Source organism: Tinamus guttatus, unplaced genomic scaffold (assembly GCF_059628265.1).
Source record: "Tinamus guttatus ecotype Peru unplaced genomic scaffold, ASM5962826v1 Tinamus_guttatus_pri_ptg000213l, whole genome shotgun sequence".
Classification (NCBI taxonomy): domain Eukaryota; kingdom Metazoa; phylum Chordata; class Aves; order Tinamiformes; family Tinamidae; genus Tinamus; species Tinamus guttatus.
Window position 1 is genome coordinate 3841603 of NW_028288747.1, and position 121896 is coordinate 3963498.

At 43.6% G+C, this 121896-nt stretch overlaps 1 protein-coding gene across 3 annotated transcripts; it reads left to right on the plus strand.

Moving 5' to 3' along the window:
* Window positions 1-40287: 40287 nt before the first annotated feature.
* On the plus strand, window positions 40288-107891 carry STOX2 (storkhead box 2). 3 transcript variants are annotated; one of them, XM_088524637.1, is made up of 4 exons: window positions 40288-40540; window positions 89900-90052; window positions 98533-100798; window positions 105533-107891. In XM_088524637.1, exons 1-4 carry the CDS (start codon window positions 40375-40377, stop codon window positions 105726-105728), a joined length of 2781 nt encoding a protein of 926 aa, XP_088380763.1. In that variant the 5' UTR covers window positions 40288-40374; the 3' UTR covers window positions 105729-107891. The 3 variants fall into 3 exon arrangements, with proteins under 3 accessions (XP_088380763.1, XP_010221701.2, XP_088380764.1); XM_010223399.2 differs by lacking the exon at window positions 40288-40540 and adding an exon at window positions 83572-83662; XM_088524638.1 differs by lacking the exon at window positions 40288-40540 and adding an exon at window positions 83628-83646.
* Window positions 107892-121896: the final 14005 nt, after the last annotated feature.

A 121896-nucleotide genomic window follows, 5' to 3' on the forward strand; every position in this document is an offset into this window, starting at 1 on the left:
CAAGTCACCTCATTTTCATGTCTTCAAAGAGAAATATGATCCCCAGGTTGCATGTTGCCCCATGAAAAGTTTCGGGAACTGACAGTGGTCTAAAGGGCTTCTGTGGACATAAATGCATTAGATAGTTCCACAATATGTGCTTTGATTTTTTAAATCAAAATTCTATGTATATATTCCTGTATTTGCTACTAAAAAGGTTGTGTTTTGCCAGGTACTCCACTGAAATGCTGTGAGTTAAAAGGAATATTAAAGACAAAATTAGTTCAAAGTGCTCCTAGGTGCAAATAGCCTTAAGGTACTGTGCCACCTGGCATAGCAGTGGTCTTCAATCTCTTTTTCATGGTTTTGTCCTGTTTGCTGTGCATCTTTTATTTGGCTTTGTGCTTATGCAGCTTCTCCAAAGACTGGTATCTTTTGGTAGCACAGTTACAGCCTTTGGATAAAAAGAAGAATCCTGAACAAATCTCAATTTCAGAGTATCCCGCAAGTCTGTGAGCTCATTCTAATCTAGCCATTCTCTTGTGTAGCACAAACTACCTGACAGTCTTTGATTTTTTTTTTAATTATTAATTTTTTCCCATCTCTTTCCTTTCACAGTGTCATTGCTGTTTTGCTTTCCTGTTGTGTGGGGATGTTATTTTATTTTCTGCATTTTTAAGCTGCCTTTATCTCTTCTGCCTCTGCTATCACTGCTGCTCTCTTGATGACTTTTCTCTGTAAATATTGGCATCCCTCTGTCTCTCTGTCTCTGCAAGTTCGCTTTCAGATCTGCTCCTTGTCCCTTTTTACACCCTCGCTTGCTAGATGTCCACATTTGCTGAATTGTATCCACCTATAATGACTACAGAAGCATTTTCTTCATCTTGGTGAATGGATGAACTTCCATGTAGCTGGAAGCCAGTGGCAGGGAGTCTAAGTCCTTCTTCAGGAAGAAAAAAACAAACACAAAACCAAATCCGAAGTACTTAAGTTTCTGCTTTGTTAATTTTTGCTAGTTCACTGAGGGTAACTTATGGTTAAAAAGGCCTGTGAATTCTGGCAGATATACCCCAGTAGCTCAGAAATGTGAAATAGGAGATGATTGAATGTGAACGGTACCAGAAACAACTCTTAGAAGATAAGAATTTAAGAACAAATAAATGCAATGAAATTGTGGTAGATGTAGGAGAACAAGGGGAAGGTGATTGTACTTGATTTTAACCTGGTAAGTAGTTGCTTTTTAACCTAAGTGGTCAGAATTATTTTTATCTAAGTTCTGCTAATGTGCATGGTCTGCAGATATGCAGGGCTGGAGACATATTTGTGCATGAAATAACTCACAATTATGATAATATGTTTGTAGCAGTGGCACTAGAATATCTTGCAGTACCTTTTCAAACATGTAGCTTACACACAGTGCACGTAGTGTTGTGTATTTTTTTTCGAAGTTGTGCTTAAAACCCAATCCTCAGACTTGTTTTTAATTAGCGTTTGTTCCCTGTGTTCTTGGTGTGCAAGCTTTTTTCTAATAGCTGTCCTACTCATTCCTACTCATTCAGACTGAAGTTGCGGTGCAGAAAGCCAGAAATATGCAGAATTAAGACCATTAGTTGTACGTGGTGAGGAAGGAAAACCCTGCATCATCGTACCCTTAAAACCTTCCACTGAGCAAGCCCTCAATTTAATACTTTGCGTCCTCATTTGCGCTGTGTCAGGCGCAGTTTATATGCCAGGGAAGTTGACAAACTTGCTCCTTTCTGAGGCCTGCTGCCTTTGCATGGATTACACAAGCCCTGGCCTGGCTTCCCTGCGCGAGGTGACGCGGCTGCTGTGGTGAGAGGTTGCCCTCGGAGCCCTGGCCGCGCCGCGGCAGCGCCGTGCGCCGCTCTGCTCGGCGCCGGGTTTGTCTTGGCGGATGCTTCGCGCCGCTGCTGGCAGCGATGAGGGTGAGCGGGTGAGCGGGCGAGCGTGCTGGCTGCTCCCCTTCGCCGTGCTCGTGTCCCGTTCATCGCTAGCAAAAGCCACAGGAATGCGTGGCTTGGTATTTATTTTTTTTTTCCCCCTGGCTTGACACCTTCTCCAACATTTTCCGAAGGTCAGGAGCTGCTGAGTGCTTGCTGTCAAGCTTGCACTTGTTCTGCTGCTTTTGAAATTGGAGCTGGTTTTGTCTCCTTCCAGGCTTCCCAAATGGCTGCAGGACTTCAAGGTTTGCTAGCTTGGTTCATTAAATAACACGTCACAAGCAGCACTGCGTTATCCTGGCTTTTGGACCGAGGCCGGGGTCAGTGGCATGCTCTGGTTTTGAGGGATGCTTTGTTGGAAAGCAGTTTTGGTCCTCATCTTGTAGGAGAGGGCATGTATAGCCTGTGGTTATCCTGTCAGGGGCCTTGAAGAGCAGCACCGACAGGTTAATCTCCGGAGTTGTTCTCTGGGAGGTGTTAAGAATTTTCTTTTTAGCGTCTGTTACTATTTTGAAGCTGTTGGGACGTGTTCTAAGCTCACCACGCTTTGAGATCCTGAGAACGCCGCGGTGGTTACCTGCTGGGAAGACTCCAGGACTGTAGCAAGCTGTCTCGAAAAATGCAGAAATGCTTGCAGCTCCTCCTTGGTCAGATGGATGCAGTGTCTTTAGCTCTCCAGCCAAGCCCTGTGATAAATAGTTCCTGGCTGTAGGGTGTTCTCCAGCACGCAGAAAGAGGTTCAGATGACACCTGGTGACTTCAGGGGTAGCTCTAGGGTTAGGGTTAAGAGAGACAGAAAACCTTGAGGGCCATGAGGAGTGTGGCTAGAAAGGGCATGTCAAAGGGTCCAAATTCAAACACAGGAAGCTTCATGTGCATATGAGAAAGAAGTTCTTTACTTTTAGGATGATAGAGCACTGGGATAGGCTTCTTGGTGGGGTTGTGGCGTCTCCTTTTGAGATCTTCAAAACCCACCTGAATACAACCCTGTGCCACGTGCTCTACGTGTCCCTAGAGTAGGGGGTTGCACTAGAGCAGGTGTTTGGACCAGGTGCCCCTAGAGCAGGGAGTTGGACTAGATTTTCTCTAGAGGACCCTTCCAATCTCAGCCATGATTCTGTGACACTGTGAGAAGTTTGCACTGATCTTCTCGAATTTCTTAAGCCTGAAGCTCTCAAAAGGCAACTTGGAAGAAGTGTTGTGTTGTAAAGGATTTTAGAAATAGGACTTTGCCCTAGGTTTGCAAGGTTTAGAAATTAGGTTTAGAAGGTTTAGAAATAGGGGTTTTAGAAATAGGGGTCCACCTGGGAACAGGATCTGTTGATGTGATCAGGATCCCTGAGGATAGTGAATGTTATTCTCTACCAGGAAACAGGTGGGAGAAGCGTCCATAAAAATGGACCACATTTTTGCAATATGTCGTTTGAGCCTTGGCAGCTGGGGCGAACAGGCATGTTTCCATTCGCTGCATGTTTCTCAGTGCAAAATGGCAGGAAATGTGATCTTTTGCACCCTTTGACGCTTGTCTGGATGTAAACTGAAATATTGTGCCTGAGCTGTGAAACGTTTTGGATAATATGAATAACAAACTAATGCTCAATTTCAGTATTGCAAAGATCTGAGGCTACACTTCTGAATATTGCTCCCATCAGAGCTGACCAGTGCTTGGAGTGTGAAGCTACGCTAGACAGAACGTTAGTCTCTGTCCTTCACCCATTTGTCTTGGTCTTCTGTTCCCAGGCAATGGCTTGGACGCCTCTTGCATTTGTTAAATATTTCCTCTTCCTTTAATCATGGGAGCAATGCCAGAGAGCTGAAGGGTAGTGGCAGTCCCATCCAACTCCCTTCCCTTCCCTTTTCCACCATATTTGGGCTTATTTAATGTGCTTTGAGGTGCTTACCCTTACAATATTTAGAAAATGAGCAGTCGATGAGGCTGTGAGGTCTTTCCCTGCTGTGGCTGATGCGTGGATGGGCCCATGGAGCCTCTTGATGTCGGAAATACCTCCCGCAGGAGGCCTTGGGTGTGGGCCGCCCCGTGCCTTGGCCAGCACGGAGAGGACGTGAGCGCACAGCCCTCCGCAGCCTCAGGCGCCCCGAGGACATTTCCGGGAGCCCTGGCCTTGTGCATTTAGTTGTTTTGGTGTAACTACCCCCCCCCCCAAAAAAAAGAAAAAAAAATCTTGTTGTCAGTATTTTCTTTAAATAGCTAGTTCTGGAAATGGGAGATTCCTCTCACTCTGGAAACAGGAAACAGATACAACTATTAAATATTAGTTTTAAATCCTTCAATTATCTACTACTGGCCCTCACCTCTGACTTTCTTTTCTGCTGCTCAGCAGAACTCTCCATTAATTGCGGATAAGCTGGTGTCTGGAGATAATGTGTAAGGCCCAAGGGTTATACTGCCCTGTAGTAACTTAATGTATTTTGTCATAAAGCTGGCAGAGTAGATATTTATGCATCTACCAAGTTGATTGTATTTATGAACACAAGAAGTCACGTTCACTGAGATTTGACACAAAGATACAGTCTCAGTTAGTAAGATCTAAAAAGGGAGAAAATGGAAATACCTAAAGGACGGGATTTTATTGTTTTTTTTTTTTTTAAAGGTAATAATCTGCAGAGGGGAAAAGGCCTAACAGTGGAACTGGAGCACCTTCAGAAATGTTAGCCTAGAAAGAACTTGAAGGTATCTTCTGGTCCATCTGCCTGCCCCAGAGAAGAGTTGATGCTTATCTCCATCACCTCTGGGAGAGGGTGGTTTCACGACCTGTCAGTAAATCCCATGCCAGGATGTCCTTCTCTGTGGAGTCGGAAAGAGTTTTCTTAGCATCCACAACTTAAAATTTATTAACTGTAGAATCAGGATTTTTTTCTGCTCACAGTAGAAGAATTGATGACTGTCTATTTTGTACAGCAATGTTTTGTGTATTTTTGAAACTCTCTGTTCTCAGGATGTGGTTGTCACCCCTGCAGCCTTTCCTTGCAGCCCACGTTTCCGAACCTTCCTGGTCTCTTGCTGCTGCTTTGACTCTGCCCTCGATACGTCTGCGTTTCGTGGGGAGGGCTGCTCGCAGAGCTGGGCACAGCCCTGCAGCTGAAGTCTCACCACTGCTGAGCACAGAAGTAGCTGCTTCCCATGCTGCAGGTATGGCATTTTCCTGGCTTCTTAACTTTTAAGCTCCTGAAAGTGTTACAGTTGTAATTTGCTTCTGGTTAGCCCAGAAACTTGCGTGCTGTGTCCATGCCTTGGACAGGCTGTGAGTGTTTCCTGCGACACGGGATATTCCTCGGCCCTTCGCTCTCCTCCTCATCCCAGCAACAAGTCTGGGGCCGGACAAAGCAAGTTCCTTCTGATGTCAACTGCACCAGCTTTCGACAAAAGCTACTAGCTGTCTTGGTAGAGGACCCTAAAGCAGTCACCACATTAGCAAGAAGATAAAACAGAAATCGCTTTTCGTTTTTAATTCCAGCATAACGTGTTGGAGCAGTTTGCCTGTGCTTTCACAATGCTGAATGGTAACAGTGTTCTTATGACATTGGATATTTGGCACAACAGTGATCGATTTGCTGTTGAAAGAGAAAAGAGGGACATTTTGAGATCGCTAACTCAATCGTGGGCAGTTCATGCTGCCAGCTGGCAATTATGATACTTTACTGTTCTGAGTTAGTGTGGTGTTTTTCCCTATGACATACAGCCAATAAGGAGAAAATAAAAGTTTGCAGGTTGACACCCTGTTTAGCCCCTCAGTGAAGATAGGCCTCTAAATTATGTCCTCAGAAATGGAAGGAAAAAGCTTTTTTTTTTTTTTTTTTTTTTTTTCTTGCTTTGTGCTCGGGACAGCAGCAGTATTAATTTTTGCCCATGTCAAGTCCTTTGGAGCCTGTGATGTGGTATGTGATTGAATTTACTTGAAGTCGACGGGAGTCTTGCGATGGCAGCAACGTGTCCTGGTGCAGTTCCTTAATGGCAACAGCTTGCTTCTCAGAGCTGGGGGTGACAGAGCAAGCTGGAAATGCAGAGTGCAGGGCCCAGAAGCAGAGGAACCAGCTCACCAGTCTGATGGGTGCTTCAGATCCCTGGGTTGCAGAGAGGCAACTGAGTCTGTGAGTTTTATTTGGTGTTTCTGAGCTGGGAGGCTGCGTTTGTGCCCCCTCGGGAGCCTCCCGGGCTGCTCAGATTTGCCTCCTGTGCTGACTGCGTTTGCTTGTCGTGAGCTTTATTTAGGCCTTGCATCCCTGCTCATGGCGAGCTTTGTCACCTAGTGTGGAAAGGTACAGATGTCTCGTGCAATCTGCTAGAGATTCATCCCAAAGAATCTTCCCAAAAAATCTTCCCAAAGTGTTTTGCTGTTAGGTGCTGAGTGCAGGTGATCATGTAGGCGTAAAGTTTGAGCCAAAATTCCTGGAAGAGTTTTGTGTTTTTTTTTTTTCTTCTTCACCAATATTGTTTTAGCTATTGCAATCCATCAACAGGTGTGAAGGTGCCAATCATTCCTTTAATTTTTCCCCATGGGCAAGGCACTGAGCACGGTCTCCTGGACTGCAGCAGCTATTTGTCTAGTATGACGTCTGTCTTACTTCAAGTAATCTCCCTACATCAAATTATCACCACATTCCTGTTTGTAATGTGAATCAGAGGAGTGTTTGGGTAGGAGGCACACCAGCATTTTGGAGTATGACTCACGGGGAAGGCACTAAGTCTTCAGGGAGCTAAATGTGCTTGAGTACATTTCGTAGCGAGTCATGACTTGTGAAAAGTGGTAACCAGGTTCCCTCTGCTGCCGCGAAGGAGCCTTGCCCTTGCACAAGCCAGAGAGCTTCTCTGCTGCTGCCTTTCCTTTAAGCAAACGCAGAGTCAGTAAGTTTGCTGTTGCTTTACAAGACAACTGCAATCCCAGAACAGTGGTTTCACATACGTGCATTTTGAGCACTTATGTTAGCTTGCCTAAAGTACTAGGAGGGATTTATGTAACTCAGTCAAGCCCAGGCTGGAGCTCCAGGGATCCCTTCCTACCTAAGATCTGTGTGATGCACCTTTGAAGATGGACGTAACCTCAGCTTGAGCTCTTGGGGGTTCACCTTTGAAGCAGAGATGCCACAGAATTTGCATTAAAACTTGGTATTGGCAGAGAATCTTCTCCTAGCAACTTCTTCCCTCATTTTCTGCAAGGGATTGACTTCTGCTAACCTGATTTGAACTCTGGCAGGGTTAGTGCGGTGCCTGCTGGATTCAGCCCAGCCTGCAGCCTTGCTGTTACTTCCCACTTTGCAAATCGATGAGCCAGCACCATCAGACTGTACAAGTGTATTGGAACCTCAGGTTTTATAGAGGAGAAAATAGGAAAAATGAGGGTTTTTTTGTCCTGGCCGGAGCCTGCCGAGGGTGAACCAGGCGCCCTTCCCGTGGGGAGAGGCTGGGCCCTGCTTACGGGTGCAGGCGAGGGGCAAGCTCGTGCCGCGCGTCGGGGCGAGCGTGTGGCCACTGGCCCCGGTGCCGGCAGTTTGGGTGGCAGCCCTGAATCGGTCTGCAGTCCTTGCCAGCAGCTCCTGCTTTTGTGGTTGTGTTTTTACCGACTCCGGGGGCCTGTTCTGGAAGGGAAAGTACATGGAGTAAGAGGAAACCTTGTGCGTATCTTGTGCGTGTAGGTGAATATATGTTATATGGACAGTGTAAAAAGTCAGCAGTAACAGGTCTTAAATCCTTGGCACTTCTTAAAAACTTCAGGGCTGTTTATGGAAGGAAGGTGGTTGGCAACGATACCTCTTGGGAAGAAGAAATCCAAGAGAGTTAAGAAGAAATCCGAGAGAGTTACCACAGGTTTCCCGTCCCCCCAAGTAATAGGTGGCCGCGTTAGGAGAGATCCCCTTTGCAATGTGATTTCCGACAGCTCTGTGCTGCCAGCCGGCGGGGATGACCGGCCCCGGGCGCCTCCGAAAGGGACATGCCTCTGCTGGGGGCGCCCCAGGCGCACGGCGGCGCCAGGCGTGCGCCGAGTGCGTGGGCCGGACCAGGGGGCTCGCGCCTCTTCCTGGGGGCTCTGAGACTTCATTTTTAAATGAACTCATGAAAGGGGTGTGTTTATGTGTATGCGCACACATACATTATGTATATTTATTTTTTATGTTTTGAAGGGGAAGCAGACTGCTGCGCTGCGCCCGCAGCAGCGGCGTGTGGAGACGGTGGGTCGCAGCACGCGCGGGGAGGCTGACGTGCGGCGGCGTGGGCGACCTCAGGCGTTGGGTTTTGTTTGCAGGTCCCAACGCAGGCGGCCGCTCTCCACCTCCCGGGCTCGGCTCCTTGTGCTGGAGGTGAAGGGGTCTGTTTTTTTTTTTTTTTTTTTTTTTTTATTCTTTCCTAACAAGCTCTGCTTCTTGTAGGACAAAATCCTGCGGCAAGAAGGAAGATGGAGCAGAAGTTTTATATTCATGTGTGACTGTAACATCCCTGGCACAGCTTGCCATGGTAGTGCCCCAGAGAAACGCAGCAGGCCGGGCTCACTAGAGGTCACCGTTGCCTTATTCCTTTATTCCCTATTCCTTTCCTGTTTCCTCTCCCTTAATCTGTGACATTCCTACTTTTTCCCCACAGTTCTCACATCCTGTAGTATTAATGGGCTGGGCTGTCTGTGGATTCACATATGTTGGTACTTTGTATCTAGCTTTGCTTCTCTTGAATGATTTTCTTTGCAATCATGAAGGCTTTAAACGTAATGGTGTCCTGAAAATTTCAGCTGTGTAAATTTGTCATATGGATTGTGTTTGGCCATTGCAAAGTATATTTGACAACCCAAAGCTAAGTGGCTAAATGGCTTGGTGATTTATAGTCCACTTAGGGAGGAAACATAGTTTTTCATTCCTTTCATCAAAACAAAGAAGTTCACTGTTAATGATGATAGTTCATCATAGCTCGGTGGCCTTGACAGGGGCTGAAATGCAGGAATGGTGAACAAGCTTGCCAGGGATCCCAGATACCTGAGCCGGAGCTGTGCGGGCTCAGGCTTCCCCAGCAGAGACTGGGATGTCCCGCTCCATCTCGGGCTCCCTCTTGCCTGTGTCTCAAGTTGGCAATGCTTTCAAATGAAAGAGGAGGGAAGCACTTATGTGAATATCACTGAACATATTTTTGCAGTCACTGGACACAATCCTGTAAGCATAATGTGTGCTGTACATCGTATATACAAGAATAAGTATTATGCACTTAAAAACTTTGTCGAAAGTTCTTTTTCACATGTAGGTTAGCCCAGCACTGTTGTGATGCACTAGCACCCATTCAGAACCTTTATTGATTTTTTTTTTCTTTTTTTCTTTTTTTTTTTTTTGGGGCAAACATTTCTGTGAAAACAATATATTTATAATCACTTTAAAACAAATGTTTGTAATCAGCTGATGCAAAACATGTTCCTTACTAGTCTTCTAACATCTCCAAAATTAAGTTTGAAAGTAAACCTTTTAGTTTAGGGACACACCAAATCACAGATTTTTCAATATTTACGTATTGTTCTTATACTTTAATCACAACAACACTAGGAATGTACTTTTTAGCTGAAACATGAGCCCTCATGTTTCAGTCCCGCAGCGAGACTTCATATATGTGTTTTATAGTCTGTAAAAACAACGATTTAAAAGTTTTGGCAAGCTATATTTTAGCATGTTGCAATAACACTGATTTTAATTCTTCTCTGTGCAGCTTACCATCTGCCTGTCTCTTTTCTCTTACTCTTTTTTTCTTCTTTATATTGTTTAGGTTTGGATGACTGTGCCTAAACAGCATGCTGGCTTTGTATATACAATGTCTTCTAGTATTTAAAAATAAAAGTATACAAGGGAAAAAACAGCAGCACAATCCTAAGCTAAAATGTTTTAGAGATGAGAATAATGGTAAAAGGGAAGCAAAGCCTTCATGATCCATAACTTTAAAAGATGGAAGAAAGATCATTTTTACTAGCACGCTTTCCTGTAAAGTGTGTCTCCATGTGGCCGTGGCTGAAACAGCATATCCTGAATAGCAGTGTCAGTGGGTACTGGCTGCTCTGTACAGTATTTTTTAATCTTCTGGTCTTGTAGGAGGGAATTTGAAAGTTCTCATCCAACAGCAGTAGCTTGGTTGCTTCTTTCCCCATCTGTACTGGCAGGTCTACAGCAACTGGGTTGCTCTTACACAGCCCTTTTCCTTCTTTTTCTTGCTTTTTTGAGGCCAGCCGCTGTTTCTACCATGCCCCTTGCTCCAGAGATGTCACCGTTGCTCTTGGCAGAACTTTCCATTGCTGCTTGCTGGCTTGGCCTCTCCAGCTCTCCTGGATGGACCGTGCTCCACCACTGTCTAGTTCACGGGCTCCTCCATAGCCAGTGTCCCACAGTTGTGCCCCATTCCTGGGAATAGGAGTGATCCCAGGATCAGGTCATGGCTTGAAACAAGCAGACTGGCCTGCACCAGGTCACTAAACAGGAGATGGGAATAAAATGTCAAGTAGGTTCACTGTTGATGGACCTAAGGAGGTGATAAAGGTGGTGGTGCCATGCGAGAGCCAACAAGCCTTGCTGAGCTCACGCTATGTGGCACGCAGTCAGGCTCATCTCCTAGCGATGTTTACTTCCTAAAGCACTGAGATAATAACAGCAAAATGCACATGAGCAAGGGGGAAAACCCTGCATGCCTGTGTCTGGCTGTTCTTTATTTGGGCTCTGAGAATTCCTCCTCTCCGAAGAGGCTAAGTGATCAGATTTCACTTCTCAGCAGCCCATGGAATAGCCCAGGGCAACTTATTCCTAGAAGATTTTCTTCCCCTCATTAAGCGAGTCATTAAATTTTGGAGCTAAATACCAATGCAGGAAGAGGAGAGAGGCAAATGGGGGAATACTTTTCCGAAAGTAGGAAGGAGGAGCTGGTATCTGTATGCGCTCATCTGTTCAGAATATTATTAGATCTGCGTGGGAACATCCTGACAAAAGGAGAGCTCACGAGAGGCGAGCAAGGTGACAGCAGTGTTCACGGGGACAGTCCTGAAGGAGCTGGAGCCGTGTTGCCTCCAGGAACATGGAGATGTGGCAATGCCTTCTGAGGGAGACCTCCGCATTTCCCATCGTGGGCTGCTAACGCCAGTGCAGCGGGTTGGAGGGAGGGGAAGCCTTTTAAGAAGAAATGTGACTGCTTTAGCTGCTGCTGTGCCCAAGCGAGTGGCAGCTGTGAGGCTGCTGTTTGCTGCTGTGGTGCGTGAGGATGCAGGAGCAATCTGGGGTCGCGCTACTGGGGACACTGTGTTGTTTGCCAGCTCCCACAGTCTCTCTGGAGCATCCAGCCAAAGGAATTGGGTGCAACTCTCGTCAAAACGACAGGAGGAAAAAATGCTGCTTGTGAGGAGCTGGACAAACCCTCCAAGCAAAGAAGTCTGCTTTGTCTGCAGGGAGGAGAACAAGCTCCTCCAGTTTAGTTTCTAGTTTCTAGACTTCAGGCAACTTTGAAGCGTGGCAAAAGATGAGAGCTTTGCAGCTCCTTCTGTCCCTCCCTGGTAGATCACTTCTAACAGCAGTCAGGACTAATTACCCCAGATAGGTGATTAGCAGGCACTCTTACTCAGGAGTGAGAGTGGGGAGGTGGTTTTTAATTTGTTCATCTTAAAGACTGCTGCCATAGAGTTTAGAGGGAGGTGTGTGAGAAGGGCTGTGGAAAGCCTGGCCTTGCTGCTCCTGGCTAGGGGAGGCAGGAAGGGTTGTGCTGGACTCCGGTGGCAGAAGGCGGTGGGTGGTTTGGTGGCCATCTCTCCAAGCTTTCATAAAACATTGCACCGTATTTTGTTGTTCCATACCTCCTCCATGAAATTATCCCTGCTTGCACTATTTCAGCTTCTGTAGATGCTTCTATTAGGTGCTGATGGATATACTGTGGCAGAAGAAAATAACGTTTGCGTTGTCTGCTAAATTAATTTCTCTGATAAAATCACGCTACCAGGATGACCCATCTGACTCCTGCGATATTTTTATAAAGAGCAAAATTGAGTACCGTTGTTATGATTAGTGTATTAAATGTATTAGGTTTGTTGTCTTAGCTGTGCTGTGTTTTCTCATGCTCTCCCGTATGCTGATTGCTAATGACAGGCTTTGGCAGAAGCTGGAATAGGCAGTCTTTCCGGTGATGGGAACCAGATGGATGGAATTGCTCTGGCCTCCCCTCCCGTTCAGTGCAAGGAGGGGGAGCCCGTTGGGGGAATCGGTAGAAAAGTAAATGAGTGGCAGAGCACTAGTTCTCCTTTATTTCCCCTGCCTCTCTTGCCTGGAGGCTCTTGGTTTTGCAATTTGCAGTCTCACCCTTGACTTAGACTTCTTGGCTTTCAAGGGGTTGTGCTGTATGCTGCATTTTCATTACTAGTACAATTGATGGAAAAAAAAATCACATTTTATTATGTGAAAAATGCAGTGTTCTTGACTGTCAAAGCTCCATTCGGCTGGAAAAATCTGTGTGAGGCACTCTTTTATATTTCATGTATTTTGTGCACTGGTTGGAATGAAAAAATAATGAAAGGCTGTACTTTGTCAACTTTTGCATCTGCCTGACTGGCAGCGCTGACTGATTTGTTTTTTAAATGTATTTATTTCTTGTACTAAGCACTGTTATTCTCCCCCGTTCCACCATAAATGCAAATAATATGTGGAATGTTGGGAAAAGATAGATGCAAATTATTCAGCTCCTCCAGGTAGGTCTGCAAAGGAACGGGAAATGTAACTGCAGCGTGGAAAAGCATGGAATACCGGCTTAGAACCAGCAGAGATAACCAGGCTGCTGTCTGTGTGGGTTTGGGGTTCCTGGGCCTAGCCATCCGAGTGGCCAGAGGGCCAGCGAGACCCTTGGTGTGGTTTGCCCAGCCCGTGGAGAGCCCCGGCCTCGTGCTGAGGTGCAGAAACCAACACAGGTCGTCCCAGCCCCACCGGCTGCCCAGGGTCCACCTGCCCTGGCCCCAGCGCCTCAAGGGGACACACACTCACCTGTGCTCAAGAGGAGAAGAAGTCTGGGTGCTCCATGACACTGAGCAGTGGGATGGGACCCGGCGCTTCGGCCAGGCCCTCAGCATGGCCGGAGTTCAGGGGGGTCTCTACCAGCCTTTGCTGTCTTCAGGATCTCCCCTGAGGTTGAAAAGAGGTGTTTTTTATTGTTATTATTTTTATTCTTTTCCTATTACCTCAGTGTTTTCTTAATGTCAGGATTGCTTTCGTACCCAGGTCATTATAACTGCAATTCCAAGCGAAGAGCCTGTGAAGAGAAGTGGCAGAGGGCTACTCCCCGGCACTGTGGGAAGTCGCTCCTGATCCCAGCTAAGATTTTAATATGCCACAGATTTTCAGTTGCTCTAAATGCTAAGAAAGTGATGTCTTCTTTTTTCTATACAGGTTTTATTTTACTGCAGAAAAGGAAGCCTTGAAGCAACCTAGAAAAATGCTAGAAAATCATTATTTGTAGCTAAGACATTATCTCCTGTGCTTTTTGGCTTCTAAGCCTCTCTGTGTGTGCATTAGTTGGTTGTATGTGTAAAAATAGTTCCAAATGCATGAAATTACCTAAACTACCTTGGCTTCCTTTTCTGCTGAATTGCATTTTTGAAGACTTGTCTACAGTAAGAAAGTGAGCCAAGAAGACTGAAAATTGCATCATCTGCATTGCTCAGGCCAAATGTCACTAGGGCGAACCCTTGGTCTTGGCTGAATTTGCCTTGTGACGGTGTGACACCATTTCAGTTGTGCTGTTGTGTAGGTACCTTTCCCAAGAATTTCAGTGCAGCTGCAAGGAGGAATGGCTTCACAGAGAGTTCCATGAGGCCTTTGAGTATTTAAGGAAAATTATGAGGACTTGACCTCTGGAATTCACAGAAGAACTCTAATAACTTGTCACATTTTTTTTTCTTTTAGAAAAGCTGTTGTGGAGTTACCAAAAAGCTGTGGCAGACAGGTAGAGGATGGCTTATCAAGGTATTTTGGTTTTTTTTGAGGGCAGATGGTGATGGAATCCATGATGTCTTAACAGGAGGCAGACAGCGTTTGGTGCTTGTGGGTGAACAGAGTGGGAGCAATTCAGTGTAGAAAAAGCTTAGTCCTGAGATCTCAAATGAGCAATGTTGACTGGAGGAAGGTCCCTTTTATGCCTTTGTACTGAATTAGTCTTGAAATTCCTGCAAGGATGCTGTGCTTGTGAGCATGTGCTGTCGCAAACAGTAAATGCGGCCCAGGCAATGCATTGATTGGAAATGGGAAAACCCAGACACCTTGTGTAAAATAGGAGAATGAGGCTAAAAATGAGTGGGATACCTCAGATGGAAGGGACTTCGGGAGGTCTCTAACCCCACCTCCTGCTCATGCAGGGCTAGCTGTGAGATCAGACCAGGTGGCTCACCAGTCTGATCTTAAAATCCTCAGGGAGGGAGACTGCACAGCCTCCCTGGGAAACCTGCTCCAGGAATTTTTTTATGGTTTGCTGTTCATTAGTACTTGGCTGTCAGTGTAGTCAGAGATGGTCAAGGGTAAAATATGTGCTTGGCGGCATTCTTTCACTTTATAGACCAAGTCTCTGAGAATGTTTTTGTTGATGGTTTTGTAATGCTTTTTAATTAGCCATGCAAGCTTTTTGCAAGCTTATAAGCTACCATTCTGTTTGCGCCAAAACATAGTGCTAGTTTTCTGAGTTTTTTGTTTATTTATTTGCTTTATGCGGACTGCTCAACGGAAGGGTCTGGGAGATGACAGGTTTCTTGAAACAGTACAGAAGAGTCAGTTAAATGAGGAAAAAATGTGGAGTGACTTAGAGATGAACAAGTCTTTCACAGTGTAGATGAAGAGAGCAAACACATTGAGGCCAGGTTGGAAGCAGCATAAGGGATGATCCTGTGGGCCCAGGACAAATCTCCTGTGTGGTGCTGCCCACCCTGAGGAACAGGGTAGGAGAGACAAGGACCTGCTTTGCTTCTTGGTCAGAAAGAAGTTGCCCTCTTGGGTTGTGAGTGTCCCATGCTGCTGTCACGGTCTGTCCTTTAATAGCAGGGCTGAGCCCAGCTGCCTCCCGTTGGCAGAAGTCGTGCTTATTCTTGCCTCCTGACAAGGGGATGGGAAATGGGGACGTTGTGGTGTCTCACTCAATGTCCAAGTTGCCCAGCATAAGCTTTTCTAAGAGTTACAAGCTCCGTGATGGCTCCTTAGCTGTTGATGGAAAGCCAAGCCCTGCCGGTCAGGTCCCAACCCAGTCGGCGCTTTCTGGGCTCTGGGTGCATTTGCATCCTCTAATCTGCTGCCTACAGCATTACCTTGCCTGCTCAGACAAGTCATTCAGCACATCAGGAGCGTGTGGGAAAATAACCCTGTGAGTAAAACCAGAGGAAAATAAACGATTGTGTGGTTGGCCATTTGGAGCTGAATTAGCTTGTAATTTTTTTTCTTGTCTTTTTAAGCAACACCCTGAAAAAACGCAGTGTGTATGGGTGTGAAATATAAAGAGAGTTTGCTTCCTTCTCACATAGGCATATATCCAAAAAGAAAAGGCAAAAGTAAATATGCAGGCAGCTACTCCTAAACATTTAGAAATAGTTTTAGAGAAGCTGAAGCTCAGTGTATGTGCCTGGCAGGACATTGGATCTTCTCTGCTTAGGTTAACTTTGAAATTAAGGTCTGTGACACTGAAGAGAGGAGAAAGCATGGTGGTCACCTGGGGTGTTTTGGTTGTGCCAAGCAGTCACAGAGAGTCTTCTTCTCTTCTTGATTCTGCTTTTTATCTGGAGAAGGGACTCCAGACATAATGTAAGTATGGAATGGCAAACTGTGTCCTGTCTTAAAAAGAGAAATATGGGGCTGTGGTTGGTAGGTAGGAAAGGGAGGTTGGTGAAGGGAAAGAGGGAAAATGTTCCCAGTGTAAGGCAATTCTGAAACCCTGTCCATTAAGTTATTTCTGCTTTTGCAAGATGTAATCTGTATTTCACAGCTATTGTTTGCTATTGCTGTTTAAGAGATGTCAATGAAACGGAATCGGATAATGGTCTTCTGCTGCGGGAGAAATGCTGGTGTAACTAATTTATTTGCTAGTTAGTAGACATTGCTTTGATCTCAAAGATCTCCAGCAGACTAGTAGTATTATCTCAAACCTGTATTCTGGAGGTGGCTATACTTGGTGGCTATATACTTGGAGGTGGCTATACTTACCCTCTGTTGGATGTTAGTGCAGCTGGGTGGATTAATGGGACTGTAATGAATGTAACGGAGCAGCTCTGCTCAGACTGATTGGGGGAAAGCTTTGGCTTGATACAGGCATGATTCACATCCTCTGGCTTGATACAGGCTTGAGAAAAATCACATCCAAGCTTAACAAAGTGTATTTTGAAAATAAGGGCTGAAGTTTAATTAAAAAAACAAACAAAACAAAACACTTTTTTTTTTTTCCTGTAAATGAGGTCATGCAGCCTGATTGCCTATCCCATCTGTTGCTGCTGTTGCTGTTCATGAGTGTGTTATTTTTTTAAAGGGCAATACTAAATGGTATGATGTAGTTATCTACTTTCATATGCCTCTTGGCTTGTCAAGCACTGTCATTATATCGACCAGTGTTCTTAAAACAGGATTTTGGTTAAAATAGTATATACCTGCCATCTGGTTGAAAAATGTAAGCTTCCTACACAACTAAGTGGAGTTGTGCTGTGGTATTAGGAATAGCTCATGTTCTTTTGAAAATAGCAGCTGATGGCAGATTGCAGAAATCAGCCAGTTATCAGTTGTCATTAAGTTATTTGATATCTGACACACATGGAAAACATGCTATTTATAAGTGTGTAATTAGGTTGTAGAATTATTCCTCTCTTTTTTTTCCCCCTCCACTTGCTTAAATGTGTCAGTTTGGATGGGCTAGAAAGCAAAGTCCTTCTTAAGGAAGAGAATGGGTGCTGTGTGGATGGAAAGTATGCCAGATTGTTTGCAACTTATTTCTGTTGTCAGAAAGTGCTCTGAGTTGTTTGTAAAGACTACTTCAGCACTGGAGAACTGTAGGGCCTCCCAGGATGAATGCCATTGCCAAACAGAGCGAGAAACAGAAACGTGGAGTAGCAAGTCACAGCAGATTGCACTGTCAGAAATCAGAAAGTGTCTTTTTTTAGGAAAGAAAAGATCCTGAGTCTTAGGATCAACCAGATCTATATTAATATAGCCAGAAATACTAAAGGTGTAAATATTTACTAAACCTGTGCAATGCCCCCAAACCTGTCATTACTGTGGGCTAGCCATTGGCATGACAGTTTAGTATTAACCACCAGGCTATGGCTTTGTACAGTGGAGATGGCTGTGAGCTGCAGCAGTGCTATGGCCTTCTCAGCAAACTTTTTTTTTTTTTTAGTACATTTGGAAATAAATTCCGCCTATGGAAAACAAGACAGGAAAAAAAAAACTGCTGAAAAAAGAGTATAAAAGTGTCACTTCTTAAAGCAGAAATGTGTGGAAAAATGCAATCAAAATGTGATGGGGTGCTATAATGGTAATAATTTTACTAAGAGATGGTATGAAGAAGTATTATTTTTATGTAGGCTGAGGGGCTAGTCAATGCTGAATATGCTTTAGTGAAACTGAAATCTTGTGAGCAAATTCTGAAGGATTTTAGTCAAAAGGCTATAAATACCTGAACTCCAGATTTTTCTCAGAAGATTTCAATTATGTTAAAGCAGAAATGTTTTGAGAACTATGAGGAGTTTGTCATTACTGGTGGCAACCCCCACTGTCTCCTCTCTGTGAGGTTTTACTGCAGCCTGACTGGAAAATTAAAGGCCTTTGCTATTTTGGCTTCAATTTGATCTTGCTTAAATTTGAATCTGTGGGCGCAGAATTGAATCCTCTTGGATTTTCAAATGGCATCTGAGATTTTAGTCATGAAGGATCCCTCGTAGTTTTGTTCTTAAGGTTGCTTTACTTGCAGCAAGCCGTCCCTGATGAAAACACATACACTTTTAGAAGCTGTAAGGTGTTGCAGTCATCGAAGGAGTGTGTTGCAACAACAACAAAAAAAGTCGCAAAGTTCTAGGTCAGGGCTTGTGGTTTGTTTTTTGTTTGCTTGCTTTTCCTCATCAGAGAAATATTGGAAAATTTCATTCTGGAGACTAGTCATGCCTGCCTTGCCCTAGGCTTTGAGGGACCTGCTTTGACACCATCAAGAAACCCCCCAAAAGCAGCTTTAGCAATCTCAGCATTTCAACAATATTGCAGCTGCCTGGTCCAGAAAAAGGCCTTTTCCTGGTTCCCTTTGCCTTCCTGCTCCTTGATCTTGTTCCACACAGGGACAAACCTCAGTGCTGGTGTCACGAAGAGGTGGCCTGTAAGGAGAGTGGCAGAGGCGGGTACAAGGAGACACTTCTCTCATCCTTGCACCTCTCGCCTCTGCAGGGTAGAAAATGGGGACACTTGACAGTTCAGGGCAGTTTGGCAGAGAATATCCATGCCTCCGTCTCCGCGCCTGCTTGAGCTATTTGCAATTCCTGTCTGCTTTTCCTCTGATTTGGTTCCTGAGCCCTCGCCTGCCCCGGTTCGCTCCTCCTACCCTCCCAGCCGGCGCTCTCCCTGCTTGCTCACTCGCTTGGCGCCCGGCGGAGCAAATTTGCTCCCCAGTTTGGTCCCCTTTGGCTCAGACCTTCACGGGCCGTTTCAACTCCCCCAGCCCTGGCGAAAGGTTAGTGGAAGCCCCTTCCTATGCCTCTCTGTTCTGTCCGTAACTTTTTCCTGTGTTTGTTTGTCTCGACTAATACTGCTCCAGCTAATCCAAAAAATTAAGCCATCTATGTTTGTCTTATGTGTGTGGATTTGCAGAGGGGAAAAAAGGAAGGAAGAAAAAGCACTCCTAGGTCAAAAGTGGCTGTGTAGGCAATTTTATTGAAGGGCAGAGCTCAGTATGGTGTTTCAGTTTGCACAGTTAGGAAAAACAAGTGCTAAAAAGCCTCACTGTAGTTGAAGAAATTGTTTTGTAATGTATGAAAATTTACGTAGAAGATAGGAGTGGAACATGGTGGTTGGGTACTGGTGTGAGAAGAAGCATCCTGGAGGACAGGGATATTTCTCAAAGGAAGTGGGTGTTTTTGCAAGCGCATAGTTAAGCTTTTCCATTCCCTGCACCAGACGTAGATGCCAGTAATAGTGGGTACGTGTGACTCCCAGTGTCTGAACAAGGAGACGGGGAAATGATGTAAGAATGGTAGAGCAAAAAAAGCAGTTGTCTTTTTTCTGATGTGAGCTGGGAGTGTTTTGTGTCCAAAGGAATTAATTTTGCCAGGTGTAAGTGTCACTTACCCTTAGTATTCCTGAACTGCTTAACTTTTCATGGCAGAAACTCGCCTTGGTAATTAGCATTTTGGGACATTGTCCTAATGCCATGTGCAGGTTAATTGTTCCAGGCTGGTTTTTCTGTGGAAACTTAAGTCATTTTCTCACATTCTCCAGGGATGACCTCTTTGTGTCAGTGGGCAATCTGGTAACACCTATATTTAGGCCACCAAATGTGTTGCATTATAAAAGAGCTTTTTATGTTTTTTAGGGGAAGTGGAGGGGGAAGAGGAACTTCTAAAACTGGTTTTGTTTGCAGCAGGCGTTCAAGTTCCAAGGAGGTGCCTTTGGGTTAGGGAGGCGTCTCTGCTTTGACTCCCCAAATTTTATTCTGCAAGAGAGCTTGCTAGAAAGTGAATGTTTTCTTGTTGTTGCTGCTATTCCTTAAGAAAACTTCCAGGCGTGCCAGGTGTCCTCCATCTGACCATGCAGCTTTTGAAGCCTCAGCCGGTAACCTCTGGGATTGCTGAGGAAGTTGGGAGACCCAGAGCATCTTCCCTGGACCCATCACGCAGCTGCAGCGCCTGCTGAAGGGCCCCAGGTAAGAAGAGAGTCTCTCATCTGGCGGATGGGAGTGCCCAGGAGCGCCCCTGGGCCCTGCGTTTGGTGCTAGCGCTGCTTCCTTCAGCTTCTCCTTGTCGTTCCTGCTTCCTCCCAAAGCGACCGCAGCCTTTTCCTACCGTCTGATGTGTGCTCAAGTTCGGGATCAGGTTCAACAGGCAGCGGCCAAGACAACCTGTCTTAGCTGGGGAGCTTTGGGAGCAGTTTTCAGTTTTTTTTGATGAGTAATGAAGTAGTTGCTGGTGCCAATAAGTATTCTCCATATATTTTACTGATTATATGGTACAGAAAATTTGTGTTTTGGCTTAATAGTTTTTTTTTTTTTTTTTAAAAAAGCTTTTAAAGCCCATGTACTTGGCACAGACCTGCATACTTGGCGCTTGTGGCAGGAGCAGTGGAGCAGCAATCAGTAACAAAGCCCATCAGCATGGCCAGCCTGGGAATAATGGGGGTCCACACCATAAGAAAGCAGATAGTTAGGGCTCTATACGCATCTGCATGAATATACGTGTAATTAACAGCCTTTCTATTTTCCTTTCCTCTAAGACACCTTAGGAATTTATGTGCAAAGCTCTAAAATAAAAAATTGCTTAAGGCAAACATGCACAGCCTAAGAAATGACAGATTTATAATTTCTGGTGCAACTTTATTTTTTGACACTCTTTTGCCTGCAGATTATGATGTACAAAGGCTCTTTTAGAGTATATGAATGGCCCTTATTATCTCTCTGCCAGAACATATGACAGTTTTCTGGTTTTGTGATTGCAGAAGCCCTTAGAGGGAAGGGTGTTTTGCTGTCCTCATTTTACAGCTGTGAGCAGGAGAGGTTCTGTGACCATATACTGCTCTTTCTGCAGGACTTCTGCCATGTTGTAGATTTATAAGGGAAAATACAGTGAAGATCTTGAATCTAGGCTGTTATACTGGGAAAGTTGTCCTGTGCCAATACATTTTTCTGGCCTTTGACATAATTGCTTTGCCTCAGGTTGTCTGTACATCTTCTAACCAACTGGATGCCTTTGTAAGGAGATAACATGGAGAGCAGGAAACTAGAAAGGCCGTATCTGAAATGATGCAAGAGTCCTTGCTAAACAGTTTCTTGTTATCATAGGTGAGTGGAGAAAAAAGGAATAATAATTTTGAAGTATTTATTGTGCAGTGCTGAAGGGAATGGTCCCTTTTGGGGAATTCCAGTGGGCTCAAAGTAAAACGAGCCTTTGTGATCACCTGTGGTTTTGTTTGAAATGAAAGTATTTCTGTTTTGGATAATACTTAGAATTATTCTGAAGCTTAAAAGAGGGTAATATCCTTTGGACTTTTTTATCGTGAAAATATAATTACAATTTTTTTCATTGGCTACAGGGCACAAATGCAAATCTTCACAGTTAAATGTCATACACCACATTACCTTCCACGCAGCAAGCAGCGCCCTAAGCAGCGCTCTATTTGCAAACTGCTTGGGGCTGCCCTTGATTCAAGGCCTTACCTAGATTAAAGGCTCAGAGCGAGTTAGGTGAGATGCTGTAACTGGGTACATTTGCTCATGACAAATGCAGGGTTATTGGACTTATTTTACAGTATGGATAAAAGTCCAGGAGCCAATAGCACAGGGAATGTTTGGCTGATGCTTGGGAATACCTAGCGTACTTTTTTTTTTTAAGTAGGCCCTGCTGGACTTGTGGGATTTTTACCAAAAACAGAGTGGAAACCTGTGCTGGGGATATCTGGCATGAGGTTGCCACCCCCTCGAGGCCATGGGTGGCTGTGGGGAATGGGAAGAAGGCTCTTGCTTTGCTCCAGGATCACAGTGAGACTTCCATGGCATGGCTGTGTTTCACCATGAAACAGTTTGGGGTCACTGTCCTTTTAGCTACAGGAAAAAGAAGGATAAACCTAAAACTTTAACAGTTAGATGGGTTCACAGAGCAGAACCAAGCACTTGAGATGCTAACAGCCTGCCTTGTATTCAGTCTGTGTAAGAGAAAAGAAAAAACATTTTTGAATTGGAGGGAGGTTTGAGTTCCACCCTCCGAATATAGCTTCTTTCCTTGAATATTTCCTTCCATTCCCTTTTCTGCTCAAAGCCAGCATACTGACAATGAACAACTTAAGTTTTCATGTGTATGCATGTATTTTTATGACATAAGTTCTGTGAAGAGGTGTTCATCTTAATCAACTTGGAATTTGATTTCGGGTGATGCGCAGATAGAATGGTTAAAATGCGCAAGTTCTGCTTCTTGCAAATATTCCTAGTTCAGGAGATGGGTGGAATTCACTGTGTGCTGTAAGAGAATATGTGTTAATCTTCTTAAAGGCAGCAGATAAGATTTCAGATCAGATTAAATATTTGTGTTGCACATTAGGAGACCTCCCTGGTTCTGTCCGACGATTAATAAATCTTCTCTTCAGGCTCACTGCTCCCTCAGTCGGCTTTTACCTCTTTCATGTTGCAAGTGAGGGACTTTTTATAGACTGTTAATGCACATATATTTGCAAGTCGAAAATTACATTAAACGTTTGACCTCTCGTTATTTATTTTTTTTAAAGAGTACACAGAGATGGGCACTTCTTGTTCAGCTGAATGAATCGGTTCCAGAATATATTTGTGAATATCTGGGTATTTAGGACAAGTGCTGAGGGCAGCGTGTAGACCGTGTCACGCTGTTCTCTCTAGCCGTGACGAGTGTCTCGTGATTAAATCTCATGGTAACTGGGCTTATTCCCCCGCTCCTGCCGCCCAGGCTCTCAAACTCACTTTCTGCAGGAATTTCTTGCTACGTCGATATGGGTGGAAAGCTGCCTGTTTGCTTTGCAGACAGGACAGGGGAGAGTAAAAAAATATCTGTTCTAAGCTGGTACTGAGGACATTTGCAAAAATTATTAGTATTTTTAGAGAACAAGAGTAATTAAGGAAATAAATACCTGCGCATACAGCGTAGCGGGTGGTTTAAAAAAAATATCAAATGACGTCATTTCTTAGCGGCCTTCGCCTATTACCCGTTTAAGCAGCAGAGGGCACTGTGCGGCGCTTAGGCGCTGAAGTACTGCAAAACTCTGGGTTTTCCTTTATTAGCTTTTGGATTCCTTTTGGTCCATCGCAGTTTGGTGGTTTTTTTTTGTTGTTGTTTTTGTTTTTGTTTTTGTTTTTTTTTGTTTTTTGTTTTTTTTTTTGGTGCTTTTATGTCAGATTCTTTCCTTTACGTCCATGTGAAATCTGGAGAGATGGCTCAGCTAAGCGCAGCCTCACGGTGTTGGCAGGTTTCCGATGCTGTGCTGATTTTCTCAGTTCATCTGCAGTTGCCCTGAGGACTCCCAAAGGCTCCCCCAAAGCGGAAAAACAGGGTTAAGGTCTGAAGAATTTGCCATCCTAGAGCTCGCTGCAAGATGGGAGGCTGTGGTATTTTCTTGAGTTCTACAGGCAGAATATTTTGTGCAATGCCATAACCACTTTTCAGCAGAAAAATGGTCCAAAATAACTTTACCGTAGTCTGCATGATATAAAAAGTGTGTGGGATGGCTCATTACTGGTTTCATAACCCTACACTAAGAAGCACTTTGCATCACCACCATCTTTTCAGTACATTCAACTTGCCTGGTTCAAAAATAAAATAAAGCAAGAGTTCATTATATGTTAATGCAACACATCAGGAATTAACATATTCTTCAGTGCAAGCCATAAGAAACCAAACTGTTTCTTCTCTAAAGAGTGAGTATATTGTGGCCAGACTTTGTCATGCATATTGCTGTGTGCAGCCTTCGTCATAAATTCCAGTATGGTATTTTGGATCACAGCTGACCATTTTTGTCTGTTAATATTCTTATAATTCAAAAAAAAAACCAGCTTTGAAAACAGTTCTCGTGCGAATGAATCATAAATGTAAAGCAGTCTGAGGTGCCGACAAACTGCAGTCACCGCTTGGCCATCGGAAGATAAATCATAGCTACAAACCCACGCCCATGGAAGCTTTCTGTTGAATTATTCAGATAGTTTTCCATCTTCATTTCAGAAGTCATTTAAGAAGTGTTTCACTAGATGTTTTCAAATGTTATCTTCTTGTTTCATTTGTTGAATAGTTTACTAGAATGGTAATAACTGAATAATTGCAATTTTTGCTGAATAATATATCAATGTTTGCTTCTTCCCACCCTCCATATTTTGTCAATTCTACAAATAGTTGTCCAATTTAAACGATGTTAGAATAGTAGCTTGAATAGTTGCTTTATTTAATGTTTTAGTATTACCTTGAGGTTCAATCTGTTTGAATAGGTTACAAGCAGTATAGGCTATTTGAATGGAGGTCTGGGCTAAATGTGTGCGCATTTAGGAGTTGTGGGGCCGCAGTAATAAACCCAGTCTCCTCTTCTAATAGAAGGGCAACCAATCCTGGCAGGTGGTTACATATGTGCTTATTGCATTTACCCGCTTTTCCTGACAGACATGCTGTTTCATCAGAGGAGGTGCTCAACATCTTTGAAGAGTCTTTCGTTTAGTTGCCGTTTTGGAACAACCTGTAAACTTCCTCATCTACGGGGCCATGAGGCTTGCTCACCCTCAGCAAGTCAGTCCTGTCCACATGCAAATATTTGATGTGTTGAGCTGTGTCATGCTGTTGCATGAGGTTCAATGGTTTGAAGTTGTTCTTAGCTCGGTAACTACTGTATTTCGGGAGAATCAGAAATGGTTGGAGGTGGCTGTTGGGCTCATTTGTGTGCATGGCGTTCTGGGTGAGCATTGGGATTTTGCGTCCTTTTGCCTTCCCCTTCTTTGTGGCACCGAGCAGCAAGTGGCAGCTGTGGAGATGGGGGGTGTCTGGACATGGGCACATGTGTGTTTCCCGGGAATGGCACTACGAGGGAGCAGAACAGTTTGAGAGGTCACAATTTTTGTGCACTAATGTATGAAATTTAGTGTTCTTTCTTCATAGTAGACTGAAATAAGATGCCATTAAAAAAAAAAAAAAGTTCTTTGTGGACTTTGTTGCTGCCCAGAGGTCGGTATTGTACATACATATGCCTGTTAATTTTTATTGGAATGGGAATTTCTTTTTTTCCTGTCCCTCCAACCATTTTTTTTAAAGAAACAGGGCAAGCAATTTCATTTAGAGCAATATTGCGAGGGATGGAAAAAAAAAGTACGTTTTGACTTAGCATTTTCTTCGCTACGTGCAGAAATGGGTCGAATCAGCGCTCTTTGTGCTGCACTTTGTGCTGCCACAGACTGTGACACGTCGGGGAGGGGGCGAGCCGGGCTCGGGCGAGCAGATGGTGTTCCTGACGCGCTTCCCACGCGCCGAGGGAGAGGAGAGCTGGAGGAAGGCTGCTCTGCACCCGAGGAAGAGCCCCCGGCGCAGGGATGCGCTCTCCAGCGCCAGGTGTTGGTGGGCCGCGGTCGTTCCTGCTTTCCACGTTGCTGCCGCGTCCTTTTTCCAGGCTCCGCCGTGGTGGCTCCGCGACGCGCCGGCGCTGCCGTCCCGTGCGCCGCCTCCCAGGGCATCCCGGGCGCCAGCGAGCACCTCCGTCGGTGCGCTTCCATTCTGCTGTGTCAGAAAAATGCTTGATCTGCTTTCAGTTCTCTTGCCAATAAGTAAAACTATACTAATTACTATTAATCCTTTAGTCACTTCTGTTTCCGTACAAGAACGTGGCGATGCTTACGTTAGTGGGGAAGTAATGTAAAACTATTTGTGCTGAAAGCCAAGGCCCTTTGGTAACTGTCAGTAGCCATTGGAATAGTAAGGGTGGTCCTTAGCAATAACTGACAACAGCAGTATTGTACCTGCAGGTAGAAGACTCTTTTTGGTGAGTTTTTTGGAGAGTTAGCAGGTCACATAGTGACCTTTCTTTCCTTATTTCCAGCAGCTACATTTGTCAGCTAAAATGTTTGAAATCTTTTCCCAGCGCCGCACTTGTATGGAACTGGTGGTTCCTGTGCTCAGAAAGACCGCGTTAGTTTTATGTGCCTGGCAATGCAAAGACAGCGAGTACAGTTCTACAGAGGGGATGACATGGTCTGAGAGCAACCCCTGTGTTTTCAAGGATGGTTCCTTTAACAGGACTTGCTGGCACACAAACTGCTCTCTTGCCTCACTGCCATGTGATGGCACTTTCCCGATGCGGTGTGTGGGGTTGGCATGGGCCTCGTGTCAACAGCTCAGTCAAGAGTGGGCTAAGAAATGGCTTTTCTGGCAAAGCGTTGTGACCTAGGAACAGTGTCACAGCATATGCTTGCACACAGTGTCTCTAATGTGACAAGAAGTTGTTCTTCTTGGAAGCAGGCTAAAAGAAAGGAAGAGGAAGAAAGTGGAGAGGTATTAGAGCAGCAGAGTTTGTTTTTCACGTGTACTGGAAGATGGGCAAAGATCTGCAGAGGCTTTCACATACATGTTTCTTTGAAAGAAATGTTCTTTAAGAATTTTTGAATCCTTTGAGAATCTGAATGTTTTGAAAATAAGATCCAGTTCTCGAGTGCTTGTCTTTGGGCCCTCCATCACCTAAACCAAAGGCTGTTTCTTTTCACAAGTGTTTAAACCTATTTAAAATACCTAGTTTTATCAAGCAGCTTGTTTTCTCCTGCTCCCTATGGGTTGAAAGCCTGGGCAGGATGAAGCAGAGGCTGCTGCTGCCAGGAGGCTCCCAACATCCCAGCAATTCCAGTGCATGTCCCCAAACTCAGGCCAGCTCAGTTGTTTGGTTGTGACTGGAAATGCTCTTGTCCCTTATTTTATTTTATTTTATTTTATTTTATTTTATTTTATTTTATTTTATTTTATTTTATTTTATTGAGCCAGAATTTTAGAAATACAGGTCACTTAACTCCCTGACAACTTGACTCCCTGGGCGACCTGTGATTTTTGTTGGTGTAGGAAAACATGTTGTAGCTTTTCCTTAGCATTGCATATAGGTAGTGGTACATGCTGTATAGCTGCAGTAGTCTGAGGACCGTACAGTGTAGCTGCTGCTAGCATAAGGAATATTTCTTTTTTGCAAATATGTGAGTAAACAAACAAGTTTAGCCCACATAAGTCATCAGACTGAGAGTGATAACTCACTGGCCATCTGCTTCCCTCCGCAACATTGTTTTCCTTGCCTTCTTTTCGAGTACAAAAATGTATCCCGGAGAGATTCAGCTTGCCATCCTGAGTTACTTCAGTGGCTGCAGCCGTCCTTGGGAATGATACCTGAGTGGTGATGTTTCTAGGCATGAAAATCATTCTGTTCAAGAAAAAGTTGACTTCAAAACAAACAAAACAAAAACACTGAAAAACAAGCAAACAGTGAGCTCACGTGTAAATTATAAACATGATTTATTTATTTTTATTATTTTTTTTCCAGAATGACTGTTTTTTTTTTTTTTACTGGACTTTTACTGGATTTTTTTAACCGGCTATTACCCTTTTCTCGAAATGCAGAACCCTGCTTGTGCTGGAATAGGTTCAAATGCAGGTGGACATAAACCGGTTTCTCTAGGATCTTTTGGTACCTGATGAATTGACGCCAGCATCTGGGAGATGTTCCTACTTACAGCAGATGTAACAATTTATATTCCCGTTACTGGATGTTTCTCCATGGCTGACTCCAAAGCTACACATCTTGTTTTGTAAAGGACTTGTGCGCTCTGTCACCTTTCTTCCTTGAGACGGCAAAAATATTTTAAAGTTTTCTGAATTTGTTCTACTTTTTGGCTACTGGGATTTTTCACAGGTGGTAACCTCTTTTCTTAATGATTATTTTATTAATTAGGTTTGCATTACTTACCTGATTGCTTCTGAGGTGGTAGAATATTATAAGGCAGATATGGTGACATTTTTGTTCCTAGTCATGACTTCTCTGTTTGGTTGTTCTGAAAATGCCCAATTTTGGACTAGCTTTTAAGACTGTTAGTGATCAGAAATAATGTTGCTTTCTGAAGTGGCACTGATGAACAGGAATCTATTCAGACATCTTCTGAATCAAGGTCTTGTGACTTTTGAAGTGGCCTGCTCACCATCTTAATCTGCTAAAATAGGAATCTGCATCATTATAGTTCCTGTGCTCCTGTTTGGGTTTCTTCTTTTAAACAGCAAAAAGTAAAATGTGTTGAAAACTTCTTTAACTGGTTGCACTGAAACAAGTAGTAGTACTAAAAATTAAAATGAGCTGTGGAAGAAATATGACAATTCTGAAGAAGAAATTATAGAGCTTACAGTGGTACTGGTATGTACGGCGTAGTAAAATCGGCAGTGTATCAAAAGGGCTATTCATCAGAAATTTGATTTTTAAAAAATAATATTTATCAAAATCATCAAAATGATTTTACAGTTAATGAGGGGTTGGTAACTTCAGTTGAGGGCAGAGAGTAATACTAGTAGTAATTTTCTTTTGTAGAGATGTGTGTATATATGTATTTTTTTCCTCTTGGACAAACCAAGCTGGCCAACTATGGTTCATATCTCAAGCAGCGAGTCAAGGCGAGCATAAACCGTGCCTGTGAATCACTGCTCTCTCCCTGCTAGGAAAGTCTATGGATCCGGCTGCTCCAACAGTAATTTACCATTCCCGTGGGACCAGGTTTTGGCTGGACACGCGCTGCAGGCTCCCTTGCAGGTTAGAGCTACCTGGAGTCTGTTCTCGCTGGTTTGCTCTGGGCAAGGAACCCACCAGTGCGCGTGGGCAGCAGTGAACGCGGGTGCCTTGCGTTGCATCCTGCCAGGAAGAGTCAGGATTAAATACCAGGAGCTTTTCCAGGCCTAAGTGCAATACTATGACAGACTTCAAAGTGGTTTCCCCCGTCTTTGTGTTGTGTCACTGGTCAAACATGTGAGATTGTGCCAGGGCCTCTTGAAGATCCATCTCTTTAAGCACTGGAGTGCCAGGACTGCCTGTGCTGCGAGCTAGCCAGGGCTTGAGTCAGGGTGACTAAATTAATGAGACACTTACTAGTTGGGCATGTGTTAAAAGATGGCAGTGATCTGTAATCATGGTTTCTATGGTTGTTTAATCATGAAGTTTAAAAAAAAAAAAAACATATCAGTGGTAATATTTCTGCTTACCCTCCTTTACCTTTTCTCCTCTTCCATCTCACCCTGCCAAAGGCAAAGTGATATTCCTAAGCTTGAAAAAGCCTTTCAGTCTTTCTCTGCAGCTGAAACCTGTCTATGGACACACTTTCTCTCCTGAGCATGTGAAGGCACCCAAATATTATCTCCGTGCCCCTGGAAGCAGGAGGGAGCAGCTTGTCCGATACGCCTGGCGGCACCGTGGTGGCAGTTCCTGCAGGCTGGGCTACGCTTAGTCACCAAAACCCACATTAAACAGCGTGAATAACTCCAAAGATTCAGCAGTCTGATTCTTCCGGATCACCCCTGATTAACCACCCATCCTGTGCTAGTGCTCCAGCAACCGCCTTGTCTAAGGACAGGGATTTCTTTGCCTGCAGACATCACTGGGGCGGCCACCTCCTCGCTCGCTCACGCTCCTCCCCAGTTGCAGGGTCTGTTCACCCAGACAGGGAGGTTTCTGGGGATATCTGGTAGAGCATCTAGCCAGAAGTTAAAATGAACAGCGTTTGCAAGACTGCAAGACCCGACAAGAAAAGCAAAGCAAACACAAATTTTCAAAACGAATGTAAAGCTATTCTTTTGCAGGGTTTCTCCCCCACCTCCTGCTTTGAGTTTAAGATACCCAAATGAGAAGGGAGAGGCACTGAGTGTTCAGGGTGTGATAGGGACCAGAAATAAATCTCTTACCATCCTCTTTACTTCTGGAAACATGGAAGTCTGGAGGCAAACCCAATTAGCTACCAGCAGTGATTTTAAATATTCACCCCGTGGGCAGTGTTTGGGGAGCTGCCTAGGGACCTGCCTTGGGAGGACGACATTTGTTTTGTTTTGAAGGTTCCTTCTTGGTGATTATTTCCTTGATACGTTGAACCACAAACCTTCACTTATCACTTTAGGCTTGAGCCCACGCCGGTGGTTAGACATGGTTTTGTATTCCCTGCTCCCTGCCTTGCAAGCAACATGCTCATGGTTTTAGCTGACAGTACCTCTGGGCAAGGCTCATCTGCTACACCGATGGGTTTTCTTACCTTAAGCTTGAAAATCCCATCCTCCTCCGAAATTACCTGTATTAGTCTAGGAAAGAAGGTGCTAGTTATGGGATAAGAGAGATAAAACAGATCCCACAGTCCTACTTCTTTTTGTATCCACCGGGAAGCTCTTGGCAGAAAGATAGCTGTGTTTCCAGTGCAGTAGGGAGCCACACTAGCTTCTATTGAAATAAATGGGTAGATGCTACAGAGATTATAGAATAAAATATATATATTACTTTTAAGTGGCCAGGGTTTTGATAATTGTAAATAACTAGTCTTTCCAGATAAGAAGTAGGATGCAATAGGCATTTGAGAGATTTATGAGTGCTAAAGGTAAAACCTGTATATTTGCAGCTGTTTTCAGCATTAATTTGTGTTTTTAATTTCATTCCTGAATTTTATTTCAGGAGCTTTAGACAATACAGAATTGAGAACATGGTGGCTGAAAGCAAAGCAAGTGAGAAATGACTATGGAAAGCCTGCATATTATGTCTATTTCTTTTATAAGGAATACTTATTTTATGACCACCTCCTGCTTTGTATTTAACATTTCAAAGAACTTTGGGGGACTGTCTGTAGGCTGTCTTCATGAGGCAAGTAGCCAAGGATTTAAAGTATTGTCATTGCTGGCCCGAAGCTGAAAACTGCAGGCAGTTTTAATCTCAGGGTTTTTTTAAACTCAACCTTTTGTGTTCAGATTAGGAGCGCAGGGGGATAGACTTACGGGGTGTTAGCAGGAGTTTTTTCATTGGCAGCTCAGTAATAGCATCAGGCTTTGGAAATACTTTTTTTTTTTTTTCCCTACTCTGTTATTTTAGTAATTACTATATGGTGAGTAGAAATCCATAGTTTTTTTTATTATTTTTTATGTACCACAGCAATAACATGGTGATGTGGGCGAAGTAGTTGTTTTTATAACTTTTTGGATAACAGAGGACAGTTAAGTGCCTTCTCAGAGACTCTATCATTGTTTCAATCTGTGATGTCTTTATTTTTTTTGGTTCCATCAATTAGAGTAATACCAAGATCCTTCTCTGGAGAGGAAGGAAAAATAAATAATTTGGCATTAGCGTCGTGCTTTGAGAAATCTCCTGAAAAATACCAGTTTTGAAGAAGGGATTACCTGATCTACCTTGCTCTGATCTACCTTGTTGGGATGTGTAGGGTAAAGAGCACTTAGAGTTTTTGTGTTCAGAATCGTAGTTGGTGACTTCTGAGATGAGCACCATAACTAAGATGATTTACAACAGCTAGCTTGCAAAGGTATTGAGTTCAGCTCAATAGTGATCAGTTTTAATGAAGACTAAAGACCTTCCAGCTCTTAATTTTATACATAATTCTTTTAAATAGAATTCTAATGCTAAGAAATAGATTACTTTCATGTAAATTATCTCATGTAAGATGTTTGGTCTTTTTGAAAAGATCTTTTTTAGATTTGCAGAAATATTAAGTGGTTCTCCTTCCCCCCCCCCCCAAATCTTTATAATATGAGAAGCATTTTGAAAGAAAACCTTATCCTATGTTAATGCCATTCACACACTTCAGAGGAAGTAAGTACTCTTTTGTGGTGGGAGTGAGAAGTAACGCTTTTTGGAACGAGAGTGGAAGGTTTTTTAGATTTCTAATCTGGGACTGTCTTAAATTTGAGACTCTTAATTTCTCTGTTTCAAGACTGTTATTGCAGTGATATGCCTTTGTAATAAGGAATATCGGTATCTCTCTAACATCGGCATGTTTTGCTTCTTCTAGGCCTTGACTCTGGAAGCAAGGCTGTAGGTTGAAGCATTCACACCAGAGACTGCTCTTATCTGATGTGACACACACATGCTGTGTTAGAAGCTTTTCTCTAAGCTGAGACCTTCGGTGCTGCTCCCTGTTGCTTAGCTCCATGCAGGAGTTAAAGATTTTGTGCTGATCTTCAGAAAATGTGGGAGGTAACAGTGCTCTGCCTGATATAAGTCCCTATTCTTATTTAAAAACGAATTAAAAACTTAAGCAAGCTACAACCACCAGTAACAGAGAAGGATTTGGAGCAAGAGTAGCAATGTTCCCTGTGGCTGGCACGTTTGCTTCTATGGATTGCACTGCTATGTAGGGTGTTACTTGCTGAAATGAAAATTGGTTTGTCTTCTATTGCCAGAATATTCCTCAGATGAAGAATTTAAGTTCCCTGTAAGGTAGCAGGAGAAGTTTGGCACCTCATGTCATGCAATGGTCTTCCTTGTTCCTCTTAGTATAAAAATCTGTGCACGGGGGAGGAGTACTCAGAAAAACTTCCGCAGAGAGGCACGTGCAAGTGGCGCCTGAAGAAATCTTCATCAGGGCAGTGGGGAATTCGGGTGAGTAATGTCAGGGCTTGGAAAGCTGAGTGGAGGGGGACAGCGAGGCACAGTAACAGGGACTGGCACCCAGCAGCAAACCTTCCCTGTGGCGAGCACTCCTGGGCATCAGGAGAGAGCAGGGATGCTGCAGGGTCCCACTGGAAACCAGACTAGTGAGGACTGCTGCTGTGGGGGCAGAGTCTGAAACTCTGTGGTCTGGGCTGGGGGGCATTCCAGTTGACTGTTTTCCCATTATTTTGCAGAAAACTTTAGATCAGGTCTGTGTTGAGTCACCTAATGTCTGTCTTCATCTCTTTTTTTCTTCCCCAAATACTGCTATATGCCAGAGAGATAGGCTATTAAGCTAAGACTACAATAAATATCCAAGAAGTAATTAACTAACTGAGCTGATGAATCAGTGCTTCTTCGCTCTTGGGTATGTATCTTGCTTGCCATATCTTCAGACTGATGGGTGTGACTATATATTTTCAGGGTTACACCACTATTTTGAAAGCCTGTTTGAAAAAGGCAGAACTTCGGTGCACATATGGAAGTAAATTCATGACAAGAGGTTGTTTACAAAGGGTGGAGTAGTCCTATTTTCAAGGCTGCCCAACTTTTCTAAGGTTTTAAAGATCTCTGCGTCTTACACATGCTGTGTATATATATGTATATGCATTTATAAAACATACTATACTGCACAGCTGTATAAGCAAGAATTTTTAGAGAGAGCTTAGTAGTGGGTTGTTGAGCAAATGCTCTTAGGAGCTATAGCAGCTGCTGGGATTTAGCTCCCTTGGAATGAATGCTGCTTCATTTTTTTAGGACGGGCCATCAGATATCTTCATTGTCTCCTTTGCCAACACGGCTGCAGCGTTTTGGTCAGTGTTGTGTGTGGCGAGTAATTCCTGTCTACAGCAAGAATTTAGAATCTAAAAGTAACATATTGATAAAGAGTAGCCGGGGAACGTGGCTATTACAAAACAATGCCTGCTTGTCATAGCTTTATTTCCCAGAATGTTTTTCTTTCAAGGTATGTACCCGATGTGCAGGATCTACTTGTTGCTGGTGTTTCTGGAGCACTGAGGAGCCCAAATCCGAGCCTGAGGGCTGGCCATGCCAGGTGCTATTCCAGCAGTCATGCGAGGTGTTAAACAAGTGTAAGCCAAAACAGAGGCTTTTATGGAGGAGTGGGGAGAGATGGAGAGATGAATGTAGTAATTTTTGGAAACAATCTCAATGGCTTTTACTGCTGGTAGGTTCTATATTACACACTTAGCCCTCTCTCTGTTTTCTAACCAGAGGAATAGGCTGTATTTCTGACTTATGGTACAGCTGGCCCCATGCTGCTTAAATACCAAGGTACTAATGATATGTGACACTAGTGGAAAACAAGAAAGAGGAGGTCAACATTTTTGGCACATCTTTTACTATTGTGTGCTTTGCAGGAGCAGCCAGTGAATGAACTGAGCTGCTGTAACTCCACTTTTTCAAGTTTTAAAAGTCTGTTATATATGAGGGGCTTAATGAGCACTTGACTGTTTGAAAATCTGTAGAGTATTTGTGGCTTCTCTCCTCCCATTTGGTTTGTACATTGAAGAGTTGCAATCCCATCTTCCATCCTTTTAAAATAACACATTTTGGGTCAGTGATAATAGGAGAGAAAAAAACACATCTCAAAAGAAGACTGCATCCTACAGCCTGTTTGTTTTGGTACATGGGTTATGTATTTATGCAGGCTTGAGTGCCCAAATTAAAAACCTGCTGCATCTATTGTTTTTTGTACAGAGGAAGCACAAACACAATCAGAAAGTCTGGACTGAAAAAATACAGGGGAGTCTTTCTTCTCGTAACAGGAGGCAGGTTTTTCTTCAAAATCATACAAGTTAAAATAAATACCACAGTGTATAAGCCAGCACACAGAAAAATGAATCAGGGAGCTACAGCATGTGTGCAGCAGCAGTACTGCATTCCTGTCATCACACATTCCCAAAACATAACACTGAGAGAAATATGATCTGAAACTGGCTTAAGAGGTGCTGTAATTAAGCCAGGATTACTACCATCGTATAACATAACCTGATAGCGTTTTGGAGTTAGACTGAAAACTTGCTTGTGATAAGCTTTGAAATATTTTCCTTTCTTAAATTTGGAATGTTTTTCACTTGCATCTTTGACCTTGGGATTTTTCCTTTCTCTTTCTGGTTGAGTTTCCCAAATGCTCTCTTCAAGAAAGGTTTGTCTGGGCAAACTCAACTCCTTGCTATCCAATAAATCCCTCAAAAGAAGCTGCCTTATTCTGCAGCAAGGGCCACAAGTGTGGATAACAAATACTTGGCTTCTATTACATATTTGAGTAATAATGAGTACTAGCAAGAGGTGACAAATGAATAGTGTTAATGGCTGACGTCCAAGAGCTGTGAAAGAAGATATGCTGCATCATGAGTTTTCTGGTTCGTTTTTGCCTGGATATCCAATTACAACACTCTGGAAAGGAAAACTAGAACTTCCTAAAGCCAAGGACACTTGCAGCCTGTTGCCAAATCTCCTTGATCAGTAAGGGATTTCACAAAAACATTTTTTTTAATTAAATGAAAATTTTTTTTGAATTTGGTTTTTACTGTACTTTTACTTTACCTGATAGTACTGGCATATCTAATATAGAGGCACAAGAATCCACATATGAAAATGATGTGGTTTAAGTAGTGGAAAGTTTTTCCCTATAAAGGATTTCTTAATGTTAGAAATGCTGGTAATGTCTTTTCTCAGGCAGATTGTTATGCACTGCTTAAGATCTAATAAGACCATGTATCATCAAGACCTGTAGTGGTATACCCTAGTGTAATATTTTTCCCTAATTCTTAATTACATGTTTTCCACATCTCTTCTCACTTAACTTCCTCTCTCCATCCACCTTTTCATTGCTTTTTAAATCCTTGTGTGACAGACTTTTCCTCTCCTGGCTTCTTTTCTGCTCATTCCTGTCCTCGCTGTCCTTCCATCCTCCTTCTCCTGCCTTTCCATCCTAGTATGTTGCAGCATCCCGTCTCTACCTTTACTCCGCCTTAATGTCAACATTTTTCATACTGGTGTGCTGAGACACTTCTCTCTTCTGCAGCTTTTTTATTTTATTTTATTATTATTATTTTGTGGCAGGGGAGAGGTAACTAAGTATGAGCAACCTAAGGAGGGGACGAATGATCACGGCGGTCCAGAGAGCATCCTCGTGTTGACCCTGGCTCTGAGGTGCCCCTCTTCCAACAAGCTGTAGAAGAAAGGGAGCGCAACTAGCTCCCCTCTTGGACACGCTTTGGAAAACAGCCCTAGTTCACTGTCTGTATTTAAAACACTTGGGGAATACCTAGTTTTAGAGAAATAACATAGGGCGATTTCAGATTTGACTGTGTTTGTTTTCATATGGCAAAAAATAACCCTGTTCCCTGTTTTACCTGACTGCTGGTAATCACAGCCTTCATTAGGGCAAAGTCTCTGACACCCCAGTGATACAAATGCCATTTGTCCTCTTTGTTTTTGAAGCTGGGAACTGTGAAAGGGCTCTTATCGCAGGCCTGCAGTCCAGGGGCTGCTGTGACAGGGCTTTGTGCTAAGTATTCACCGTCCTGACAAAGTTGATCCTTTTGATTGTGTGCACTTGTCAAACGCCACCTTGGCTGATGGCAATAAAGCAAAGTCATTTTAATTTCCTCCCTGCAAGTGAACCAGTTGACTATGTGCAACAGGCAAGGTAGTGACAGGGTAAGGGAGAAACTGGGCTTCAAATGCTTGGTACTAGAAATGGTGATTTTTTTTTGGCTTAGGTTTGCAGCATTTCTTAGCAAAGAAGGGGACTGCTTTCCTCCAGGTGCGTCCTATTATTTTGTCATTTTTATTTTACTGTATGGCTTGCCTGCTTATTCCATTTGAAAACCTCATGCAGTTGGTTCCCAAGCCAGTCAAGCTGACACGGTGATGCCAATCCACCCTACTGTTGAAGTCTGCTACTCTCCTCTTTGGAAATGTGTTATGGTAAGGTAGAAAAAGAGTCGCCCCTGCCTGAAATACCCCGTATGGGGAAATACCCCCTAACATGGAAACAGGCGTCATATATGCACACAGGAATGAGCACAGGTACTCAGGCGTGTGTGTGTATGGGTACATATATGCACACATATACCTATATATATATTTATTTATATCTATAAATATATATTTATAGATACCTCACCATATTGTTCCCTGACATATAAGTATTATTTTTTCCATTGAAGCAAAGTATAGCCTGTAAAATGGAAGCTGAGGCCCTAGAGATTTAACAGCATATTTGACACTGATTAATTATACTGGTCAGTTATGTCATTTTTGCTGTTTTTGCGTCAGTAAGATGGGGTTAGACTTGTTTAGCAACTATTAATCGAGTGTTTAGGAAGATCAAATGCAATAGATATTCTTAGTAACGTTTGTTTCTCTCCTTTTTAAAAGGGAACACAAGATTTTCAGTGGTAATGTTTTGAACTGCTTCTCCAAAAGCTTTCAGAGCTGAAGAGTGGCTGATTAAAAGCCTAAATTCCTAAGAATGCTTTACAATATCTTAAGTGTACCTAGGTCTGTTTTTTCAAGTTTCTAATGTTGAGCTGGTGCCTGTTACGTAGTCGGTTCCAGATAATTACAGAAATTGTTGGGCTAAAAGAGAGGCAGGAGGCTTATATTTGGGTTAGTTCGGACATTTTTCCAAAGTTTCCATGGTTTATTCACCCTAGCCTCACCTCTCCCTTTACTCATTCAAGAAAGAGATGGTACCTGTAGAGCTTTCAGTACTAAATGATAAAAACATACACTTTTTCTAACTCTAAATGTTCAAACAACAACAACAAAACCCTCTGAAGCAATGTTTTCTCTTAATTTGAAAAAAAGAGGGAGGGAGGAGAAGGTAAATAAAAAGCAGATTTAAGAAACCAGCTCCTTTTTTTCTTTATATTGTTGACAAGAAGTCATCAGAAAAACCCCTCAGGTTTGTTCCTGCTTGGGAGCAGTATTTCCCTGTGTTCCTGGCAAGCTCTACCAGACTGCTCTCTCATTCTTACTCAGAACCAGGCAAAACTTCACCAAGATGTTATTTGGTTGTCTGAAGGTGCATTTTCCAGACAGCCAAGATACTTGTAAATTAAAGCAGAGATTTCCAACCATTTCAGTCAAAGAAAATTATGACCCTTACAGCAACTGTTAGACCGTTTTTTAATTTATTTCGAACTATATTTATAAGGACCTAGCATACCATTCACAAATCAAGAGCCATTAATAGCTGGTAATTCTTCTTTCCTTACTTTGCTCCAACATAGCCCTATGTATCCAGACATGCATTTTATATATATAAAAGAAGAAAATGTCTAAGAACATTTTTTTTTTTCAAAGCCCTCAAATTTTACCTTTCATTTCATTTGAAGAAAACTATTTTACTTTGGCCACCGAAGCAAAAATCAATTATACTCACAGTTTTATCTTTCTCTTTTTCTTTTTCCCTGAAGAAAACAGCCAAAACTTAAGCTTGGTCTTTAATTATATATTTGATTCATCCCAGTAACAACCTTTGACTTGAAACAATGCACGAGCAGGAGGAAACTTGCTCTGAATTCCTCTCTTCAAAGAGCAGAACTCTTTCAGATACCATGTCAAAAACTCTTTCAGCTTGAACCAAAAAGGATAACTGTGAGAAGAGTGAATACAGGGAGCTTTAGCAGACCATAGTAATATGTGCCAGTATTGAGAGGAGATCTCCTATACTGTTTTTAAATGGATCTCCTCACATTTGGAAAGTCCACGGTTGCCTGATGGGTTTATTACTTCTTCCCCTTCCCTCCTTTTAATATGAAAATAACTTTTAACAGTATTAGTAGCAAATTACTCTTTGAGGAAAATTGAGACAAGGTGAAAATGCATCCTATGTTACGTGTCCTCAAGGCTATAAATAAGTGGTAGCTACTCTTGGTACACAGAAGACGCTGTGCGTTAAGCTTAGGTGTTGTACTGCTATCCTGGCAATCCCTGCAGGTGCGCAAATTAAGTCAATTAAAACTTCTTGCACCATTTCTGTGCACCGTTCCCGCTTTGTTACTGGTGTGGTGAAGTGCTAGACAAGGATGGGGTTTCGTTGGCTTTGCCGGTCGCCTCTGGGTGCACAGTCCTGTCCCTGCGGGAGTTGTCCCCTGCCTCTTCATCTGTTGTGTTTTAGAAATCTTGGTTGAAATCTGTAGTAGTTTGTAGATGAGTATCTCTAGCAGGGTGTAACTATGCAGGAAGCCTGGGTGAGGAGCACCGTGGTCTTGTCTGCCCTCTTCTCCCGCCCCGCTCTGCGTTTCTACTTCTTGACCTCATTTTTCCCCCTCATTGCTTATTCTCATTTGTCTCTTGTCTCAGATTATGCCTCTTTCTCTCTCTCTCTCTCTTTTTTTTTTTTTTTTAGTGGAACAGATTGATATCTAAGACCGTGTCTAGACTGGGAGAAAGGTTGAGCTTAGTTCAGACGTAGGTTAATGCGATGTAGCCATCTCAGGCCTGTACTTGACCACCTTTTTTACAGCTGGAAATGCACCGACATTTCTGGTGGGGCTCTTAGATGGTGGGGTTACAGTTTGCACTGCTGGCCAGACCTTCACCCACCTTTGCACCTGATCAACGCACGCAGGGTTTGGGGTTACTCTTAACTAAGCAATGCCAACCACTCTCTCTAACCTATTTCCTCAGATGGGGGAAACCAGATGAGCCTAGTTCTCCTTATGGGTTTCTGCTCCGAGGACAAAAACGTGCTCCCTTGTCAGCCTTGAGGCTGTTCACAAGTAAATCGCTCGATGGGCAAGATTGCATCATGAAAAATATCCTAAATTTTTTATCAGCAGAGTGCTCTAGGCCAGTTTTTTGCGCTCATTTCCCCTGTTGTTTTATCTGTACACCCAAGATAAGGTAGCAGTGGAAATGTGCAACTCCTGACGTTTTCTCAGCGTGGTGGGAAGGAAATGGGCTGCAGGGGAGTGCGGCTCCCCATCTTTCCTTCCCCACATTCTTAGCAGGTCTCGTCCACACCACTTCTCCTGGCACGAGAAGGAACATGGAGGTTGCACATGGAGACCAGGGTGCCTCTTGGGCATGGAGAGAGCCACGGTGGCCACCACAGGGAGGGATCAACCTTCCCGGCTCCTGCCCAAATTACAGCCCCCCCCTCCCCCGCCATCTTTCCCATCGTTTTCAAAACAGGACACCACTCACGACGAGAAAGGTTTATCCGTTATTAAAAATAAATAAATAAGTGGGTTGGGGGGTAATTCGGCCGCCTTGCAGTCACGCTGTGCCCCTTCCCCTCTCACCCTTGTCCCAAGGGGCAGCACGGGGGGACAGGGCCGCTCCCACATGGAAACGGGGGCGCGCGGGGGCGGCCTCCCCTGGGCCCGGGGGCCGCTGCGGGCCGGGCCGGCGCTGAGGGGGCTGCGGCGGGGGCCGGGCCGGGGCCGGGGCCGGGCCGCGAGGAGCCGCCTGCGCCCCCCCTCCTTCCTCCTCCCCCTCCTCTGCCTCCTCCTCCTGCTGCTGCTGCCGCAGCCGCGGGGCCGGCGCTGCCGCCGCCGCCTCTCGCAGCGCGCCGGGGTCGCCACCGGGGGCCGTGGTTTTTCTTCCTCCCTGTTTTTTTTTATCGCCCTCCCCCCCTTTATTTTTTCCCCTAATTTGGGTCTTTTGTGCGACTACTCGTGGCTGGCCAGGCGCTGCCCGCTTCCATCGGGCTTTTGTTGGGCACCGCGGAGCTTTTCCCGCGGCAAGTCCTCCCCCCGCGCCGCGCCGCGGCCGTCGCCCGCCCGCCCGCCGCGCTCGCCGTGCCCGAGAAGCCGCATAATGTGCCTTTCCTCCGCACGGATCTGGGAGCTATAAGCCGGACTGATTGCAAATGAAGTGTAATGCATTGTGGGACGCGTGTAAAATTGGATCATTCGAGGGGAAGGAAAAAAAAAAGGAAAAAAGGGAGAAGGGAAGGCAGGGACGTGCGGCTCGCGCCGCAGAGGCGGCGGCGGCGGCAGCAGGATGCGGGCAGGCTGCGGCCCGGCGCTACCTGCGCTAGGCTGATGCCAGGCCGCGCCGGCCATCCCGTGTCGCCGCGGGACCACCGGGCTCAGGTGTCCTCAGCATGAAGAAGACGCGGAGCACGACCTTGCGGCGGGCCTGGCCGAGCTCCGACTTCTCCGACCGGGCCTCGGACCGCATGCGGTCCCGCAGCGAGAAGGACTACCGGCTGCACAAACACTTCCCACCCGCTTTTATTTCCCAGGCATCACGGGGCTACATGACATCAGGTTGGTAACGTTATTTGCGCGTGGGCCCGGGAGCGCTTTGTGGCGAGGAGGCCGGAGCGGGATGCGTGTGGCTGCGGGAAGGCTCTGGCGCTGGGCACGGAGGGGAGAGCGGGAGCCTTAAGTTGTTATGAATAATGCACCAAAAAAAAAAAAAAAAGAGGCACACATCCACCATTTTGTACCTCAGTAAGATTCACAGCAGGGCCCTTGCAATATGGTGTTTAAAATCTGTTAGTCGAGTGAAATAAGCGCGTGGAAGGAACGGCTGCATCTCTCCTGGTGTGGAAGGGCGGATAAAAATGACTAGGAGCACGGAGCGTGGAGCCCTGTGCTCCTTTTGTGCGGGAAAGCATGTGCTGAATATTTACTACTGCCCCACGCATTCTCCCTTTGGTCTGGTTTGCTCTGGCTGACTCGCTGGGCTCTCATGAATTTCCATTTTGGAAGGGAAAGGGGTCACCTGTGATTGCAAATGCTCTCGCTGTGTTGCTGCCTCTTTGGATTTCAGCTGCATTTCTGCAGTGGCAAAGCGTTTGTGGTGGAAAACGGCTGTAAACACATTTGCATTCGTTATTCGAGGTGCAGAGCAGACCTGTGTGTGTGAGGGAACACACACGTGCATGTTTATTAATGCGTTCCTTGCTTTAAAGGGAGGCTGCAGGGGAATAATGGACACTGCAGCAACGTGTTTGTGCATAGGAAAGAGAGGCAGCACAAACAAAACAAAAAACAGCACAGGGAAAGGCAGGCACAAGGGAGAGGCTCGGCCTCAAACGGGTATTGGTGCATTTTTGGAAAGCCTCAGTAGCGTTAATGGCAGCTTCTTCATCCTGAAATTCATCTTAACGGCTTTGGAATTTGGACATTCATAAACACCGGAAAGAATACTTGGGCACATCCTGATGGCGTGGGGGCCAGGGCACAAAATCCTGGAAACCTTTGTTGTTCTGCAGCCTGGCGTTGTGAGGATTGGACATACTGTAATGCAATGCTGCAATGTCAAATTGCCATTTATCATAAAGGCATGTTTTCCCTCGAAGGATTATTTTAGGTTGAGTAGGCAGATTCCTTTAAAGGAGAGAAAGAGGGAGAAAATGAAGGTATTTGTTATGCGTAACTGAAAATGTTACCAGTCCCCCCCATCTCTGCTGCAAAGGTTGAGCTTGTGGTTATGTCAGTTACGCACACACTTTACTATCTCTATACCTCATAAGCATGTCTCTTTAGGCAGGATTGGTTTCTTATGTTTTAAAAATGCCTCGTGGCCATTCTTCCCTTAACCTCCAAGCACAAGGGAAATAATAGGCATCTTAGTGAAAAATCTGCCCGTGTAAGAACATTGTGCTATGTTGGCAATACGTGGGGAAGCCACATATTGAGGGGAAATGACAAGTATAATTTATGCTAGAGCAGCTGAAGAGAACTGGAAAGGTTGCTGGGTTTTTGTTTTGTTGTGCTGTGTTGGTGCTGCAGAGCCTCAAAGCAACGGGAAGGCCAAATCCGATCGTCATGCAAAGATTCCTGTTGTTCTCCACGAATGTCCCGGTACTCCTCCTGTCGGAAATGCTGTGTCAATTTTGTGGAAGTCGCTGCTTTCAGGCCTTTCTTTCAGTGTGGAAACCTGCATTGGAAAGAGAGGTAGCACGCAGGAGCGTTTGGTGCCAAGCGTGGTGTGGTTTTTGCTTGTTTTTAATTCTTCGGGGAAACAATCTGGCTCTGTAAAAGCTTTATCTTGGCAAGGTTGGTACAATCCAACGAGGTGCTGAAACACGAGCCATCTTCAAATATGGCACTCTGCCTTTTACAGTAGATACCTGTGTTTGTTGGGGCCCATAGATCTGAAATCAGGTATGTATGTTTCAAAGCAATCACCTCTACCCCTAAAACATTGTGCTGATGAATATATGGGGCATTGATTTAAATGGCATCAATGGAAGAAGGAAAAAATCTGATATTTAGGTTGATAAACCTGCTGAAGTTGATAGAAGGATAATACATCAAAAATTAAAATCTGGAAGGTTTTTTAAAGTACTCTGTAGACTTTTAGCTGGAAATGCAGTTTTTCCTGTTGTGATGGATAGTTTCCACGTTCATTTATTTTTAAAGGATCCTTGTCCACTGCCTTTCTAAATATTAGTTTTGGGAGGAATGGCTACTGTGTCTGAACAGTTCTCGCTATTTGAAGAAATCCCTCTTCCTCGCAATAAGTCTATGTGAAATCTTCTGGCATAAAAGTTGTGCAGATCGGGAATACAAATACAGTCTTTGTCACCCAGAATGTTATATGGGAGAAAGTGTCTTGAAAGGCAGGGCCTTTTCAGAGCGCTGCATTCTGTTTATCCAACCATTTAACCTCATCTCCATTAGTATTGTTGTGGTTTGCTTTTAATTAAATGCTGCATTGTGTGGGGTGGGGGTGGAGGGTGGGAAAGCAACCTTGTCTTTTTGCCTCCCTTACTGTGGTTTGGGGAAATGCGATAAAACAAACAGCCCTGTGGTCTTTACTAAGGTACTAACAAGCTTGAAACGTTAACGTTGGAGCATGTCTGAGTTGGGCATGGAAAAAAATGATGTGCACTTCATTCAGCAGCACAGGAATCCTTAGTGATGGTGCTGCAGTCAATGCTGCGATGTCTTATTTGGGGAAAAAACACTCTTTAAACAGAACCTTATAGATGATCAAAGTGCAAGTCTCAGGCTCGAGTGGTGAAGCACACCCGATTTTTAATCAGATCTTTTTAGTAGAACTGAGTAGGGACCAGCTTTATATCATGTTGATTAGAAGCAGTATTGATGTCTGCCAGTCACATTTTCAATACTTTGGCAACAAACTGCCCATAATTACAGAAAATTACTGCCGATGCAATTTGTGTGAAACTTAGAGATTGCTTGACAGATCGGGGGGATGGGAGTAAGAAAAAAAAAAGGAGGGGGGGAGGAAACTTAGAAAATCACACATTTTCCTGTTGAATAATCTCTTGATACGTGCTATTAAATCTGCCGTAATCCAGGGTTTCTTCAGGCCTCCTAGCAACCGCGAGGTTCAAAGGCCATGCGAGGAGTTCATTGTTCGTGCTGAATATTAATTTCCCACTGGAGGACCGACTAGGAGAAAAAAACACCAAAAAAGAAAAGTACGACCATGTAGAGCTTTGACCTTGCCTGAAAAGAGAGGCCGAAGACTTTGAATCCAATAAATTTTATACCTGTTACTGAAAATGAGACAAAGTGCACTTAAATTTTTGATAGATTGTTACTTAATTGAAGGGAAAATAAAGAGAGCGTATAAAACCGCCTGAAATTTACTGAATAAACCTAGCTGAAACTCAGGAATGGAAGCTCTGGAAAGTCACATGAGGTAGTATGTATAGGTTTTCTTTTTGTGAGAAGCTTTTTGCTTTGTTTTAATAAAGTGAATCATGGATTTTTTTTTTTTAGTGGAGAGGGGATCTGCACGTTGCTGTTGATGCAGCTGTTAAATGCTATCAGAACTGAGTAATGCTCTGAAAAAAAATTCTTTCTGCAGCCTTTCTTGAGCTATTTTAATTGAAGTACTTGGTGTTCGAGGTAATGTGTCAGTTTGAGATGGGGGTGGTGTAGAGTAACAGTCTAGCGTACACAGCATGAAGGAATGTCTGAGTTGCTCTCTGCAGCGGCAAAAACCGTAGTTCCTGAGCATGCTTGCTTGAAGCATTTGCCCTTTGGAAAGTTTGCAGTTATCTCACTGCTGCTTGCAGTGAAATTCATGGCAAATGTTTTGGCGCTCGAAAGTTTTGACAGTGAAATCCAGCCTCTGTGTCACCCTCCTGTTGCTGGAGATCGATTACCAAGTTGAGGAGACAGCGAGACGTGTACGGTGCTGGACAGCCATCCAGCTGGTCTTTGTCCGCGTGGGGACTGAATTGTAAGAGGGGGGAAAAAACGTGCTTTCTGTGTTTGAGGGATCCGTGGTGGAAGGTCTAGGCCTCCTTGAACAGAGAGTATTCAGAGTCATTTGAACACATTTCAGTATCAGGAATCCTTTTTCTAAACGTGAACCTCCAATACTAATTCAAAAAAAATGTGTATTTGGAGATAACCATAGATGATGAAAAGAAGACTCGCTTTTAACATAACTGAGAAATGACAAATACACACAAAGCCTTGAAGCTGATTCATTTCTCCTGTCCCTTAGTTTGGTTATCCGAAGCACTAGCTCGAAAGCAGCCGCACGGTCATTAATATTTACTGGGAAGAATCAGCGTTGCATCACCTCCTCCTCCGCTCAGCGTGGCGGTAGGAGACACCGTCCAGCTCCCCAGTGTGACCAAGCCGCGACCTCGTCGCCTCCCGGCGTTCTGCGCCGTGTTCGGCTCTCTTGGATGCAGCCGGAAAAACTCTCCAGCGTTGGGTGCCGTGGTCGGCCGAGCCGGCTTTGCTCTTGCTCTGCCTTTGGCCTCTGCCGGGTTGGTGTATCCACGCAGGGTGGTTGCTCCTCCCTCTTGTTTCAGGAGTTACTCTTTGCTGATGGTGTGTGTTTGTCCTCAGGGCTGTTTCCTCTTGGAAAATGGCTTCTGGACTTCCTTCCTTCCAGCCTGTTTTCACCTCTAGGGCATCCACCTTGAAAGAGAAATAGGAGCTTCCACTGGATCCTGATTTGGGGAGGGTGCCTGATAGTGCCTCTGCCTTCAGACCATGAACTTCTTTCTGACTCTTTCAGTCAGAAGTTAGATGAAACAGTTAGGGTCTCCTCTTTGCCTGGATTTATGGACTGATACTTTTTGTACTGTTTCTACCTCGTTTCTGTTTCCTTTTCCTCTGGTTTCTTCCTTAAAAGAATATGCACCACAATCTTCTCTGCGGTCCCCTTGTTTTTGCAAACACGATTGTGAAAAGCTTTAAGGCTGCACCACAACGCTCTGCCAGTAGCTGTTATGCTACTGCCTGGTCCTTTCCCACCAGATGCCAAGAAGCCTCGTGTGTATTTTTGACTTGTCCACGTTTAGACCAGGCTCTGGAGAGAGTGCTATGTCTGAGCTGTGCATCCTCTCAGCTTTCCAGACTACTTTTGAGCAGTTATTTGTCATTCTTCTTGGCTGCTACAGCCTATGACCAAGGGGATCCAGAGCAGCTTTTGTTCATGGTGATAGAAAGAAAAACTGAGGAACAAAAAAAAGTATTGAACGGAAGCCTGCGTGTGTATGTTACCTAAACCCGCTCAGGATTTTGGTTCATTCCAAAGCACTCCGTCCTTGGACAGGATTTTGGTTCATTCCAAAGCACTCCGTCCTTGGAGGGCCAAGCTTCAAGCTGTTTTTCGTGGCCGATCGCTGTCGCTGCAGCTGGGAGTCTGTCTGTGTTCGAAATCCTTGTGTTCTCATAGCTCAGTCGCTTGGACCTGCAGCTGGGCCGCTCTGAGCACCAGCATTGTGGCACCAAGGGGTTTTGTTTCACTGGTGTTTGCTCTGAGGACTCTGGTGTCAGGCCTGTTCCTGAATCTGGTTCTGAGTCTGCTTACGTTGCTATGTGCTTCTTTCGGCCACAGTCCTATGACTGAATTAATTTATGCATACAGTAGACATCGTGATAAGCTACTGACGGCACAGGAAGCTCCTCCTGCACGAGCAGACAACGGTTCAGAACAAACGGGTATCGATTCATTCCAGATAGCTCCGAAGCTTTCACAGGCAGAAGCTGTGCTCTGCCTTTTTGGCAAGGTTTGAGAAACCTGAAGGATATTGAATATCTTGCCATTTTGGAATTGGATAGCAGCTGCATCTATGGAAAATGTGTCACTTGCTGGAGGAGGCTGAAATGTGAGGATTTTGCAGCCTCACATCGGTTTATTTCGGTGACCTATTCAGTTGTGAGCAACAATAAGCATTCAGTTAGGCAGGAGCATTAATTAGAGATGCTAAACTACTGCCTTTGTAAAGCTCTTTACAGTTTTAAGTAGGATCTGGTATGAGGAATAAATGGAGCTTTTGCTTGGTGCGTTGTAGAAGTCCTCCAGAACTGTGGGTTTCTGTCACTGTTCAGGGGAGGCTCTGCAGAGTGACTCAGTTCCGCAAGCTGTAGCAGGCTGCAGAACATCCCTGGGAAGAGTAGAAAAATCAAGCCAGCATCCTATCACCTGAACTCTTGGCTGCAGTCTCTATCCCATGGTGAAAGAAAGCGCCACTGGGTTTTTTTTTATTTTATTTATTTATTAGTTTATTCCTGTCCCCTTCCTAAAATATTTTCACTTGGTTGGTAGAGTGACCCAAAGTTGTCAGCTAATTTAGACCTTGTGTAAGTCTAAAATTACTTGGTAAATAATACAATGCTAATTGTTAAGGGGGATGTGTTTTCCTGAAAACTAGGATATATAATAGTAGTTAGATTATTTAAAACAATGCAGAACTATCAAAACTGGAGAATGTAGGTTTTTGGTGGAGAAGATGCAAATCTGAGCCTGGCAGTAAGGGTTAGCCTTTGTTAGAAGCATCTAAGGAATACTTAATGCAAAGCTGTTTAACCATTGGTTTCAATTTTCCGAAACTGAGACCTGAATGCCTGAGCTTAACCAGAACCCTTGCAGTATTAATTCTGTTCTTTAGATATATTTAGGTAGATGAAATACAAAGACCGGAGGCAGAGGCATTCAGAGTTTCCCTAGAAGTTTCTGAACTTGTCCTTGCAGTAGTTCTTGGTATTAAGGCCCAAGGCAACTAGGATACTCCCAGGGGAGATGCTTGAGTCTTGAGACGACACCGCTCCCCAACCAGCATTTGCTGCTCCCGAGTGTCTGCCTGCGACCGCCTGCGAGTGGGGTGTGAAAGTTTGTTACGGGCAGTTGCTCGCTGCTTTCAACACGTTTGTTCATATGGCTACCCCACTGGCCGTCCAGGAATGCAGTGCAAAACAGCACGTGCAGGGGCTGGAATTATCCCCCGTACAGGCTGGGGAGAAGAAGGGGGGAAAAAAGAGAGAACCAGGCCTTATAAGCAGCATATTTAGGCAAACCACGTTTTGCAATGGGTACAGCAAGCCAATGCTCTGCAGAGCTCCTAAGCAGTCTGCCAAGGGTAATTGAAAGAAGAAAACTTATTTTCAGCAGGTTACATGAGCAGAGAGAGGACAGCAAACTCACCTTGCTGCTTCCCCCAAAGATAAAACCACTGGGTTTGAAAATTGGAAGATGAAATGTTTCCAGTTATGTTGCTGGTTAGCTTTGTTTCCATGGGCAGTTTGGCTGTGCCCATAAGCTTAAGTAAACATGCAAAATAGGTGCGTTTGGTGTGAAAAGTCCTCATTCTGCAAATAAAATTCTGCATCCAGATAAACTTATAGACACCCTGACTTTCATAGGAATTTTCCATCTCCGCTTCATGCAGGCTCAGTAAGGATCCTTGCTCGTAATGCCAACAGTAAATGATGTGGAATGATTGCTATTAAGTACCGTTATCACTTTTACCATGTCAACCAACCCCTCACAAACCAAAAATAGCTCTTGTTTTTCATCAAATTGTAGAAGATGTGATTCCTGTAATTTTAGAAGTATAGGAGTGGTTCCTGTTACTTCAGCAGGAAACATTATCTATAGGAAATAGCTACAAATGCACAATTTATTAGAAATTTCAAGTTGCAGTGTTGAACAAATAGATCTTGATGGTTTTATTGGATGTGAGGGTAGAAAACAAAAGAGCAAGATGTGGAGGTAGCAGATGAACAATTTATTTGAGGGATTACTTTTTATCTGTAGACTTCTGTGTGGACCTGTGGTTCTTAAGGGTAATGATGGCCTATGTGGGGCTGTACTGCACAGCAAATGCACGGAAAATGAAGGGGAGAAGGTTCCCCGCCTCAGAGGGAGCAGATTCCCTACACTAATCTTCCTCCTCCCAGACTCGATGGAGGCTGCAGTTTGCCCAGGACGCTGATGTTTTAGCTGTGTAAGAGCCTCATCTTGGGCTCTGAAGGTGACGGGGGTTTTTGAAACACGTTGCACACCCAGTCCTGGAGTGCTGAGAGCCAAGGACAGACCTGCTACAAGCACCGCTCTGGGAAAGCATCCAGTGATCTCCAAACACCTCCTTTTGCTACCAGTTTCTCTCCCAGCTGTATCATTTAAAGGCAGACATTGAATAGTCCTTTGTAGAGAATCTGACCTCTGCATTTTTTGAGGCATGAAGAGTATAATAGACGATTCAGAAATACTTATTTAATGTGGCGTAGAAAAGGCAAAGTTCACTAAGAAACAGCTGAGTTTATCATAACACAGGAAGCTGTGTTGGGAGAACCTACATTATATAAACTAGTTTTCACACCCGTTTGTGTTTTTTGAATTTCCTCCATAATTTCCGATGAATTTCCTGCCGACGACCTGCGACCTGGTTTCAGAAGATGAACTTCTGACCATGCCTGATAATGTTTTAAACACTGTCAGCTGGTTGTTGATCTTACAACCGAACAAAGACTGGGTGCTGAATTTCACTGTGGTACTTAACTTTGCCTCTTAAATTTCCATAGTATTTTTGAGCAAAGTATCAATCTTCATTTTCATAGCACATTCTAAAGTCTGCTCCCCTGGGAGTTTACATTCTTGGGTAATACAGTGACCCGGTTTTACTACTCGTAAGCCTTTATCTAAATATTTGTTTTAAACAGGATGAAACGGAAATATTTTTACAAGGTTTTCTTAAGATCCATGTATAAATGAGGCATGGCTGTCTGGGTGGGTAGAGGGAACAAAAACTTGAGAGGAAAAGGTTTGCAGGCTCTAACGTTGGGTTTGAAATGGCTGCGACCCCCAGGTGCAAACCAAGCGCGCCGGCAGTGTCTACCTTGGAAACTGGATGTGGGTATCGCAGGTTTGGGCAGGTTCCTCCGGGCCCGAAGGCTCCTTTGGCCTCTTGGGGGTGCCTTCGAGGTACCCTTTGAGGTTTGCTCACGCACGTGGACAGTCTGGGGCGGCAGCAACATGACTAGCTCTAGGCCCCCAACCTGGCTTTGCTTGCCCGTGGGCATCTAGCCTGATGAAGCAAAGATCGCACAATACTAGTTTTTGTTAATGTAGTTGTTAGCTTTCGTGGCTGAAATTTCCACAAACAAATCAGTACTGGTAGCAACAAAAGCTCAAAAGGTATCTATCTAAATGTCCAAAGTTTGGCACGGGTATGAGGGCCAACTCTGGGGAGTAGTTACAGGTGTGTAGTATGTTCATAGGTCTTGCCTGCCGCGTCTACTGTCACAATGAGTGGATATACTCAGTCTCTCTCTAAATAAAAACTAACATGTGGAAATGCTGCATTGATTTGTGGCAGAAATGATGAAAAGATGGAACTGACATCACAGTCACAGAGAACTGCATGGAGAAAGAACAGGGCCGAGGTGCAGGGGCCTGGAATATGGCCTGTTCCTGAGGCAGCACTGCCAGACCAGGCCGATGCTCAGTGAAATCACTGGTGTTTCCTTGTGGCACTTAGGGACATTCCATAGACATTGGATTTCAGGAGTGAAATCTTATAATTGTGTTTGTATGGGATGTCCATATAAGAACTTATCTTGTTGGAGTATTTTTCACAACAAAGACAGGCCAAAAAAAAAATCTTCATTTTTCTAACAAACTTTAATGCTGTCTCAAATGCTAGATAACTTTTAATGCTTTTTCTGGAAAGAGATGAAGCGATGTAACCAGGGCTAAATCAAACGTGTTCTTGATGCTTTTTTGTTACTAAAGTAATAGAGTGTTTTTCTTTAAGTCAGTCTTAAGTTCAGTTTATGGAATTACTTTAAGAGCAAAAATATGCTTTGGTAACCACAAGTGTAAAATTAAGGCATCTTTTTGAAACCTTACTTTATAAGAAAACATTCTTAAATAACTCTTTTCAACAAAAGAGTGAAATAGCTACATAGGGTATGTTTATTTTAAAACCATGTGCAATAATTTTTTATCAGATAACATTATCTGCCATATTGCCCTATCCAGGACTGTTAAGCAAAGTTTCTGTAAGTTTGTTTACTAACTACCATGGGTCGCAAAACTTGATTCTGCACTTTGATATTGGTCATTACACATCAGAATGAGCACTGAGTTTCTTGGGGTCCAGTTCTGTCCTCTAATAGCTGAAGTGCACAAGTGTTTCTCTGACTTTTCAGGTAGGAAACCTTAACACATCAGTTCTGTAGCTCTTCCCTCAGCTCTGTGCCTGCCTGTCTTGCACACATCCTTTGCCTGCTTTAGGGAATGGTGAAGGCTAAGGAGGGAATATCTCTGACCACTGACCAATGTTCCCACTTGATTGAAGTCTGCCTTTGAAGAAGGGTCTTAGATGGCACCACTAGAGGGTTATCAGAGTCAGGGCAGGTGTGATGGAGGTGGACAAAAAAGCATGGTCAGAATTACTGGCCCAGCTGGCATAGATTTGTGTATCTGTGTTCTTGTATTCTGGCTATCAGAAATATGTTTCCCTGGCTCGCCTTTAGATTTCAGCTTAAGTCATTGAGCTGGATCTAAATCAGGACCACAGCTCCTTCAGTGGAGCATCTCTAAGCACTTTTTAAAGGCTAATAAACTTTTCTGCCTAGAGATAATAATCTTCTCAGTTGTCATCCTGTTACCAGTTGTTCCAAATGGAGTAATGTGAGTGTGACAATGTAGTACTCTCAGCTTTTAATAATCGCTTTTTTATTTTAATAGATTTCATTTTGATACATCTTCAAGAAATATACTGAAGTGTTTTGCTGTTGCTTGCATTTAGAGTTAAAAATTAGAAGTTTAAAAGTTGAGGGGAAAAAAAAAAGCCTTACCATGTTGAATCGTCGTGATTCACTCGCTGGTGAATGGGTAGGACGGTGCCTTCGAAGCAGTGCTAAAGCACACAGTTTTACTTGTGGGTTGGTGTCGGTCCAAGGTCTGTAAATACTGAGTGTAAGGCTGGTACTAAGTGTTTGGCAATGCACCTGCCCTTGGGAGCTGTCGTTTATCACTGGTAACAGTTCAAGCCCAGGTCTTTCAGGCCACAGTGTTTGACCTGAGTATTGTGTTTTGAAGGGAATACGTGTGTATGATGGCTATGGATAACATTAGAAAGGTTATTTTGTCATGGAGATCAGCAAAAGAAAGAAGAAAAGGAATAATCTGCTGTACATTGCCATGGAATGACAGGTTTTGAAGCAAGGTGCAAGATTTGGAAAGAGCCTTGATAGGACAAGGAGCCTGCCTAGCTGGAGGGATGAGACAGGAATAGCAATGCAGAAAAACAGGATGTTGCTTTTTTGAACACGATTCAAGGGTAGGAATTGTGTGATGATACTTACCAAAGAAATGTGCCTTCGTTATCGTAAATAAGACCCTAACAACGCTTGTGCTGGGTAAGACCAAGGTCCAGCTTACCTCGTGACTTGGGTCTGACTGGGGCCATGAGCCAGTCAGTGCCTGGGGAAGAGGAAGAAGGTGGCAAGCGCATGCGGTAACTCACGGAGCGCATCCCAGCCTCCAGCTGCTGTCAGGCAGGACGTTTGGATGGTGAGTAATCGGCAAGAGCTTTCTCTTCCAAGTGTGTTCCGTGATACGGTGCAGGTATTACGAGCTAACTAGTGCTCTCTATATTTTTTGGTGACTGAAAAGCCTTCGAATGACTGCTGGGTCAAGAAGCAATGTCAGTCTTCTCTGCCTGGATATTACACATACAAAATCCAAATTCTTGGATACCATTTCAATACCATTCCAAATGGTATTGAAATCATCATGCATTCTCTATTTACATAAGGTAAGCTGTGAGGTCCTGAAAGAAACATTTATTTTGTGTGATCCTTTTCTAGCTATTCATTCTTTCAGGTTAGTTCTGTTCCCTTAGTTCCTCCCCTTCCTTCCGCTCTGAATCCAGGGCATCACAAGCCATGTCATCTTGGAGGTGACTCCTGCCTGATGAGAGACTTAAGCAGAAGCTTCCTGTATTGCCAACTCCTGACTCTCCCAGAATGTCCACTCCTGCTTCACATTGCTTGCAGAACTTGATGCCAAGACATTGCTACTCCACTTATTAATAAGGCAAAACTAAACTTTGAAGACAGAATTGTCCAGAGAAAATACAGCAGAAAGGACCCTAACATTTCATAACTTCAAAGTACTTCCCTTCCTTATTTTGAAGATGTTGGCTGCCTCACAAGACTAATCTTGGGAGAGAAATAACAGTTCAGTTAATAGCCAGAGGCCGTCACTTTCCGGTGTGGTTTCCCGAGGCTGTGATGTGGTAGGTGTCTCGGCGAGGGCTGATTTTCATGGAGGGTGAATGTTGGGCATCTGTGGAGGGTGGGCCTTTGAGCTGCATAGGCTTTGAGACTCGCGTGTTGGGTAGTAATGGTGGTTTTGCGTGTGGGCCTCGAGTGAGTCGTGTGATGTGCACACAGGCAGCCTCCTGTATCCAGGGGCCTCCCGTGGAAAGCAGGTGCTCCTGGTCGTTGCTCATACACCTCGGCAACGTTTGGGAAATGTAAACCAGGAACCTGGAGGCTGGTTTTGCTCTGTGGTAAAAGATTTGTATCTGGAGAAAATGCAAAGGACAAATGCTGGAAAAAGCAAACGTTGCCCCTTGAGAAACAGACAGAGATTGTATACTTGGGTGTGCACATATGCATATCTATATAACCTCTAAAGTATAGTAATATGTGTGGGTATATATACCATTTTAGCGTATATTTGCATTCTTTTAACTTGTTCTTTGGCCTTCACCTTTCCGAAGTTCTTATACTCTGCTTGTTCCTGTAGCATCTGAGCATGTCTCCCTCCTATGCTGCAAGTGAGAAGGCTAAATTGTGTACCAATGTGAATTTATCTTGTTTACGCTTGTGTATGTTAGCAGGTGTTTAATTTAGATGTACTTGCTGTTAGTAATTATAACTGATGTTGTAGACATATTTTCCTAGCAAGACTATGAAACATAAACATTGTTCGGAAAAATAAAGCAAGCAGTATGGAGTGTAAAACAAGTGGGATGTGGCTCAGTAAAAAAGAGTAGAAAGGTAGTAAAATTTTAGGAAAAGAATGGAATTAAAAATATTCAGATTCAACTCTTAGCAGTCATAGGATTTGCCACTGCTTTTTGTGTGTGGTAGTTCTGCTGACCACCACTATAGTGGTTAGGTCCCCTTGAGAGACTGGATTCTGTCCACTCCAGTCTGCAGTCTAACCACCAACTTGGAGGGTTGGAAACTACTGTTATGTAAAAGTTTTAGCATTTTGGATTTTAGTGTGCAGTAAGAACAATCAAATTTTCTCTAAAAGTAACTTCCCTATATTATGAACTCTGGGAAAAAAATCATGTATTTTTAATCTGTGGATAGGGAAAATGAATTGCAAATTCAGCAGCTCACCTAGAAGTGACAGCGCAAGGTCAGATGCTAAATGTTTAATTTGGCTTCCTGCATTGTAGGACCGTTGAAAATAACTTGAGAGACCATGGGGTCTGATTCCTCCATGTAGACCAGTGCAATTCTGTTGATTTTCTTAACAGAGTTATTCTTTCTTTGTTCTAAAATAAGAGCGGGAGCAAGATTTCACCGCAGCCCAGGGTAGGCTACTCTCTCTAGAGAGGCAGTTGACAGTCTGGGGCGTCACTTGATCACAGTCAAAGTGTCAGGGAATATCAAAGATCATTTGCAGTATGAAAATCAGCACTCTTCAGTCCCCTTGCGTTACAGGTGTTGGTTTATTCCTCTTTGTCCTTAATTTAAAAGAGGATATTCATGCTCACCTAGGATGTGAGTACTCACATACAGTACCACATCTTTGCAGTGGTGTCACTGAAATGAGTGACATTACAGATGTGAAAGCAGTGGGTTCGTCAGCTCTTCCATGCGAGTGTAAGCACAAAGAGATCCCACCCTCTCCTAGATACTCTCCAGTAGCAGTTCAAAGTGAAGAAAAACAGGTTGTTTTTCTGAGTTTTGGAACTTTTGATGCCTGGTTTCTTGTATCTTTCTTCTACAAGCCTTCTCTCCCTTGTGGAAACGGCTGTCTTCTCAATATCACAGACTTTGGCTTCAGTCTTTCCCTTGGTAGCTCTTCTGATGGGTCAGCAAAACTTGAGGGAAAATAAGACCCAAGACTTGTGCCCAAGAGACTGCAGAATAGCAAGATGGGAGAAGAGCTGAAGGGGTTAAGAGGGAAGGAGCTAAGAGAACAATACTGTCACCGAAAGAAGTCTCCAAAAAGTATTCCTCCTAATTTTCAAATTTCAGATAATTTTATTTGCTTAATAATTAATTATAGAAAAATATTACTGTATTATGCTAAATGCAAGCCATTTTATTACAAGCAAAAAAGTTTCTCTTGTAATTCCTAGTTTCAGAGCTCTTTAGGAACAAATTATTTAAGATTTTTCCGCCAGATTTTTCGGAGGGATAAGCTGGTAACTGATAGCCTATACTGTGCTAAGTGCAACTGTCCCATTGGTACTTTGGGGGTCGTATAATTTATTTAATTCTATATCAAGGGGATGTGTAAATACTACAGGAATGTATCACAAATAAAACTGGAACATTGAGCAGAATTTCACAACACTGAAATGAAATACATGAAGTGCAGTGTTAGCAAATATTTGTATAAAATGCACTAAGGTATTACACTGAGCAATTATACTTTGCTTATCTCAGACACTTATCTCTTAGCTAAAGCCAAGTATCTTATACGTTTAAATTTCTCAGTATTTTTGAAGCCTCTGTGGTAATGAAATATGCTAAGCAGCCAGGTTTTCTGTGTGAGGGTTTGGGGTTTTTTTTTGGCTGAAGTACTTTGGTCTTCGAAGATTCGATGCACAAAAATAATATGGTCGGAAGGAAAAGGTCGAAGCTTGATGAGTTGAATTGCAAAGAGCTGATGCCCATAGTTGCATTTATATCTCTCTGTAGCATTTGTGTCTCAATTTAGCCAATCTTGGAGCTCTTTTCTGTAGGAATATCATGAAAGTATGAGGGCAAATCCTGTGCTCCTCTCTCACCACCCCGTTCATAGCCACCAAGTGTCGGCAGCAGGACTGGTGTTCCTGGGCCTGGGGCAGGACAGCAGGACTCCGAGACCCTTCGCACAGGGAGCCTGTGTCAGCCAGCGGCCTCGGAGCGGCTCGGAGTGCATGGGAATGGTGTAAGCCAACCTTTTTGGCTATAGACTCAAAAAGCTGCCTGGAACCATCTCGGAGCAGCAATGAAAATAAAATGAGGCAAGGCTGGTTTGCAGAGATCTAGAAAACTTCTCCTGGGCCGTGTGGGTTCATTGTATTGTTTTTGTTCCATGAAGAGCAAGAAAGACAATTTTTTCTTGTGGCTTGTGCGCAAATAAAGAAGTTTTTGTGCGAGTAATTGCTGTGCAATTGAAAAATGCCGAGTTGTCTGATGTATGTGTTTTTTAGTATGTGGAACACAAAAGTTAGGGCCTTACGTTGCTAGTTCTCACTTTCATCATTACAGAGGACAAGGTTGTCTCTTATGTTTTCTCCCATGTGGTTGCAACTATAGTTTGCATGGAGGAATGACATTACAGAATAAATCAGGAATGGTTATATAGGGCATTATTAGGGCGGTTTATCAGACAAGTCCAGCTCTTCATGTGACTGGGGTGTGGGTACCTTGGAAGTGCTGCAGTCCAGCTTTGGAGGCCAATGGCAGGAGGCTGTTCCGGATGGTTCTCAAAGCAGCAGCTCTAAGGAGCAAGTCAGGATGATTTTTGTGGTATTAACACATGCATTTAAAGGCTTTCATTTTTATTGCAAATCCAGCACTCCTCAAATTCCTGAGCTTCCCATCTTGCCTTACCAAAGACTATCCTCCTTTGTTCTTCTATTCCTCTCACCTTTTCCATTTTTTTCTCTTCTTCCCTTTTATTCCTCATTGCATTTGAGAATAAACAGACAAGCGTCAGAACTATGAAATTTTATTTCATATTGGAATCAGGGAAACAAAGTAGCGAATACTTCTTTGTGACCAAAGAGACAAAGAATCTGGCAATTTGGTGACATCTAAGTGCTTGTTCTGGTCCTTAGCATTAAACGCCATCCGACCTCCTGTGTCTGGCAGTACTTCCCTGTCGTGGCTTTTATTACTCCTCTAGCCTCACCTCTCCAGACATTGGTCAAGTGGATCTCAGGGCCAGTATGATATTTTAGAAATTTCCATCATGCCCCTGGTTCTTGAGGGAAAAGTGCCACCACTCTGTCGCTTCCAGGCGCAGGGTTGGAGAGTGACAAGCCTGTGCCTGGAAGCGGCAGAGTGGTGGCACTAGGAGCAGCTAGACAAGTGAGAGTGGAGGAGAAGGTCAGGAGCCCCTGTGGGTGCAGGGGATCTATGAACTGTGGTTTTGTAGGTTCATACCACCTTTTCCTAGAAGGGTCCTGAAACTTTCTATTCCTGGAGAAACAAGTTACACTTTGAAGGGTCTGTCACCAAGAGAGACTGTTTTGGGGTTGGATTTTTTTCCATTTTGCTATTAATTTATCATCTCTTCTAAAACCTTTTCAAACATCCCCAGACCTTCCGTGTCCACACAGAGAGTTGTTCTGAGTTATTTTCAAGATGAAAAAAAAGTTCTTTCCTGTGAGGGTGACAGAGCACTGGAACAGGCTGCCCAGAGAGGTTGAGGAGTCTCCTTCTCTGGAGATCTTCCAAACCCGCCTGGATGGCCCTGCTGGAGCAGGGGGTTGGACTAGATGATCTCTAGAGGTTCCTTACAACCTTAACCATTCTGTGTGATTCTGTGACTTCAGGTGCACTTTGGCTGGAACTTTCAAATAGCTTCCTGGGCAGCTCTAGGAAGTCTGGACTGTGAAATACCAAGACGTATGTGCAGTATTTTGAAAACATGATTAAGACGTTTTCTCTCAATCTAAGCTCTCAAACTAGCACATCTGTGTTACCCCTGGTTCTTTCAAATGAGAGTCCATCTGTGCTGCAGTAAGACATTTTTGCTCTTGGCAAAAAGAGCAAAATACTCTCCCCTGGGAATACAACTTCCTGCCTTGGCTCCACTCTTGCATCTTCTGGGCACTCTGCCTCTCGCCATTGATCCTGCTTTCTAGTAAGGTCATCCTGCCCTGCCACAGCTTTATTTTCTACTATTTTATCATGTAGGCAGAGCATGAAGCTTTCAGAAAGTGAGACTGAGCTTGTTTTACAAGCTCCGACTAATCAGTGTTAAGTCAGGTCCTGATGGACCTGCTGAATGCAGGGACGTACGTGATTGCGCTTCGTGTGCTTTGCTGTTACAAATATCTTCCTTCTAGTTATAGCTTGCTTTATTATTATTATTATTATTATTATTATTATTATTATTATTAACAACTGTTGCAGAGGCATGTGATGCGAGTATTGTCTCTACAGAGATACCTTTACATATTTCAACATATAGTAGTAGTCCCCTCTCTTCTGGTCAGGACGTTTTACTGAATCTGTTTTCAGGCTGAGCATCCTGCAAATGAGAGCTTCTTACCAGTAATAATGGAACAGGAAGTCCTTTGGCTTTATTTTGCTACTTAATCTAACTTAAAAATATTTAATTTAAATTTAACATGAAAATTGAAACAATTTTAAAATAGCTTTATTTAAATAAATGCTGTGCACTAATCATTGGCACAGGCTTCTGCTATTTGTGGTAAGTTATCTTGTTTTAACTGATCTGTAGCATTTACATTGGGGGAAATATATTCATATTTTACTTTTTGCAACCAATGGGATTGATTTCTGATATGACAGTGATTTTTAAAAAAACTGTTCCTTCAAAATAAATTACAGATGAATAATGTATTAGCTGTATAAATGGCACTTGGTGACAACCATAGAAGAATGTTTTTGAATGTGTTTATCTAATTTTGTATAGTAGATAGCTAAGTAACTTTTTCACAGAAATCCCAATTCATGCTTAAATGATCTGGGATACTATCTTTCCCTATTCCTAAATTTGCTTATCTAAAAAGAAGGAAATTAAAAAAAAAAGCAAAGACGGAATACTCTGTCCTTCAATATATTTATTCTTTTGTGATTTAAAAAAAAAAGTTTTTTTTAAAGATCATGTGGTTGACTCTACGTTGCAGTATGTGCTTTCAACTGCAAAAATACTTGTTCTAATTCAGAGCACTTAGGATTTTTGAAGTAGTTTAGTCAGACTTATATTTGAACTAAAATAAATAGGCATATGGCAAGTAGAAGAACATATAATCATTCTACTGCCTCGATATTCTAATGAGGCCAAGAATTTCAAAATAGGAGCCTATAGTGAGGCTTGTGAACACAATAGGAACAGCTGGTGCTCAGCACTTTTGAAAATCAGGTCACTTTATTCTTGGTTGAAATGTGCAAAATGGGTCATCTGGGCACAGGCTTAAGACAGAAGCTGAGCACAAGGCCATTTGCAACCAAGTTGTCCACATTTGCAGAACTAGTTGGTTAAAAAGGATTCTGTCAAACAAGGAAACAAGTCCCTAGACCTGGATTTCCCCAACTTCTGGAAGCGTAGCTCCTACCAGGAAAATAAGTCACCATACATTATCAAAAAGCTCGTTCTAGGGATGTATCACCATATTTTCCACAGTCACCCCGCTGTCTCGTGCCTGTCTGCGCATCCTTCCCATAACCTACTTTAGGGAACACTGCTCTATTGTGCAGTCCTTGGGAATGCTGCTGCGCCGCCAGTCCCAACCCCGACACCTCCCTGCTCCTGCCCCGCTGCCAGTGAAGCCAATAAACAGAGCCCAAGGACGCACAAAACTCGCAATGTCATCGGCGAGATCTAAGGATGCACCAGGAAAGATAGCAGTGAATAACTAAGTAGGACTTTTGTTTTCATTAGAAGTACACCGCTCAAAAATACGCGTCCGTGATAGCATTAGTCCCTCATTTGGTGTCTTTGCTGCTGGTAGCGCAGCCAAGGTAACGGTGTGAGTCACGGGAGTTTGCGGAGCTGGGCCGTGACCCTGACTGCCTCAGAGTGTTGCATGACGTGCAGCACTTGAGCATGGAAAGGGCCGCACGTTCTCTGCGCCTGCAGGTCCCGCGCTGCAGCCTCTCTGCCTCCAGCGGCCCCCGCTGGTTTGTGCAAACTCCTGTCTGATGCAGCAGCTGCGTGCTGGAATGTCCAGCTCGTGGAACCTGAGAGAGTAAACAGTGACTTGATCAGGAGTGAGCAAACGCGAGCAAAAAGCAGAAGGGTTTCGAAAAGAAGCTGCTCGTAAATCTGGTTTCCCTCTCAACGTGGAACTGAACTTGAGTTAGCCGGGCCTGCACAACGTAACTAGTACCAGACTTCAGCTGCGCCCAAAAGAATGGTTCTCATTATTTTATTACTGTTGCAAATTTAATTTACTGAAGCATGCTTGACAATTGCCTTCATATATGTTGTTAGTGATATAATTCAGCCTTCTGAGTCAAGGTTATGTTTTGGTAGTTTCTAACAAGAGCTGTCACATAGAGCGTGGAGGAAGAAGAGAAAGTGGTAATAGCAGCAGGGCCATGAATTCCTCACTGGAAGGGCAGGACGTAGGAAGGCAGCTCACATTGATTGGCAAAGCAAAGCCGAAGCTGTGCTGGGATATCTGCACACATTGTCACCAAGTGCCATATATGTTGTACAACAAACATTGCATGGGGTGTTTGTTATATGCTTGGTGTTGAGAGATATTTTGCTTCCATCAAAAAAACTTCTTATGGAACTATTTATGTGATGTGAAAAGTGTATTCAATAGCAGCGAAGCAGTTAATATGAAGAAATGTAACTAGTTTGCTTCTTGTCTCTGCTGCAAGACCTTGGGTACTTTTCAGCGCTCGGAAATACTATCTTGTGATTCCACGTGGCTTTATTGCTTTCAGTTTCGCTGGTAGAGCACTTCATAAGGCAGGCATGAGATTCCCACAGTGTCTTTCCATTTCCAAGGCTTGCCTTGGATGAATTGCCCTGCTGAAGAGTGATTAATGGCCAGCCGCGAGGTGCAGCAGGGTGGCCGGAATTCCAGACAGAGGCAAAGTTGTCTGCGGGGCGCCCGGGTGCATGGGCTGAGGCGGGAGGAGCGGCGGTGGCCGCTGTCTTGTTGCGGGGCTTGAATTGTCTCTCCCATTGGACTTCATCCCAAGCTTTCATAAATGGTGTACAGGTCACATGAGAGGCTACCGGGGCTTTTTCAGTCTCTGTAATTGACTTTGCTTAGCAAAAGAGGTATTTAAAGGAAACAGTAGTATCTACTAGTCCCTGCACAGGTTACTTCGCATTTCATTTCATCCTCAGTTCAAACTGATGTAATGTGTTTTAGTTATCTCTGGGGTTTTACATGGTTATTTCCATACTTGTAGGACTTCAGTGCTGAGTAAAGCAGGTACAGTGGGGGGCTGGCTTAGAAAAGAACTGTTTATAGCATCCCTGCAGTATCTTTTACATGACGACATTTTTCTTTCTTACTCAAGGCTGCAGGCTTTTGATTTTTTTTGATCAAACTGTGTCCTGTAGCAGTGCAGCAGTGGTCTTGGAACTGTGTGTTAAGCTACAAATCTCCCTTGAAGTGGCTAGTTTTCTTTTCACTTGTGTGCACAGCCAACACTTGGAAGCAACCCTAAGTCAAGGTATAAATACCGATACAGTAAGAATGCAAAACAAGTTGTGCTTGCACTTTACACAGGGTCTTTAGGAACACCCAGACTAATTGTGACTCCCTGGTTTGAAGCAAGAGGAACAGTGTGGCAGGGAGAAGTCCTTTAGCCTGGGAGGAAGATCTCCTCAGTGCAGATAGTGCAGAAAGTCAATCCGGGAGGGGCTTTTTGAGGCCTGTGGACAAGCCCCAGGTAGGGGGAGAAGAGGAGGATGTGTTCCTGGTAAGACTTCTGCACGCTGTGCAGCTCTGGGGAGATTGCCGTAACCAAATCCTCTGAGAGACCCCGGAACAGGTCATGAGGGAGAGAGCCAAAGGGGGGACAAAGTCACCTTTGCCAGGGGAGAGAGGAAAAAAAAGCCTATCCTGACGTGCTGGATGTCTCTGCTGCAGCAGGAAACCTTGCAAACACTGAAGCAAAGTCTACTTTTTTTTTGTTTGTTTTAATTTAGACATTTTAAACAGAAACAACTCCTTTTCACCAACCCGAACTTCAGGCAGTTTGCTTTCTTGGCTGTGTAATGAATCTAAGGTTGTCCCTTGAGAAAATGCAGTTATTGCAGCTTTCTGTGCTTAGCCTTGGATGCTTTGTCAAACCTTTTTTTTTAAATAATATTCAGGGCCTAATTAGCTTTTCTCTGTGGATATTCTAGTATTAGCTGTCATAAGAAATGACACAGAACAGTTTACCTGTGCTGAACGTCTTTATCATGTGCTCAAGCCTATTCAGCAAGCATGCAGGTGTTGCCATGTGTGTGTATGTATATATCAGCAATAGACACATACGTCTTCCTATTTCTGGTTGAGCACTTGCTGTTCTGTCTCTCTCTCTCTCTCTCTCTTTTTTTTTTCCTTCTTTGTTCTCTATTATTTGCTTTAGTTTAATATTACTTTAGTTCTTTTTTTCCTTTTTTTTTTCTTTTGAGCCCCGTGGTATTGGACACTGTCTGTATTTGCTTTGTTAGATTTCATAGTGGGTTTTGATTTTTAAGTGAAAGCTGCAGGAGCACATACAGATTCTTTGTCATCCATATGAGCACATTATGCAAGCTTACTTTATCTTTCTGAGTCTTACTTTAAATATTTACTGTCTTGTTCTTTGTGCTATGAGATAGATCCCATGTGGCCTTACTGTTTTGGATGTGTGGACGGATCTCTCCCAAATCTTCAGAAACCTTCATGATTTCCCCATGAACACAGTCAATGTGAATCCATATCCTTACAAGGATTTCTAATGCTGCCTCTTTCTTTGAGCAAGATTCAACTGATATATTGTTGGACATCAAGTACAGTAGTCTGTTGGTACCTTTGCAAAAATTTTCATTCTTATTTCACTCAAGTAATACATTAACACTCTTTTCCCAGAGGATAATACTGTAATCTTCAAATATTGACTCATTTTGTCTCGTTTTTTTTTTTTTTTTTTTATAGAGGATATTCTGGCCAATGAACTTAAGCCTTTATTCTATTAAAGAACTTATTGCAATAACCTATAGATATCCATCCAAATGTAAAATTGTATTTGCGTTTTACTAAGAGAAGATAGTCTCCATCTCCTTGGGCCAGCTGCTTAAGGTGGTTTGGTTCTTGGAGGAAAAGATGTGGAGAGAAGAACTTGGAGACAGTTTCTAATAACCAATAAAGATAGTGAAATTTAGGCTTAGTATGACCTCTGCTGGGTAGATCTTTGCCTTGACCCTTCTTTTGCATCGCAAACCCAACCCAACCCTCTGTCTTTCTGTAGACTATGGCCTGTTTGTGACCAGGAATTCAGACCTCGGCTCTGTATTCACCACTTCATGCGTGGTGTGCAGCAGAAGCCGAGATGCTGGTTTCTTATTTGTACTGCAGTTGTGCCTAAGGGGTGGGTGCCCATTGTGCTGAGCACAGAAAACAGCAGATAGCAACTGCCTTGAAGACTTAGGATCTACACAATACACTTAAAGGGTAGGAGAACGAGATGCAAAATAGATGCAGAATGAAGCATTCTGCTGCATTTTATGGCGCCAGTAAAATCTGTTAGTGAAATAATAGTGCAGCAAGGAAGATGAGTCCAGAATGTTCAATGTAGTTTAAAAGGGAGATTGTACTTTTGAATTTGGGATATACAGTTCCTCTGGGAGTTTTTATTCTCTTTTTGCAGTAGAGCAACAAAAAAACAAAAACAACCTCCACAAGTTCATACACATACTGTATTGATTTTGGTTTAAGAAATCATCAAGAAAAAAAGAGAGGTGATTGTTAATGTTCTGTCATTCAATCCTGGCCCTCTGATAAGAAAATGCATGTGTGTATGTTTTTATCTATGTATATAAATGGAGAAAAATGTTAGTAAGAAAGAGATAGCGCCTCCATTCTAAAGTGAGCAGTCCTGTTAGCAGCAAGGCTGTATTTTTTTTTTTTTTTTAACATTTAGGTCACCTTTTCTCACTCCAGCAGTTTAATGCTAATCCGTCTGTGTTTTCCCAAGACATTGGGAAGGCTAAAGGCAAAATTGAGAACTTCCTGTCTGCCTCCAAATCACTTTGGCTACCAGAAGAGCCAGAAACGTCTCATCACCGTGGCCTGTGAAGCTCTCCGCGCCATCTGCAAGGCTGGGTTCAGAGATGTTTGCCTGGGGGGCTCTCAGGACGGTGGTGGTTTACAGGCTTGGTGCCTGTCATCGCGGAGGCTGGGTAAGGGTAAAAGCATGGAAGTGCAGGGGACCATATTCTTGCTTGTCAGCATGACTTGGCTGGGCAGTGCAGGTAGGGAACGGTGTGCGCGTGCTGTCGTGGCGCACGTTTGGTGTGGAGCATGGAGCCAGGTCATCCTGGTTTGTGGGGTTTTAAGGAACTTTGAGATCTCATTAAAACTGTGACTGCAACTTCTATTTTTTTCCTTCTTTTCTAAGTACCCGCACGCATAGGCTGTGAAGCTCTAACTCAATTTGTTAACAAGTAGAACAGCTGAAAGAAAACTTAAAGCTTAGAGATTGTTCCAGCTGCTTGTATTCATCTGTGTCATGTTTTATATATAAACTGGAGGATCTCCTAATGCATGGGGAAAAAAAAGGTTTCTCATTTCTGACTGGGCTCATACCCCATCTGTTGGGGATACAGGCCCTGAAACTAGGAGGATAGGCCTCAGGGAGCTGAAGTATAAGGCATGGTTATCTATTCACAGGAGATTTTACTGGTCTCCTAGTAAGTAAATGTCCATGAAGAAATGGAGGGAATTGGTAATGTATTGAGGCAACCACTGGAAAATTAAGCTACTCAAGTCTCATAAACTGCCTTGAGTTTCTTCTTCATGAGGAATTCTCAGGTCATACCTGTGCCTAGAGTGGGAGAGATTATGGGTGGATGTTAACAGGGTGTTGAGCTAATTGCTGACACAGAGCTCATTCCCCTTTTTTCTTCACTTTGAGACATAATTATGTCCTGAAAGTGGAGAAGCAGAACCAAGAAACAAACAAAGTTCTTAGGAATCCCTCTTGGGTAGCAAGTCATGGGAATAAAATGAGGGAGATGTTGCCTGGGAGGTATTTGGGCTTTTGTCCTACACTGAACTCATCCCATTGCTTGCTGTGGCCTAGATAAAAATCTGTCTTCTTTGATCATCCATCCTCCCCTGGTCAGACATGCTGAGTGGCATTCAAAGGCCATGGACTCCTCATGCCTCATGACTTGAATAGTTTGAGAGCATTCCTAGAAATCGCGGTGTTTGTGCTCCTCATATTGGACAGAGGCCCATCAGGTGGGTCCTTCGGGGCATTTGCAGCCTGCTGAGGGTGCCCTGCCCTGCTCTTTCGTAGGTCTGGGTTACAGCGTGTGGAAACACGAGCCGGCCGTGTGGGAAGGAAAGGCGAGGGCAGCGCATGCCAAGGCTGTGTGCGGCTCCTGCGCTCGTCAGGTCGCTGCTTGTGGTAGTTCCGCTTGCTACTTATCTCTGTTTGGCCTGAGTGGCCAGCAGGGCCTCTGTGCTGATACTGGCTGCCTACGTGGAGGTCTCCTGCTAATTGTCGGCTTGTCCAGGAGGTCTTCCGGGGAAAAGCATTTTCCAGACATTTGCCCCTTCAAATTGCAGGGCTTTATAAAGGATAACACAAATGTCTGTTGGGAACCTCCCCTCAATATAGATATATATCCCTCATTTTCTCCATTAAATCCTTTTTTGTGTGTGTGTGTATGGTCTTCTAGCTTTTCTTTTAATTACGTCCTTTTCCCTAGTGCTTTAGATGGTTGTTGTCTCACGAATTCAGAAACTGCCAGTTTGCCTCTCTTGTCTTCATAACTCTTTAGATCTTTCTTCCCTCCCTCTCTTCATCTTCTGTCTCATTCCGGAGCAGTGTTTCCCCTTTCACATTGTATCATCTGTGCTCTTTTGCTTCCTCTCGCCAGCCCTTCCCGTGGCCTCGTACTCTTTATCTTCCTCCTGAATCTGGGCGGACCCTGTCTGATCTCGGTGTGTGTTCTCCAGCAGAACATGCCGGGATCAGGCCACGGTGAGGCTGAACGCAAAATCACTGAAGCAACAACCGAGCGTCCTCTCGAAAGCGCAAAGTCAACTTTGTGATTCATCATCATCTTAGGAGAGCTAGAAAGTTCCTTCTGTGTTTAATGTGCTTGCGTTTTGAATGAGTCTGGGAAGTTTATTTGAAGAGGTAAGGAACTGGGATGAGAGTTTCGAGTGCATTGTCAAGTACATTTTAGATCAGTGCTTTGGGGCTGGCTTTTGTCACATCAGAACATTTAAATAGTTTTTTGATTTTTGAAGGGGTGCAGGCATAGTAGTTGGAGAATCAGGGTAATGGCTTTAACAAATGGGAATTGCTTGTGTGAAGAATTCCACAAGCAGCTTCTCCCATTCAAGCATAATTAGAAACACATTTTAAATGACTTTCACCATGCAGTTTTGTGGACATCCCTTCTGTTTGTAAATAGAAGGCAGCACAAAATTAACTCACAAGATGAGGGATCCTTTTCTGAAGAGAATGCATGGCTTCAACCAAGGAGTTCGTGAGAGCTCATCATTTAAATTGCTTAAGTACTCAAAATCTGACTGCGTTTTTGTGACACCGTAAGAGGTAAATAAAGTAATAAATAAATAAAGTTCAGGTAAATAAAGTGGAAACTCAGGGTGAAATTTCTGGCTAAAATCCTTTAATTTTCCACCTCTTTAAGTTTGGCTGCATCTTAGTGTAACTGCACTTTAAAGAAGTTGATGCTACTTCAAAATGGGTGTTTTATTCCCTTCCTATAATAGTTGGTTAATGAATAGCCCTGGCCACTACCAGAGCACACGCAGTACAACAGAGGCGTGGGGCACTTCCCACACGTGTCTTCCTCCCCTTGTGGCGGCTTCCACTGAAAGCAGCTGGAGTTCGGTGATCATTGGCTTTGTGAAGGGCAGTAAGAGAGTCATAGGAACTTCTTACTTACATGTGAGTAATAAATAGTAAATAACAAATAGTAAACAATGCTGGTAAGGATCTGCACTCCAAGAGGAGTGACAATAGAAAGACAGATAATCAGTATTCTTGCCAGCTGAGGTCAAACATAAGATCACAAAGACAAGCAGCTAGTGAGAAGCAAATACCTAAACAGTATGTCCGTATTTCAAGAACATGTTAGATTTTCTCTTCACAGTGCTTATTTATTTTTACTGTTTTATGCATTCACTAGTAGCAGAAAAATGATAGCCATTACGTGCTCTAGGTATCCCTGCTGGAACAGGGGGTTGGACTAGATGATCTCTAGAGGTCCCTTCCAACCTTAACCATTCTGTGATTCATAGGCTCTAAGAATGCTGTTGGACTTGAAGGCAAGTGTATAGAAGATTTTTCATTGGTCTTCGAGTTTTTGCCATGCAGCAAGCAAAACTGAGTTTTTCAGGTTATTTTTGTACACGTCAGGAATTGGCACAATGGAATATTTTCTTAGTATGACTTATTTCCGTCTAGAAGTACTACCCTCTGATACCTCAGACATCCAAGTAGGAACAAACTGAGGGCTGGCAGGTTGCTGCCTACAAAAATGCTTCTTTAGGCGCTCCAGGTCTTCTTCCCAAGGAGCAAGGTTTCTGCTCGGACAGTCCAACCTCACTTGCACAGATTCCTTAATCCACAGCCTCGAACCAGATGCCACTGTGAGCCGAAAAACTCTGCTAGCTCCACGTCTTCCAGGGGGATTGAGTTCTCCCGGCAGCGAGCTTGGGCTGTTAAACCTCAGGATGCCCCTCGGAGCTGCCAGGCGGTTCGCGAGGTGGGGAGGATGAAACCGTGTTCCAGACAGCATTGCCGTTCCAGTTCCTTTGCGCAGGACTTCTCTTTATCAATTTAGGATCAAGATCTGAAATGAAAATAAACGTTTCTAAACAGTCCTCCTACCCTTCAGGCATTTGTCTTAATGCTGTTCCTTCGTAGCCTGTCTTGCAGGTATTGAGATGCCTCTTCAGCTAATGTCTTTCCCACAGCTGCCTTCTGGTAGGGAACTCGGTCTGAAGAAATATGCTCTGGGAGTCTTAGAGGCCAATCTTTTGCTGCTGCAGGTGAATGAGTATTATAACTGTTTTTAAAAATTGGCTCTGGATCATTTTTAAAAATCAGTCGAGGTTTGGCAAGTTATTCCCTTACCCTACTGCTGTCATGGTTAGGAGTCTTCATCTAATTTCCTGTCTGAATTTTCTCTTTGCTGAATCAGTGCAGTTTTAGGAGGGACATATGATAACAGTCTCCTTCAGCTCTGTCTTCCTTGGATCTCTACTTTGTTCTGCCTTAATGCATAGCTTGGCATAAGAGTGGTAAACTTAGGCAGTACAAAATGAGTTATTCTGTTTAAAGTTTACATTTTAAATTAGAATAAAAATTACTGTGACAGTCATATACATTAGATACCGACTAAGCAAAGCCTTGGAAATAATCCGTTCTGTAGCTTATCAGCTGTTTCCTTTTGGTTTCTTCTCAGTTTGTTTTCTCTGTGAGTGTGATGTATGAGATCTGTCTTAGACTTAAAATACTCCTGCTTTCTTTTTGGAACAGTTCTTCAACCTTTTTTTAATTTTTTTTTCTCCTCTATGCATGAAGTGCTTAATGCTCTCAATCTGCATGAAACTGTTTTGTATATAGCTCTAAAAGCTCCCTTAGGAGTTTTTTTTTTTTTTAATGGAACAGTTTAAACATTTTCCACACAAGTGGGCACTCAGGGCAAGTGGCTTTATTAAGTTTATGAGAATATTTTTGGTTATTTCCACTGTTGTTCTTAAGAGTCTTTCTCTCTGGTCACAGTGAAAATATACAAGTCAAACAAACTCCTCGTGGTTTCTGTTTTGGCAGAGAAGAAAAGAGTTTACAAGGCTGGGAAGATGGACATTAATAAGAGAAACGAGACACCCCTCTGTGCTGCACTGAGCATGCTGCAGGTGGTTAGGCTGATGCAATGCTGTGCTGCTTTTCTGCTCTGAATTCTACATACATATGTCAATGTGTATAAGCCAGTGTGAATGAGGGTATCACAGTCACCAGGTAAATTAATAAAATCATAGGACTGTTAAGGTTGGAAGGGACCTCTAGAGATCATCTAGTCCAACCCCCCTGCACACGCAGGGTCACCTAGAGCACGTGGCACAGGGTGGCATCCAAGTAGGTTTTGAAGATCTCCGGAGAAGGAGACTCCACAACCTCTCTGGGCAGCCTGTTCCAGGGCTCTGTCACCCTCACTGTTAAGAATTTTTTCCTTAAATTCTTGTGGAACATTTGATGCTTCTGTTTCTGGCTGTTTCCTCTAGTTCTGTCGGTGGCCACCACTGAAAAGAGGCCAGCACCATCCTCCTCACTGCCTCCCTTGAGGTACTTATAGACACTGATCAGGTCCCCTCTCAGCCCTCTCTTCTCCAGGCTGAACAGGCCCAGCTCCCTCAGCCTCTCCTCATAGGGCAGATGCTCCAGGCCCCTGGTCATCCTTGTAGCCCTGCGCTGGACTCTCTCCAGCAGCTCCACATCCCTCTTGTACTGTGGGGCCCAGAACTGGGCACAATACTCCAGATGTGGCCTCACCAGGGCTGAGTAGAGGGGCAGGATCACCTCCCTCGACCTGCTGGAGACGCTCTTCTTAATGCACCCCAGGATCCCATTGGCCTTCTTGGCCACAAGGGCACACTGCTGCCTCATGGTCAACTTGTTGTCCACCATGACACCCAGGTCCTTCTCTGCAGAGCTGCTCTCCACAAGGTCAGTCCCCAGCCTGTACTGGTGTCGGGTTATTTCTTCCCATTTCTTCCTGGTGCAAGACCTTGCACAGAAGAGGGATCTACATATAAAAAAGCCACTTCAGGTACAAAACATGCCAAGACTGAATGAAAATTTTCATTTGGACCTAATATGTTTGACTCCTCAATTTCACATAAGGAAGTATATGATAGTGGATATTCTTGATAGGACATATGTTGAAATTCATGTTGTAAAACTTAAGGCTTACATATGGTTGTCTAGCATGCAGAAGCTCTGTTTTGTGGAGCTCTTTGAGATTCTGAGGAAGTTGATTCCTGATTTGAAACAGTTTCACCTGGAAAAAAAAATCCAAAGCCAATAGTTTTAGGTCAGATGAAATATTCCAGCAGAGTCAACTTGTTTTTTTCAAATTTGACTGTCTAAACGTTTTAAATATCGGTTTACCCAATGCAGCCTTTTAAAGCAAATTATTTTCAAGGGAGAAAGAGAAATATTTTATTGAGGAATACTGTAAAAGGAAGTTTTGACATTTGTCAAAATTATTCTCCATCTTTCCAAAATAATTATTTTACAGTATCAATGTGATTTTATGCTGCAAATTAATTTCAGTGGAGCTATGTTCTGTAGCAGGACATTGTTCCCATGAAACCATTCTTTCTGGCTGTATGTAGCCATCTGCATTTTGGGGCGATATTCCAGAAGCGGGTGAAAAAATGCAGAATTCTGACATTTCTCCTTCATGTAATTTATTATTTTCCACTAGAGTGGTTGGTGTCTGATGTCTAATAGACCCTATTCCTTGGGAAATTCAGTTAATGCTGGTGATAGTTTTTAAAGGGTCCTTGGTACTACGGCTGGAAATGGATACATGCCATTACTGACAGCAAGCACTATTTTTAAACTAATTCTTGGAAAACATGCTTGCTGTTTACATCCTTGTTTAGTCCAACTATGCGCCCTTATTTTATTCTAGTTTCAATTGCCTGTCAGATAAGATATACTGTGCTTGTCCACCCCAGGGAGCTTTTGCAGAAGTTGCCCTCTATTGATAAAATTAGTGCTGATAGACCTAAACCCAGGCCTTTCTAGACCTAAAAAGTGTTGGAATTTAGTATGCCCTTTCAATGCCCCTTTGAAAATTCTAGCTGTTTTATGTAGACTTGTTGTGAGAGTGGTCAAACTGCCTCAGTTTTTTGGGGATACATGACCATGCTGTAGTGCACTTTCATGATGCAAGTGCAGATAAGAATACACCATTTCTAATGTATGCCTCTGACATGATTTCTGTATTCTTTTATAGGGCATGTTTCAAGGGCAGTACAGGCATGTACATTTATCTATTACCTGTTTAACCCCAGTTCCCTATAGAAATTTTCTATCATAGGAGAGAGCATTTTGCACAGACGAGGAAATAGGGTTTTCCGGCTGCTTAAATTTCAAAATAGCACAAACGTCTAAATGGGCCAAGCATGTGACAAGGAGATGCTGAGGTCTGTACTGAACAGTAAACTCTGTAGGCCTGCCTTCGGGATGCACAGAGAGAGCAGAGCCAGCTCCACAGCACTCTATGCAGGTACGGCAAAGTCTGCCCCAGAAACTATTTGGGTAACTGGTGAGTTGCCCCGTGTGAGTAGCATAAAGCCAGCCCAGGCACATTTCTACTAGCCACAGTCACAACGTTGAATGCACAAGAAATGGCTTCCATGGCTGTCCGTTCTCTTTACCATTCTTTCTTTTGGGCCAAGGCTGCCCTCCTGGTGCAGAGCAGGCAATCCTGATGGTGAGTCTGCAGGGTGTGTGGTGCTCTGGACCCATCATGAAGCCTTTCCCCAGTGGCTGGAGGAATTGAGCGTGTGCTGTTTGAGGATCTCACCCTGCACTTACCACTGTTCTGTGCAGGGCCTCAAATTTGGTTCTTGCCATAACTAATTTGCTTGATGATAATCTGTTAATTCAGCTTGGGTTGACATTTTTGCACCTGCAGCTGAGAGGTAGGAAGTTGGAACAAATTAAGTGCTTAGCCCAGCTTAAGTAGTGCCATAATCTTCCCTTTTTAGCAGTGAAGGAGAAAAGAACAAAAACATCCTGTGTGCCTCCAGCAAATACCCAGAATTTTAGTGTCTGGGCAATTCTTTATGCAGGGACAGCAATTAGATCATTCCAGGCTTCCAGCAGCAGACAGTACATTGGGAAAGCTAAGGAGTCCTTCCCATTCAGGTACTGCTGAAATATGTGAGCACTAGCTCTTTCTTTATTTCCCTTAAATACAATGCAAGAGATGCTGGTAGAAATTCCATTTTCAGGCTTTAGGCTCATTTATTATCTTCAGGCTAACAGTTTTGGCACTTCTTGTGTGGATTGTGCGATTTGGTTGAGCAGTTGCTTGTTTAGCTGTAAGCTGTTGTCAGTCATGGTGTCCTCCCTTGTTTGCTAGGTTCCTCCTCCTCTATTTGAGGTAAGAAGAGAGTCATGGATATTTAATAACTGGAGATTCTTGGCTGGTCCCAAAGGCAAATACTAAAACTGATAAAATCATTATGGTCTTTTTTTTTTTTTTTTTTTCAAAGGAGTCTTCTAAATAGAAGCAATTGATAAGTATGCAAAGCTGCGGATTGCAAGGAGGAAGTGATCTCATGGCTCTGTGGCTTCACAGATTGTATCTGAAGCGCGTTGGCCGTGTCTGAACCAGGCTGTGAACTCCTTGGGGCAGGGCCTGTCTCCTTTCAGATCTTGGAAAATGCGAGACGCTGCTGGTGTCACCCGCTAACGAACCGGTTCCTCATGCGCGACCAGGGGAAGTCACGGGCTTTGGTGAGGAAAAGGTTGCTGGCCTTTTAAAGGTCTCATAAGTGCCAAACGTACAAGACAGAAAAACACCAAAGGAAATCAGTGTGAGCAAGAAAACTGCTGTGGACGTGGTTTGGTGGTGGGCGTTTTTGAAGAACCTTTTCCCAGGCACAATTTGCAGCTTTTACCCAAAGTGAGCAGCGAGCTCTTGGGCCCTGTGCCCAAGAGGGCATAGGGAAGCAGGAGCTTTAGAGTTTTGTGGGGGGGAAGGGGTTTCCACTCTTCCTGTTGTTTATTTAATATAAAGGGCTGTGCCAAGAATCTCATGTGTCATGCGTGTGTTTTCGTGCGTGGTTGGAAGTGGGGGGCTCCTAGCACCCTTGCTGCCATGCAGCAGTTCGGTCTTGCTTGGCACCGGCCGCCACAGGCGCCTCTCTCAGTGGCAGCGACTCTGCTGCCTTCCCTTCTCAGCTCTTTTTTTCCATTGCTCAAGCAGGAAGTTTCTACTTCTTTCGGATGGGCCAGGTCCCGTAAGAATTCATAGGCAAATTCTCATACTGCTTTTGATGTTTTTTTAAAGCTGTATCCTCGGACATCCTTTCATAAGCAGCAGCAACGGAGGCTCAGCAGCATGTTGGCTGTGCTGAGCCATGGGCTTGCTCCGTGCTGCCGCTTCCAGCATGTGCCCTGGTCACTGATTCAGGAGCTCCCATGCTCATAGGAGAGAGAGACAGAGGTAGCCACTCTTTTAACTCTTCTTCTGCAAAAAATGTATTGTTTTCTTTCTTCACTGTCCCTCTATGCAATAATTTCCCTTTAAAAAGATGGAAAATTGGCCTAGGTTAAAAAGTCATATGAAATCATAGAATCATAGAATCATAGAATGCTTAGGGTTGGAAGGGACCTCTAGAGATCATCTAGTCCAACCCCCCTGCATACGCAGGGACACCTAGAGCACGTGGCACAGGACTGCATCCAAGCGGGTTTTGAAGATCTCCAGAGAAGGAGACTCCACAACCTCTCTGGGCAGCCTGTTCCAGTGCTCTGTCACCCTCACTGTTAAGAAATTTTTCCTTAAGTTCCTATGGAATTTTTGATGTTTCAGTTTCCGGCCATTTCCTCTAGTCCTATCAGTGGCCACCACTGAAAAGAGACCAGCACCGTCCTCTGCACTCACTCCCTTGAGGTATTTATATACACTGATTAGATCCCCTCTCAGCCTTCTCTTCTCCAGGCTGAACAGGCCCAGCTCCCTCAGCCTCTCCTCATAGGGCAGATGTTCCAGGCCCCTGATCATCCTTGTGGCCCTGCGCTGGACTCACTCCAGCAGCTCCACATCCCTCTTGTACTGTGGAGCCCAGAACTGGACACAATACTCCAGATGTGGCCTCAACAGGGCTGAGTAGAGGGGCAGGATCACCTCCCTCGACCTGCTAGAGATGCTGCTCTTAATGCAGCCCAGGATCCCATTGGCCTTCTTGGCCACGAGGGCACACTGCTGCCTCATGGTCAACTTATCATCCACCATGACACCCAGGTCTTTCTCTGCAAAAAACTCTGAAATACTTGAAGAGTCAGTGCTTTTGGGGGAGGGAATGGGCTGAGCTACTGCAACTGTTCCGATTTAATTCTGGAGATATTCTGATATCTCCAGATATCTGATCTCCGATCTGTCATTTTGGCCTGCATTTTGGTCAGCCGCAGTGGCCCCGCGGACAGGCCGGTTCCGCGCGCGCCCCGAGCCCGCCGGTGCCGGCCTGGATGCGTTGCCATGGCGGCAGGGCCGCGCGCGGGGCCTGCCGGGATGGCGGCGGGCCGGAGCGGAGGGGAGGAGGGCGACGGCGGCTCCTTCCCCTTCCGAGCCCCGCGGTGTGACACGGTGAAGCTGACTGATGCTTGCTGCAGTCTGCATGCTGCAAACCAGGCCGCTCTAGCACTGCTGGGTTGTTGTCTTAAGATCTGGGGCAGTCCCAGGCAGATGAATTTACGCACAGACAGTACCTGAGTGGGGAGCGACTGCAAAAATACGGAAGAGGGATTAGATATACAAGCGTGCGTGGGGTATAGGACTTCTGTCAATAGCATAAGTGTTTTCTTGCCTGGTATCATCACCCTTTTCACTCTCCCATTGGAATAAGGCCCCCTTTAAAAGCTGAAATCAAACTCCCCCTTCATTTGTGCCTCTAGGTGGTTCCTGGAAACCCCAGAAGCCCGCGAAGGGACCCATGGTGGTTGTCAAGCGGTTCTGCTCCTGCTGCTCTTGCGTTGCCGCAGGCTGGGGGGTCAGGAGCCACAGGATTCAGGAGAGCTTCAGACAAGCTCTGTCTTTTAAATGGGGTATTTACTGGGGAGCAAACCAGCTATCATTGAAAAAAATAAACTACTAGAGGTGCAGTGAAATTACTCCTGCAGGTATTTTGTTCTTCTCTCAGTAATAAGGATTCCTGTGTCTGCAAGCACATTCTCCAGGGAAGATGTATTCAAGTGATCAGGTACTTAAAGCCTTTTCAGCTTTTCAGCCTTTTCAGCCTTTCTTAGGAACACAGAGGCCTAATTTAGAATCACCTTCACAACAAGATATGTTGGGGCGAGATGTTTTCAGGCTTCCTGTTGCTTTTTTTTTTTTTTTTTTCCAGTCACCTCCTGATATTTACTGTCAGCTCTGGATGCCTGGGAATAAAGTAGCCAGGAGACAGCTTGAGGAGAGCAGTCTGGCTGTCAGCACGTGCAGAATTGAATGACCAAAGAGTCACACGACAGAGAGGTTGTTTCAGAGCTGAGACCCTGTGTGGCAGTTCGGGAGACAGCCACCAGCTCCCTGAGCTAATAGGGAGCTGTCGGAGAAAGCAGCATCTTATTTTTACAGTATTCAAAAAGGGAGATGCTTCAGACAAAGACAATTTACCAACCCATCTATTTCCCATTGTTTCCTTAAATCCTGTTATTTGAAACAAAACCCATCTTCCGGACAGACCAGCTTCTTATTTCCCCTAATCCCGCGTGCTAATCCCTCGGTGGCGGTGACCTCACGCTCTGTTGCTGTGGAAAACGCCGTGATCTCACGCGGCAGCGCGGTGACTTCACCGGGAGCGGGCGCCTTTCGTGTCCGTTCGGCTTTCCGAGACGCGGTGCCCGGGGAAGAGGCTCGCGCGACGGCTGTGGCTGCGTCCAAGGCTGCTGCCGGCCTTGGAACGGGCTGTGTCATGGGGAGGAAAACGGCCCTGCGGGGTTGTGCAAGGCTTTCTCATCCTCACTCCCCAAAAGTTTAATGGGGGGAACACACTGCATAGCAGAAGTATTTTATTTAAGGCTGAGAGCCCCAGAATTTCTTACTCTGTACCTCGCTTCTTTCTTTTTTTTTTTTTTTGATCATCTTCCGAATACCATTTTGTCAAAACAAAAGCTTTTCTTGCAAACAGTAACCTTCCCTGAAAGAAGTTTCTCTAAGGCAGAGGGATATAAATCACATGTTCAAAGTTTTATCTTATAAAGTAGACTCTTGGGTTATTGTTTATAAATTCAAGTATGAGGGGAGATGCATAAATCATATTCCTGAATAGCTTAAGTACATGGATTCTGATGACATTCAAGTTGGAACTTTTATGCAAGAATCCAGAAATCAGTGCCTAAAATTAGGCTCCTAAGTAACTGATTTGCAGAAGCACTGAGAATACAGCAGCACTCAATGGAGATAAAGGGTAGTGCAAATGTACGTTAGTTTTGAAAATGAAGCTGTGGGTATTAGAAGAAACATATGGCAATAGGAAGTAAACTTGGCTCTTTTAATATCTCCGTCTTTGATCTTAACGGAAGTTTTCAGAGAAGCAGAACTTACTTGCAACTTTAAATGTCAGTGGTTGCGTATTATTAGAAGATTAAGTTGTCAGAATCCAAGATAGAATATTGGTAAATGAAAACAGTAATTCCTTTGTTTTGCATTTCCAGTTGGAGCACATTGGGGAGGGTATGATTTCTTGCCTCTAATAAAATTTGTATTCTATTTTTACTCTTCATTATTCTTTTTGTATCCTTCTGCCTTTTTTGTGTGCGATATGAAGTCTTGTTCACACAAAGAAACTTATCAGGATTATACGTGTACAACAGGCCTGATGGATAGCTTTTGTGAAATGTGTAACCTAACTCAGGAAAAAAACACTCTTAATTGTGAATAGTGGAGAATAAAGTTTCACAAGGGTAATTCTGGAGAACCATTTTCTCTGTAAGCCTTAAGGGCAGTTTGCGTCATATTGCTTTGCTATAGCCTAGAGATTCCCCAAGCTGTGTTCAGCGGGGATGCCAAATTACGTGCTGCATTAAAAAATGGATCTGCAGTGCACTACCTCAGTTAAATGTAGCCCTGCAATTAAAATAAATCACCACAATTTAAAGGCTGGGGGGGAAGCACTGCTAGTGCAGAAGCCTTGAGGAGCGCACATGGCTCGCAGGATGCGCTCTGGGAAGCTGTGCCTTTTCGGGTTCTTGTGAATTAGCCCTTCTTTCGATGAAACTACATGTGCATATCTGTTTTGAAGAGCTCCTGCTAAAGCAGCAGTACTCTTCTAAAGGCAGTGTTGCTGGTGATATATTTAACCACTTGCATGTGTTCGGTTCAAACTGTCCAAACCATTTGCTGGCTCTCTTGGTGGAGTGATACCACATGCTTCTTAGCATGCACGCTGCTAATTTATTCCCTTTTGTCCCTGAGCTCCCGTCCACGTTACAAAAGCTTAGGAGCGACCCTTTGCCGAACATGCTGAATGTGCCTTTCTGGACACCCTGCCTGCCCCAGGCTCCTGGCAGAGCTCCTCCAAAGCCGCTGGAGGATGCGGGTTCGGGCTGCGGGTCTTCGGGCTGCCGCGCAGGACGCGTTTGCTCTCCCAGAGCGGGGTTGAAGGCGGCCTCGCGCAGAACAAAGGCGCCCGCGCGCGCAGGGCGCATGCGGCCGGCCCCGCCGAACCAACGGCCGCCCTTTTGTTCGCTCCTCGCCGCGCTCGCTGCTCGGCCCCTGCGCCCGCCTCGCTGCAGCGAGACCCCGGACCCCGGCGTTTGCACAGCCTTCTTGCGGCTGGAGAGACGGCGCTTGTCTTCCACCCAGCAGGTTGTTATCCCTGCTTCCTTTTTGCCCTGCTAAACATCTGGGTTATTTTAACAAGCTCTCTTTTGTTATTCACATCACGTATGCTGGATTGCCTGCTTTAGAAAACAAACAGGAAATCATCTCTTTTCTAGCAGTTTTGGCCCAGTTAACTTTTCTTACCTTTTTTTTTTTTTTTTCCCTCTGTAATATTGATTTTGTTTTTCTGCTGCTGCTTTTATTTCAATCCTCACAGCCTGGGTTCTTAAAACTAAACTATTTAATTACCACACAGACAGCAAAAAAAGTGGAAGAGGTTTTTAAAGATGCCCCCAAGGCTACTACCTTCATGCCAAGTAGGAGCTTCCCAAGGCTGAGGCTGTGCAGCCGTTGCAGCCTGCCGCAGGTGAGGAGAGGGACGGGGACATCGCCATCCCCGTCACCGTCACCGCTGTGAGGATGCAGTGTTTGCTGCTGCTCAGAAGTGCTTTTGAAGCACAGAGCTTTGTCAGGCTTGGCCTGTGACACAGGAACTTTTTACCCTCCTAAATAGGAGCCACGTGCCCTTGGGCACATAAGGCCCGAGTGAGTTAAAATGCTGCCTGTGGGTACAGCTCATTGAAAGAATATGGCAGTAGCTGTAAGCCCTTTTTTTCTTACGGTCCAAAATAAGGAATGACAGGAATACTTTTTTCATTGGTTTAATGTGTGTTAAGAAAATGCTGTGGCATAAAATGTACTTATTCAGAGCTTGGGTTTATATATTTCTTACGCTTTGATCTCAAAATCTTGTTATGCGTGCTTTTTCTCCTGGTACCCAAATGGGTATTTGCCAAACTTGTGGTTTAAGAAATCACCCCAAACGTTTCCTTTTCCTAGCCTTTTGGTTTCTTCAAGTTAGTAAGTTGAGATCATCGTCAGTATCGCAGAAATCTAGTCCATACCCTAAGTTAGGTGTTTCCAAACTGAACTATTTTTATGCACTCTCATCTTTCAGAGAACTGGGTCATAGCAATGTTTGGGGAGCACAAGGACTGTTCCAAGCTACTGCCCTATAAATGCAGTAGTGCTTGACGAAAGTCCAAGGGAGAGGTCTTGCCAAGCCCAATTTAGGGTGCAGAGGAGAAGGAAGAAAGGCCCCTTCTGGTCCCTGGAAAGGGTTACCTGTAGTCTGTGCAGCAAGGGTCAGTGGCATTTGTTTGGTTTTTAATAATGACGTTAGAAGATGGAATGGATTACAAAGGACTAACCCTGTATTTAGTTTCGTTAAGTCTGCCAGAAATGACTTCAGGAAGCTCCAGCAACAGCTAGAAACAGCTGAGTAATTTTGCAAAATAGTGATGTCGGAAACATAGTGTAAGTCAATGCAATTTCACTAAAAAAATCACCCTTGAATGCATTAGGTTCATTGCTTTTTTAGGAGTATGATCTGCACATCGCTGGGACGGAATGGTGAGCAGGCTGCAAGGAGTGGGTGGTGGTGAGCAAGGCTGTAAACATATTACTGTGCAAGTTGGGAGATACGTAAGAAGTCATGTGTGTCTACAAAACGGATTATGTCAGTATTGTTTGGAATGCCATATTTAGTCATATAGCTGATGTGCAGGGAGATCTTCAGATTCCTGAAATTAAGCTTTAAAAAAAGAAGAGCAGGAGGGAAGGGTATGTTACTCTTACAGTAATAAAATGCCTGTTGAAGGTTCTGGTTTACTGTTTCCCATAATAAAATGAGTGCTTAATAAAGTTAAGAAGCAAAAAACATATGAAATGAGCAGGAAGAAATACATTTAATCTAGACAGCAGTTAAGCTGTGGAAGCTCCTGCTGCCAGGTACTGCCATTTACTCTGGGGAGCAGGTTTGGACTGCTGCATCCTGCTGCTTGGATGAAATGTAGACATGTGCCAGCCCTTGAGGATCTCAGAATGGAACTGTTCTCTGTCCAGAACAAGGACATTTCCTTTTAAGAAACAGTATTAACCCCCGGTCTGTGTGCTTGACCAGCGTCACGGAGCCCAAGGATGAGGTGAGCTGCTGACCTGTGCGGCTGTGGCCTTTGCCGCGGATCCTCCGTGCTGGGGAGACCCAAGGAAGGAGCGTGAATGTGTTGCGAGACACTGTGGGACGCAGAGGCCTCTGCATCCTTTAGGAAGAACATAGGGGCAGAACATCCTGATGTAGCTGTTTGGTGTGTTGGGATGCCAGATATGTTGATTTCCTAAGCATTGAAGTATCCCTTGGTTTTCTTCTTGAATCTGTTTCAGCCGTAATGAAAACTGTGCTTCTACCACAAGGAAAAAGAATGACCCAATAAACTCTCAACTGCTAAGTCTTTGGAGTGTCTAACCTTTTCTTTTTTAAAACCACTTTGGCACTATTTTAATTGACTCCATGCCTGGCCTTTTCATCAGTCCTCTCCTAGCCAGGAAAAACTGGGCTGTTAAAGGCTGCCGCAGTACCCTGGGACTTGTGTTCAGTGTTGCAGACTCTTATTTTAAACTGAAGTTATCCACCAGTCATCACTATTTGTTTGAAAAGCAGTAACCACTGCAACGTGGTCTTTGAGGTGAAAATGCTTGCGTGGTTGCAGCACTCAGTGTAATTGGGAGCGGGTGTGCTGTGCCGTTGGGCCGTATCGCTAATCACTCCAGGTCACTCTTCGCCTTTCAGGAATTTTAGCTGCCGACTCTCCCGCTCGCCCCTTCCCGCAGCATCCCCGGCCCTGCTGGAAGCCTGTTCTGGCTCCAGTGCGGGGGAAGCGGCGCGGGGAGCGAAGGGCGCGCGGCTGACACAGACTGCTGGGTTTCAACAGCCCCGTTGTGTGCGGAAAGCAGGGTGTCTGCGAGGGTGTTCTATAAAATTCCCACCCCAAAGGAAAGCATTTCTTGTAATTGTTTTTTTTCCTTTGTTTATCACCTGCTCACTGTATCTCTTGCCTGATCTTCTCTAGTGTCTGATTTTTTTTAGTGCTTCCATCTTTCTGTTTTTTCTTTTTGAGGTTCCTGACACTGTTGTTTCAACTTTAATTTAATTGCCTTAACTGTTGTTAATGATTTCCATGAAAAATCTCCCCTCACTCCCCAGTCATAGCTACTGAATGTAACAGAGAATTCTTCTCTGAAATCTCTGATATTTAAAATATCTCAATCCTCAGTTTAAAGGAGCCTTTGTTATCCCATTTGAAAAGATAATTGTTTCGGCTGTTTGGGATTTCTTTTGTTTGTTTATTTTGTGGATTGTTTTATTTTTGCTGTTAAAACTAGTGGGTTCATTCAAATACTGTTCTGAGTGTAGTGCTGGGTTTTCTTTTTTGTCCTGTGTTAGGTAAGATTTTAAATATTGCTTTTTTTTTTCCATTTTAGTTTCTATGACTTTTCAGGATTTGGTGAACTGGAGATGCTTAAAAAATGGATATCAAATTAGAAGAGCAGAAAATAAAAAAAAATAAACTGTTAAATTGTAACAAGCAAGTTTATGTTTTTAGGAGGCAAACTCAAGTATTTTTATTCAAATTCATCAGTTGCAAAGAACAGATAAAAGATATTTGGAAAGTATATTTGGAATGTATTATTCAATTGTAGGATAACTGTGAGTTACCAATGTAGGAAGCACAACTCTGAAAAAGGTCATTTTAATTCTTACTGTATATAAGGCAGGATATTCCAAAAAAAAAAAAAAAGAAAGTTTCCTTGGTTTCCTTTTATCTGACACAGGTGAGGCACTACCTAGATTACTAGAATGTGGAGCAAAATTCTGGTTGATCCTCTTTTTAAAGAAAAAAAATTTCTAAGTTAGCATAAATGTAGATAAATCCTTTAGAAAGATAACAGGAATAGGAGAGACAAACCTGTAAGACTGAAAGAATGTGCTTCCTTCAAGCTGGTGAGAGGAGATCTGAAGCATGTCCCCTGCAAAAGCATTGGGGTGTAAGCAGCAGGAGGGAGAAAAAGAGGATTTAAATTCCTGGACAACATTACCACAAAGCCAGGTGGACATTACTTTTTTGGATATCGCTGCATTAATAACTTAATCAAATTCTCTTGTGTTTTCTTAAATGAGTTCTTAAAAGACTAAGAGATTTGTTCAGGTAAGCTAAGTGAAGTTTAGTAGTGTACTGCCGGTTAATCATTATTAGCCAATATTTCAGATTTTTTAGTAGGAGCAGAGTTCCTAAAGAAATACGAGCATCAGTTTGTGTCTTTCTGATGTTTCTTATTCTGTTTTCTTCAGGTTTATCCATCAGCTTCAGTGCTTTCAGTTCTCCTTTACAGTTTGTGATCCTGTTCTTTCCTTGCCCTTTCCTTTCTCCTCATGCTTGAGGTATCTGGCACTTCTTTCTTAACACTGATTAAAGGTCTATGTAATATTTCTGCTCTGAAGCGATGAACTTGAATGAAAGCGTGCTACAACACATCTGCACGCTCAGTACATTCCAGATATATTTAATGCTTCTTACCTACAAGAGTCGTGCTTGTAGCTTGGTCGTTCTTGTGTCTGTATTTTCACTTTGGCAATAGTGCTCTTGCAAGAATTGCCGTGTGTGTGTGTGAATGTTTCTGCGTGCTGTCTGGAGCAAGCAGAGCAGCTTGGAGTGCTGCTTGCTTTCTGTTGCAGCAGGTGCCCGCTGTACTTCTCTTTTGAGCCCACGGAAGATTTTCTTCTCAGAATCGTTTTTGTTGTTCTAAAGCAGGTGTGGGCTTAGCGGACAAAGTTTCTGCAGGAGGATCCTGGCGACCTAAACATCTCAAATGCCAAGCTGGATTCATTCGAAGTTTGTGGCAGATCCCACAGCCCTTGGGTGGGCAAAACTCTCCTAGCGTTGAATGAAGATTTCCTGGAATAAGGGTTTCGGGGGAAGGCGGAAATTGGTGACTGTGCACAGAGCAAAGCCCCAGCTTTAATGCGAAGGCCTTGGCTGCCGTGTGACTAGAGGTGTAGTGAAGCAAATGGTTTACCTCACCGCTGAAAATTAGCCTGCTTACAGCATGGCTTGGCTGTATTGGCGTAGACCAGGAAACACAAATGCTGTGTTTGTTCCGTGTGTAGTTCAGACATTTCTCCTCCCAGAGCACTTGCTTGGGCCTAGGCTTGGCGGCTTTGGCTCCTTGGAGCTGCGGCAGCGGGGAGGCTGCGTGTGGCAGCGCGGTGCCGTGGGCATTGACGCCTCCGGGCTCAGCGCGGCGTTACACGTCCTCGCCCTGGTGCGTTCCCTTAACCTAGCGTAAAGGTGTGTTCTGGGGCGTAGGTGAGTCCTAAATACGCTGTTACTGGGCGTTACGGGTCTGTGTGCCCGCTCTACTTCAAAATATTTCAGCGTGCTTAGAATAGCCGTGGAAATGCAGCTCTGCCTCAGCACTGCTTTTCTGTTTATTCCTCCCTTTCTGACCATCAATCTTCTCTTTGTGACAGATCATGACTAGAAATATATATTTTTTTGTGTGGTAAAGGCGATTCTAAATGTTTTTCTAGTAAAATTACCAATCAACTAAAAATTTTTATCCAAAACGCAACCTTCCGCTTATGTCTCGTCATACACTATCCCTATCATTTATTCCATGTTTTTCGGGTGCTTTAACTTGCAAACAAAATATAGCGTTGAGGGTGAGATCTTGACACAGTGACCTCATTCTGAACATTACCTTCTTTGTCAGAAGCAGCAGAAGCTGGAGTGGCTCCGCTGGCTCTCAGCACTTGGAGCAGTTTGACATTTTCTGCCTGGCATGGTTTCAGGGCTCGCTTTGTTGTGAGCCCAAATAGTGAATGAGATGATGAAAAAAAAATGAGCTTGCAAGAACTTGTCCACTGCTTTTAATTTTTTTTTTTGATAAACAGTTTGCAGCAGCACAACTTTGATGCAGCGTACAGTAGAGCTGTCTGTTATGTGCTGGTCTGCAGCGTTCCCCGGGACTGACAAAGGAGAGCTAATCCTTTTTTCTTTATCAGTAGAGTAAAAACTGGTAAGTGTTGCGCTAAATATTGAATAATTTAAGAAATTGTTGCTCTGTGACTGTGTGTGTGTTTGTGCACATGTGTGCATCTGCTTTTGTGCAAATGGTGTTGGGGGTGGCATGTTAAATCTAAAAGATTTGTTAGGGGTAATTTTTTTCTTGTGACTGGAGGTTGAAGCTTTAACTTCTCTGTGCTAATGCATGTAAATAGCTTTCTTGTCCACTTAATGAGGCGACTGGCTTGTTATCCTGCACAGTGCAGCTGGGCACCGTTCCAGGAGCAGAGGCACTCCGTTTCAAAGACAAAGAAGCCAGTGCAGGCGCACGGAGAAACCTGGAACATCACACTGTAGATTTTCGCGGAGCGATGACTCATTTCAGTTCACAAAGGATTCTGGGCAGGGTAGTGAGAGTCAGGTTGGCTGAGCCATTCCTATGACTTCACTTTGCAGAGAACCAGGCAGAAGAGGAGTGACACTGCAGAATCCTGAGGCATTGCAGTGGAGAGGTGCTTTGCTACGACTGTGAGTGCCTTCGGAATACGGGGTGGTATTAGCATGAGATTCCAGCTGTTCTGTGAAAATAGGGCAAAAGGAGAGAGATGTTTTCAAAACACTGCGTGGGAGTTATATTTGTAGTGCCCTTTAGATTCTCTGCCTCCACCTTCCCTGTCATTCCTTAACCATTTGTTTCTCTTATTGTGTGAGATTTAGGTGTCTTACAGAGGATCTGCATAGGTATTGATTTATCTCTCTTTATTTATTTTTTTTTGAAAGCCTCTATTTCCTGCTTTAGGAGGTAGGCATTCAGCATATTACTGCCTAAAAGCATGCTTTGTTTTCCTTCTTTCAGGTCCTGTGGCATTGATCTCTGCTGCAGCCAGCCAGCTTCCACAGTGATATAAAGCCCTAATATGCACGCTGTTGTTACCTCCCAGCTACTCTGGATGTTGTACTGGAGCATGGAACCACACCATAGGGGTTCAGGTAAGTCCCCCTTTTTTAACATATTGTGTGCCAGGAATGTAAACATTGTCATTTATTAAAATGCACATTTGAAAAATATTTTTTGAGGATAAACATCCTAAGGTACACAATATATTAAAAAATAATCCTACCCTCCCACCTCCCAGGGATATCATCAAAATCTCCCCAGCTGAATCCTCTCTGGGATAGTTCCATGCTCCAGCAGAAACTTTTTATGATCGTAGTCTTAATTCGTGCTGGGATATCACTTTGGATCAGGAGGCAGCTGGCCACGGGACGTGAACAAAGAGAAGGAAATAAAAGTCACAGCAAGTACACAGGATGAATCCATGTAAGACAAATCTGGTGACTGTGAGTAGGTCAGCACTTTCCAAAAGTAACAGGCATTTGGCATGTGGTACCTGGGGTTCATGTTTTTTGCTGGGTCCAAATGATTGAAAAGATCAATTTCCATGGCTGGAGTAAAGTTTAGTATTGAAGCTCCAGACAATTGTCTCAAGCATTTTCAAAGGCAACTGTCATATGGCTGGTCGTTTTTAAGACTGTTTTCTTCAGGCTGGAGGGGTCACAATTTTCCAGGGTTCGTGGTCTGTATCTGCAGGCGAAGGTATGTTCTTATTGTGCATGTCTTTCAGAGGTGCAGGGGAGCTTGTTGGTGAGATAGTGCATGTTACTGCACTTCTTAAACCTTTCAGGGCTGCGCTGTCGTTCTGCAAGACTGATTACAGGTGCAGGGATTGTTGTTTTATTTTATAATGAAAGGAATCCTTGTCATAAGCTGCTCTAAAACATGGATATATGGTCAAATCTTTAATGCATTTTGTTCTTTATGCTACCAGTTTTCTGATATATGTAATAGTCCAGTAAACAGAACTCGCAGCTTTGTTTGTAAAATATGCCAGGAAATGTGATTTAAAGGGAGTGTTTAGCCATGGCTGAAAATTGTGCTTGGCTGGAACTATACAAGCAGCACACTTTCTCATTATGTGTATTTCAGATTTGGCCAGTAAAACGTGTCCCTTTCTCTATTAGTATGCTAATGTGAAGCCAAGGTATTTCAGAGTGATCTGGGCAATACCACAGAAATCTGCATGTTCTTCCTGTTCTCTCCTGTTTTTTAATCAGATGAAAACATTGTCCGACTTAAAATGGCAATTACGTATCATTGTTATGAGTTATGAAAGATTTTATTTTTCTGCATCAGTATAAGTGTTCTGTGATTAGGGTGATTCAGTTGTGTTGGGGGAAAGGGGAAAAAGGGGGCAATATGCAATCCAGGCCAGATGTGTAGCTTCTTCAACATCTGCCTATCCTTTAAGTCATTCTGAAAATATGTCTTTCATGAAAAAGGTTTTTCATTTGATTTTTTTTTTTTTGAAAAAGAGAAAATATTCTATGTCGAGGAGCCCCTTTTTGTCCCTTACTGGTAATTTTGGCTTTGTTAGCTACCTTTTGTTTGAAGAGGAGCCTTCTCCATTACACAAAACAAGCTGCTCTTCCCAGAGTGAAATCATAATTTTATGTTGAACATAACAGGCTGTTGGCATGAAAATGTATGTAGGGGATTTCTGTTGCAACCATCGCTGTAATCATGTGGTGCCATGAACTTACTGAAGTACAGTTTGATGTTTCCTGAATAACATGGTAGCCTTGTAAGCAGTAAAACTAGTGAAGCCTGATATTCCTTTAGCTAGTATTTTGGACTGGGTTGTCTTACTGCTACTAGAACGTGGCAGTGCCCTAAGCTCGCTGTGTATGCATAGCAAACACTCGTTGTAGACTCTCTGTTGTCTAGTGAGACACAACCTCTCTAGCTTCTTCCCTCAGTGCAGGGACTAATAGCTCTGCTTTCTTATGTCCAGATGCCTGTTTTCACAAAGCTTGTAGCAAATCTTGGATCTCTGAGGTATCTGCCCTCTCTCAATTTAAGGGAGGAGGCTCAAAAGTTAGTCAAGGATATGGAAAAGAAAGACAAAGGCATACACAAAGACTGTGTTTGCACACCCCCATTTCCTCGAAAACCAGGCTAAAAATAATGATTTAAGTTTGTCTTCATTTATAGGAGACAAAAGGTTAAAAAGGTATTGAGTGACAGAATGGAGAAGAGAACCAGGATTTTGGCTTCTTATGTTTAACAGGATGAGGAGCATAATCAGAGGGGCTCTTCCCTGTGTTCAAGGAAATAACATAAAAATTCCAATGTGCACTGAAACACTGATAGTCTGTGGACATAGTGTAATTTCCTTAATTTTCCTTCACAGTAACTGTATTGAATTGGTCCTACTTATAAGGCATTTTTTTTTAAACCATCTTAATGAAAACTTCATGACATGGGACACTTGACTTCCAGGTTGCTTCTTTTCAAGAACAGAGCCACTAAGAAGAAGTCAGTCATTGGTATGTAGTTGGTAGTTTAATCACTGCCACGTGATGCAGAACCTAATTTTTTTCCAGGATGGTACTGATGTGGTACCCATACTTTCAGAAAATAGAAATACTGAACATACTGGCATAGTACGTGGCCTTGCTAGTGCAGGTTTCCAACGTGTGATTTTTCACTCCTAACTCTGTTACTGGTTCTCTTACTTTCTCATCTATATGTTAAGGATAGCGATGGTTGCCCAGTTTTCCCAAGTACTTTGAAATCCACTGAAAAAAAATGTGCTATTTAAGACATAAGCATTTATTTTGTTTGTTACTTAATGTTTTAAGTAATTATTTTTCCTCTTATAGTAGAACTAGAAATCACCATGGTAAAAATGAGGAAAGATCCCATTCAATCCAAAAGTTAAATACCTTTAAAAAAAAAGTACAGAAAACGTTAAGAAAAAATCTGTGAAGAATAGTCTGGAAAGACTGCAGAAACAGAATTGAAATAGGTAGATAGACAGAAGGAACATGGTATTTAAACAAAACATACAGTCAATTGGTGAAAATGCTTTCTGGACTCCAGTTTTATTTTAATTGGGAACACAAATATACAAAAGTCAAGGATAGTAATTTGATTTCAAAAGAAAGCTGCTTGAAACAAGCATCAGTCAGAGCTAACAGGAGCCATATGTTGGATCCTTTATGTCAGTGATGTGGTCTTCCAGGAAAGAAAAAAAAAGGAAAATTAAGAAAAGCTTATGTGATTTTTTTAATAGATCTTTCCTAAAGAAGTTGTATTAAACCTTCTCTTCAAAACCCTTGACAGTATTTATGCACATAATTGATGTTAACATATTAAATGGTAAACACAAGGTATTTTCTGGTGTTGGGCATCAAAGAAGTTTGTTCGCTAAGCTGTAACCACAGAGTACTTGTAGCTTCCCAGAGCCCAGGGATATTTGAGATAAAATTTGGCAAATTAGAGCCTCCCCAGGTAAGGGGCTTTGGGTCTGCTGAGGGTTTTACAGACGTGCCAGCTTCTCTGAGTTAGGCTCACCAGTGATCTCCAGCAGACATTTTACTGGCAACTGCAGGTCTACTTTGCTCCAGAATTAATTCTGGCAGCAGCAAAGGTGAAGCAAGAATTGCCTTGGTGCAATGAAGGAGGCAGGAAAATTTTCAGTGGGAAAGTAGCTGGTGATAGTCCCAAATAAAACAGAAAGGAAAGCTCTCGCATCAACCGTGTGTGCTGTCCGTGGGTCTTTGCATTCCCAATCTTTTTAATTACAAATGTATATACAGTTGTGGTCTTATTTATAATTAATTAAGCCGTTGTTAAGTTCCCAAATATTTGCAAGCAAGCACGTATTTTATCCTGGCATAGTGCAACTCCAGCACGCTTTGCTAGAGCTTGTGTTAACATGAAGTCACGGATACTCCGTGTGTGTTTCACACTGATGAGTTGGGTCAAGGATAAGCGCTGGTTGTTGGAAATCTTAGAACAACCCACTTGGCAGGGGCCAAATGTGGAGACCGGGTGTTTTCTGGCCCGTTAGCCTGCAAAAGCATTTCAGGAAATTGCAGCCCTTTACGTGGGTGCCCTCACAGCTACTGGGGAGCCGTGACAGCCCGTTGCAGTGCCCAGGGAACCTGGGCGGGTTACACCTCTGCTGGAGGTGATTTATGCCAATCTGTTTCACGTGGCTCTGAATCAAATTTACGGTGCTCACAGGGACACCCATGGCAGAAATAACCTCTGGGACAGGAATTTCTTAAACTGCTTAGCTAAACTGCATAATTCTCTCTGGTCATTCGGGTGCTTTTTAGACATGAAAGCAATCACTAAGGAAACCCCCTCTACAATAAAGTGCCTCCCCTCCTTTTTTTTTTGCTGTTCCTGCTATTCAGACATGATAAACTTACCCGTCTTGCTGGTTATAGATTATATATCATATCTCAGGTACAACTCTGTGTAAGCAGTGATAACTCTTGTTCATTTTTCATTTGCAAAACACGTGGGATGTTGGACAAACGGTGCTAGCGCTGGTGTCATGCAAAAGTTACCATGTCTCCTTGTGAGCTGTCTGCAGACTTCAAGATTGCCATTGCTTGTCTATAAAGCACACGGGGCAGTGGCTTTTCAGGCACGTGTAAATGAAGGATGTCCAGAAGAGATGGTATTTTAAGACCATCATTCTGGGTCTATGGTCAGGCAGGAGGAGGGTCTGCATGGTTCAGATCCTTGCTGTATCTTGGGTGATGGGTGTCACTGCTGCACAACAAGGTGTACAGCAGGTCTGGAAAAATATTGCTTGTAAGTCTTAAGTGAAACAGTAGCACAGTTTAAAAAAATACTGGTGGCGGAGCTAAAGCACTGAGTATAATGCAAAATTAAATGATTTTGATGCTCACTGTTGGAGACTGCAGTTCCTGTTTAGTAGACATAGTGAGAACATAGAATTTATAGGGCCAATAATAATCCTCTAAATTGTGGAGAAAAGTTTGAGTTTGAATTGACTCCCAGTGATTTGATTTCTGATCATAAAGTATGCTCAGCTGCAGCAGAAATACGGTGAAGTTCTTGAGATTTCAAAACCACTTGGTTAAAACTTAATCCTGGGCTGCTGTTTGACCAGAAAAAGGCTTCATAGCCTGACACTTTTAAAGTATGAGTTGATGAAGGGTTTTTAAAAGCAACATGAGAAAAGAATATTTGAGTAAAGTTACCTCATAATTTTGAGGGCATGCCCAAGCCATTAAGTCTCCTCTTTATTTAAGAGGAGGGGGGAAAAAAAAAGTCAATGCAAAGACATTGAATGTGTAGATTCAGGAGGGATCAGTTCATGGTATCAGTCTTTGCATGTTTGATGCATTTATGCCTCTAAACAGTGTATGTTCCTCTCTGTTACATGAATGAAAATGTGATTCTTTAACACTTTTAACATATTTTGTCTGATTTTTTTTTACACTACTAAGAAATAATGTCTCAATTGGAAGTGGTTTCGTGAGCCATAAGTGCTCGCCTTTGAAAGGACAATAAAATGTCTGTCCAGAAAAATGTATGTAACCCTTTTGTTTATACAGTTACCTCATAGGACATTCAAGCATGAGGTTTTGCAGCCAATAAATGCCAACTTGGAGGCATTTTTGCTATTCTGTTACAGCATCCTTTGAGAAATTATGTCTGTGTTATAATGTATTTTTAGCTTTCTAGTGTTCACCACATCTTTCTGAGTTTTGAAATAAGATGCTGGGTGGCTCTTATTATAAGGCTTTTATTCCAAGAACACGGTAAAGAGTACCGAGCTGTGCGCATCATCTCCTGGTTACGTCTCTACAAAGCTGTTCTGTGAGCGGTGTTTTTTAAGCCAAAGGCTTCACTGCGTGTCTGGTGTCTCTCTACAGGTGATGTATCACCAATCAGCATGTCTCCCATCAGTCAGTCACAGTTCATTCCACTTGGGGAAATCCTTTGCCTGGCCATCTCAGCCATGAACTCTGCCCGAAAACAAGTCACGCAAGAAGCACTAATGGAGCACCTAACAACTTGCTTCCCAGGTAACTGTGCATTAACAAAGCATTGATGAGATGGGCTTATCTACTCCCAAAACAAGGGGTTGCTCGTCACTCTTTGTTTCTTTTAAAATAGGAAATTTTGATATTTGTTAGTCCATTTTTCTTCACTGTTCTGGATGGGAATATTGATTAATCCTGAGATGCAATACAGAAGTAAAGGAGGCGTTAAGGTTCTAGTTTTATAACCTTTCTCTGTATTCTATTCTATTATGTAGAATGAATCAAGTTCACTTTGTTAGGGCTATTTGTGTGAGATCCGTTTTGCAGGGTCAATTCCTGGCATCATGTAAATACTAAAAAAAAAAGTCTCGAGGTACTAAACCACAAACTATATTCTTTTGTTTTCTTCAAATGGATATCAGAACAAGTTTGCCTCTGATATTTCTCACAAAAATACCTTCTTTAACGCTACAGTCAAAAGTACTGACTTTCTTTAATATTTATGGAGAACAAAGCATGTGTCATAGCCAGAGCAGACTTGTTCCAAGCTGATTTGAAGCTACCCAGTAAGAGCTCTGTGGACTTCAGCCACTGCAGATGCTCTTGTTCACTCTCCATAGGGATAATCGCATGGAGGTCTCTGTGTAGAGCATGTTTCCCATGTACTTTATCTTCCTCCAAATCATGTAGACAGACTATCCAGTGATGATAATGTGTCTGTCTCTTTTTTTTTTTTTTTTTTTTCCTTACCTCGGGGGGTGTTGGAAGGTGGTATTTAAACTGAGTGGTGGTTGTTAACCTGGTTTTAAAAGGCTATCGAAGACTTCTTGGGCACAGCTCTGGCTTTACTGCTACTTCTGCCCATTGCATGAAATCCTTTATTTTTTTTTTCTCCATGAATAAAAGGTTTGGAGAGCCAGAGATGCACTTGCTGTGTTTATAAACATTGTGTTTTGTTCAGAAATTTTCTTGCTGGCATTTGCTAATATCAAATAGTAAAATGGAAATGTTTTGAATTAAAGATGGAAGCCTGCATGAAGAATGTATTCATGAATATGCTGCTGGAGTTGGTGAATCACGCCAAACAGCTCCTGCAGAGGCAGCTGAGTGCGAGTCGTGTAAAAGTGTGGTGTAAAAGCTGTGGGCAGAGGCTCACTGCCTGGAGGAGCCACCTGGGCTTCATGGGACCCTGGGCAATGTGTGTGACCAGTCAGTGCCTTAGTTTGCACCTCTGTAAGCTGGCTAAGAAACGTCTCTCATGTGCCACCTGCTACGGCTGTAAAAGTTCATTACAAAATCTTCAGAAAGAAAACTAATGGTGCAAATGCCTCATCTAGACAGCCTCTTCTAGCTGTGTTTTGATGTCTTGAATTTTCTGGCTGTAAATTTTAGAGCATGAGGGTCTTAGGGTATTGAAGGATACCTGTTTTTTTCCGTAGCTGCTGCAAAGTTCTGAGATCCTAAAATATAATTTTAAATCCTGAGCTGGTTTTTGCATTAAACTGTTCTGACTGATATCTGAAAAGGGCATATCAGAAAGAAGTACTGCAAGCGTATTTTGCAAATACTGTCATTCTGTTCCCATTTGTGGCTTTGTTTATTTGTTGATTTTGGGGGGAGGGAGGGATTCAGTATCCTTTGCATATTTTAGAAATACTTATGCATGTTGGATAGTATGTAAAGAAAGCAAAGTTGAAAATTGTAATTTTAGTTCAATTCATTTTTGTGATTTTTTCCCAATTATGTTTTTGGCATTGCTATACACAAGAAGGGTTCCACAGATTGCAAATATTTTTCCAATGATGCTATCAACTTGTTTAATAAAAGCATTGTTGTGTGCTGGAAATTATAATTTATTGATAGCATCCCTTGGGCTTCCTGGGAATGTGGTTATCTGCTGGCTTTGTGTTTTGTGCTGTTCCTGCTGGACAGAAACATACATCAAAAAAAAAAAAATTCAACAGGCTGGATTATTTTGTAGACTGTGCTCACAAGGAGCCTGAGGCAACTTAGCACACAGTCTCTTGCTGCTTTTTTTTTCTTTCCTCTAGATGTGAACATGTGTATTTCTCAAATCTGAAATGAAGAAAGGGCGAGCCTTGTGTTTCCTACTTCACCTCCCCAAATGTCCAAAAAAATGAGGGATAAAAAAAAAAAGAAAAAATCCATCCTTTGTGGTCGGATTCTTTTTCCCCTCCCTAGAAGATGCCTTCCTCCCCTGGCCATGCCATAGTGGGCACAGTGAGCCTGCACGTGCCTGCGATCGTTGCTCGCACGTCTTGCCTCTTTCCAATAAACAGAACCTCTCCTTGTGCTGAGTGATGTTACCACTTGTCTGTCCAAGCTCTCGCATAAATCAGCTTGTGGCTTTTGGAGCCCTCTTGTTGTGTGTGGCCACTTGCAGATATCTCCTACCCTCCCATATGTTGATAGTTTATTTTCCCTATTTGCATTCCGATGCTCAGAGAGGAGAGTGTTACCGATGGAGTCATATTTATCATTGTCAAATAACCTCCCTGCACATCTCGCCCCGTAGCAACATGTCCCTGTCTGTGGTGTTCATGCTTTAACCGACAGATGCTGCACTGAGTTTCGTGCCATGTGTAAATTTCCTAAGACCCCCGGATGCCATTTTCTAACTGCCTAAGAATAATAAACCTCTTTGCTCAGTGCAGGATCTTGCACTTGCAGCCTAGCCCTTCAGTTTGCTGAGCCATTGTGCAGGCACAAATCTGGGCCACGGCTCCATCTGAAATAAGGTATGCTAATTATTTATAACATCACATAGCAACCACTCCACATCCTTAACTAGTATTTCATGAGCCAATCGGAATACTTCCTTTATCCCTTGTTAAGCCTCAGCATCAGCTCAGGAGAAAATCATTTTAACAGATTTAACACCATTTAAATACTACTTCAGATTTATTTTTCATAGATTTATTTTATTGAAAAAGTTTGTAGTGATAAAGCACATCTTGTTTGTGCCTTGGTGATTTATCTTTTTTTTTTTTTAATCAAGAGAGTTCTTCTGCACATGCTTCCATTATTCTAACTTAAAATTAAACCATGAGATGTTTTTTACAGCCCTAAATGACATTTATTGACCATGGTCTAAGTCCCATACACTAAATATAAATCTTTGGAATCCAGTATAACAGCGATGGATGTAACCTCTTTTCCTGTGCTTGGCAGCTAGACCCTCTTATCAGTACAAATGTGGCTGAAGAAAACATTGAACATTCGTTTATGCAGATTTGACTGAAACTTTTTTTTTCTCCCTGAAAATTATTAAGATAGTTAATATTTTTGGCTTTTTTTTAAAACATTTTGAAAATGTCGGTGTAGAACACATTCTTTCTGCTGAAAAAAGGCACTTTGGAAGTGAGCAAGCAGTTCTCTAGAAGCTGGCAAGTCCCTGTGACTTGCACCTCCGAACGGTCCGTGCGCGCTCGCTGCGCCGGCACTAGCGGAGTTCACCCTAGGTCGGCGTTCTTCCCGAGCAGCAGGCGAGACGCTCTCCTGTCTGGAAGCTCCGTGGATGGCAGGGCAGACTCTCCTGAGATGCAGAAGATGTACATGTCTGATGATTCAGTGTCCAGACAGTTTCTGCCTTTGAATTATTAAAGCACTACATAATCTTAAAGAACACCACTGCTGTCATGCAGTATTTTAAATGATGCAGTCTCTAAACCACTTTTTTTTTTTTTTCCTTCTTGCTCCTATTTCCCGGAGACGGGAGAGCAGAAGGAGACATCTGTGAGCGCAGTGGGGCAGGTTTCATATGGATGTGATGTGGGCACGTTGCTGGGAAGGGAGAAGTCTTGAGAAAGGCAGGAAATCTTGTTTCTTTCCCCGATTTTGCCACTGGGCACTGCTATCAAGTTGCTTCTTGCGAGTGTGCAGTTTCCTCTGTGCTGTGGACAGTAACCACTGGCTAGTCGCAGTCAACCTTGTGGATCTTCCCCCCTGGGATTCTCAGCTTGGGATAATCGAATTGTTTACAGGAGCAAGAAGCCACTTTGGCCTGTTCCTCCTCTGGCTCACAAAACGTGGAAAGGTGTGGAGTAGGCAAATGGTTAAAGGACAGAGGAAAAAAAAAGAACCATCTTTCACTCACTGTAGGTATTTGAGGCTCATCTTTTCCTATCCAAGTCAGGAGAGTTTTTGCTGATGGCTCCAGTTGGAACACAGCTGGCCCCAGTTTGCTCCCTCTCAACAGAATTATAATGTTGGACACTTAATGTTGGACTGCACTGAAATTGGATGTGAGGATCACAGCTAGACCCACTTCTACCTTAAGTCTTTGCCTACAGTAGAGCTTTCCTACATTTTTTTTCTTTTAAACTTTTTACAGGTTAAAGATTTATGTAGTGAAAGTCCAGGCAGAAGAATATGCATTCTATTTTTTAATCAACGTGTCACATTCTGACATGGAAACCCCACCAGCCTTGTGTCTAAAAGAGGGCAAAATATCCTTGTGTTCTTTAGCTGTGTGAATATGAATTGCCTCCTGGGAGGATCTCGCTTCCCAGGGTTTGTATGGGAGGTTTGGGCTTCTAAACTTGTAGAATTCTGCTGCAGGCCCCCAGTCAGGTGCAATAAATCGGGACCCTCCTGTGTGCTGTTTGTATGGCCTATTACAACGCAGGCTCGGATGGAACCCCAGCTATTTCCCCCTGCTTGGATTTTGAAACCAAGAACCAACAACGGGAGGTGGAATCTTGGAGTAGCTGGTCCAGAGGGAAAATGAAGGTAGTAGCGAAAGAAAAATGTTGGCTAGGATAAAAAGAGAGAAAATGAGAGAGAAAAGTGGAAATAAACACAGAAAGAAAGAGAAAGTTCTGAAATGTGAAACATAAATTTACTTGTCAGCAGAATAAATTGACTTGTCAGCAGTTTGGGAACCAGTTTTGCTTGGTAATTATTTTCCATGTTCTTCTTTTACTTAGATTGTGTATGTTAAGGTCAGAAATCCATTCTAATAGTCACTGCTAGGTATTTAGCACTTCCTAGTGTAAATAAACTCATTGATTTTTGTGCTTATTTAACTCAGGATATGAGCAGTGGAAGCCAGTCAAGCGTGTATCTGCTGAGCCTATATCATACATAGCCATATTTAAAGTACTCATGTAAATACGAAGTATAAAGAAATATTTAAACTAAAACCCGCAGGTGCCTGAGTGCTCCTTCCCACCATGCCCAAAATCCAAATCTGAGTTTGAGTCTCTTTCTGCTTTTGTAAATAGAAATATCCCTGAAGGAGAGACCTGAACAAAACCTGTATTAGTGTTAGCTGGTGATATCGGACTCCAAAGATACCAGTTGGGACCGTGAACCACAGGGATTTACGGTGGGAGTAATGAAAGTGGCAGTCTCCAACTCCAGAGAAGAGGCTGACACAAGTAACTCAGAGCATCACTGGCTGCCCAGGCATGGTGATTATTTTTTCCCTTTGGGTATGCCTGCACATTCTGTATTCACAGGATTTAATCAATATAACTACAGTGCATCCAGTGTTTAGAGACTCACCCACCGCGTTGTACTCATTATGGTTTATTGAGTGAAAAATATGTATTATTATTTTTAGTATGTATTTGCAGTGCATATTTGCATAAGTTAGTGTAAAACATCAGCAGATCCATTTCAATCTCTCTTCCTAACTCTTCCGTAAACTCCCAGGAGAGTATTTTCCTCTCTTTATATTGTACCTATATTTTTAATCAGTGGGGGATGTTTCTTGGGGGAAAAAAAAAAAGTCCCCAGGTAAAACCAGGATGGAGAATCATCTCCTTCCAGACAAAAGTAGGGATGTGTTGAGACACCTGAAAGCTTCTGGATCGATCAGGTTGTGTATGTAGAGGTGGGAGGAGAGGGTAGCTGCTGCACAACAGTTGCATCTCCCTGGCAGCAGGATTGGACCCTGTAATATACAGGAAGAAGCAGCCCCTGTGCTTGGCTTTGGGATCATCCATATTTTGTGGTGAAGCTGTTCCCTTAATTCCAGTCAGGACTCAACTCAGGCAGAGCCCCCCTAGGTTTCCCCTCAGCACGACTCTAGTTCTGAGCACATTTTCAAGGTGTGGGGCAGAGGATTTACCCTGTTCTTCCTAGAAGGTTTTGACTGCCCCTTGGTGTAGTTGGTTCCCTTCACCTTGCATCATTCTGTACCTTCTGGGTAGTTTGCATCTGTTTCTTCTGCAGAAGCCAAGGAATTTAACCTACCTTTTGTTATGTTTTATAATATGCTTGGCATAGAAGGTCTGTGTCCCCATGTTTTACATCCTGGAGTCGAGCGTTAGGGTGCTCAGCAGCAGGAATCCTTTCTTCTGAGAGCTTGCAGGAGATGGTGGAGCTGCTTGTAAGCTTCAGGACTGGTCACTTTGTGATCTGCGCAGTGCTGTAAGACTTCCTATTTGGTTGCCCCACCTGGAGAGGTTGTGAAGGCCGGATTCATCTGGGTGACTGGATATTTTACTGCAGACTCTGATCCCATCCCCAAGAGTATGCACATGCTGAACAAGCCTTGCACCAAGAAACTCAAGCTCATCGGAAAAAAGCAAGCTGCTCAACAAGGACTTTATAAAATATAAAGTATAAAAGCTTTACCTTTCCACTCCCTTTAAAGAAAACACAAGCTTCTACACATTCTAACATATTTCAGTAGTGATGTCTCTAAGCTCTGTAGTGTTCATTTGCATTTTAAAAAATACTTCAAAAATACAGAGGCTTCTTCCAGACCTGTTTATTTGGTCTTATTTCAGAATCCCAGGTTAGTCAGTAAAGAAACTGGAAATTCTTGTTTTCTTTGTCATATAGGGCACTCAGACGTGTTCCAGTTTTCATTGTCCTGTTTTTTGTTTACACTGTAATGCAGAGAGCTGACTTTTCAAGCTCATTTAAGTGTGCAGTCAACAGTGCAGTGAATGTGACAGGATTTTGGCCATAGTGCAAGGTGCTTTTGCTCTTTTCTTGTGTTTGTTACCACAAGGCATTCAGTGAATTTGCAAGCTCCAGCCTAAAGGAGAAGAGCTGGTGACGATGCACTGTGTGTGCCAGAAGATGCTGTGTTGGTGGCGAGTACACCTGGGCGAGACTTTTCCATGCAGTGTCTTTGTGAAAAGCACCTTCTTTGCTGAAATGGTTCTGTCTGTGTGAGTTCATGGAATCTTTGTCCTTGAAGATTCAAAATTTGGCTTGACAATGTCCTAAGTGACCTGATACTAGTTGGGCCTGCTTTGAATAGGAGGGTTGAACACCTGACTTCCAGAGGTTCCTTGCAACCTAAGTTATTCCAAGTCGGCTTTTTTTTTTGTTTATTTATTTCCTTAAATGACTTTCGTTGACAAAGAAGCCTAGAGTAAATAATATGAACTTTTTAGTTCTAAAAAAAAACCACACTTGGTTTAAATTTTTTTTTTACTTAAAAAAAATGTAAACCAGGTCAGTATCCAACATTAAGTTAAAACAGGTTTTTAGTCCAACTAAATGTATTGAAGATAACTTCAAGAATGCTTGAAGATATCTTATTCCACTGAAAAGTTTGAAAGGTTTTTATTTCCTATTCGGTACAAATGCGTTATAAATTTGTGAACTAATTCTCTTACTCCCTTAGCTCTGGATGGAGCCTGCTCCTGCATGCAGCATACTAACTTGGTGCTTTATCTAATAAAGTATTTAAGATGTGGTCCTGCATCACTGACCTCAGCAAGAGTCCTGGTGGTGGGGAGCACCAGGCGTGGGGAGTCCCCAAGCTGCCGTGTGCAGGGGATGTGGGGCTGCTGTCGCTGTCCCTTTCTTAGTAGGTGGTACATGCACTCAGGCAGATGTCCCTCACGTCTCCCAGGACACGCAGAGGGCTCTTGGGAGCTCGAGGCTGTTAGGAACTAGGTCTATAACTTGCCGTGTAGTGGGCAGGTTTGTTTGGGTAAGTTGAGTCGCATCACTCGAGCAGCTGGAGCAGCTGGTGCCACAGAAGCCTCTCTGAGCAGGAGACTGAGTAAGTTTGATCAAGCTGGTGACAGAGGGGCCACTTGGGGGAATGGTTTTCTTGTCCCGCTTTACTGTGAAAAGTGACATAGGCATCCAAAGTAACAAATAACCACTGTTTTATAGCTAACTATACATTGTAATGAATAGTTTTGGTGAATTAGGATATAAATATATGGTTGGGAGAAGAGTAAAAATGAAATGTTTGCCCCGATTTCCTTTGCTTTACATCATCGATTCCATTTTGTAGCTTAAGGTCACCTGCACAATAAAGTGACTGGAAGTACTCCCTCTCTCTCTCTCTTTTTTTTTCACTCCATTAATGTCCTCTTTTCTATTTAATTAATAATTCATATGTCTGAAGTGTAGGAGATAAGTGGAAAAACAAACAGACAAGAGGATGCCTAACAAAGTGCTTTGCTGGAGTTGTTTGTTCAGCATATTCCAACTTGCACTTGGAAAAACAACTTTTTGTAGGGGAGGGAGGGAGTCGGAGGTTTACGCACTGCCTGATATGTGTTTGCTGTCATTTCTAGGAGTTCCAACACCCAGCCCTGAAATCCTTCGGCACACCTTGAATATGCTTGTACGGGAGAGGAAAATATACCCCACTCCGGATGGTTATTTCATTGTAACCCCACAGACTTACTTCATAACACCCTCTCTCATAAGAACTAACAGTAAGTGGTACCATTTGGATGAGAGGATACCTGACAGGTCTCAATGTACCTCTCCGCAACAAGGAACTGTAACTCCCTCCACTTCGGGATGTGTCAGGGACCGAACACTACCCAAAAACCACTGCGACTCCTGCCACTGTTGCAGAGAAGACATGCACAGCATGCATGCCTCTACCCTACAGAGGAAATCAGCAAAGGACTGTAAAGACTCGTTTTGTCCTCCTTCGCTATGTCAGGTCCCACCTACTGAGAAAAGTAAAAGTACTGTCAATTTTTCTTATAAAGCAGAGACACTCACAAAGCCCAAGGATGTAGAAAAGCAGTCAAAGAAATTCGGACTCAAATTATTCCGATTAAGTTTTAAGAAGGACAAGACAAAACAGTTGGCGAATTTCTCTGCACAGTTTCCTCCGGAGGAGTGGCCGCTAAGGGACGAAGACACCCCTACCACTATACCCAGAGAGGTAGAAATGGAGATTATCAGGCGCATTAACCCAGACTTGACTGTGGAAAATGTCATGAGGCACACTGCACTAATGAAGAAACTTGAAGAAGAAAAAGCTCAACGAAGCAAAGCTGGATCTTCAGCTCACCACAGTGGACGAAGTAAAAAAAGTAGGAATCACAGAAAGTCTCATGGGAAATCGAGGTCACACAGTAAGACTCGGGTGTCCAAGGGAGACCCATCTGATGGTTCTCATTTGGATATACCTGCTGAAAGGGAGTATGAGTTTTATGATCCCTTGACTCGGTCCCCACGGGAAGGCTGTTTTATAATAGAGCACAAGGGAGATAATTTTATAATGCACAGCAACCCTAACATGATTGAATCTCACTTTCCCATGACACCAGAGTGGGATGTGTCTGGTGAGCTGGCCAAAAGAAGAACTGAAATGCCTTTTCCTGAACCTTCCAGAGGAAGCTCCCACTCCAAGGTGCATCGGAGCCACAGCCATACACAGGATAGAAGATCAAGGAACGAGAGGTCCAGTAAGGCCAAAGAAAGGTCTAGATCTATGGATAACTCCAAGGGACCTCTGGGCTCTGCTACTTTGGGCACACCTGAAGACATAGGTGAAGGCTGTAGCCCAGATGACCAAACAACTAGCCAAACTTACATCGACGATAGTACCTTAAGGCCATCTCAGTCACACAGTCATCAAAGGGCTCTGATTTCATCTGCAGGCTACAAAGAGACTTGCATCCCCGAAATAGTTAGTGGCAGCGTAGAAACCCCCAGTTCTTGTAGCCTGTTGGAACAAAACAAGCCGGCAGAGAGTTTGCCGTCGTACAGCGAGCTCAATTCCTGCACAACGAAGTCTGCCGTCGAGGACTATTTTCAGTGCAACACGTCCAGCGAGACCGTGCTCACTGCCCCGTCACCGCTGGGGAAGAACAAAGAGGATCACGACACCCTGACTGTGGTAGATGGGCTCAAGAAGATGACTCCCTCAGAAAGACAATCTCAACATGGTGCCAGGGAGCCTGGGGTGCACAAAGAGGAGTCCCCAAAGGCTCCAAGCAGCGGCTCAGCAGTTGCCGGCCAAACTCCAGAGGTGATCGCAAATGGACGGCTGGTTCAGCACCATAACACTGAATCGAGCAGCCTTGATAAAAGGAAAGAAATATTTAGCAAGGATACGCTCTTCAAACCTCTGCACAATACTCTTTCTGTGAATAGTTACCATAAGTCTAGCACACCCCTGCTTAAGCCCCATCAAAAGAGCCCCTCTGACACGTTGCCAGTCAGATGTGAGAAACTTGAACAAGCGATAGTAACCTCAGTCACACAAGTCCTGCCCGTTTCACAGAGACAGCAAGAGACAAGTGGGAACCAGGAGGCCTCCTTCGACTACTACAATGTGTCTGATGACGACGACTCGGAGGAAGGAACAAACAAAAACGCCGAGGAGGAGAAAAATAGGGATGATGTTGGCACTATGCAGTGGCTGCTGGAGAGGGAAAAAGAAAGGGATCTGCAGCGAAAGTTTGAGAAGAATCTTACTCTTCTCACCCCGAAGGAAACGGAAAATAGCAACAACCAGAGAGCCACCCATTCGGCTCGCCTGGACAGCATGGACAGCAGCAGCATTACTGTGGACAGCGGGTTCAACTCTCCACGGTAGGACTGTCACATTCATTGCAACTTTACAGGCTAGAAAGTTCCATTTCTTAGTAAATTGTTTGTTTGATGTTGGTGAAAGAGCATAGGGTCATATTAAACAATTTCTCATGTTTTTAGACAACATTTTGTGCAGCTCTGGAGTCCGCTATTGAGATGCATGGGTTTCCCCACATGCTATAAGCAAGCAGTGCCCGTTTGCAGCATTGACTCTGTATTAGTTCTTTTTTCTTTTGACAAAAGCTTTCCTGTATCATTTTCTCCATATTAAATTGCATTTGCACTTAAAATAGAAGGGATAAGCTACCACTTACTCCCCCTTTCCTTTCCCTCTAGGATGTCATCAGCAAGATTGTTTGGTAGACTAGAGATCATAGAATCATAGAATGCTTAAGGTTGGAAGGCACCTCTAGAGGTCATCTAGTCCAACCCCCCTGCACACGCAGGGTCACCTAGAGCACGTGGCACAGGACTGCGTCCAAGCGGGTTTGGAAGATCTCCAGAGAAGGAGACTCCACAACCTCTCTGGGCAGCCTGTTCCAGTGCTCTGTCACCCTCACTGTTAAAAAAAATTTTCCTTAAGTTCCTGTGGAACTTTTGGTGCTTAATAACTAGATATAGAGATAACTAGGTGGCATAATCTTTGGCTTAGAACAAAAGGAAAAAAAAAAGTGATACCTGTTTTGGGGTTGGGCTTGATTTGTTTTCTTGAAAAATAATGGAAGTTGTATCTTCTGTTGAGTCTGAAACAGCCGTTCCCCCCACACACAGCCGAAAGTGCTCAGGATACGACTTTTCTGTGTGGTGGTGATGGTTAGTTGTTTCCATTCCAGGCATCTCAGACATCATGGAAGTCTCACTGTGATAGGAGCCTTGCAAACACAGGGAAGGGACAGTTGCTGATCTCTTGCCTGCTCTGAAGATTTTACACGCTCATTTCCAGGTTAAGAATTTTTCACTTGAGTCTTCTTCCTTCTCTCTGACCTTTGAAAGTCCTGGGTCCCAGGTGGAATGGAGCTTATCTGTTTCTGTTTGCCCTGGATAGCAACCCATCAGACTGTAGACTCTGAAAACACAAAAATAATTTACAGTGGTAGTTACAGCATCTTACTTAGCCTTAAATTATTTATTACCTGTGATTTAAAAATAAAACCTCCAGGACTTGATTTGTACTAGGTGAAAGAAAATGGTGTTTTGTTTTGTTTTGTTTTCCTGTATAAAGTATTCATATTTCTCAAAGTTATATATTCTTTTAAATCGATAGCATGTGAAGACATGTGAAGAATTTCCTGCTTATACTAGATTATAGGACTAGATTTTGTTTTCAGCTGAAGTCATCACACTGGAATAAACTCTTATGGATTTGATGGTTATTTCTGCTTGATGTTAATGGCAAGGCAGGAATTACTGGGCCTGATGCAGCATGCAGTGATCATCAGACTGCTAGAGTGGTCTTTTAATAGACTTTTTTTTCTGAGTAAAAAATATGAAAGAAGGTTAATTAGAAAAATTGTACCTGATAGAATGAATTCTGTTTAAAAAATAATTATGATTATAAAAGAGGCTGTGAAAGATTCTGAATTTGTTCCTGTTTTTTGATTTTATCTGTTCTGCAGATGCCTGGCATCTTTCTCACATACAACTGCTGCATGAGGCTATTTGCCTTTTTTTTTTTTTAATGAAATCTCTCCTTTAAATTGAAGTGCGATACTTGCAGTCTGTTTTTTTTTTTTTTTTCAGTAAAATATATATAGTGTTTGCTTATTACCCAGCCTGTCTCACTGCAGAATGCATTTCAACTCCAAGTTAGGAGGTAGGGGGTTGCCTGGATGAAAAGCAGTTCTTAGGCTATTATTTCACTGGCCACATGCGTACTGAATATCAAGCCTCCACTTGTGGTTAATGCAAAGGCAGAAGTTTTCTTCCCTAATTATTTGTACATATAAGCTAACATTTTTGTTGCTGTTCAACTTAAGTTAGCTAGCAAGAGACCAGAAGGTGGTGAGTGTGCTGGATTTGGTGCTGTTACGTTGCTTTTTTAGGACCGAATGAGAGAGCGAGACAGCTATAAACAATGATTGTGTCCCTAACGCCCTTCTATTGTATTTCTTTGCCATTCACTTATTATCATCTCTTTATTTTTGCAAGACCACGTAAAGTAACCTTAAAAAACAGAAACATTCTGTCATTTTGGGTTTTTTAGTTATTTTTTAACGCCAACATATAGTATGTCTATTTGAAAACATATAGTATGTCTATTTGAAGGCTTTTATATACCCAAGTCCTGAGTCTTGTGATTAAATTGGATGCTTGTGCTGTTTTGTTCATCCTCAATATAACTCTATTAAAATAAATGGAACGGAGGGTGAATTCAGCCCTTCGGCTATCGTTACCATGCTGTTATTACTTTCCCACCTTATAACAAAAAATGTGCTCCGCAGCCCTTTTCCAGCAAATATAGAACAGGCATCCAGCATCCATCTGGTAAGATTCACCTAGATCTGACACCGTCCATTAGCAGATGTCTAGGGAAGAGTATAAAAACAGAACATGCATGTAGTGATATTTCTCAAATATGCTCTCTTAGCCTCCACTGATGTGTAACTCGGAGCTTCCTGCAGTGGAGTGGTATCTTTCCATTTAAACTGCAGTACACAGTGTTGCTCGGGGAACCAAAATTATTGATTCTAAGCTGTGAAAGAAAAAGTGTGTTTTTAAAGGCTGATAGATTTCAAAAAGGCCATTACATACATGTAGTTAAAGAGATTTGCCGTGGTTATTTATCTTAAAAAGTCTTCTGTGTGTAAAGTTATTGAACACATCACCATTGAGAAAGCTTCTAACAGCCTCACGGTGTTTTGTCTGATGATTTGATGCAAGTAGTATGCAGTGTCTGTTAGCTGTGAATATTTTTTTATTATTATTTTTAGAGCTTATATAATGCTGCTGCTTTTTTGTCACATAAAGAAAGAGCTAGTTTTGGCTTTACTCCACATGCAAAACTCACTGCAGTCTGTATATACGCGTTAAAATGGTCAGGTTGTAATACCACAACTGAGAATGTTGAAAATCTAGAATTGATGGTTCCATACGGAATGATAAAATACTGAATTGTCTCTGAAAAACAAAGGTTGCATCTGTTCTCTTCAATAACCAGAGGGAGAGGAATCAAAAGTGAGCAGAGGGATTGCAGCCTGCCTGCTGCCAGCTCGCAGAGATACCTTATTGTGTGCATCATCCTTCGTAGCTGCTTGGAGCTGCCGACAGCAAGGCAGTAATTGGCAGAAGATGATCAGTACCATTTTGATTAATTTAAAAGAACTACCAGAGTTTCCCTGGAAGCATCACGGATTTTCTAGGTACAGTTTTGTGATAATTAGCTTTGAGGCCATTTAAATGTGCGCTGGAGCTCAACCTGGTGTTGCAGCCTCCGCCCACCTACGCACAGGGGCACCCTTCTCCCCTGCCACGTCCAGGCTTCTTGCCCATCCCCTCGGGATAGCACCAGTCTTTCCTCTTTTGTGTCTAACTGGGAGAGGTGCCTGGCTGCAGGGCTGTCTGCGAGGCTCCCTAAGCACCGGCACCAGCGAAGCAGCAGGAGATGCAGGTAACATCCACCCAAGGCAGACAGGAGCGACCCCTCTCAGCAGCAGGCAAATTTAGGTAGATTTTTAAATCAACTATGAAGTTCTGTCATTAGTATCTCTATTTTTAGTGCTTATTTTACACCAGTTCAGGCCTCCAAGTGTATTCTGTAAACATCTCCTTAGCAAGAGTTACCCTGTCATCTTGCGAAGCAGTAATGGTGTAGATGAAGGATACTTAACTAGGAGCCACGTGTCTCTTTGGAAACAAATCTCTCTTCGTGCAAATACATTGTTTAGAGATAAAAAAATGAAAAAGTGGAAAGAGAACCCAAACAATAGTGGTAAAACTAGCCCTATCATTTATAGACTGAGGTTTTCTTAAAAGCTGTGGGCTAAAATGTGTGCTCGTCTGTGTTCATAATTAGATATGCTCTTATAAGGTTATTTTTTAAAAATACAAAGCATGCAGTCACTGCCATGGATAAGCAGTGTGGTAGAACTAAAGGAACTTTGTCCATTATATGGATGAAATAATAGCACTGGTGCTTGCTTAGAGCATGATCACAGATCAGGGAGTTAAGATTTATCACCATCTCGTAAATTCATATCTCAGCTGCAAGACAAAATTGAAGCGTTGTATTCAGAAGCACTGTGGATTTATTGTAAAGTAGCATTTTCAGTTAATAAACACTTTGAATACGAAGGCACGGGTAGAAGCGGAGACAGAGGAAGCTGCGTTATGCAGTGATTCTCCTTGTTATGCAGTAATTCTCCCAGCTCTGCCTAGTCACAGAGCTGATTTGATGAAATTACTTTGTGCTAAAATGCACCAGCCAGGAAGGAAATTAATGCGCTGCACATGCAAGATGGAAGCCATTTCCTCGAACGAAAGGTCCAGATGCCTGGTACTGGTTCAGTCGTGCAGCCCGTGTGCGACAGGCTCGGTGCTGTGCCTGTGGGGCCTGTGACTGCCGAGTACCCTGCAAGCCGCTGTGGAGGAGCGTGTGTGAATCATCAGAATGGGTCCGTGCTGAGGCTTTGCATAGAGCACGAGAAGCCCGTTACAAAACACCCCGTTCTCCTTTCCTGCCTGGTGTAGATGCGTAGGTACGTGGTGTATGAGCGTGTGCTTTCTCTTCCGTTCTAGTACTCGCGAGAGCCTGGCATCCAACACTTCGAGTATTGTTGAAAGCAACCGGCGGCAGAACCCGGCTCTGAGCCCGGCGCACGGCGGCGCGGGGCCAGCGTTCACCTTCCGCGCGAGCACCGAGGCGCCGCCGAGCGAGGCCGAGAAGCTGCAGAAACCGGCCAGCTGCCTGCAAGCCTCCGTCACTAGTGTCTGAGGGCCGCGCTGCCTCACGCCTCCGGTCTCGTCCTATACCGCAAAGTTTACGACACTGGGACTGATGTTTACATCTTTGGGGGAAAAAAGCATCTCGACCACAGTTTGAGTGCTTACTTGAGCTGTGCTGCTATGTAGACTAGGAGCAACAAAGAAATCTTTATTTCAAGGTATTGCTTTTCACGTTTGCGGCTCTGTAGCAACAGAATAGCAGTAGGGATAATATGTACACTTTTTGCTTCACTTAATTGTAACTGAGCACATATATGAAAGTCTAGACACTGTAAGTGTAATCTGCATTTTCAATGTCCATGCAGTTGCCAACTTCATAAAAAAAAAAAAAAAGAAAAAAAAAAAGAAAAAAAATGCCACAGATGTGTGATGCCCCCGGTCAGAGGCTAAGCTCTGCTGCAGAGTTGATCGTTTTTTACTTGGAAAACTGAGCCACTGCTGAAAGTAGCCAGCCAGGATCACTTTGAGGAAAACAATGCCAAACATGACAAGTGATGACCTCAGCTCTATCTGTGAATTATGAATACCAATCAGTCATTTTCACTGTGTGGTTTTGTGACACAATTTTGCAAATACCCGTATAAGGGAGTAAAAGGAGGTTGTGGTTCTTGTTTTTTGTTTTTTAAGTATGTAGGGTGGGGAGGGAGGCTGGTTTCCTTTTTGTGTCTCAAAAGTCTGAGAGATGTTTCCTTACCCACAGCTTGCTACTTGACCTTCCGTAGTGGCAAATGAGGAGGAGGAGGAGGAAGGCCTTTGCAGAAAGGGGGAAAGGGGAGGGAAGGGAGAGTTAAAGTGTCGTGGAGCCACAGCACAAAGTGATGCAAAATATAACAAATATCTTTAGTATAAATCAAATATTTAAAAGAGACGATCTCATTCTTGTGTCACTTTGGTATTGCAGCTTGCCATTAATATAAGAATCAAAATAACTAATTTCTTTGAACAAAAATATTCTTTATGATATAAATGACAAGTATGGCCTGAAGAAATTATTTCTTTCTAGTGGAAGGACATAAATCTATTTTATGTAGCTTTTTAAATAGAGTGCCTAAATTAGGCTATTGAAAATAGCATACATTGTAGTGATTATCAGAGAACAAAATCTAGAGAATTATAAACTTCTGGCCTTTCTATACAGTGGATGTTATTTGCAATTTAGCATTTCATGGACACGTCTAGTTTTGGGAAATTAAATGTGTCCATATGGTTGGCAGTAGAAATCTGAATTCTGTAGGTATAGTATATCCTAATTATTCTCCCCTAAACTGTTACTCCAAAGTGATTAATGATATGCTAGTTACTGCAGAGTAACTTCTAAGAATAGTTAAACTCCAAGAGTAATTTTTAGGTATAGGGTCACATTCTGCTCTCTTACTCATGCAATTTGATAATGCAACAAAGTGACTTCAAAATTAACTATATATTTATTTTTTATGAGAACAGTCGAGTTGGTGGAAGAATAGCAAAGGTATTAAAACACTCAGCAGTCCAAATTGTTGAATATAAGAGGGACATTTACATTGTCTAGCTCTTGGTAATACACAGGTATTAAGCCCAACTGTACATATTAAAAGGCAGTATTTTCATCAGGTTCTGGTGACATGTACTGCTTTGTATAAATCATTTGAGCTTCACTCACATTCTGTATTGTCATCAGAAGGCTTTACCGAAGGTTCGGCCTTACGTTGCACAGTTGGATACAGTTCATTTACTTAAAAAACGACTTTCTAACTCTGGACACACTCGCTTTCCAATTTTGTCAAGAACATATTTCATACCCAGTAAATGCAGAGGTCTGGTTTACTTGTTTTCAATGTATAAATTCCATTTCATAGGAGCAATAAGACCTTTCAGTGCACATAAAGGAAATTATTGTGCTTTTGGTTGGTTATCAAAGTCACTTGGCCTTCAGCCTTCTGCCTTATCATACCTTCCAAGATGTGCTCTAATTACCATAGAATGCTTTGCATGACGCATCTTATTGTTCGATATGTAACTCCAGCAGTACTTATTACATGCGAACTGTAGATTCAGAGTTTTTGTGGGGAATTGTCATATACTATGCAGTGGCTGACTGTGATTTTGTTTCTGAGACAAGCTCTGACAGTAGTATGTATCAATTCAGTAAATAAAAACGTCAAAACTATCTTAATTTATAGCTGATGATCTGAAGTACTAATGGCAGTATTGAAATGTGAACAGCAGAAACAAATTTTACCTTTCGGGGAAATGTTTGTTTGTCATAAACTAATCAGAGTTTATGCAGGCAGCTGGTTGTGTAGAAGATACCATTACAACAAAACATGATAATATATACCTACAAGCTGTATAGTATGTTATTTCCTAAAGTTCCCATAGACCAGCAGACAACACAAATGTCATATTAATGTTGACATGGCATTGTACCAATATTAATGTGACTCTTGGAATATGGAATGTAAACAGAAGTTTCAAATAGAAACGTTCTAATCTTTAATTTTATTTTCTTTTAAATCAATAATGGAATATAAGGAAATTCCATCTTGAGGTTCTGGTAACAAAACCACGAGAGTGGAGCTTGAGTGCTTTATGTCACCCTAATCCTTTGATGAAATCATAGCCTTGTATTATGTGGTTGCTTATCTATCATTCTTCTTCTAATGTATCAATTTAAAGGTTTACAGAATTAGGTTCAATTATTAGATTAGGTTGAATCTGTGTTGTGTTCAGCTGTAAAGGGTCAACACAAATCTGTCGGCATTTTGCACACTTAATATGTATTATTATAATACAACATGTTACTTTTATGGTAATTTTTTTTACACATATAACTACCTCCATGAATTTGATGAAATGCAGCAACATAAAAAGTGTATTGTAGAAAAGCAAGGTTAAAAACTTTGAAGCATTAGGTCATGGCATTCTCTTGTGTGTCGATGCTTGCATATGAAGTCATCATGTTTCCATTGCCACAATTTCCTTTTGCTATATTAAAAATCTGGCTTTTAGATGGATCACTTGCAATTTTGACAAGGCCACATAATTTGGTTAAAAGTGAAAGGGAGGCTGAAAGCTTCGATCCTCTCCCCAGTAACTGCTATCATTTCTGCCTGGTATAACTTGAAAATGTACTTGTACTTTAGCAAATTGGGAACATCTACAGTCTGTGAAATATGATTGACAGTTTGAGGTTTAACAGAAGACACTGGGTATTTTCTTGGCAGCCTTCAAATACTTCGGGCCCTGCTCTGCCTCCCGTTTTTGCCAACATATCAGGTCAGAGTTTCTCTTAACAGGCTAAAGCAGAGTGTACTGGATTTTAAAGCAGCTCTTGCTTCAGTGATACACGCCGTTTTCTAAACTGTGCATTGAAACACTTGCTCCTATAGAAATCGCCAGCAGCCTTTAAATTGACTTCCCTGGGAGCAGTATTAGGGTCCCGACTCAAGGTTTGCGTCTGTTGTTCGGAGAAAGCGAGCGAGTTTCCAGTAAAAACGAAACGGGCTTTTGAAAAGTAGCCAGTTGCAACAGCCACCTTTAAAGAGAGAAAAAAAGAATTTTTTTTTCCAAAAACCAAAGGAAGAAAGTGGCAGTTGAACCTAAGCAGATCACATTTATATACAAATCTGGATTTATGAACACCTCTTTCAGCAATCCCAGTACCATAATCCTGATTGCAGGCTGATAAATAATCATCTTTTGAGCTAATTTTGCTGTACGAATATTTCAGTTAAAAAATCATAAGAAATCATTATCCATTTGACTCCTTGCACCACTGTAAAACGTCCATAATACAAAAAACACTGTTTGCTCCACTTTTATAACGTAAAATGTATTGGGAAACAAATTTTTTAATGAAAACCATGGCCTAAGTGGTGGTTAGCAGTAGTCATTTTTATAAAAGGGAACAAGCAAACCAGTATTCGCAGGCCACCATAAATGCAGATAATATTTTGCACTCAAGTCAAGCCTTCCTCCCTGGGAGCCTTGAAGCACTTCAGGCGTTACCAGTTAAGCCTCACCAGCCTGTGAAGTCGGCACGTTTCACTGTCCCCATTTTATGTCAGGGCACTCTGAAAAAAGAAAAACTAAGGCCAAGAGTCTGTGAGTTAATATATTAACCAGTTTCTTTCTTTCTCTTTAAAAGTCATTAGAATAAGTCTAACGGGTAACAAAGTGTTTTATGTTTATAATTCACAGTTATTCTTTTGATGCATTAAATTTGCGTCGCAGGGGAGAAACTAGTTTGCAGTCCGGCCCAGACTCTTTCCAGTAGCAGTGCCAAGAAACATTTGGTTTTCGGTCATATGAGTACTGCCAGCGGTGGTTTTCAGAACGGTTAATTAAAAATTTGTTTTTCAAATACATTTCACAGAACTTTTCCCAACGTGATTGCTCAAATTGTTGTGCTGAGTAAGCGAATAGCACTCTTTTAATCTGGTGTCACACCCACAGTTTACAATTCTCTTTGCTCTTCTGAAGAAAGCTGTACAGTATTAGAGAGAAATGTTCTATTTTTTACATAATTCTTTAAGAAAAAAAAGTATATATCTAAAAAGTTCCCCCCCCAACATAAATAATGTGGTTCATGCATCAGAAATGTTCTGCTGCATACAATGGACCCAACTAAAGCCAAGCTGGTGCTAGAAGAAACGGGACTATCACACTTCCTTTAAGGCAGCCCTCTAAATTTTGATTTCAGTTACGTGGGTGTAAATCTGACGAAACTCCCCTGATTTTACACGGCTCTAACAGAGATCAGAATCTGTCACTAACTCCTTTGACGCTCTATTCTGAGCTGAGGATTTCTGTGTTCCTCCCCTCGAAATACTAAATACCAAGAAGGAGCAGAAGGCCACATGCATGCGGCTGGATTTGGAAATCCAGCGCAGGTTGAACCCCTAGTGAAATGCGCAGTCAGCAGCCCCTTGCCCCAGCCTGGGTGCAGGAACCTGCTTTGCACCTGGGAAGGGCAGTTTTTCAGTGCAGCGCGATGCCCTCGCGTGGTGCAGTGCTTAGAGCCACCCAAAGGATACCCACCCGTAAGTGTGAAAGGTCTGGTAGGGCCCTTGGAGTAATTGGCACAGATGTTACTTCTATACGTGGAGGAGACTTAAGCTAAAGGGATCCTAATTCTGCAGGTGATTTTCTGTAAGTGACTCAATGTGGCTGTTGCATTAGGTTTAAAAGAGTTAATAAATGCAAGTGGGACTTACTGTATGCTAGAAGGGAGTTTTGCAGCCAAGACTGCCTTGTATAAATGTGTTTGCACTGAAAAAAAAAAAAACTAAAAAATTACTTGGTCTCTGGTTGCTGTAAAGGTCATCCAAGATGGATGTTCTGTTTATATTGTATAGTATTTCATATGAAATAATTACAGTTCATGAAATGTCTTCCCTAACGTTACTGATTTATAACAGCACATTTGTAACATGGTTTTTATTGTGTCAGTGTACCATATTGTAAATGATGATTACTTGTCATGCTTAGTATAATAATTTAAAGGAAAAAAGGACAGGGATTTTTGTAAGTCTATATTTGAAAGTCCCTCCATATGGTAATATTGTGTTCATGTTGTTTATGTAGTGTTGTGTGAAATATCCATTTTGGATTGTGTTACTTTTTAAGATATTAAATAACATTTGGTTATATGTTTTAAGTGGATTTTTTGCACCCACCAGTGGTTTTCAGAGAAAATGCTTCTGTTTCCATTTAACACAGTGTTTCTTTGCTTCATTTAGGAGACCTTGCACAGCAAACTAGAAATGGCAGAAAAACAAGGGTCATTACGGCCTGTTATGTTCTTGTGTACTTTATAAAATGTCTGTGAACGTTTCTGATTTTGAAATCATCCCAGTTTGATTGGGACACAAAGGCCACATGGAGAGTGATCCCAGCTGAGTGCACAAGAGCTGAGCTGATGCGCAGTAGAAATGGAAACCTCTTTGAGGTGATCTGACATCAGCCAGCAACAGATTTCTCTTCCCTCCTTCCTTCTCCTCTGCATCATCATGGGCCAAAGGAGGACCCAGTGCGCACACAGCTAACAGAAACCAAGGAAGATTTTTTTTTTCCAGATTTTTACAAATGTTCCCATATTTTTCCACTCTCTTGACAGCAATTGATGGGACAAGTCCAAGTGGGCAATGTAACATCAGGTGCCATTCTGCAGCCTCCCTACAAAACCTGCAAGTAGGCTGCAAAGACACTCCAGAAACTCTGCTGCAGTGCAGATGATAACTTGATAACTGCTCTTTGCCAAGGTCAGCCGTACCAGATACAAAAATGTGAGATGTACGAGATGTACAAGATACAAAAAAAGCACCCGCGGGTGGATATCCGTGCTGCCACAAGCTTGCCACCTTGGTTTGCCAACTGTTTGTGGCACAGGCTGTTGCAGTGCTGCTCCTGCTCTCTGCTGTTTCCTTCCCATCCATCTTTTCCCTCCGTAATCCATCTCCTTGGATTTGTTGGTTCTGAACTGCAGGGAAAGCTTTCAAGGTCAGATTAGGCTTTGCCGGCATTGACCTAATTCTCATCTTGATTCCTTGTGTAGGCAGGACCAATTTTGAATGCTCAGAATCTGACTTGTTGGAATTTGAGCATTTTTCAGTATTGCTGTAGAGGTTTGGAAAGTCTGTTTCAGCACACATGCAAATAGCTGAAACATGGTTCCTAACAAACTTGCAGCCGTCCTTTGGCTGAAGAACTAGCCTTGTGCAGTTGGATCATGCCTTTCTGCTTAGAGTGCTGACCTGAAGGTGAAGAGAGTCCTGTTGAGAGTTTTCCATCTGTCCAGAATTCCCTTCTCTCTATTGGTCTCTGGATTGTTCCTCTAGGTCTGTTGTTGCCTCCTGACTTATCTTCTGTAATATCCTCCTTCCTTTCCTTTCCTTTCCATCTCTGAGAATGCCTTCAATTTTTGCTTCTTTTTGGCATTTTGTTTCCACCTTGGGATTTTTTTTTTTCACACTTCACATTAGATGTCCTCTGCTACTTTTCTCACTCCCCACCCCCAGAAATGTCACCCTAATCCTGTAGTCTTTTCCTCCCTTTTCCCTGACTTTAGCTTTGTCGCTTTCCCTGCTCACTTGGAAGACCTCAGAGGAGAGAAGGTGATGAGCTGCTGCAGCACGGGCGCTCCTGCCAGCGCCTCCCTTCAGATCATGCTGCTGGAGGTTTGTGGAGTTGGAAAAGGCGAGGAGTAGCCATGCGCCCCCGCTTTCGGTCAGCACAGCCCCTGCTCTCCTCCTCGCCCTTTGGACTGCTGCTCCTTTTTTATCTCTGTGCTTTCCTGCTGGACTTGGTGTTTCGAGGGCTAGGAGAGGAGTGCTGCAGTCCTGAAGGTGGCTGGGGCAGCAGGTCGTGTTTGTCTTATGCAGGGTGCCAGGTGACTGCTTAGGAAAACAACTATAAAAAAAAAAAAAACAGCATTCCTTCTTCCTGGGGTTTTCCGAGGAACGATGGGCGAGCCTGCTGTTGGGCGCTGCTCTTGGCTGCAGACTATGGGAGCCAGGCTTCGTGCAGAGTCAGAGATGCGAGGACTTTGGTGGCCGCCCGCTGGATGATGAGGTGTTGAGAGGACTGCGCTTGCATTCCTCTTATGCCTTCAGGTCCTCTTTTTTAACAGAGCCTTTTCAGTCCAGCTCTCACGGTAATGATAAATGGGGATTGGGGAGGGAAAATCCCAAATACTTTTGGTTTATGCTTGTCTTTTTTCTCTTTCCTCATCCCGGTAAGCACAGAAGACCTAACCATTTGCTGCCAGAATGTACAACAGCAAGTCTACCTGCATGTACATGCCTGTGCATACACTAAAACATTTATGTGCTTTGTTTCCTTTCTTTAAGTCTTATGGAAACATGGAGCTAGTACTGCCTTGAGTTGTCTGCATCCATCTGCCTTTGCCCCTGGGCAGCCTGGGGTAGACTGTTGCCCATTGCGGATTTCCAGAGAGAGCTGAGAAAGTAGTGGGGGATCCGTCCTTCAGCGTATTCAAAACTTTTTGCTCTGGATCAGAGCCAGTGGCCTCCCCCACGTGCACGGGCTTCCTCCCACAGATGAGGAAGGTCACGGTCGCGTTTCTTGGCAGAGGGGGATGGTGTTTCCAGAGCGGGTCTCCGGCCCACGCTCGCTTAGTCGTGCGCTGGGGCACACTGCCGTGCGCTCGGGGTGCCTCACGGGCTTCATCCTGCCCCCCAGGAGTGGGGCATGGCCATGCAGCCGCCACGGCACTCCAGAGCCAGGATAACATGGACATCAGATCTTGCGCCGACTGCCGGGGCTCTGGCAGTGAGCTTGCAAGCCGGCTGCTGACTGGGAGCTACTTGTGTGTGTTGACATGGCGAGGAGCCCTCAGTAATGGGCCCTGGTGAGTGGCATCTAAAACTCCCACGGGTACCTCCGTAGTCCCAGAGCTCGGAGGCTCTGGAGCCCAGGAGTGCTGCAGTGGGCAGCCCGGAGCAGGTGCCCGCGTGTGGAAGCTGCGGCTGTTGGCCTCCCTGGTGAAGGCTCTCGTGGCAGGGCCCCGCTGCCGGGCAGCTGCCCGCGGCGGCCCCTCTCCTCGCGGTGGGTCCCACCGTGCTGCGTGAGACCGTCCGCAGCAGTTCCTCGGCCTCCACACTGAGCCTCCTGCTGGGCCTGCACGCCGCCTCCTGAGGAAACATGGACCCGCGTGTTTCCCTGCTCCCTCCTCCTCCTCTTCCATGGGCCCAGCTGACTCCATCCAGCGCCCAGGGCGGGCATGTGGGGAAAAGGGTGTTTTCCATCCATTTTAGTGCTTGCCTCTGGCTCGGGTCCAAAGTGAACTTGCCAGGAAAGCCCCATTTAGCCTGAGCTGCCACAGCCGAGCGTTGCCTCTCTGGTCAGGGGCTGCTGATGGCCTTCACATGCTTGTCACCAGGCCAGCTCTGAGGCCAGGCCCTGGCAGAGCTCCCCAGCAGAATGGTCACAGCATTCTTATTTATTTATTTATGTTTAACTCGATGTGGTATGTTTTTTCACTTCTTCTGAAGGAATGCTGAGCCATTTTGCCCAAGATTTCCCAGGAATCCTGTGGCTGAGGCGGAGGCCACAGAGGGACCATCCAGGAGATGGGGAGAGCCCAGCTCACTGTGGCACGTGGAGCAGATCCGTCCTGGAGCAGGGCATACAGGGTGCTCACTTGCCTTTGGCTCTTTCTCACTTGCTTCTAAAGAAAGTCATTTTTCTTCCAGCTGTGGCATTTTATATTTAACTGGTCTCTGAAGGACCCCTGAGATTTATTATTCACTTGTAATGAAGAAACTCAGTCCTCAGGGTTGAGGTAACTAGTGTATTTATTGCCATTACTTATTGCCAATGTACTTACTGCCATTACTTATCACCAGTATTACTTACTGTAGACTATTCTTCTGTTATCATTTTATTATTACCTATAATCTAGTACAGAGAGAAGATATTGCTCATGCTTCGTTCTTATAAAACAGATAACAGTTTCACAGTTTGTACAGAAAAAGTATTCTAAAACAAAATGAGAAATCTTATTTTGGGGATGGAAGTAGAAAAAACAAAAAAGAGAAAATTGAAGCTTTATGGAATGGCAAATAGTTTGCTGAATTTTAGATCTTTGAAGGAATGTTGTGGTATAGCAAGGACTGATTAACAAGCCAAATATCCAGTGTGTATCAAATTGAAATGTAACATATGTTAAATAGTATGATCTTATTTTCATGTATGTGTTTTTCTTTCTTTTACCACATATTTTGAAAATTACTTTATTTGCTTCACCTATAAAAGACAGCTGCATTCTCTCTTTTGTGTCTCTTTGCCAAACGATTTTAAACTGGAAGGAAAACAATTATTTTGAAAAGTTTGAAATATTTGTAGAAATGCCAATAAATCCTGTGCGTAACTATAGCTTTGAGAGTATTTTAATACATGTTTGCCTGTCTAAAAATGAAGCTCTAGGGATGCTGAAAATGAGGAACCTGCCTTTCAATAAAAAATAAGCAGTTGTACTAATGAATGACCACCAGCTTCAGTCTGAAGACAGAACAAAGCAGTTAGTCAAAAGTCCAACATGTCAGGCTAAAATGTATGACTTTTTTTTTTCTTGTGAAAAAGAAGAAAATAATCCTAGGGCTATATTTACATGTAATGTGGAAATTGTGTTTCTCATGACTTTTACTAGTTTTTGCCTTGTGTCCATGCTTGTGTAGCCCTGGTGTCACCCTGACATGTCTGTCCATGGACAGATGCATCATCAGGCCATCAGCTTCTGCCCGGGTTTCTTCCAGCTTGCAGACTCTGCAATTCAAGAGGAGGAGGAGAAGGAGCGTGGATGCATTTCCCCAGAAGATACATGAAGAAATTTGTGTATCGGGACTTGAAAGCTCAGAGATTTCACTAAGACAAAAAAGGAAACTTGCATTGGGAAGAAAAATCCTTTAGTAGAAGAAAAATGCCAAATAAAGACAGAGAAGTGTCTTGGGCTCCCTAGGGTTTCTGCCAAAAGCCTGCTGAAGCAGGGAACAATCTGTACCCATCTTCATGGCTTATAGAGACCTAAAATAAAGAGCAATTGATACTGGCCTCCCCTTCCCAGACCAAGCTGTGGTGTTGTGAGTGGGATCCTGGAGAAAACGCTGAGGGAAGAGGTGGAGAGGGAGCCCCTGAGAAGCCAGACATGGGGGCCTGCCATAAGCGCGAGCATAGCGCTCATAGCTGCATGCTTCAACCCGGCAGCCTTCCCCTTCCCACAGAGGTTTGGACTCGCGAAGGCTTCCAACACCCACACGGCGCTCATATCCATCTTGGAATAAAACCCTCTCCCCTCTCGCTCTTGTACGTGCAGTAACCCGCTGTCTGTTCCCTCTGACAGGCTGCGGAGCGTCTCCAAGCTTGCTTTGTGTCCAGGGACCAGCTCCTCTCTCCAGCAGGAGAAGGTTCATGATGCATCCCAGATGTCTGCACGTGGCAGCAATTTCCAGACCTCATAGATTAAGGGAGGGAGGGAGATAAGAAAAGAGTCCTTGCTCCTCTCTGTGCCCTTGCTGGCTGGCAGCAGGGAGGCTTCGAAGCTGACTCTACCACATTGGCACGTTAAAATGTTTGCTTTCAAATGTCACTCAGGCGTCTCTGTTTTGAACCAGTTGCATTTGGGAAAGACTGGTTGTCACGGGGAACTGGCAGTGGGATGCAGAGGAGTTTCAGATTGTTATATAAGAGCTCTCTTACATCATCTCTTTGGTTGACTACTACTTCAGCTTCGAAGCAGCCCGTTTCCTTGCCTTAAACCAGAAGAAAAGCAGTGCTTGAAGTATTCCTCTGCAAGTGCTATCTGTGTGCTCTGTGCAGCCTCGGGTAGTGTCCTGGGGGACTGTGTGTGTTTGCCTCGGTTTCTTCTTTGCCAGCTTTTTGTTAACAACTGTCTCTGGGTCCAAGCCGAGGCCTCCCCACAGCTGGGGGCAGCCCCAAACGGGTGTTTGGTCCCCCTGTCTCCCTGAAATGTGGCAGTTTGAGCTCGGAAAGGCCATTTCCCATGGCTGCGCTGCCCATCTGCTCCATCATTTGGCATTCCAGGTGGGATCACCATGCTAGGACCCTCACAGGCCGTTCTGGTGGTGGGTAGTGGCAAGGGGGTCTGCACGTGTGTTCCCCATTTAACTGCAAATCCAGAAAAAAGAAATCCTTTCTGGGTAACATTCCCCATGCTTCAGCAACAGTGTGAACTGGTTATAGGTCCCTTGTGCCAATGAAAATAACATCTATTCCAAGGAAAGAGTGGCTAAAATACTCTACTTCACTGAGACGGGCGAGGAGCTGAACAGGGAAACGAAAGACCTTGACCAGCTTCATGCCATCAGCAGCTTCCAATGGGATGTTATTTTGCTCCGCTTTCCAGGTTTATTATAGGTGAAAACTTAATGTTCATTCGCAATGGTGTTTTCTTATGGGCAAAGGGTGAAGTAAACCAAACAAATCATCTGTAACAATCTTTGCAGGCAGCTTTTTCTGAAAAAAAGCCCATATAAATCACAGCGGGAAAGAGATTTGTATCCACAAATTACCTCAAGAATAGACTTTGATGAGGCAAATGGGACCAGTACCTCAGATTGCACTTTGATAAAGGATAATTTCTTCAAAACACTTTTCCAGTGATATCACGCGCCAGCTGAACGTGTGGTGAGAGACAGGGTAGGGATAAATATGGGAGGAACCGTACAGAGAAAATGCGATGAAAACGGTTGTGTAATGTCTCTCCAAAGAGAACGACGAGCTCATGACTGTACTGATTCATACTTTGTTTTTGTGGCACTATTTATAAATCTGCTAGCACTTCCTAAATGATAATTACAAATCCTTCATAGCTTGAGTTTTATTTGAGTTCTTGAGCATGTTTTCAGTGGGAAAAAAAATAACCTTTTTTCCCTTGAATGATGCGGAATAGTGAATACCGTGAACCATGACAAACCTCATGACAGCCTGGCTGGAAATCGCCTGCAGGATTTGACCTGATCCAGCCTCGTGGGAGGCAGTTCTGGGAAATTCATCCCCGCTCTCAGCCACCTGCCTTCCGCACCAGGCAGCCTGGGGGCATTTCTGGAGGAGCCCATGTCGCCAGCTTTCGACGTCGCTGGAGGCAGCTTCCTCCTGGGAGCCTGGAGAACGCTTGGGATGCTTCGTCTCAGCGCCTTTTAATGCCTCTGTCTTTCTCTGTTGTATTAATTACTTAATCTGCTCTGGCTGCCGCATCTGAACGCTCACCAGCTGGTTTCCCGTTTCTCATTGCCCTCAGAGGACTCCTGAGTCACACCTGCTTTGGTGTGAAGCCTTAATCCGTCACTGTCCTGACTGGAGCGGTGAGCATTTAAAATTCAGGCTGTGCGTGCGTGTTGTGTTTCTCCAAGTGTGTGATGAATTGCCAGGCCTTTTTGGGCTGCGTTCAGCTGCTTCTCCACAAGAAGTGCTGGGGGGACCGCGGCTGCACCTCGCGGCCCTGTGGCCGGTGTCCTCCCTGCGCCCTTCTCCCTCCGGCAGGCCCGGTGTCTCCAGCAGGTTTTGGGGCTGAGTTAATATTCATCGAGTGATATATATATAAGTGCTGAGTAACTTCTTAATGTATTATTAACTTCAGGAGAACAGCGGGAGGCAGCTCGGGAGCCATCAGTGCCTGCTCCTGCTACCAGGGAAAACGGGTCCCACCGGGAATGCCGACATGCTCCCAGCAGAAGCTGGTGACATGGAGAGGTGGGGGTGAAAGGCATCACACATGGGAAGCGTTTCCCCAGGTCCATCACCCCTGCAAAGAGAGGGTCCTCCCACAGGGCTGGCAGGGAGCCATCCCAGCCTGCCCTGACTATCCCCACACAAAAATAACAACTGTCACCACATCTCGAAGCCTGTCGGAGCTTGCTGCGTAAAATCAGCCAGCAAGGAACAGGGGACAGCGTTAGGAGAAGAGTGTAATGTTGCATAAATGCAATATAAATTATTAACTTTTTCCTAATTTGCTTCCTGCAAGCCTTGTAGCTAAAATTCACTGATCCTCTTGTCTAAATCACCCTGCTTTCTTCTAAGATGCTACGTTTTTCGTCCCTTCTAATGCAAAGGTTGAGGGAAAGCAGCAGGGCTTAGAGGAGCTCCTGGTCTTGGCCACACGAGCGACCCTGCGGCCGCTCACAGCTCTGCCCAATAGTGGGACAAAAATAAAATAAAAACAGAAAACAAAATTGTAGAAGGATGAAGCTACGCAGGTTTTACACCATGGTGGTCGGATATGCTGTGGACCATGTGCCCGCCCCTGGTCAGCGGGAGGAAGCACATGAAAAGGGACTGACAACCTGAAGTTCCCATTTCGTTTTTCCCATGGAGCCGGAAGAGGGAGCTCTGAGGCAGATAAAAAACAGGATTTTGGCCTGTATCCCTGTGTGCACCTTCCCCCCACGGCCCCCAAATCCTCCTCCTCTCTGCAGCCCCCTGTGGCCCCGCTGCCCAGGACCCTGCAGGAGAAGGGCCAACGCACTAGGCTCTATCCTTAAAAGCAGACGGCACGGGTGGCTTCCGTCTTTCCCAAGGATTTAACATGTCTCCTCCTGACCTGCAGCCGCGTGTGCCTCTCCCGGCTGTTGCCGCAGCTGCCATGGGGGAATTTATGAGGTTGTGCCCTCGCTGAACTGCGCCGTTAATACAGGGAAAGGAAAACAAGGCCATAAAAGTGGCATATTGGGAGATACCGTTTCCAGGTCCTGGGTACCCTTCCCCCAGTGGTTACTGAGCTTCCTTCTCCTCTCCTTCATCAGCTGGAGCACTCTGAGCTAATTTCTATCAAATTTTTTAAAAAGTTTTATTTCACTACTCCATGTTCATCAAGAATTTTTTGGTTTTGTTGTTGCACCTGACATTTTTTCTGCTGAAATACTGCTGACAAGAGGAAACCGTGGCAGTGGTACAGCACTGATGGCTTGGCCTTGGCCACATGGGATAATGTATAACCAGAATTTGCTGTGTCTATAGTGACTGTCATCTGGGAATTACTGCATAAATATTTGGTAGTCTTCATCCCATCATCTGGCCTCATGGAAGGAATATGCACTAGGCATACATGATGTTAGAGTAATCAGAAATGAGAGGGAAATCTTAGGAGATAAAATGGTCTGGGAAAAGGAAATGCAGGCTGGATTGAGAAACTAGAAAATTATTGAAAACAGGTAGAAAGAATCTCCTTTTAATTTCCATGGCAAAACTGGCTACACTGGCAATTAAGACGAACAGTAACTTTTAATTCTGAAATGCTGTGATTTTTGAGCGTTCCATAATCAGATTCTTTGAACATAAACATGCTTCTGAAGCTGTCTTGAAACATACTTCCACACCAGTGAAAGTTGTCCCATGAAGCCAAAAAAAAAAGTTTCAAGCTTTATTTTAACATATTTTCTTTTTAAAAAAGAAAAAATCTCTTTCTATTTGCAGCTGCCTGCCATCTCTGCCGCTAGGAGAAGGAGCACAGGGAAGACATTGCACTGCCCTTTTCCAGTGCCTTCCATTTCAAGCACCTGGTTAAAAAAAAAAAGGTCTGCATCTCCCCACTGAGGTGGGGAGGCCAAGCTTCTGAGTCATATTTTGTCTTTTCTTTGACAAATAGGAAGAGCAAGGAAGCAAGGAAGCACCGGGAAACCGGTCCTTATTGATTTCCAGACCGACTGGAAACAGGACACTGCACTAACCCTGTCTCTGTGGAGGGGTCTGGCCGACACAGAAGCATTTTTATGTCACTGATGGAGAAGATTCACCCTGCCTGCTTGGCCAGGACATGGGCACTAACGCAGGGTTTGGTTTGGTTTGTTTTTTTACAAGGGGAAACAATGAAATTGCGGCACTTTCTACCATGGGGCTCTTGTGAAGGCTGACAGCATAGATCAGGTGCACAGGAGACCAGACAAACTCCTGGGAGGTGCCTCCATGGGTGATTCTGGCTACATCTAACAACCAGGGCAGCCAAAGAGGAGAGGATCCGTAGGTGTCCAAGCTGCGGAGATTCCAGTGTCCAAGCGCCCACATTTTGAGGCAGGGGGACAACTCGGACCCAGCTCTGGTCACTGAAAGCTGGTCACTAGCTGGGGAGCATCAGCTGTCGGGGTCATCTTTCTTTGGTGTCCTTTCATCCCATCCCAGCTGGGTGCTGCACGAGGACAAAAGCAAAAAGCAAGGACCGGTGCCCAGGGCCAAGGAGGGGACGTGCGCCAGGAGCCGCTGCCCACGAGGGACCCCCGCTGTCGCTTCAAGTTCAGCAAGGAAGGGCAGCAAAAAACACAGCTGTGCAAAAGGTGAAATATCAAAAAAGTTCCAGGCAAAATGCCCTCATATGCAAGTTACAGCATCTCCTGTGGTAGAGTTAATGTTCCTCGTTTACATGCTGACAGCTTGGCCATTTCTAAACAATGTTATCATCCATCTCGCTGATGGCTAATCAGCACAAGCTTCAAACACTGTTTATCACACTTTGATGCGCAAATCAATCGAGAAAGGCAAGGTGTTACAGTTTCGTTTTTTTTTTTTTCCCCAAATCTTACAGTATTTACAGAAAGATGCGTATTTTTTTTTCTACCAGTATTCTTATTCACTCATTCACAAGCAGGCATTGTACAAAAGCGTCATTCAGAACCAGCTTTTAAAATGCACCCACCTGGGTTGCACAG

What these genes read in the sequence shown, in the direction of transcription:
- STOX2 (XM_088524637.1), top strand. Translation starts at nt 40,375, where the DNA reads ATGAAGAAGACGCGGAGCACGACCTTGCGGCGGGCCTGGCCGAGCTCC. An exon ending in ACGGGGCTACATGACATCAG is followed by an intron (nt 40,541 to 89,899) that starts GTTGGTAACGTT and finishes GTCTCTCTACAG; the next exon opens with GTGATGTATCACCAATCAGC. An exon ending in AGCGGGTTCAACTCTCCACG is followed by an intron (nt 100,799 to 105,532) that starts GTAGGACTGTCA and finishes CTTCCGTTCTAG; the next exon opens with TACTCGCGAGAGCCTGGCAT.